General features: G+C 36.7%; 1 protein-coding gene across 1 annotated transcript; it reads left to right on the top strand.

The window, feature by feature from the left end:
* Nucleotides 1-30,743: 30,743 nt before the first annotated feature.
* Nucleotides 30,744-128,031, top strand: znf385d (zinc finger protein 385D). The gene is made up of 8 exons (XM_023331120.1): nt 30,744-30,953; nt 49,557-49,699; nt 86,918-87,025; nt 98,625-98,793; nt 116,437-116,757; nt 120,290-120,471; nt 124,338-124,439; nt 126,996-128,031. Exons 1-8 carry the CDS (start codon nt 30,932-30,934, stop codon nt 127,236-127,238), a joined length of 1,290 nt encoding a protein of 429 aa, XP_023186888.1. The 5' UTR covers nt 30,744-30,931; the 3' UTR covers nt 127,239-128,031.
* The last annotated feature ends 16,148 nt before the right edge of the window (nt 128,032-144,179 follow it).

The following is a 144,179-nucleotide window of genomic DNA, read 5'->3' as shown; positions in this document are numbered from 1 at the left end:
AGGAAAGCGTAATGTGTGTCATGCAGCCTCCAGGACTTAGACAGGAAATTGCACTCATTACTTTTCTTTTTTTTCGTGTGGTGAGGTTCCAACAGGGGATACAGTTGTGAAACACACTTCCTTTTTTAGTTTGTGGGTAATTTGCATGTGTATGTTTCAGCAGGGTATTTGTTTTTCTTTTTTTTTTTCTTTGCACAAATTGGACAATGTAAACATTGCATTTGCAAAGCTTGGGTGGGAAGTGATACTCGCATTAATGGGTTGCACTTTTTAATCTTAAATTGTGAAACCAGCAGTAAGTAAAGATGTTCACAATACAGAAATGTGGTAAGAGAAGTGAGAACTTTCCGAATCAACACTTACATGACTTATAATATGATATATATTAAAAAATGATACAAAAATCAACACTACATTTCTTACGGTTTACATTTTTGTTCCATTTGAAATTTCCAAGTTTTAAATTTCGTAAACTGGACAGTTTCCTGCGTAATCTGTGAGCAAACAAGAGCCAGTGGGTGGCTAATGGTACTTTATTTTTCCTGAATTTGCAACATTGATCATAAAATGTCTGGAATATTTGGTTTGGAAGCTTTTGTCTGTAATCAAGATGTCAAAATCTTTTTCGAGAGCTGAAGCTAATCAAGAAGAGAAACTTACAAAGAATATCACATTGTGCAAAATCACTTTTCATATTTTTTATTTTAAGCCTTCAGATTTTATTTGCACATTTGCTCTGAAAGGCTAATGTGTAATTAGAAGGTCTCAGAGTAAAAGCACAGTCACGTGTTGGGAATGTGAGAAAAAAGCAGTTCAAGCTATTGTTCCAAACACAAATAGCTGCCGAAAATAACCAGCCGTAATGCAGCTGTTCAGGTTTTCCTTTGTGTTTCCAGTTTGAGATTTCTGGTTGCTTGTTTATTAATTCAGGTTATAGGAAAGTTTAATGATCTGAATCAACAGAGCGGAGAGGCTTCTAATCTACTGAACAGTCTTCAAAAATGAGCGTGAATAAGAAGAATATGAAAACATTCTCTGTGTTGGAGAATGGAGTAAAAAAAACAAATACACAAAATTACATTTCAAACAAGACATGAGTTTAATGTGAATATAAAGTATAAGGCCTAGAAATGACTGACCTTTCTGAACTTTGCAAATTCATCTGAAGTTAGTAAAAGCTTAGAAGCAGGCAGATGTTTTAAAGAGAATCTATTACACAAAATTCACATTTTCCAAGTTTTTGTACTTTCATTTGGGTTTTTACTGCTTCCATAAATATCACAAGCACTAAAAAAAAAGAAAGAAAACCACACAGATGTATTTTGGCAATTAGTTAATGTTTTTTGGAAAACAAGCCGTTTCAAAAACCTCCCGAACGTAACTTCACAAATTCTCACTTCACCCAGTATTCCCAGCAGCATTCTGCCTGCTACTTGGCAACCCCAGCAGAGTTTCGCCCGTTACCTAGCAACTGAAGCGGAGTTCCAGGACGTTTGTCAGCAAGTTTTACTGCTATATGAGCTGTACATAGCAGTAAAACTGCTGTGAAGTGTTTTGTTGTTGACTTACCATCCAGAAACCATTTGCTGCATTCTTGTTGGTTGTGCAGGAGGCTCTACTTCTATTTTTCAAAGATTTATGGTTGTTTAATTGTGAATCTGCAACAGCGTATTAGGCCATTGTAGATATGAGTGAATTTCCACCAAAAAACTCAGAAATTTTTAGATTTATCTCAGAAATATTTTAATAAAAAACAAGGAAATTTCTGAGCTCCAAAAGTCAAAGTTGGAAAAAATTTTGTGGGTTTTTTGTTGACAATTTCTTAGATTAATCTAAACATTTCTGAGTGTTTCCTAGCAAACTTTCAAATTTCAGAAATTTCTGTGGTTTTACTTTAAATTTTGCAGCTTAATCTCAAAACCTCTGAGTTGTTTTGGGCAGAAATTTTCTCCTCTCATTTTATCTATCTACAAAGGCCCTCAGACGCCATCATACGCATCCGTTTGCAGACATTTTCAAGTGCGAGTGTAAACATTGAATTGGGGGGCGTGGCTAATAGCAGCTTATTTTGTTTTTACAGTGACAAGAGGCCCTAAAACAACTGAAAGGACATCAAAATAGGTAGAACTGACCAGACTAAAACGTCAAAATCTAAGAATGACTTTGTGCATTAAATGTAATGAACATGTTCTCTATAGATAAAACAAGATGAGTGGAAAGAACAAAGTATATGAGCTGAATGTGCAAGAACAAAACAACAAGAAGTCGGACAAGATGGTGAGGACGAGCACAAGCTGCTAGACTGATGAAATTTCCATTATCTCCAGCTGTAATATTGTGAAAGTCACTGTTGCATGCCGTCATTAGTACTGTACCAAAGGCAGGCTGTACACCATACACCGAGCAGCCAACATACTTTAACTAACTGTGCAGCACTTTGAGGGATCACCGTTTTATTTTTGTCTCCTTTTATTGAAAACAGCTGACTTGAACTTGTCCGATCGGGTTGCCAAAGCAAAAAAAAGAGGAGAAATTCTTGAACCTAGATGTTTCTCGTCTTCCCAACTGGGAGCGAAACAGCAGAGCTTTGTGTCCATATGTACGGGGAATGAAGCGCCAGGAGAGAATAAAATTAACTGCATTCCCTCTTTGAGAGACAGCACCCGATAAAAAGAAAAGCTGCACGATCCGACCTGATCAAACACTTAACAGGTAGAATGCATGGCAGGAGTGTAACTGGAAGCTTTATTAAGAAAACCAAAAGTGCAGCAGAGGGGAGTGAAAGTAATCATGTGCAAAAATCGATAATATTTTAGCAGTTCAGGCGAACTCCCTCACTCCATTTCTGCTCTGGCCAGGATACTTTACCAGAACGTTTTCCACAAACCCGCAGCAAACTCATCTCTTTAGCAAATCACCGCAGTCTTAAAGTAATTAACTGTCTAATGCAAATGTGAGGATGGTGTGAATGTTTATGAGGTTGTGTTTGGATGAACCGATGTTTCATGTTTGTGTCTGGAGTTGCTTTTTTCTTAAAAAATAAATGTGAAAGAAAGAAAAACGCGCATCTGTAAAAGCAGCTATGTTGTGTTTGGAAGTGTTACCGCCTGTGAAAAGCAGCGATAAAGTCTGCTGCTCCGATTTCAGTTCGTAAAGTCAAGATTAATATGGCAGTTTGTCCAGTAAGGAGGACTATTATCTGAGAGAGTGGAGACATAATAAACCAAGACCTTACTCAGGAACTTAAAAGCTCCTAGTGGGGAGCTCTGATTGTTTTTATTCACAGCAGTTACAAAATCTGTAATTAGAAAAAGGCCTCTGGCAATAAGCAATAAATAAATTAATTACATGATAAATTAAAATGAGCTCAATGATTTCCATTTGCATGATTTAGTAATTTTTCTCTCCCTTTCTACCAAAAAAGTCAACTTTTTGGATGACAAAAGTCTTCAGTCTAATGTTTTGGTCTCAACTTGGTCTTTTTTTGAAGGACAATTTTGTTTACAGACACCCCGTAATTCATTTTATTTGTTATTTCTGTTTTGTTTATTTATTTTAGATATTTTAAATGCCTTCCAGTTCTGGTGTTAAGTTTAATGATCTTTGATAAGCATTATATTACTGTAAAATGGTCTCAATAAAACAATATTATCATTTATCACAATAACTTCTGGGACATTTTACCATCCAAAAAATTTTGTTATGACAGGCCTAATCAGAAACAAATATTTTTGTTGTATCAGGATTGAGGTAAATTTTCTCAACACAACAAAATAGTTTCTTTATTTTTTGTTGTCGTTTCCAATAAACAACTAGACAGCCATTTGACTTATTTACGTTGAAAAATGTAGTTTTTGTCAACAAAACAATTGGTTTTCTGTTCACAAACATAAACTGACAAGCTTCAAAATGATGAGGTGAAATTTTATACGCCTTCATCCAGATATTGATCACTGAACATTCTGTTTTTATAATATATTTTTTAATATTTCATTCAAAAATAAAATTTTCTGGCTCTAAAAATAAAATTTTCCCTTTAAAAATGTAGCAGTTAGTTTTACCATCTAGGAAGTACCATTACATGCAACATACACATCTATATAAGACAATGTAGAATAAATTTGAGGACCTGATATACGGAGTACAGCAGGATATGTTAACATTTTTACAGTGTGATTGAAATACAAAATGTGTGAGAAATTGTGTGAAACAGCAGCACAACCTAAAGTTGACTGCCTAAACCACCTTAGCGGTCATTTAGTTATGCTACTGGTACATTATTAGTATGTGTTTATAACCATTTTACTTTTCCTCTGAGTTTTCTACCAACAGCTCAGTTCATGCTGTTTGTTTTGGGTTTTGGTCACATTTTTCTGGGTTTTTGTTAGCATTACACTCCGTCTCTTGCAGTAGGAAATTCCTGGCCTTTTTGAATGTTCTCCCTATGAATGCGTTGGTTTTCGCCAAGTATCCTAATTTCCTCCTGCATTGCAAAAATATTCTATGTTGGGGTATTTGGTTGCTCCAAGTGTGTATATGGTTGGCTAATTAAGTTGTTATAGGAAAAGCAGAAATGGTCTGTTGCCATTACTGAAAGACATTAAACTGGGAGAAAACAACTTTAAACTTTTTTAAAAATCTGAATTAGTTTGGTGTACATCGTCAAGAGAGACAAAAGAAAACCTTTGCAAGCAGAATCAATAAATTAAGTTTCAAGTTTACAGTGAAAAGCCCAAAGACAAGAAGAAAAAAAGCAATTTTGCAAGTTTCATATCTTCAACTTTTAGACAAGAATGAAGACAAACAAGCTGACAGTGTAGAGGTCACTGTTATCATGTTTGGTTGTATTCGTTTCTGTTTATTTACATGCCTGGATTAAATTACTAATCATCTCATCTGTTTTATTTTCTCTCACTAATTTAGCCCTAATGCATCCATTCCACTGGAACAGTATTAATATGTTTTAATCTTTTTCTTATTTTGAGATACTACAACAAATTTCATTGGGATTTTAGGGTAATAGACCAACACATCCCATAAGTATCATTTAACTGTGAAGTGGAATGAAAATATCCATGTTTCAAAAGATTTTTTTCCACAAATAAAAACATGAAATCAGAACATGCACATATATTCAGCTGTCCTTTACTTAGATGTCCCAAAATAAAATTAAAAAGTAAAACTAACTGCCCTCATAGGTGATCGGATCCAATTTAAAAAAATCATGACGAGTTAAAACTTGCTTTCACACTGCACTGTGTCAAAATGATCCAAACTGAAAAACATGTTCACCTCCTGGCCTGTGGGGGCGCCACACCAAGAGCCACTGAAGAAAACAACATAAAAACTACTGAAGAAGACTGAGCGGAACTTCTTTCTTCATGAAATGGAAACAAAAACGGACTAGCATCAGATTTTAGCGGTTGTAGGATTTCTCATATCTTTGGTAAAAGATCAAAAGTAATTTCTCAAGCTAGCTCTAGACTTTCATGTTTGTTTTGTTTGTGTTTACCCAGAATGCACTGGAATGTGCTGCTGCAACGGTCTCCAGTCGACTCGGCATCCACATAGGCATTTGAACCTCTACAAACTAACCAAACTTTCTAGACAAATGAAGTAGAGTTTGATTAAATGATGCAGCCTCAGTTTCCGTGATGTTTCTCTATTTTAAAATAAAAATAAGTTCCTAACTTTAACTTTTCTGTTCTGCTGTCGGCAAAGCATTTTTCATTTTTGTAACCTTTTCTTCACCTACAAAATACTTTGTAAGAAACAAATTAGGAGAAATCTGCAAATTAAAAGCAACACAGAAAGTGCATGTCTTAATTTCTCATTTTACCCCCTCTACTTTTTGCCAATAGCGGCTGCAACACAATTCAGTAACAAAAAAAACCCCTCATATGATTTATTCTAATTTAATTCACGTTACGCCTCTCCGTCATTCTCCAGAGGAACCATCTGTTTCCTAATTGGTTTTCTCGTCTCCACCGTATAAGTGAAAAGCTAAACAAAATGTGTTCAGCTTTGCTTTGTTGTCCTGAATCCAGTGGCGGCAGCAGAAAGACTAAAGGTTACGACTCACTCTCCAGCAGCTCCAGGGTTAAACAGCCAGATGTTCAGGCTGCAAGCCTCTGGTAGACGGTGATTTGTCTTGAAAAAGGCTGTAAAATTTCTAATTGCGATCTTTTTTATGTTATGAAAAGAAAGAGTTGCACCTTTTCCCATCTGTCTCAGAGAATTAGCCCAACATGGGTAAATTGTTTCCATCTACTGGAGAATTGGTTTTCCCATGGCTCTGCTGCTGCATCGCAGGAAAATGTAATTGTAGAGGACATGTAATGGCTATCTGATTTTTTTTCTCTTGATATTTTCTTTTCAGAATCCACATCATAGCATGTCGTTGGCATGCTGTAAACTCAACCTGGCATTGTCGTACATTCTGGGCATAAAATACAACACATGCGCTCCAGGGCTCCGATATGGAGAAATTTTACCTCAGTTTTTCTCTGAAGTGTTGATTCTGTCCAGCTGGATCTTTTACCAAAGGATTTTTTCTTTTCTCAAGTGAAATTGTGCAGAGAACTTGGAAGCAGCCAAAAAGACAAACAACATACACGTATGTAAAGAGGGATTATCAGTCGACGCCATGTACTGTGCATGACACAAGCAAGAATACATTATTCTAACTATTTAAACTTTTTACAGTTAGGTAAAGAAAATTATTTACAACTAGCAGCCAGTACAGATCAGAGGTTTTATTTTGTAGTACTGACCCTTTGCAACTACGTCACGAAATCATTCAAGGTGCCTTCATGGACATCGGAAGTGAGAGACAAGAGTATTGAACAGAGCGACTGAAATTGTTTTTCCAAATTGTTTTTGCCAGTTTATTCATGGCTTCTACTTGTTGGAGTCGAGCTAATTTATCTGTGAACGTAACACACCTGGTTGGGGCTCATAGACGGAGGTTTTACAACAGTTGGAAATAACTATCTTAGAAACCGACCCATTCTTCCTCCCTCTTGACGTGTTGATCAAATTACCGACTTTACCTGAATTCACACCACATCATTTATGTCACTGTGTCATAAACAGCAGGTGATCCTTACATCGGAGCAACATTAAAAAGATGCAAACCAGTTTTTTCCATACATACTAGGCTACATGACAGCGTGGCTTCGTTTCCATGGTTACTAACGGTTAGACTCGTAACTTCTTCTTGATATCTTTCTAATAATACTTATAAAGTATATGAACGTTAATCTTCTTACCTTGTAAAAAGTGTTTGCTGCAAATCTGTAATTACACTGAGCTGCTATCCATCACTGCTGTATTTTTCCTCATTAAAAGTTATAAAATAAAATGACAAGTGTGGTTTGCATTCTTGTCTGTTTGTGCAGCCAATCTCGCCATTTTTTAAAGTGAAATCAACTAAATAATAGCGATATTAGGTTACAGTTGTTTGTTTTTAGACTAGCTTTAAAGGAGCCCATTGATTGATTTGACGTTCGTCATGGCGGAGTGGGCGGAGTTCTGGAGAGCGTGACGTCACACGCAAAGGATCGCTAGCGCCTGTAGTTCAACCTGCTGCCATCAAAACTGGCTTAGTTTACCACCAGCTGCAGCTACTCAACGCTCTCACCTGCGTTTGGGTCATTAAGTCGTATCTTGTTCACCAATGCCATTTGTTAGCATGACTAAGAGTTTTTAAAGTGGGGACCAGTGGAGGAGGAGAACCTTGCTGCATTTTTGTTTGTTGAAATGTACTACATACATCTGCCATCCATCAGCAATCACCCTCCCCAGTATTTATGCTCCCCAGTTTCCATCACTCCTTGTGAGATCCTCCTGCTTCCATCCTGTTTACTGCCCATATGTTGTGTTTCCTCCACCTCTCCCCTGCTTGTTTTTTGTAGCTTACATCAGAATTTAGATTTAGGAGGCACCAGTTCATCTACAGACATAAAACGCATTTTAAAGAAAATAAATTAATATTGTTCTTGACTCTTTCAATAAGTAGTGCCCTTACACGACCTCCGTCAGAGCGGTGCAGTGAAACCGAATTTTGCCAACGCTGTGGAAACAGTAGAAGCGGGTAAATGAGGATGCTGTAGCGAGCTGACGTGTCCTGGATAAATAAACACCTGAGACAAATTCGGAGAGATGTTCACTGAGATTACGCTGCACCTCTCAGGAAAATGAGAAACAAGTTCTGGAACAGAATGTGTCCAACTGTAGGCCAATCTCCTGGATTAATTTCAAAAGTCTGTTAAGGATTAAAAGTTTGCTTCTGGTTTGTAAAATAAGTATTTACCCTCTTATGCTTTCTTCTGTTTGTTTTTTTCCCCTCACTTAAATGTCTTGGATCATCAAAAAAATGTTTTTACAGAAATGCAGTTTTCAAAAGATTACTTAATTTATTAAGAGAAAAATGGGTCTCTTAAATTACTGTGGAAGAATTTTGGTCTGCTTCTTTTTACAGAAATGTTTTTAATCTCATTGGTTTGTTTTCAAGCATTCTCTCCAAGATCTTGCTCCAGTCTAAGTCATATTTAAGTCTGGACTTTTCGCAAAATCTTCTTAACTATTTAGAGCTGCAAAGGTTTTTGTACTTCGATTTGTGTCACTAATCCAAGTACATCTAAAAACACTTTCAAGAGCTTTAAAAAAACACCCTGACGTTTTTTTGGCAATAAATACAAGTTTTTTAGTGTCTGGAAATTAAGCCGTTTCAAAAACCTTTTGAAAATAAATCAATAAATCAGCACTACCTGTTACCTAGCAACCCCGAAGACGTCAGCTCGTTACCTAGCAACCCCAGTGGAGTTCCGGACGTTAGAATTGTCCTCCAAATCCTTCATTGTTGTTTCACTTATTTACGTACATGCATGAAAAACTGCTTTTTTCTAAATATAAGGAAGCGGTTTTCAAATATTTATTCAAAAACTGATTTATATTCATTATTGATATACTATCTTTGATGTTAAAATTTGTTTAAAACATCAAAATGTAACAAAAAATAAAAAAATTTGTAATCTGTAAGGTTGCTTTACTTTTTACTGTCCATAAACTGAATGTGGTTTAAAACTCACTGACTGCAACATCAAGTTAGACTTTGTTGAGCAAGTTCACTTTATAATTTACATGCAAAAAGAGAATGATTTGATTTAATCTGGTTTTTTTGGGGTAATCGATGAGCAAGCCTTTCTGCTGTCACCTCCTGTTTTTGAAGGAACAGGTTAGCGTGACATATTTCTGCTTTATTCCTCTGAGTACTGAAATAATTTATCTGCTTTTTCATTCCATATCCAGCAAATAAAACAAGAATATAACTAATTTATCAGTCTGTGGATGAGAAAGTGTGAACCCGGTGAATTTGGAGGAAAAGCAACAGAGTTTAAACGCATTACCTGTGTTTTTTTTGTGATAATGGAGGGAACTCAGTCAGGTCTGAAAGTGCTGTCACGTTTCTCTGGTTACATGTTTGCAGATATTGAACATTTCTCAGTGCTCCTTCAGATAAGGCTTCAGGGAAATGCCGTGTTCATCACCACACCGGAGGGTAAAACAAGATGGTTTTGTGCTGTCGCTTTGCGAGTGATAAGTTTTAACCTTCTCTGAATCCTCCTATTTTATTCAATACTGTTGTTTGTGTCAGTCTGCAAAAGAAGCAGGGCTCCATTTTTCAGCCAAGCTTTTTAAAGGGGAACTATTATGCAAAGTTCACATTTTACACATTTTCATGCTTCCATTAAGGTTTTTACTTCTTAAAAAAATAATAATAATAATAAAAAAAAACTGCCAGTTTTTGGCAGTACGTTAATGTTTTTTGGTGTCAGGAAAACAAACCGTTTGAAGAATCCCCCGAATGTAGTGATATTCAGAACCCTCATCACCTAGCAACCCCAACGAACCCCAGCCCATTACCTAGAAACCCTGATCAGCTAGTTTTACTGCTGTACAATGGCTGCTGGAAAAGACAAGTGTTTTGTCGTTAACTTACCATCCAGAAACCCCTTTTTGCATTCTTGTTGGTTGTGCAGGAGACTCCACTTCTGCTTTTCAAAGATATACTGTTGCATATTTGTGCATCTGTTTGCAGCTTATTTGTACTTAAAGTAACAAGAGGCCATAAAACAGCTAATTCTGAAAGGAGATCAAAATAGACAGAAGTGACCAAACAAAAATCTAATTTCTTAAGAATGGTTTTGTTAAAAGAATGTAATTAACATGTTTTGTATAACTCCGGCTTCCATGACTGTCAGGTTAATTGGTTTCTCTAAATTGTCCTTAGGTGTGATTGTGTGTATGTGGTTGTTTGTCCTGTCAGCCTTGCAACAGACTGGCTAAATGTCCAGGGTGAACCCCGCCTCTCGCCCGGAACGTTAGCTGGATATAGGCACCAGCACCCTTCCTGACTCCACTAGGGACAAGGGTGTAAGAAAATGGATGGATGGATGTTTTGTATAGACCAAAAACCTATCCTAACCTGTTCAAGGAAGCATAATAGATCCCCTTAAACCAGTGATTTGGCACAAATTTGATGTTCTGTTGATGAAAGACACCGTAGCTCGTATCCTCCCTGAAGACTGCCACGGCAGCGCTCTTATTATTCGCTTGTTTCCGGGGCGAACGGCACCATATCTCATTCTGTTTATTTCTTTGATCGTGCAGAACCAGCTCCTCTACTTTCTGTTTCATCGCTCTGCTGGACTCTTCCCCATCGCCACGGCCGTCTTTAATGACAGGAAGTCTGAACAGCCAGAATTTTGAGGTCAACCTGTCAGACTTTTCTAATAATTTTAGATAAGTGTAGACACTTTTTTTTTACTTTTTTATCTCCACATTATTACCACAGTAGTCAAAAAGCGAGCATTGAATGCTTGACCACAGAGACGGCCATGTAACTGGAAAAGAAGCGCACATTTTATCTGAACACTGCGTGGAACCACTGAATGAGATGTATTTTAGTCTGTCTCCAGGATTTAATTGTACTTTTAGGGGTTATTTCCATGATTGCTGTGGACAAAATTCTGAAAAAATAAGAGAAAAATATTTCCACTAACATTACAATGTTCTTCTCCACTTGTAAATCACCTTTTCTGTAATTATTGGCTCACAGTCGTGTTCTCCCATTCACAGAAACATTACTTTGGGAAACTGTCTTTTAAATTACATTTCTGATTATTCTAACTTGTGTATCTTTATTAGCATAATAATGGCTTCTACTCCTGAGGTCCACAAAAAACACATTTATTAAAAAAAACAAACAGTTACACTTAATAAAACACTAATAACATATTCATTAATTCATGAACTTTGGCAGGGTATTTAATGACATTTTGGAGTTATCTACATAAGTTAAGGCAATTTAAAAAGCAAAAAAACCAAAAATATTACCTAGTAAGATGAGACTAACTGACAAGTAACTTTTCAGCAGGATATAGGAGCTTGTTTTAAGTAAAAGAAATCCTTAATAATGTTTAAAAGTACTAGTTCCACTGGCAGATTATTCACTCATACCATGAAAATTTTTTACGTCACTAAAATCAGAAGGCACTGCCCCTTACTTAGCTCAGCCCGTTACCTAGCAACCCCAGCAAAGCCCAGCCCGTCACCTAGCAACCCAAGCTTAGCTCCAGAACAGAGCAAGAATGTCATGTTATAACTGAAATATCCTTTGAGTTGAAATGGTACTTTCAAGTATTGGCGGACAACTTCAGTAGTTTAATCCTTATTTTACCATGTAAAGACCAACACAGCGACCTTCTTCCTTGTTTCTGCCAGATTTCTAAGCTTTGTTTCTTAAAATTAGGATGTAGCACATAAAGTTGTGTTTAAGCATGGTAGAACAAGGTGGTTTAAGAATAAATAAATGTCAGCTTGGTGGTTGTTTGGGTTAGGAGTTAGGTAGGGAGTGGTTCTCTCAGGTTTTCCACTGGTGTATAACCAGTCTGAAAATGTGCTTGCAGGGCAAACACATGGAAAATGTTTCTACCAGAGGAGAGAACCATCAGATTCAGGCATCACAGGCTCTTTAAATTATTGAGTCAGCTCTGTTTGTGCTTGTTCTTTCTTGGTGTGACCTTTCACCTACATGCACTGTCACACAAAGTGAAGTTTCTAAGCAGCTGAATTTGAACAGCCGTCTTCTGTACTATTAACCTCCCACTTATTTTTTACTTTAGGAGATTGTTTTAAGTAAATAATTATTTAATATGGATGAAAAAGTACTTGTTCCACTGACAGACATTTTTCCCATGTTAAAGTGAAATAATCTCCCAGTGGAACTATTACTTTTTCATAAATATTAAGAAAATATGGACTCTAAACAACGTATTATACTATAAAAGTTATTTGTAAATTAGTTTTGTCTCACTTCAAGTATACTGAGATATTTCCACTAGACACTAAACCAAAAATATTTGATAAAATGTGTTTTTGCAGTGTTGGTCTCAACTAGCTTCTTTTTTGAAGGAGGCTGTTTCAGTTGTTTTGCTAACTTATTTTGGCTATTTAAAATGTCTTCCAGTTTCAGTTAGTTAAATGTTTGTTAGAAATGAAATTGACCTTTTGAGATTTGAGGTGTACTTGGATCATCACGTTATTACCACTATATAACTTGAAGATGGTCTTAAACAACAACATTATCGTTTATCGCAGTATGTGGAGGTGCCAGTTTTAAAACAATTAGCTACAGTTTTAGTACTAAAACTGTAAAAGAAAGAATAAAACAAAAATGGTTGAAATCAAAACTGGTTTTATCGTCACTGTGGTAGAAATAGAGCACAGCTAACTACTACCGAGGTTATTACAGTTAACTAAAACTGAAATTGAGAAAATGTTTTGTTAATTAAAATAAATAAAAACTAAGTAATGGAGAAAAACTATAACTAAATGGACCTATGTCATACATTTATAAAACTAAGTAAAACATATTAAAATTATAGGCATATTTTCTGTTTTTGTGTTCATGAATCTATTTAATGACCTTTTGACCTGATGACAATTTTTTTTTTGCCACAACACTAGTCTGCAAAATGGCGACAGCAAATGTTGGGAGAAACCACCAGAGTCAACTGGTTGTTTAACAATAATTGAATAGTTTTTTGAAAATGATATCTTCTGTTTATATATTCAATACCCAATGGTATGAGTACATTACCTTATGAATTCAGCATCTAAAAATTAACCAAAGTATGAACAAAAAAAAACTATTACTAAAAATAATAACATCTAGACAATATTTAATTAATAATAAATAAAAACGAGCAAACACACTCTTAAACACATACAAAAAGTCAATGAAACAAAGCTAAACTATAATGAAACACTATTATAACCCTGACCACTACAGGAAGTAAAACAATCACATTTAATTTGGAATAAAGGAGAATTTTTTTACCTGTGTGTTTCTTACTGTTACTAACGGTGACGATATTTGGAATTTGATCAAAGATTAAAACATCCAACATAAAAAAAAAGAAATATGCAGAATTTGATCAACACTTAAGCTCCCATGGTGTTGCGTTACTGCCTGCTTTCTGTCAAGCTGAACTTTTGTTTCAGACGGTCCAAAGGTAATATAACGTTCAGTTGACATTCAGATTTTTGGGGATTTGGGTTTGTTGACTCTGCGTGCTGCAGTTTAACCAGCCGCTGTGATTATTTCTGCTCCCAGTGCAGCTGTGTTTGTGCTCCAATCTCTGTCTGCTATACTGTGCATGACGAAAGAATGAAAAACAAATGAATGAAGGAAAGCTTGCTGATTTATTTCCACCACCTTTGGGATTTTAAATATTTACAGTTGTTCACAATAAAATTAAATGTTGGAAAAACTGGGGTTATGACCATGGAGGTTTGGTTGTATGGTGTAAGAAAGAGAAAAAAGACCTGTTTCTAATATTATTAACCTCTAGCATGAATAATTAATCTGGAGCGTTGGTAAATAATAGCATTTTGCGATTGCTACAGGCTAGCTAATTTAGCTCGTTGTCACCTAAATGTAATTTTTTAACCACAGGCTCAAGCTGTGTGGGCTTCAGGGAGGTGATGATGAAAAATAAAGAGCCCTGATCCTTCACAAAGTGCAACGCCCTGTGTGACCTTGATGGGGGCTGCTGCTGGATGGACAGGGCGGTGGCGCAGAAGGCTCTGAGGGCGAGGCGTCCATTCATCAAGAGCTGTGGGATTTATTGAGCTTTGGGTATCATCCTGTGTCAAGGTGCACATTCTTTCTGTGTATTATAGGGCCAGATGATACTATGTGGAGGCTTCCAGTAAATAATCTCGAGGTTATGTCTTGTGTTGAGTTATACATCCAGTTAAATTTATGATTAAGCCTCAGAGGAATGAATTATAAAGGGATGTTCACATAGAAATCCCAGTGAAGCATGAATAGGAGTGGAGGAAATGCATTAGACTTGCTTTATGAGAGGTAATCTGAAATCGGTGATGTCAAAACCACAAAGTCAGACACAGAAAAAATAAAAGCTGGAGCACAGCACATCTCAGGAAAACAAAACAAAGTATTTTTGACCTTTTATGATTATCAATGGATATATTATTGATTAACAAGTCAGACTATTACTTATACTGCACCAATTTTCACATATATGCTGTGTTCAGGGTCATAGATAATTAAAATGATATTTTAATTATCTATTAAAATGTGACCAAAATAAAAAATATGATTAAAATGAAATACAAAATAAAAAGAGCAAAAGATCGCTGAAAACGCAGACAAAGCTTGTTCAAAAGTGATAATCAGCTGACAAAGTACAAAAATCTTCACTACAAAGTCTCCAGCTCAAAATTAGGTTATGGATTTAGTTTAATGACTCATTGAGGCGGAAAAGGCCAGGAGAAATGTAGCATGGGAACCTAGCAATTGAAGGATTTAAAAGTGTTCTTTAGTGCAACCAACCTGAATGTAATTTACTATCTTGCGAAATGGCCACTTGAAAAATAAATTACATTACATTTGACAAGAGCTATTAAGATAAATGTTGTAATTTCTGCTCCAGTTCTGACCAGCATTGTTACTCTGGTGAACACAGGCCCACATCAGCCTGTTTAGCCCAAAGAACCTCAACACAATATCCTATTTTGAGTAATACTGAGTCATGTTGTAGTTGAAAGTCTCACTTTTCTCCAGATAACCAGTCCATGCTGTTTTCATTTGGGATAAATGAGAAACAGAAATTCAGCCATCTAAACCTTATCCAGAGGTCAGCAACTACACCACTCAAACTTTACGACTAAACTCATATTAACTTCAATATTATATTTGTTTTTCATAAAAGAGCACATCAAGTCAATGCTACACTTATGATTCACGCAAAGAAAGTTAAAATGCCAAAGTTTCATCTGATCCAGTCAAACACTCTTGCCTATTTAGCTCAGGCACTGAGAAAAAAACAGCTGCAGTTAAAGGGGCGGTGTTGTGTAAAATCAACTTTTTTCAGCTTAACATCATGTTATAAAGCCTTTCCCTAATCAAAAACGTACCTGGAGTTTTGCTTTTATTCTTTTATGCACGTTGGAGACATCCTTTAATTTCCATGGCAACCATTCAGCAGGGCAAAACACCTGGGTGGACCTAGCTCCGCCTTCGAGGTGCAGCTCCTCCTCTGACTTCCTGAAGGCGGAGTTTCAGAAAGAGTAGGAGCTTTTAAAGAGACAGAGGGCCAATTTAAAGCCATCAAACTACAAAGTCAAATTTCTTTGAAGTTATATTTGCTATATATAATGTATTTTTATACTTGAAGTTAATATAGTGACTTCATTGTGCTTTTAAAGTACAATAGTAGTAGTAAATTTTTATTCTCAGAGAATTGTGAAGAGTTCCCTGCTAATATCCTATTCGAATAATAGCTTATCTGTGTAGCTATAAAAATAACGCCTAATGTAATTTTCCCATTTAAAGTAAATTGTAGTTCTCAACTTATTTGTGTCCTTAAAACATTTAATCTGACATTTATATCTTAACAAAAAAAATAAATCCGTTTCATGGTTTTTGCCAATTATTACGCAATTAACAGTCACTCTAACATGAAAAGGAAATCTTGGGCTTTGCCGTTAAAGGGCAATAGCAAAATGAGGAGAGATCTGTCACAAATCTCTGGCTGCTGCAAAAAGATTTGCTATTAAACACTGGCTTCACTATCGCATTATCTGCTGCCGCGCTGAGCCGCTGCATTCATTTTCAGCTGCTCCTCTCCCCCCGTTGGCTCACTAATCCAGTGTCGCTGGAGGAAAAGCAGCAAACATTTTATTTTTTTCACATGGTTTTCAAAGACAGCTTTTGTTGAGAGGCCAAGAAAATTTTGGATCGCATCACAAATGCATTTTAAGCATGGCAACTGGATGTATGACATGCTTGTACAGACTGTGAAGTGCTTACTCAGAGCAACGCATTCCTGATGAAAACGAAACTCCCCTTACTCGAAAAATTTATCTTGGATTTGATTCACCCAACAGAAAAACATCCACCGGTTTTGTTCCACAGTTTGGAAAATTGGGTCAATAATCATCATTTGTAGCAAAGGATGCAACTGCAACTAAAAAATACTTTGAAAAGTTCAGGTCTTTCTGCTTGACTTAAAATCAACACAATGTAGAGCTAATCTGCTGATTATATTAGGATTAACAGATTAAAAAAATAAATGCAAAAGGTCCTTAATAGAAGATTTTTACCTAATTCGTTTTTGCAGGATGAAGCTAAAACTGTGCGACTTGAGGACTTCAGATTTCTAGACAAATATATGTATATGTTTATCTTTGGGGTTAAATTCTGCCTTTTTTGAGCCTCGGTTACTAAATTAGTTGACAATCACGATTAATTGTTAAAACTGAAGTGGTTAAGAAGAACTTTTTTAAAGAAAACATATGTGGGATAACTTGTCTTTTGACGAGACGCGTTCAGATAAAGCTTAGATTTTATTGATTATCTTGAACTCCTTATGGTAATCCATAAAATCCTTTAATTTAAGACTTTGTCTCAGATGTTATTTGCTCTGTCCTACTCAGCAGTCGGTTTTCCAATACATGCCAGGTACACACTGACCTACCCGCTTTACAGTTTGGGTGGCCGCTTCCTCTTCAAGGTTTGTTTTCACCCACTGTTCTGACTAAATCCCTCAGAAAAGCCCTTTTCCTGGCAGGTTTAATTAGGTTTTAAGTCGTCCAAAACGCAGCAAAAACAAAAACCAGTCAGAACTTAAACAGGATGTAGAGCAGCGTCATTGACAATCCTTTGAAGTTTGACTATTTTAGTGCCGCACCAACCACGACACTCATCATTTGGATTGTAGATCGTGAGTTAAATGAACAGATATCTTACCTACCTCTATAGGTATTATTAATTTTATGTTAATTATTATAACCTTATGCATCGACGTCTGAATGGATACATTTCTGTTTGCAGCTGCATCGGTTACAAAACAGCAGACCCCACTTTAAAAACCACAGCTTACTCTTCCTGTTTAGATAGTTGCCATCTTTTGCTCACGTTGCCGTTTTCCTGATTTACAATCGGCAATGGCTTTTTAAAACAGACTGGATGAAAGGCGGAGGTCGCTGGGAAGTCAGCAGCACATCGGTGTTCAATTAGACGCCGTTAAAACTTGGAACTTCTAAAGTTTGGCAGAGGAAAAGTCCCAAACGTCTCCCCCCTGATCCGACATCTCAAACAGGGAGTGGGGAGTGAATAATCCCCGCTGTATTTTAGGGAATGACAAGCGCTGGCAGTGGAAGTGCAAATTAACTAAAATTCATTTGAAACGCCTGTTGTCTTAGATCACATCATTCCTGCATCCGTCAGACTTCCTGTGTTCTTTGCGGAAATTGCTCAGCCCTTGTTTTGACTCCACTTTCTCGTTTCGCAGTGATTTCATTGCGAATAATTTGCTTTTAACACGTTCTTCATTAGTTGCCCGTCGCTGTTATGTATAAACATAAGGAGGAGAGTCACAATCAGATAAAAGCAATTCCGCTTTGTTGAGATAAGAAAGCTCTTTCCTTTATAAAAGAAAAGGAGTTTTTAAACTTTAATGCCCGTTTTTGTCTAAGCATGTTGGTTAATGTCTCCTCCGTCTGATCTCTTTGAGAGGAAGCAGACTTGTCTTTTACTCGAGTGATGAGCTTTTGACATCAATTTGTGTTTGTTAGACTGCAGCAAGGCATCCTCCCCCAAAGATCAATACCTCGACTCATCTCTCTTAGGCTCTGTGCCTTTACAAGCTGTACAGACAGATAAAGTGTAAAAGAAAGAGCAAGACACAGACTGAAGAGACAGGGGGGGAAAGCTGGAGGGAGAATCAAAACAGCCAAAGCAGCAGAGTAAATCTGGAATTGGTTTTATTGTTGGAGCATGACTTTCATGATGTTGGCTGCTTGGGCTGCATGATTTTTTTTCTCAGTTCAAGGTTACCAGACTCTCTGAAAATGTTCTTATTGTAGAACATGAAGTGAGGAGTTCACTGACAGGACATTCAGTGTAATTTACTTGTTCCCAGTCTGTAATAAAAGCAATCAGGTGAAACGATGAAAAAAGGTATGGTTCCTGCCCTCGTTATTTTCTATATTCAATGCTTTTGTCCAACTATTTCACTTTAAGTCCTACACCCCTCTTAAATCCAAATGAAATTCAATAAAATGCACAGATTTGAATATATTCTGCAGCAGAACTACAGAGCGGAACAACTCTTCTCAGAGGGCAATGAGACGACATGCCACACATTTAAAATTTAAAACTATGACAAACCGAACAAAATATAACTCACCGTAAGAAAAATAGTGGGGTTTAAAGTGTAACTAATCCTCCTCTGAAAGCTAAGAATCACAAATTTTGGAGAGTTCCTGCAAAGTGGGCGGAGCCAAAAGACGCGACAGAGTGTGGGGATGAACGCAGGGGGTTAACGCCGTATTCATGTCTGTGGTTACCACGACGACAACTCATCCACTTTATCGCTATATTTAGCGATTTTTCAGACTCCTCTAGTGATTCTTTTTTTCAAAACAACTAGTGATAAAGCTAGTGACTCTTATTCCGTGTTGTTGGAGACAACGAAATGCAGCCTGTCTGTCCTGAGCGGGCAGAGAGCGGCCATTAGCCGCCATTAGCTTCTCCCGCTTCACAGTAACGGCCTTCGAACAACGCTCACCAGTCGCCATGGCAACGCTCCCAACAACTGAGAGAGAGGGTTACTCAATTAGTTGACAATCACGATTAATTGTTAAAACTGAAGTGGTTAAGAAGAACTTTTTTAAAGAAAACATATGTGGGATAACTTGAATATTAACTGTGGTTTCTCCTTGCGTGTTTTTTAATTTTTATGTTTTATTAAAGAACAGCGTACAAGCATGCAGAGGACAGTAAACCATATAAGAGTAGTGACAAGGGTTATTACATAAAATGAAGTTAGATAATACTAAAATGTTTTAATTTTAGTATTATCTTCTGGGAATGAGAATTTTAAAAGTCACAAAGCAATTAATTTTTCTACAGAAGTTGTGAACATAAAAACAATCAAATTAATAAAAAAAAAAATTATTTTCTTCTTTTCTTGAGTAATTGTGAAAACTAAGGACAATATTATCGCAACATAAAACACAATCTTTATATGTACTATTAATTATAAACCGACAGACATTTCGGTTTATAGCAAAGCAAAGCCAAAAGAGAGTTTCAGAGTTAGAATCACGTAGTGAACATTTCATATTAATATCCTTTTTGAATTTAGCAGGTAGTGATTATCTGGATAGTATTTATGTATAATTTGGTGGGTGTTATTGTTTACATCTGGAAATTTTTGCACATGTGGTAGATTAGCCACATGTGCTAATCTACCACATGCGATAACAGAACACTTACTAATAAACTCAAAATATTATTAATAATATTCTGCAATATGGAATCTGTTTAACAAAAATTCACCTCATTTTCCAACTTTTTTTTTTTGACTAGAAACATTAAAACTCTGATGTGATGTTTTCCCTAGACAAAAGTTCTGATTTCCGAGGTAAACTGAATGCACCATTACACCCTGATTCTCCAAACAGAAATTTCTCAGAGGGTCAAAAGTACTCCAAACGAGAAAACAAAACAAGAAAAGTGAAATGAACGATCCTTTTCAGGACAGGCTCTGGTGGAAGGAGCCTCACAATCAATCAAAGCCGACCGAACAAAGTGTCTAATAAATCAGTTTGTGACCAAAGCAGAAATGTTCTCTGCAATCTGCATTTATACTGTCAGGCAGAGCCAGATTTAGCTCTGAAAACAATTTCAACCCGTACTCAGAGCGACTTGGAGGGCTTCATTTGTCTGAGTGGTTGAGATTCGCTCATGACGGTGATGGACAGATCAATTCTTCCAAGCGTGCCCGGCCTCCTCCAAACGCTTTTACCAAGGATTTCTCAGAGTACCGCTATCTTCTGGGTCAGCTTGAATGTAGCGAACAAGTGCTTGCTGTCGATCCATGCATGACACATTGCTGTTAAAGATTTGTTCAGTTTTTTTTGTTTTGTTTTTGTTTCCTCTTAATATCAAGCAAAGAGAATCTTTAGTGTAAATATTTAATTTGTCACAAAAAGTGGCTATTCAAACAAACCTGTGAAAAACTCAACACGTATTTGCGATAAAAGGCGATGAGTGTCTGAATCTGTGTTAAAATTTCAAAATAAAACAAAAAAATCAGGTGTTATTCTGGTGGTGTTTTTATTTTCAAACTAATTTAGAAAAACAACTATTACAAAATATTAAACAGTGTGTTTTAAAAAAAAAAAAGTACAGTACAGACCAAAAGTTTGGACACACCTTTTAATTCAATGAGTTTCCTTTATTTTCATGACTATTGACATTGTAGATTCACACTGAAGGCATCAAAACTATGAATAACACATGTGGAAATATGCACTAAACAGAAAAGTGTAAAACAACTGAAAATAGCCCTTATATTCTAGTTTCTTCAAAGTAGCAACCTAACCTGTTCCTGTAAGCGTCATAGGTAACTTTTATAGCACATCTGTGGCTAAATCAAACACAATATAAATTACAGGAACATTAACCATTTTTACTCAATATTTGGGGAATTACCTACGATATTTTACATGACAAGGAACTATAAAAGGAAAGAACACGGCCGCTTTGGTGTTTCCCTTTTCAGGCTTGGATTGGGCTTAACTAGAATATTTCTTTGTCCAGGTTTAGTTATTTTTAAGCAGCTGAGCTAATAAATTATTCGTGCCATGTACTCCGCCCTGTCAGGACAACTGAAATGCAATATGTCATTAACATCTTTTTGCTGCCACACCTATCAAGGGAGCTGCAACGAAATGACAACAGAAAAAAAGAATCTGCATTTAATAAATAAATATTAAATTTTTATTTGCTTGGGCTGTAAGAGTCATCGTGAGTCATTCATGAGGAGAAAGTGGAAACAAGACAGAACTCTGGTTGGCTTGTAGAGTACAGAGTTACACTGCTGGCTGATGATTGTGGAGTGTTTATGAACTGTGTTGCTACATAAAACTGTACAATGTCAAATGTGGCTTGTGTGTAACCCACCTTCGTGTCCTCTGGAGGCATTGCGGCCTGTTTTTCTCCCACTAAGCCCTCTGGAATCGAGTCTGGTTTCCCACCATTTCCTCTCCACGTGTTTTGCATCACTGAACGAGCAGCAAAACGGGCGGCAGATAACCGCTCATACCTGCAGGGAACAGGACTGACTAAACAAGGGGTATTTTTGGGGTCTTTCATTGTGAAATCTGATCTACCATCTAGAACAAGAGGCAGTATTTTCAGAAAAAGGGGGAGTTAAGGTGAAGAACATAACTGTTTCCAGTTACAATGATGAGTCATTCGAAAACACATTTGAAAGGCGTTTTATTTTGGAGGACGTTGACAAAAGCTATCGACTAGTCCTTTTTTTTTTTTTTGCTATGCTGAGGCGACTGAAAGCCTGTGGCAGTGGAGGAATAAACTAAAACTGCAGGAGAATCATTTGGAGTTGGCGTTAGATTGGAATAGAAATGGGATTTCAGGTAATTCGGCTGAATATGCTGCAGCTCCACGCTCTGCTGTGGTTCAAAACTATTGATCCACTCTTCTCTCTGTATAACTTTTTTTTCTCCCACCATTTAATTTCTCAGCAGAGAGGATCAAAGTGTTCCTGCAACAATTGCAACATCCACCACCAACCATCCTTATTTTTTTCCCCTGTGAAATCTTGTAATTGAAAACAGATATCGGAGTTACAACACGCTGAGTGGACTGAACCGAACTCTTCACTTCAACGTCTTTTACGTCCATTACATCGGCTGATTGTACTCAAGGGTTAAATATACTGCAGATCTTCTATAAGTCTGTTGTTGAGAGCGTCATCTGTTGGGGCAGAGCCAGGGACCTAAAAAGGCTCAACAGCCTGATAAAGAAGGCTGGTTCTGTTCTGGTTCTGTTCTGGGGACAACTGTGGAACCTCTGGTGATTATTATGCAAAGAAAGATTGTTAATAAAGTAAAGAAAATTATGGACAACCCTGATCATTCTCTTCACAAGAGTGTCTTTGGAAGTTAGAGCATCTTCAGTCAGAGGCTTGTTGAGATTTAGTGCAGTACAGACTGCTACAGGAGATCTTTCCTGCCAACAGCCATCACTTCCTACAATAACTCTTTGAAGAATCTTAATTATTGAGTTACAACAACATTTCATTTGCTTTGAGGATTAATAAAGTATTTTTGAATTTGAATTCTATTAAGATATTCGCCCTTTCCGCGTGACGTCACGCACTCCATGGCCCACTGCGCCGTGACGGACGTAACAACCGATGGCTCCTTTAAAGCTAATCTAAAAACAGACATCTGTAGACTGATGTCGCTTTTATTTAGTAGATTTCACTTAAAAAATGGTCATATGGTGCTGCGCGGTCGGCTGCACAAACAGACAAGCATGCAAACTAAACTTGTCATTTTATAACTTTTAATGAGGAAAGACCCTGCAGTGACGGACAGTAAGTAGCCCTAAATAATAATGACTGGCAGCCCTCGGTGTAACCACGGATTCGCTTTTTAAAGGTAAGAAGATTAACGTTTATATACTTTATAAATAGGTAATTTTAGAAAAGAAATCAAATATCGCATTATGGAGAAAGTACGTGTGTAATCATTAGTTACCATGGAGACAGTGCCGCACCGTCATGTAGCCTAGCATGTATGGAAATAACTGGGTAACATCTCGTCTTTTGTACGTTTTTAATGCTCCGGTGTGAAAGGAAACGCTGTTTATGACACAGTGACATAAATGATGTGGTGTGAATTCAGGTAAAGTCGGTAATTTGATCAACACGTCGGTTTCTAAGCTAGTTATATCCAACTGTTGTAAATACCTCCGTCTATGAGCCCCAACCAGGTGTGTTACGTTCAGATAAATTAGCTCGACTCCAACAATAGATGCCTTGAATAAACTGGCAAATTTTTTTTTGGGAAAACCATTTCAGTCGCTCTGTTCAATACTCCCGTCCCTTCCGACGTCCATCATGGCGCTTCGAATGATTTCGTGACGTATTAGAAAGCATCAATAGTTTAGTGCTAGTGTCCAAATCACCTACATAAATGCAAATGTTTGAAGAAAAAACCATTTTTTTAGTTTTTTTGATCGAACTTAAACATTATTTATCAACAATTCAATCCTCCACTAATCAAAAAGCAGAATCAACAATACGGGCTTGTAATCAACTTGGAATTTTGGATTATCTTTTATGTTAATGCACTGTGACATCTGGCGCACATATCACAATTTGTGCTATTTCTTTTATACATATTTATATTGATTGTCGTTTTCTTATCTTCTTGCTTTATTTTATGCTCCCCCTGGTAAATTATTGTTATTATCTTCCTGAGTTTTGTTCACAGTACAATTGTATTGTTTATTATAATAAATAAAGTTTATAAAAAAAAAGATAGTGTCCAATTCAGGAGGGAGTATCGCTAGTGGTGTTCTTTGCTCAAAATAATGTTATAAATTAAAAAAAAGAGCAGGAGTTTTCCTTTAAAAATGTAATTGTGGATCTCTGGATCGCTTTAGTGCGTAATAAGCAATCCGATGCCAGGATTACGCAGTACAAGTTGTGTAATTGTTGATCAACAATTACACTACTGGAGAAATTTGTGTATTTCTCTACAACTGCTACTTCCCGTCATGGGAACAAGAAAATAAACTCATTTCTGGAGTTACCCGTTCCAGGACATTATAAAAACAATCTGGTCTACATTTGTTTGTAACGTTCAAGTTTTAAATGATGCCTTACTTTTATTCAGTGGTGTGTTTATAAACGTCTTTTACAAGGCGAGCCGAGCTGGGGGGGTCAAAAGGTAATGAAAAAGTCACTTGCAACACTAGCAGATTATTTTATTTATATTAAGACATTTTCCCATATAAAAATAAGTATAAGTGAAATAATCTGTCAATGAAACTAATAATTTTTTATCAATAGTCAATAGAAATTATTGACTCTAAATAAGCTCCCATATCTTGCTGAAAAGTTACTTATGACACAGTTTTGTCTTAGTTTAAGTGGACTAAGATGTTTCTACTAGAAACTAGATAAAAATTATTTGGTAAGAGTTTTGTTTTTGCAGTATTGTACCTCTGTCTCTTGTAAATTTTAAGTTTAAATATCCTGTGTCATTTATTTATTTTATTTTTAATTTTTTTATGTTAAATGCAAAATGTTTATTTTGGCTTGAGTACTGCTCTGAGTATGTTGTCCTTTCAGCAAATGGTACGATTTAGAGTAATCGATTACTAAATTAGTTGACTATTATCTCTATAGCGCTCTGGACGTCACGTTACAAAGTTTGTTTACGCCGCCATGTTGGCTGAGAACAGCAACTGGGAAGCACACAAATCAATGAGAAGAATGAATGGTAGCAATTAACTTAACTTTCGGAAAACGACAAACCACTAAACTTCAGACTACGAATCAGTGACCCATATTTAGCTTTATTTGTGCTTTTCAATTTGCATTCAATGACGGGATCCTGCGCTCTGAGCTTGTTTAATCGCAGAAGTCCGTATTTTCCTCCTAACTGGATCTTTAGGGATGTAATAAAATGTTCCCTTGGTGGTTTGTGTACCATCTGCTTCTTTTCAGGGGGTCAGCATCTTTATTTACATTTTAAGGGAAAGACAATCAGATTTCCTTGGTTAGATTATAGTTTTTAGCACTCACCTCCATTTTTTCCCAGCTTCTCTTCTCTCCATTTCCTCTATTTGTTTTGTGAAAAACAAGTCAAGAGTGTCCCTGTTGATCAGATAACCCTATAACTAATGAAAAGCGTCACTGAAGTGACAGCAAGATTAATGAAGTATCTTGGGCTGCGCTTGCATGCGGTGCACCGGGGTTTTTCCTGCAGAGTTGCTGTCGCGGGCTAACTGCTATTTATGGTGACAAATAATGCCCCATTCTGCCACCAACACCTGGAGTCAAGGTTAAAAAACACATTCCCCTCGACAGGATGAGGGAACGCGGACGAAGGGTGGAAGATGGAAGTTAGCAAGCAGAGACAAGGACAGGTGGCTTTTCTGATGCACAGTAAACTTATTTTCTGAAATCTGGGCGCAGTGGGAGGGCGCCAGGAGAGGCGGCAGACAGGAAGAATGGCAATGAAGGATTAATTGAAAACATCTTTGAAATACAAAGTAGTTGAGGCAGAGGACTCTAAAGGGGATGATATCAGAAAGGAGTGAAAAACAGCTTCTAGTCGTCATTATTTGCATGTTTTTATTTCACCTAAGTGCATGCAGCTGGCAGTGTTGCTGCATGACTGAACACAAAGATGTGTGTGAATGTGTGTGTGGAGCTCAGACCCACATCACTTTGATTAAGACGGTATCTTATTTGTAGTCGATACCGGCCGCCAAACCTCGGGAGCGGTCAATTTCATCTGACCTTCAGCAGCAGCGTTACAGTCGGGGTGTGTGTGCGTGTGTGTGAGAGAGAGAGAGAGTGGGGAAAAAAACATCCAGACAGACAGACGTTAAGCATGTGTGGGAATACGGGACCACAAAACACACTTGACTCAATGACAGATATAAACACATGCTGACGTTCTTCTGTCTCCATCAGGCTGCAAAAACAGCAACAGGTGCAACAAAAAACAGACAGGCAAAAGTACGGAGCCCCCTCGGGGAAACAGAGGGTGTTTATTTTTTTACAATAAGATTTGCGTTCTCTCGCCACAATGTACTGATCAGTCCACACAGCATAACTGAAAGTCTTTCTTATGATGGCCTCTGTAATTTCTGCTGTAAAATAAGGCTTTTGTAAGATTTCCATGTATATTAATATCTTGATGTCTGAGGTTTTATATCTTTTTCTTTTGGATAGAAATGGTCACTAAATCCACTTCTCCATCGTTAAATCTCATTGTAGCCCAAGTTGAGAAAACGTTTTGTGGTTGACCTACCATCCAGAAAACACTTGCTATATTCTTGTTAGTTGTACAGAAGGCTCTACTAATGTTTTTCAAAGATATACAGTTGTATAATCTTATTTTACTTTTACTTTATAGCTTTATGTTTTTGCAGTGTGGTAATCAGAATTTATGGATGTGGAAATTTTGGTATAAATGGGATGTTTGTGTTTTCTTTAACCTTTGAAAGCTGGTGTAGCGTAGCGTAGCGTTGAGTGACGGATCTTTGATAATCACCAGTCCTCCTTCGGTTTGCATAAATTATGACAGATTCAGTTTAAACTTTTCAGTGACGTATGGTTTGAGCGTTCCCACCAGAATTTCTCAGAAACATTCGCAGTCTGACTGATGTTGACATTATTTATATGCATCTCTCTGTTACATAAGCCTCTTTCTGTCGGCATGAATTTGCCCGCATGTCGGTTGTATAAATTTGTTTCGATGAACATGTCATCTGTATTTGTATCTGCGCTTGTTTGTGTTTCTCAGAGCAGCCTGCTGTAGGTGTCTCTGGAGCGTTTTCTCTGCAGATACGAGCGTGTGTAGTTGACGCACACGGCTTGTTTTGTGACTAAAGATTCTGCGAGCCTTTGTGTGTTTGCGAAGACTCGAGATAAAAGCGAGCAGCCGTGTCTCATAGCTGCAGTCTGATATTTGTGCCTGTTGAGTTTGATTACAGCCAGGCAAAAAGTGGGAGAAAAAAAGCAAAAATTATGAAAAGAGAGTGACAAAGTGAAAGAAAAACAAGACAGATGGGAGTGAAATTCAACAACAAAAGGCATTCTGGGCGTTCAAGAGAAAATAAAAGAGTGTCATCCACAAGGGGTGACAGAAGACAAAAAGGCTGATTAAATCAGTGCACTTACTGTGTTACTGTCACTCTAATCCTATAATCAGATTTCTCTAACATCAAGCTAATAATCAAGCTGGTATCTGTAATTAAATTCTCAACTGCCTTCCCTTCGGACAGCTGTGTCACTGTGACAACCAAACAGGAGCCAGAAAAAGGAAAGATCATTACGCAAAGCGGTAATTTACTCCACTGAAAATAGCCGAGCGCCGATGTTGAGTAAGACTTGAGCAAACACAAAGTGAAGAAGCTTGAAAGTTGTCTATTTTTAAAAGTCACACTTCACACATGCTGGGAGATTTCTGTAGAGATGGTTAGCTAGCAGAGCTAGCAGCACAAATTCTCACAATCAAACAATCAATCAATCAACATGGGGCTGATATGCGACAAGCGGAGGGTAGAGTAACCAAAATTATACTCAAGCAAGAGTAGAAATACTTCAACATATTTTTACTCGAGTAAAAGTGAAAAGTGGCCGTCCAAGAAATTACTGAAGTAAAAAAGAATAACTGATCAAATTATCAATCATTTAATATTTAAAATATTACATAATCGGTTGGACCAAAATACAGCTCTGGAAAAAATTAAGAGGTCATTTTAAATGATCAGTCTCTCTGATTTTACTTTTTACAGGTAAATGTTTGAGTAAAATGAACATTGTTCTTTTATTCTTTGAACTACCGACAACACGTCTCTGAAATTACAAGTCAAAATAACAAAAAAGGTGCAGCGCTTTCAGACCTCAAATAATGCAAAGAAAACAAGTTTATATTAATTTAGAAGCAACAATACCAATGTTTTACCTCAGGAAGAGTTCGGGAATCAATATTTGGTGGAATAACAGGAGGTTTTTAACGGGGTTCAGTGCAGTGGGCTTTCCAGACCTGTATATAGCGAAGTGGAAATTTTGGTGATTTAATGATGAAAATGACAATAATTCATATAAGTAACAAAAAATAATAAAATCAGACAAAATATATATTTTTTCAAATTAGTTTCTTTCAATGAAAAAAACAAACTTTTGAAAATAAGTAAATTTGGTTCTAAATGGTCCAAAGTTATGGGACAAACTAAAGTTTTGCTACATATTCAAAGTTTTATGTATCAGAAGAATACAAGCTAAAATCAGACCAAAAGTAAAGTGTTTTAGATATTTAGTCAAAATCAAGTTTAAGTCAAACATTAAAACAAACATGTGGGGAGATTGATTAATGTTTTAATCTGTCAGATTTCTGTTTAAACCCAAGTAGTGAAACAAAAAAAAGTGAATCAGCAGTCTTTAAACTACACTATAAAAATGCTGTTGCACAACCAGTAATTCAAAGTACAGCAGCATATTTTTCATTTTGCTCCCATTGTTGCGTTAGAGGCTTTATAAGCAAGAATAATGGTGAAATTGAGCCAACACAGTAAATCTGCAGCTGCAAAACCCTAAAAGGTGCCAAAAACGCCCCGCAGAGGAGGAGAGGAAAGGTTGGTTGTAAATATAATATGAATGTTTGTTATTATTATTGTGAAAACATGGCTTTAACTTAGAGTCCATGGCTACGTTTAAAGTGTTTTATTTTTATTTTGGTTTGCGTTTGTGGGTGGATTGACTCCAATAACAATATTTAAATTTGAGATTTTTTTCTATTCCACATGATCACAATTATACATAAAGGCTCAAATACATGCACTAGTATTTATCAGTGTTTCCACAACTTTGAGTTTAGTTTAGTCAATTTGTTCTCTATTAGTTTTTTTTGTTTTAACATATTTTACCGTTTTTTTTCTGTGCCTCAGTCTCCTCCATCAGCTGTTTCTCATTGCTTTAATTACTCACTGCAGCATTATTTAATCACCTCTCCAGTGAATAAACTTCCACATTCAGTCTCTAGTAGTTCGATTCTCTGGTTCTGTTCCCAACATTCTCGGTAATTACCAACTTCTTTATTAAAAATCACAATTATCCAAACTGTAGTAAAATCACATGTTTAATTTAAAACACACCAGTTTTTTGGGCATCTACTGTCTGTGGCATAATTCATGTTGGATGTTTCATTATTTCAATCTGAAAAAGTAGATTTAAATTTGTTGATTTCTTTGCAAACACTCACCATTTAGCAAAGCTGATCAATTATCATTTTCAGCCTCCTTTTTAGCACTTTCATTTGGTAGCAGGCTAAATTGATAAAAATAATGGAGTACCGTATTTTCCGCACTATAAGGCGCACCTTCAATGAATGGCCTATTTTAAAACTTTTTTCATAAGGCGCATAGAATAGACGCTACAGTAGAGGCTGGGGTTACGTTATGCATCCATTAGATGGAACTGCGCTAAAGGGAATGTCAACAAAACAGTCAGATAGGTCAGTCAAACTTTATTAATAGATTACAAACCAGCGTTCTGAAAACGCCGTTCATTCCCAAAATGAATAAACAGCTGTTTGATTATTTTCCCGAGGTAAAGTAAGTGAACAACAGCAAGGTATAACATATAGTGGAGGGGAACTTTTCCTCGATTCAGTAAACACGTAAAAAACAGTCTGACCTGTTACCCTAACCCTAACCCTTACGGTAAATCAAATGTTAGTTAAATCACAATATAGATCCACTTCCGCTGTAACCATTGATTCGTTCATGTTAAATTCTCTGGCTGCTGCTCTATTCCCGTGTTCCACTGATCGCCTTGAGCTTAAACTCTGCGTCGTAAGCGTGTCTCTTAATAGGAGCCATTTTGGGGTCTTTACACAAAACCCAGTGTGCACCGCGCGCGCTTCTTCTACGGGGGAAAATGAAGTCGGCGGCTGCCAACCGTAGTTGCGAGACCTGTTGTGGATCAATATTGGTCCATATATAAGGCGCACCGGACTATAAGGCGCACTGTTGGCTTTTGAGAAAATTGAAGGTTTTTTGGTGCGCCTTATAGTGCGGAAAATACGGTAACTTGATTCATGAACACAAAAACAGAAAATACGGTACTTTAATTCCACAGTAGAGAAAGCCATATAGTTTCAGTAAGTAGGTATAAGAAAATAATATCGGTATTTGTATTGGTTATCGGTTAAATGAGTTTTAGTATATTGGCATATCGGATATTGACCAAAAATCCAATATCGTGCATCCCTACTTTTTTAAAAAACATTATTTAAGAATGTATGTATTCACAGTATAACAGCATTAAACACTGGTGTCAACTATCTAAAAGAGCAGCAAATTTTTGAGAAAAAAATTCAGAATCCTGAGGGGGAAAAAAAGCCAAAGATAAGAAGTGTTTTGGGTGACATAAAACAAGGACGAGTCAAGCAGAAAGAGAGACTGTTGCTGGAAAATGTAGAGAGACACCCTGGAGAGCGAAAAGAGAAAAGCAAAGGGAATCAGAGAGCGAGAGAGAGAGAGAGGGAGGAGGACGAGCTAAAGAGGAGGGGAGGAACGAAGGGAGTACCAGAGTGAGGAGAGACAGAGAAGCAGCAGACAGAGCGCAGAATGCAGGCTGGTCACTGACACACACACACACACATGCACGGACACACACCTCTGAGGAGTGTATGAGGCATGCACACGCTGCTGCCCATGGAAACACACACACTGGCAGGAAATACAGCGAACCCCAGAGCCTGAGGAGACATGGAGAGCAGCATGTTCTTTGGTGAGTCTGCTGTGTTTCAACACAAACTCCTTCCTTCTAGCTGGCCGTGGACTGGGAACACTGGTTTCCATTAGAGGAAATCACCATGAAGTTGCTCACCTAGGCAACCTCTTTTGTTTTAATCTCCCTGTGTGAGCGGAGTCTCCACTCTGACATGTAAACGTGATCCAGCTGAGCTGCTGTACTTGTTCTGGAAGCTGAAGATGGATCTGAGCAGATGTTGCAGAGAAGATCAAATTACTCCATTAGGGCTTCAAAAAAGAAAAAGAAATGCTGAATTAACTCCCTGGGTGAATCCTTTCAAAAATAACTGCTGGTATTATTATTTCCTGTGGTAGAATTAGGAGGATTTATCATTAAGGATTAACCAATCAGTGCAGTTGGACGTCTAGTATGAACCAGAATGTTTGCATTGTGTCAGGATTCACAGGAATTTGAGTTTCCATTTCGAGTGGATTCCTTTGTTTTTATTATGTTTTGTTGTTTTGATCTATTGCCCACGCTCTTGTTTATCCATTCCATAACAATTAGTCATTTTTCCTCAGCTGATCCAGCAGTGCTCCTCTCGCAGCTGCAGAGCGTTTAGTTTATCACACTCACCGTCTCACTCCAGAAAACACTGCTTGTAGTATTTCAGCTGTGCTTTTCGTAAATTTATGATATGATTTAGTTCTTCTGTTCGCCTAAAAGTGATCCTGCCTCCGTCCTGCATGTGTTTGAATCCTCAAAAATTACAAAACATTTGTATTTTCTCCAACTTTTTTTTGTGTAATCCAGACTTCCCCCAGTGTACTGTAAGCCTGGCAGCCCGCCAGGCTTTAATATCCCCCCGCCAGGCTAAACTTTATTTATTTATTTTAAATACTTTTTAAAAAAATAAACAAGTGATAGCAAAGACGGATTAAGCTAGGATTATAATTGATTCATTGAATCACTGTCCTCTACAACATCAAATAATTTGCAGGTATTAAAAATAAAAATACTCCGATCCAAAGGAATGTGCAGCTGAGAAGAATAATTTAAAAACTTTACAAAATGTGTATTTGTGCATTTAAAAAGAAATGACTGTTAACACAAAGTCTTTGTAAAGCAACCAGACAAATCTTTTTCATCCAATCAGAGTTCTCCTTGTAAATAGTTCAATAATAACAACCAATCACAACCAGCTAATCAAAATACTGTACGAAGCAGCAGATGTTACTAAGTAAAATATTTGGATTTAGGAAAATGCACAAAGAAATTTAATACAATAAATACTTTCATATGCTTACTCATCATTGTCCATTTTAGTTAATATTTCTTTACAGTTTATTTTTTACATGTGAGCAGCATTGCGTAGTGTGTATGGCTTTTTGGTTAACTCTTCCAAAAAGCCATAATTACATCGTCATGCTTTAAAATTTTCTGTGAACCTTTTACATTTTTTAACACGTCCAGCAGCGCATTTCTGCTCAAAAGTTTTTGTCGTTTAAGCAGCGCATACGCAGAGATTTGGCGTCTTGGCAGATCAGAATCAATGATTTTTAAGATTGGGTTCCAGAGTGGATAAATTTCTGAACGCCACGTTCATGTTTCCATGTCGCCATTCGATTTGAGACATTTTTCAAACGATGATCTTGAAGCTCCACCTGTCTTTACCTACTATGCACCTCACTTTCAAAAATTACAAACATGGCGCCATTGAAGTGAAGTGTGGCGCGATTTGAATGCCATTGTGGATGCAAATGGGACTGAAGGCCACTCCAAAAGCAGGAAATGAACTAAAACGCAGGGCATTCTGGGTAAACAGACAAAACAAAACATGAGAGCCCAATGCTAACATGCGGCAAAATATTAGGGCCATGCTAAGTAAATAACAAATGTAAATCACAAGAATAAAGTCAAACTATTATGACTTTATTCTTGCATTATTTCACCTTTATTCTTGTAATTTTAGGATTTGTCCTTGTAATTTTATGTTTTCTTAGTAAGGCCCTAATACGCCGCTGTACTAATGGGAGAAATAACTCAGAATCTTTTACCAGAGACTCCACATTTGTTTACATTTTGTGAAACAAGAAGTTGTGTTCAGTGTTTCCTCCGGTGGTTCTCGGTGCAGCGCCCCCACAGGCAAGGAGGTGAACAGGTTTTTCAAAGAGTTTGGCTCAATTGAGGCAGTGCAGTGTGAAAGTGAACCGTACCAGCAGAAAATGTAACAAATGTTGCAATTTTGGTCCCAGATCAAACCAAGTACTACCGAACTATCAGGTGTGAAAATAACCTTAAAATCAGTTCCATCTTGATACTAGTAAGCCATATTAAAGGTGAATGTATATTGATGACGTACCTATAATACCACGCATCTCCTTTAACCAACTGGTTTTGCTCAATAACCCTAGATGGGAGTTACTGGCAGCAGGAGGCTGTTGAAATTCCCTGTAGAGGAAGGCCTCTTCCATTAGTTGATAGGAAGGACACTGGAGGAGGCTTTGAAATACTTAATGCAGCTTCCAGTCAAGTACTCTTCTCTCGGCTGGCTCACATCGGAGGAATAATTACACAGGGATCCAGATTTCTAAGGGAGGTGGGTGATTTGTTAAATGAAAGATTTTTTTTTCTTCAGGGATTAAAGTGATCCAAACTTATAGACCGTGACTTGTAAGAGGGAGAAGGATTTTCTCTTGTTATGCTAAACACAGAGGATGAGCAGTATCGGGTCAGGGAGGAAAGATGGGCCTGGAAGCTTATGAATGAATAAGCCGTCAGGTGCAGAGACAACTTGGGCTCTTTGAGATCCACTGCCGACGTTGCTCAGGTGTGAAACTGCTGGAAGTGGGGGAAAGGAAAGTGAAGGTGTTGCTGTTCTGTTTGGCTGCTTCTAATCCCATAAGATGAAAAGGGAAAGTGGGAAAACTCCCCGGCTCTCAGCTAAAAGAGAATTTCGGATGGGTTTTTGTAGCTGGAGAAGCTCGTTTTACGCGTGTTTCTGTGTCATTTTATCTTTACTGCTTGGTGTAAAACACAACAAAAGGATGGCAAAGATCAGTGCCTGGATGTGTGCATCGTTTCAGCATTTATGAATGCACTTCTGAGTGCGCTGCAGGGGGAAAATAGATGCGATCTCCTAAAAGATTAATAACACTGTTTGTTCACCAGCTCTGCATTGCTCCTGTTTAAAAGCTTTCTGTTGGAGTGATTTATACCTGACCCCTGAACTCTTTGAAACAGGAGCCCAAGAACTTGGAGAAAATGGAAAACAGATCAGAGAAAGACTTTTCTCATTTCACACAACAAAAAGTTACCATAAATAAACTGTGAGCGAGCAGACGAGCCCTCAAAACGTTGAAACAGCAAATAGGAGTCAGAAAATTACATACATTTTTTAAATTATAACTGTTTTATAAACATATCTGTACCCTTCAATTTGCAGAAGTTACACAAATTATGAGGGAATCTCTTATCCACAGTCACATTTTAATTTTCATTTGATGAGACTATTGTTGACTTCTATGTACGGATTCACAGTGATGCCAAAAATATACAATCGTCTTTAGCATTTTAGAAGATTCCTGAATGCTTTTGAGTGAAAGCTACTGGCATTAAGAAGTATTCATAATTTCATTCACTTTGACAAAACCTCTAGCTCCGTGAAAAAAATTTGCCCTACCTAAACTTTTTAGAGATTTTAGGCTAGCGTGGTTGCCTTCCTTAGGAGAAAACTTTTCTAAAACCCATTTTTTCAGGCGGACAACTTTTACCTAAATTTGTTAACTGCAGTTAAAATAACATTAGTTTTGCTTTCTGTTAAATAAAAACCTTCAAAGGTACAATTACTCATTTTACTCTGTAGGTCATCCCTGAAATTCTGTTGCTCAGAATCACAAGTCGAAGTGCAAACTGTGTCACGGAGTGTTAACTCAATAAAAACATGCATTATCTGCAGCATTGTTCACTAAAATGGCACACCACTTTAGTAACATTGATGTGTTAAAGAAAACATACATATGTATTCACACTTGATGATATTCTAGACTTCTGCATTACTTTTAATTTTGATACTTTAAAGTATTTTGCAAGTCATATTTTACATGTTTTTATACTTCCATTTGGGTTTCCACTGCTTCTAAAAACAGTCCAAGCACTTTAATTGGCAATAAGTTCATGTTTATTTTGGCTTCAAAAACCTTCAGGATGTAACATTACAAATCAGCAAGCCCCGCCCTTCCAACTAGTAACTCTGGAAAAGCCCAACCCGTTGCCTAGTAACCTCAGCTAAGCCCAGCCCCGTCACCTAGCAACCCAAGCTGAGTTCCGGAACGTTTGGTCAGTTGCTTTTACCGCTATATGTGTTGGAAAATGCCTTTTCTTAATGAAAAAAATGTAATGAACATGTTTTGTATGGCCCATAAAAATATCCTAACCTGTTTACGGAAGCGTAATAGACCACCTTTATGTATTTTTAAAAGAAAGTATTTACTTTTACTCAAACAAAAATGTTAATGCGGAGTCAGGGAGTATATTTTTGTCTGTTCATTTGTACTTTTACTTAAGTACAGTGTTTGACTACTTTCTCCACCACTGTAGGTTTTTGAGGAAAGTGCTTATTTTGAAGTGGGATCTGAAAAATGTGTTTCAAAACTGATGTGTTTGGCTTCGTAGGGTCGACAAATGTTAATCAGGTTCTGGAGTTCTGTAGGCTGTTGAGGTTGAGTCGAAACCCCAAAGGAAATCAGCCCAAGACTTTCTTTTAGTTTCTGCAGGAAACACGTCCAGGGATTGTTGGAGCCGATTTAAAGACATCTGTGTTTATTGGTAAGCTTCGTTCATAATGGCAGCGAGAGCTACCGTACGTTAACAAGACACGAATGGAGCCAAAAGAGTGAAAAATTTTTAAAAAGCCAAATTTATCTTGTAAAGGTTAATTGGAAAATTTGTGAAAGTGTAGCTCTCAGAATGCTTTAAATCCACCCTTTGTTCGTTTTAATAGGGGTGAAATGATTTTATCCCCCCTGCTTGAAGGGAAGCACTGATCTCACAGCATGTTAAGGGTCAGCGAATACAATCAGCAAGCTGCATAAAAACACAAAAAGCATTAATCACATCAGGAACGTGGTCGGCATGCGAATAAGCTTCAGTGAAATTCAGATTTATCTAATAATTGGATTTGTATTTGCTGAGGGAAATGGACGTGCCGCGCGAAAGCATTCTTTTTATTACGAGTGGCTTTGCCAGTGTGGACTCTCAGCCTCTCCAGACAGATCTTATCCGGGCAGCCGGCAGGTTCAGGACAACAAGACGAGCTGGAGGGGAGGGAGCCAGCGCCAATGATTAATTATTAATGCCAGTCAGCGTCTTCCAGACATCATTTTTACTTTCCTGCTCTCTCGAAGCCCCGCCGCAGGAGGAAAAAAAAACCCACTGCAGCCCAGATATGGGGATCCTTCAGGAAGGGCAGCTCAGAGGACGGCTCCAGTTGGAGGCGCACACTGCAAAAACACAATGTTACCAAGTGATTTTGGTCTAGTATCTGTCACAAATATCTTAGTGTGCTTGAAATAAGACAAAACTAACATAGCAGTAGCTTTTCCTCAAGATATAGGAGGTTGTTTAGAGTAAATCCTTAAGATTAATGAAAAGTACTAGTTCCACTGGCAGATTATTTCACTTATAACGTTCAAGATGTCGTAGCAAGACCTAATCTGTGCACTTCTGAGACAATATACCTGAAATAATTACCAATAAGACAAATACACTGCAAAAGTACCAAATCTTACCAAATGTTTTTGTCTAGTTTCTAGCACAAATACCTTAGTGCACTTGAAATAAGACAAACTATCGTAGAAGTAACTTTTCATCAAGATATGGAAGTTTGTTTAGAGTGAATAATTCCTTAATCTTAATGAAAAAGTACTTGTTCCATTGGCAGATTACTGCACTTATACCATTTCTTCATTGTATAATTCCAGTGCAACTTTTATGATACCTTCGCAAAACCTAATCTGTGTACTTCTGATAATATACCTGAAATAATACACAGAAAATTACCAAAAAGATGATTACACTTAAAAAAATACCAAATCTTACCAAGTATTTTTGTCTAGTTTATAGAACAAATGTCTCAGTTACTTGCAATAAGACAAAACAAACTTAGAAGTAACTTTTCAGCTCAAGATAAGTGAGCTTGTTTTAAGTAAAATTGATGAAAAAGTACTAGTTCCACTGACAGATTATGTCACTTATAACTCATAAAAATCCCCTAGTGGATTATTATAACTATTTTAACAAAATTAAGGAATTATTGCAGTGTTTCGAATTGTTTTCACTTTTCAGATGAAGGTCAAAATTTCACCTATAGCAAGACATTTTTCCCATGTTCTAAGTGAATGATGGAACTATTATTTTTTCATGAATATTAAGGAATTTTTCTCTTAAAACAAGCTACTTTATCTTTCTAAAAAGTAAGTTAGGTTTGTCTTATTTCAACAGTACTAAAATACTTGTTCTAGAAACTAGACCAAATATACTTGTAAGATTTTGTTTTTGCAATGCATTGATAGTCGCTGCTAAACATTTAACAACACTGTATGTGATGCATCATTTAGCACAGATTCAAAAAGAATAAATAACCAAAGGCTAGTGGAGGGAAAAAAACTTTAATCAGTTTCAATCTCATTCAAATGTGTCGAATTGTCAGATCTCATCTGAGTTCTGCAGCTGAACATTTTGGGGCTTCGCACGCGTCTCCAAGAGCCTCAGGTTAAAAACAAAGAAGTGCACCCATTGGTTTGTGTTTAATTTGATTCGTCGGAGTTGCTTTTATTAATTTAAAGCCCTGCAGCCGGATATCAGCTGACATGATGACGAAGAAGTGAAAGCGTTGCATGTCCAGCGTCACGGCGTTTGAGCGGTGTCTCAAAAGCTTGATGGGTGCAAATGCACCTCTTCCTGCCCTCTGAGGTTCATTTTCCATAATTCAGCAATTCCTGGGGGGGACATGACTCTTTAGCTGTTATTTATACATAATTACAGTTCATTTTATGGAGATGGCTTACTGTGGGATTATCAGGTTTGTTTTAGTGGCATGTTGAGAATGAGAATACCGTCTTGGGAGGTCTACCGAAACTGTGTGTCGAACGGTATTAAAATGTATGTGACACCGGTACCAATAATTACTCTCCCAGTTTATTTACACTGGTAATTAGTGGAGCTTTGTGATAGCTTTTACTTTAATAAATGATTAGAGTTTCTGTCTGCAGAACTGTGAAAGGGTTGCAAACTACCTGTAATTTATTTATGTTGTCCTTCCAAAGAGTGTGGCTTTCTTGTAATCTTTTAAATTTGTCTTATTTCTCTTTGGACTTTAGTAGCTTTTCTTTATAGAAAAGACACAATTGCTTTTCATCTAAAAGTAAAATGTGTGTAAAATATATGCACTGCAAAAACACAAAATCTTACCAAGTATTTTTGGTTTAGTTTCTAGTGCAAATATCTTAGTACATCTAATACAAAAACTTACTTTCAGGAAACTTTTCAGCAATATATATTAGCTTGTTTTAAGTAAATAGTTTCTTAATATTTCTAAAATAATCCTACTTCATCCACTGGTAGATTATTACAAGGAAATTTCCCCAGGTTGTAAGTGAAATAATCTGCCAGTGGAACTAATATTTCTTCATCAAATAAGTAGTAATTGAAGTAAAGTTACTTTAAAGTTAGCTTTGTCTTATTTAAAGTGTACTAAGATACAGTATTTGCACTAGAAAAACTACCTTAGCAACTACATTTTAGACTCCTATTCTTCCAAACCAGAAAAGGAATTAGACCAGAGGATACTTACTTATACTTATACTTTTCTACCAACTCTGAATAGGAGTATCTAGTTTATTTACTTTGGATCAACATTATTAGCTTTTTCTTCTTTTGCTCTTTCTTTTGGTTTGTTATTTTGTTTGTATTTCCTTTTAAATCCTGTAAAGCACTTTATATTGCCTAGTTGCTGGAAATGTGCTATATAAGTAGTTACCTTTACCTTTACCTTTAGAAACTAGACCAAAAATACTTGATTTTAAAATTTGCATAGACAAACATTTAAATTCCTGGTCCCCATGAATGTCACATTTATTGGTTGTATTTTTGGTGCCTGCATGGGAGGCTGACAGCGAGAGACAGTGCTCACTGTGCAATTAATCGTTTGGTGGGTATCATACTGACATCTACCCAGAGACCTCTTCTTCAATTGACCTTTAGCGTTCTATTTGTTTTGCTTTGCCTCGCCTCAATTACTTTTGTTTTCATCAAGTCGGAATAAGTGCTCGTGACAGAAAAATAGGCCACATAACAAAGCTGCAGACGGAACAAGCGAACAGCTCCAGAAACACTTCTGAGAGGTATTTTAATGACTGTGACCCGCAGACCTCTCAGAACAAACCGACTCTACTTGCAGACCCTCGATGTAGAGTAGATGACAGCTTCTGCTATGGAGCCCACTTTAAACCAACAGGACTGCAGTCCAAAAGCAACCATTATTAAAATTTATGTCCAAACTCTTTCTCAAAAGCGTGACAGTTCTTGACTGAGTGGCAGTCCGTTAATCAAGTTGTTTTGTTTTTTTTTCTTATTTGAGAGTTGGAGTAGTACGACGTGGGCTGAGCGCTTTGGTTTCAGGATTAAAGTTTAGTTTAAACCCAGTCACTCGTCTTCCTTCTCTGGCTTATTTTTTTAGTCCCCCTTTTTTTTTAGTAGTGACAGATGTTTAGGCCTGCAGACTTGCAGGAATGCGCTCATGTGTTTAATCATGTTGGCTAGATTATGAGAGTTGTGTTGCCTGTCCTACCAAAAGACAAAGAAAACAAACATAATAGAGACATAAACACGAACACTAATTTCTTAAACATGTTGAAAACCTCCACCGAACAGGAACCAGAGCTGTCAAACCGAATGTATGAGGCACATGTGCACCATTTACCCAACTGGCACTCCAAGTCTGACACAGTCACCCAAGGAATAACTCTATAAAATCTCAGGCTACACTATGCAAGTGCTCTATCTGCTAAAACCTCATTGAGTTTGCATTTATGAGGTAATTTTCAATCTTTTGTACTCAAAACTTTTGTTCTCTTTCAAATATTCACTGTGCTTTCTCAAACCTTTCTCCTCGCGCTCAGAACTTGTCTCTGCTTGGAGCAAATCTCCACTTGGAAACCTCTCCGCTCGCTTGCAAATTGTTTTCTGCTTGCACTTGGAATAGAAAAGTACTGTTGCCTGGCAACCTCTCAGCTAACAGAGGTTCAGTGCACGGCTCAGTTGCACTCAGTGTAACAACGTTGTAATGGGTGCGTTTGTTTCCTTCTACGGGTGTGCCTGTGTGGCTGCTATCGATTGTAGCAACCTGCGCCGCCCACTGGATGGAGGGAGAAACAACAACGTCAGTTTTCTGCTTCGTAGTACGCCAAACATCTGCTAGCAGTGTGCTACTGATCGCTAACAGCTACTGATCTTAGGCAGGAGTTTGTTCACCCCAATACAACAGTTATTTATTTGGCCATAACATTAACACATTGTTCATGCCATATTGATGCCAGCCGAATTTCTTTTTTTTTTTGCTTACTTACATAAATTATTTTTATTTTTGTCCTTAAAATACCAAAATTTCCACTTAACTTTATATTTTGGTCCATCTGATGATGTAATTTTTTAATATTAAATGATTAATAATTGGATCAGTTATTCAGTACTTGAGTAGACTCTTTTCACCAAATACCTTTTTGCTCTCACTTGAGTAATTTCTTGGACGGCTACTTTTTACTTTTACTTGAGTAAAAATATGTTGAAGTAGTTCTACCGTTACTTGAGTATAATTTTTGGGTTCTCTACCCACCTCTGCTAATGAGCCTCCCTCTGCAGCCAACTGTGGAACGAGTCCACTCATGAGTGGACTCGTTCCTCCAGCCATCTTTCTTTTTTGATTAGCTGTCCTTTGCGGCTGCAGATGGTAATGTTTAATGCTTGGTTCATGTCCGTCAGTATGAGTTAACATTTAATGCAACAGTCAATAAATGCGTCATTTAGAGGAAAAAAACACGTATAAGTCGCAGAACCAGCCAAACTATGAATAAAGTGTGACTTGTGGCCTGGGAAATACGATTTGTTTTTCAATCCAACGACATACAAGTTCGTGGCAAGAACAGAAACTGTGTGGCAGCAACTTTCCTTCCTGTTTTGGTCAAACGGGACAAATTTGAGGTTTGTTTCAAGCTAACCATGTGATTTTCTGCACCACAGTAAAATTTAACACCACCACTTTCCACTGGGAAATGTACTTTTTACGCTACACTGATTTGACATCTATACTTACCAGTGGCTCAGATTTTTAGACACAGAAGGACCACGGTTCAGTCGGAAGCCATAATGAAACATGTCAGCAGTTATGGAATGTATTGTTGTGACATTTAGGCCTAAAATGCGTTCCCTCTAAAGATTGGATCTTAATAATGTTGTTGGTTTTTTTCAGACCAACAAAATCCTGTGTGGTATGGAAGAAAACAAGCCTTTAGCTTTAGTCTGTTTTGCAAAAAATAGCGATACTTTATCATCTCTATTGCATTAAGATCTGGAGTTTCTGGAAGAATTGAAGAGTCAAAACTGTTGTTTTTATTCATAAGTTCATCCATACTGACATTATTATGACTGGGTAAGCTTTGTTTGTTTGTTTTTGTACAATTTCCAGATGTCAACGACTGCCATGTTAATCTGTTCAAACAGTTATATGCAAGTATAAACATGCTGTTCACTAAGGATGGTGTGATGTCTCAGATGTTAAAGGAGATCTGTGCTTTTATTCTTCCATTTTGGTTTCTATTGCTTCTAAAAAATAGTCCAAGTACTTTAACAAAAACACCCAGCCATTTGTTTTTGACAGTAAGTTAATGTTTTTTGTTGTGTGGAAAATGAGCCGTTTTAAAAATCTTTGGAATGTAACGTTACCTAGCAACCCCAGTAGAGCCCAGCCCGTTACCTAGCAACCCAAGCTGAGTTCCAACAGCTGGTTTTACTGTTTGGTTGGTTGTTGATTCACCATTCAGAAACCACTTGCTGCATTTTTGTTGGTTGGATTTAAAGAGATGAGACGCCCCCAATTAGGCAGAACTGAACTGATTAAATCTCTTTATCTAAGAATGACTTTGTGTGGAAAATGTGATGAAAATGTTTTATATCACGCAGAGATCCAACCTACCTCGTTTTTTAAGCACAATGGATCACTTTTAATGTTTTCATAGTGTGAAATAGTCAAATGAACACTACAACAAAAGTAAAAATGTTGTGAATATTATAGTTGAAGCTGATAAAAGCGTCATTTTCCACAACGAAGCAAGTCTGAAGATGTGCTTTACAAGTGTACTATTTTTAGAGGTGGTCCAATAAAGCTAAAATTGAAGTATTTGACCAAAAGGACTATCATTACATTGTTAAGAAAGGGAAGAAGGTTGTATGTCGATGCAGAAAATAAATTGTTGGCATCATGAGGAAAGAAGATTAAATGGAAACACTGAAGAAACGTCTTAAGACTGAAGCTAAATCTTAGTCACAATTTGGGTTCCAGATGGAGAATGACACAGAGCGTGTATCAAATTAGGGTGTTTTCACACATGAGGTGTTTAGTCTATTTAAAACAAACTGTTTTACTTCTCCCTTTGGTGTGGGTCGTTTGTGAAGATGTGAGCACAGCAGTCACATCAGACTGCGGACTAAAATTATTGCATGAAGCATTTTGGAGTCTTGGTACGATTCAAAGTGAACTGTAGAGCGATTAGTTTATGGTGTGAATTTTAATTCAATCTTGATGCAACCAGCTACCAGGTGTGTGATGTGAACTTGATCCAAACACCTTCCTTGAGTTGTTTTTTTAATATGTAGCATTAAGACACTGGTACAATTCTGTACAAACACAAAATCTTACCAAGTATTTTTGTCTAGTTTCTAGTTCAAATATCTTAGTACACTAGGAATAAGACAAACTAACTTATAAGTAAGTTTTCAGTAAGATATTGAACCTTGTTTTAAGTGAATAATTCCTTAATGCTGATGAAAAACATCTAGTTGCACCGGCAGATTATTTAACTTTTAACATGGAGAAAATGTTTTGTTATAAGTGAAATAAGTCAGTGGAACCAGTGCTGTTTTTAAATCAATATTAAGGAAATATTTACATAAGACAAGCTCATATGTCTTGCAGAAATATTACTTGTAAGTTAGTTATTTCAAGTGTACTAATATATTTTCAGTAAAAAGTAGATAAAAAATACCTGGTAAAGTTTTGTGTTTTTGCATCGTTCATTCTCCAGGTTTGCAGCTTGTTCAGAACAAAGCATCTGCTTCCTGTTTTTACATTTGGCGCTCCCAAACCAGACACACCTGATCAATAAAGATATACTCTGACTGGGTAAGCTCTGGTGGTGATGATGATGGTGAACTTCCACAAGTCTGGTTCGTCTTTGGGGAAAATTTCCAGATGTCTGAAGCTGCCATGTTAATCTGTTCAAACAATTATGTGCAAGTATAAACAACCTGGTAACTTCCAGCTATCACACTTTTTACTAAGGATGGTGTGATGTCTCAGATATTAAATGTTTTTATTATTTCCTTTTGGTTTCTATCGCTTCTACAACTCAGTCCAAGTACTTTAAAAAAACGGCCAGCCATTTTTTCACAGTAAGTTAATAGTTTTTGTTGTGTGGAACATGAGTCATTTAAAAAACCTTTGGAATGTACCGTCACAAATCAGCAGGCACTGCGCCGTTACCCAGCAACCTCAATGAAGCCCAGCCCATTACCCAGTAACCCCAATGAAACCCATCCCATTACCCAGCAACCTCAATGAAGCCCAGCCCATTACCCAGTAACCCCAATGAAACCCATCCCATTACCCAGCAACCTCAATGAAGCCCAGCCCATTACCCAGCAACCTCAATGAAGCCCAGCCCATTACCCAGTAACCCCAATGAAACCCATCCCATTACCCAGCAACCTCAATGAAGCCCAGCCCATTACCCAGTAACCCCAATGAAACCCATCCCATTACCCTGCAACCTCAATGAAGCCCAGCCCATTACCCAGCAACCTCAATGAAGCCCAGCCCATTACCCAGCAACCCCAATGAAGCCCAGCCCATTACCCAGCAACCCCAATGAAGCCCAGCCCGTTACCCAGCAACCCCAATGAAGCCCAGCCCGTTACCTAGCAACCCCAATGAAGCCCAGCCCGTTACCTAGCAACCCCAAGCTGAGTTCCAGCACATTTGAACGCATTTTACCAATGTATGCACTGTACAATGGCAGTATATAAATTAACAGTACTGTATACTGTACTCTATAATGTATATTTACTGTATATGGTACCATTTGCCGTATATTTCTGGTAAATATAAAGTAAATTTACCGTTTACGTAAACGGTAAATTTACTGTATGCCGATATACGGTATAAATGTGGTATATTTATATAGTATATTTACGGTATAGATTTTACTGTAAATATACAATAAAATTCTGGCAACCACAACTGCTGATATTTTACTGTAAATTAGAGATTTTTTTTTTAGTGTTTCTCCAGTCCTGAGTGTCAGAGGAAAAAAAACCAACTAAACTTCACTTTGACTTCTTGTGGTTCTCCGGTGGAACAAATCAGCTTCATGTGATGATGTTGCAGGTCAAGGGGAAAAAGTAAAAATCCCCAAACCTGAGCCATGATGGCCTGTCAGATCCCATCTGTCAGTGCGTACACTAAACACGACCCCGTCAAACAAATCCACATGTCAGAGCGCTGCAGATGAACTTCTCACACCAGCACGGCTGTGTTTGGATGATCCGCTTTTGGCTACGCGCCTCGCTCTGACGGACGGCTCATTTGGCTGTTAGCAAGGTGAGGCGATCCTGAGCGGTGACGTCAGGCCGGCATGTCGGGCGACGGTTGATCCCTGCAGACGGATCAAAGTATGTACTTTGTTAAAGTTGGTACCGGAACGTGCCTCCACATGAAAGGCCGCATGTGCGCTTTTTCCAACAGATGGCAGCGCTCCGGTGGCTGGAGGAAGCAGCAAAAGATGGAGAAGGAAAGAAAAAAACAAAAAAGGCCCCGCAGTTTGTGGCTTCTCCCAATTCTCTGCTTGTTTTTATGACTTTTGCTTTTTATTTACCCCTAACCACAGCCTGGGGACTGAAACGTGGCAAACATTGTTTTTATTTGTCTCATGACACTGGTTTGATGCCAGCGCTTTTGAGCCTGCTGGCTCAGGTTTTCGCTGTTGTTATGCAGCGATAAAAATGAAAAAATCTCCCCTCTGGTTCTCATTATAGCTTTGTGAAATAGCTTCTTTAACTCCTAATGTTTTGGAACGCAGGGGCAGTTTCTTTCTCTTTTTTTTCTGCCATTTTCTTTTCAATCCTGACGTGTTGAAATCAGCCCTGTCCTGTTTCCAGCTCGTGGTTAGGAAAGCTCTCTGCTGGCGTGGCGTGCTCACATGATAATAAAACTGGAGTATTTACTTTTGTTTTTCCTAGAGATGTGTGGCCTGGACCTCTCTTACTGTTGAATCATCTCATAAGACTCGCTGTGGGGCCGCTCCACCTCAGCAAGCATCTGATTTCGGAGAAAAAAAACAATAAATGCACTTTCCACCTGCTAACCCAACCTGCTCTTAGGAAAAAGTTTAAATATTTTCAACCTGAATTCACCTTCAAATCAATTATAAAAAGATAAAATTACCCCAAAATGTAACTTCTGTCCACATAGCATGGACTTTTAGTCAGAGTTGGGTAGTAACTGGTTACATTTACTTATTTGAAAGTATCGCTACTCTTACTTGAGTAAAATTTCTAGATTTTCCACCAGTTTTAACCAAAAATTAACCTGACACAGACGCACACCTGCAGTTTTTGCTAAAGTTTCATATGTTTTCTATTGGAAGAAACCAATTTGGAAACATTGGCAACACTTTATTTAAAGTAGTCTTATTTAAAGACTGATATGATACCTTAATATTGATGAAAAAGTACTGGCTTCATTGACAGGTAAATTCACTCATATGACATTTCCCCATATTATAAGTGAAATAATCTGCCAATAGAACTAGTTGTTCATCAGGTCATAGAAGACTGACTTTGTATCTGTATTTATGTGGCTCTGGATGTTCATTTTTCACCATGTAAAGGTTTAAAACCAATAGGATTAATGGAAAATCAACTTTGAAAAACACAGGAGCCAATACTGAGAAATGTTAAAAGAGGGAAGATTGAAAACACATTGAAACTGTGAAGTACGGTGGTGGCAGTATCATGTGGACTGGCTGTCTTTTGCTTGGTCCTGTGCTCATCATAGAGTTCATTGTTTAGTTCTTTCTTATATACAATATGTCACATCTATCAAAATCAGAGCTGGGCGGTAACTAGTTACATTTACTTGAGTAACTATTTGGAAAAAAAATACTTTTAGGAATATTTTTACTGAGCTGTATTTATTACTTCAACATGAGTAATTTTATTATGAAATATTTCTACTCTTACGTTCTGGATTCTCTACCCACTGGATGAAAAAGAAACAGCATTCTGGGTAAAAACCACCTAAACAAACATGAGAGTCTAGAACAAGATGGAGAAATGGCTCAAGGTGTTTTAGCAAACGCAGAAAGAGAAATCCTGCTAACATCTGACGCTACTCCATGTTTGTTTATATTTTGTGAAGAAGGAAGATTTTCATGTCGTTTCCTTCTGTCTCCTTCTGCTGCAGCGCCACCCCAGGCGAGGAGGGGAACAGGTTTTTAATTTTGATTCGTTTGACTCAGTGCAGTGTGAAAACAAACCACAGCAGCTGAAAATGTAGCAAATGTTGCAACCTAAAGGATTTCTGTAATATGAAGGAATCAAAGCAACACTCCAGGAATGTTTTTAATAAGGAAATAACACTATACCATGATATAAAGCTCAAGAAAGTAGATTTTTACATGTTATTTTCCCTTTAAATTCAGATGCTTCTACCATTAAACCAGTGCGGTACCATAATACATTCCACCGCTGCACTAAACCCAAGTTTAGAGTCAATAGATGCAAAGTTCCCAAAGGTCACGGCCTGCAGACTCAACATTTGCAGACCTCTAGACCTTAAATGTCCTTCAGAAAAGCTCAAGAACTGAAAGTAGAGCACTTCCAGAAGCACTGCATAATATTTATGGATCATTAATTCAAGGATTCTATGCCAATTTATAAACGCAGCTGGCGGGACAGCAAAAATTAATTTCTCGAAGTCGAGTATAAATTATATTTTGAGATGGTGTTCTCCATAGATTTGTTTGCTTAGTTGTGTTGTAATTAGAGGCTGGCATAAAACAGGAATCCATTAAAAGCGAGAGGATTCATCCACACCTGCACAAAATCTAAAAGAGAAAGTAAATTAAAAGGAAATGTGTTCTGTTCCTGTGATCACAGGTGGAAAAATTAACTTCAGTGAAAGAAAAAAAGAAGCAAATTTCCTTTTTCTGTGGGGTAAAAGTTTTATTAGTGCCTTTATTTTCCTTTTCAGGCTGTTGTACAGCTAAAAATGAAATGTAAACAAAGCTTTTTGAATCAAAAGGTTTCTCTAAGTCCTCTGCCTTGAACTGGTCTTCATTAAATTGGTGGGTCTCTCTCAAATGTCTCTGAAAGAAGACAAAACAACACAATTAAGCCAAAAGTTTTTTTTTCTGCAGGATGTCTGAGAGCGAATCCAAAAGCATAAAGTGACAAATGATCCGACCGCTAGACGTGTTTACAAGCTGCGATGGTCGTGAAGGAGATCGTCACTGCAGAGGCATGAGTCATGCTTTTTATTTTTCTTATTTTGAGGCCGTCATTCGTTGAATTGTTCTGTGACTTGTTGTATAGCACATTTCCACAACAAGGTTTACACCATAAAAACATGATACAGTAACCGATTGTGAAACCAGCAATAAGCATTATATCTTGTCAAATACCATCATAAAGGAAATAAATGTGAAATATGTTGATCAATGTTCCACTTACTGCTAATCAAAAGCAGGTGGGATTTTTAGTCTGGATTTAAAGGATCTCGGTGTTTCAGCTGTTTGGCAGTTTTCTGGAAGTTTGTTCCAGATTTGAGAAGCAGAAAAACTGAATGCTTCTTCGTGTCTACACTGCAAAAACACAAAACCTTACCAAGTCTTATTTTAAGTGTACAAATATCTTCTAAGTGTACGAAGATATTTGCACTAAAACTTGACAAAATCACTTAGTAAAGTTTTGTGGACAAAAATACAGTGTGGTTCTGGTTCTGTGGATGCAAAGCAGAACCAGAACCAGAAGACCTGAGCAGCCTGGAAGGTTGTTATGACAACAGCAGACCTTTAATGTATTGTGGTGCTAAGCCGTTCAGTGATTTATAAACAGCAGTATTTTATAGTTTATTCTCTGAGCTACAGGGAGCCAGTGTAAGGACTTCAGAACTGGGTAATGGTCTCTATGTTCTGGTTTTAGTCAGAACACCAACAGCAGCGTTCTGGATCAGCTGCAGCTGGAGGATTGATGTTTTTAGACACTATTGCAGTAATCAATACGACTAAAGATGAATACATGGACGAGTTTCTCTAGATCTTGCTGAGACATTAGTGATTTAATCCTAGAAGTGTTGTTGAGGGGACAGAAGGCCGACTTTGTAACTGTATTTATGTGGCTCTGAGGGTTCAGTTCTCACCATCTAAAGGTTTTAAAACCAGTGGGATTAATGGAAAATCAACTTTGAAAAACACAGGAAACAAGTGGAGTTAAAAGGGGGAAGATTATAAGGTTGAAAACACATCCCAACTGTGAAGTACGGTGGTGGCAGTATCATGTGGTCTAGCTGTCTTTTGCTTGGTCCTGTGCTCACCATAGAGTTCATGGTTTATAGTTCTTATGTCCAATATGTCACATCTATCAATATCAGAGTTGGGTAGTAACTAGTTACATTTACTTGAGTTACTATTTGGAAAAAATGTACTTTTAGGAAAATTTTTACTGAGCTGTATTTATTACTTCTACTTGACTAATTTCATTATGAAGTATTTCTACTCTTACTTGAGTAAAATCTCTGGATTTTCTACAGTCTGATGATGTAATTCCTAATTATTTAATATCTTAGGTTTTGATCAGATACTCAGTAAATAGTTTTTTACTTTTACTTGAGTAAAAATATATTGTAGTGCTACGCTTACTCGAGTATAATTTTTGGGTACTCTGCTTCAATCTGATCAAAATATTCCAGAATTTGTGACAAATTCTCAAAATTTCATAAAATCATAAGTGTTTTAAAGGTTGTAAACCTTTAAGAACATTTTTTCTTCTAACTGCAATCTACTTCCCTACTGGAAAAGTGCTCATTTCTGGCTTCAGCTCCAGTTAAACCAGTGTGTGATGACTTGACTTGGCTGCCTCAGCAGCACAGTTGCTAAATAGCTGGAAAAGCAGCAAATGTGACGCGAAGCGACGGAGATATCGATGACGCAGATGACACGGATCTAATAGGAAGAGCGTTTCACGGATGTGAGGTAAATAGATTTTGGCTCAGTTGCTCAACATGTTGCCTTTTGCTCCGTCCTCCTGCAGGTAACACATGTCAAAATGGCCTCATGCCTGCGCTGGTGCGTCCCACCCTGCCGGCCGTCCAAACCTCGCTGGGCATGAAGCCGTTCCTCCCGATCCCGCTGGACACCGCCTCGGCCGTCAGCCTTTTCCCAGGATTCAACACGGTGAGTGAGGGATTTAGCTGAGGAAAGAAGAGATGGCAGGTCTCCACTTTCTGCTCCTGACCTTGAAAATATATCATGTCATCTGCTGGCTAAATATTGTTCAAACCTTATAAATTTATCATCATATCAGTACACAGCTGACATCTTTGTTTCTGCTTCTGTATTTTTATCAGATCTTTTAATTTGCAACAACGTTAGCTACAAATTAATCTATCAATTATTCTGATGATTAATCGAATAAAAAATTTCCCACATTCTGCAGATTTTCATTTAACCACATAAGCCTTTTTATACCACATGAGAAGTACATTAGAAGAGTAAATAACTCAATAATAATAAGAAAATAAGCATTTTATAACACAGCATTCCTTTAGTAAATTTAAACTGGGTGAAGCTAAAACCACCACTTGCGAAGTTCTGGGTAAAACATATTTATAAACAAAGTTTTTTTCAATCTAAAAACCTATATATGTTTTATACAGATCATGTATGATTAATACAGGATCTGTAGGACACGTAATATTTGGATAATAAGTAAATTTACTGCATTGTTTTGTGACTACGATCAAGTTAGAATGTTTGTATGAACTTTTTCTCTTTGACACGTTTTCTTCAGCGGTGGAGTTTTGTGCAGTGAAACCTTTGGTTTTAAAAGCTTTATTTATTGTCCTCCTCTTTTGGAAGGAGCACTTTATTTATGCTTTTACTTATGGAATATCTCCATAAATAAATCTCTTTTTTTTGTGAACTGAACTACATTGGACCATTGCCATTTGTAATTTTTTGCAACAGTAAGAAGTTTTGTGAAATTTTTTTTTATCTGTGTGATAATTTGATGAGGAGAAATCTTTTTATACGCCATGAATTAATGTTAAAACGGCTGATATTGATTTGGAAAGCTTTGTAAATATTGATTTCTGTCACATTCTTCCTTTGTGTTCAATTCTCATTTCCTGATTTTATTATTTTTACCTATAACTGCATTTGATGTGGTTACATTAATATTTTATTTATGTAGTAGGATCATAAAGTTTATGTACAAAACAAAACAAGATAAGTGAGTTAAGACTCGACTAACAACTGAGACTTGACTTACACTCCTGGTTTGAGACGTTAGTCTTATTTATACGTTTTAATCTCGTTACTATGAAAGGTTGCTTGATTATTAGTCAGTGACAAGAATGGTTTATGGGCTCTTAATTTCAATCAGTTTATGTAAGCTGTAGCTTGATGAAAGCATTGGATTGTTTAGGTAATAAATAAACATAGCTTAGTTTCACTGCTAGGCTAGCTGTAGCAAAAGGTTCCAGCTGGTCTTATCAAAGAAAAAGCAAATCCTGTTTAGTTCATTCACAAGTTCAGCAACGAAGCAGAAGCAGAGGAGAACGTGTACTTTTTAATTTCTTTTGCAATTTACACCTTAAAGTTGAACATCTTTGCTATTTAGAATTGAGAACAAAACTAAGTTACCAAAAGAAAACCCTTCAACCCAAATAACTCTTTATTATTGTAACAGTGACCTATTACTCTTCTTTCAACAGGTTAGGATAGATCTATGGTCTGTAAAAAATATGTTTTGGCATAAAGTAATTATTAGATTAAGATTTTAGTCTGCCTGTTTCAAGCTGCTTCCAGAATGAGCCGATTTGCATGCTGGAACTCTGCTTGGGTTGCTAGGTAACGCTCTGGGGTTGCTAAGTAACGGTCTGGGCTTGGCTGAGGTTGCTAGGTAACGGTGGAGTGTGACTCAACAAGCAGGAGGTTTTTTAAACAACTTGTTTTCCAGACACCAAAAATGTTAACTTGTTGCCAAAAAAGATTTTTAAGGATTGTTTTTAAAAACAGTAGAGAAACGAATGGAATTATAAAAATGTGCAACATGTGAATTTTGCATAGTAGGTCTCGCTTAAGGTTTGATTAGATGAAGGCACTCTAGTAGGTTTTGAACTTTAATGCTCTAAATTTTGCTCCAATGTGAAACGTTGAATTGAATCAGTCTTCTTTTATTTCAAATTTGGTTTATTATGTGGCGCCAAATCATACCAAGATTTCTGCATGTTGACAATCTTTCATTAGTTTTTGTTGTTGTTATTGATATTCTAACTATGGAAACCTCCTTAAACACAAACGTAACATGAGGCTGAACCTCGCTGAATTCATGACCAGTCAGAATGTTTGGATCCATTTCTGTCTCGTTTAGAAAGTCAAACGTTATTAGGAGGAAATATGCGACAGCTCAAATCAGTGAGGTTATCAAAAGAAAGATGGCTCCGCAAGGAAGAGAAGAAAACGTAGATAAAAGGCTCAAATTTTCTGTTTAAATTTAAGGGATTCATTTAAAAATCTGTTGGAAAGCGAGGGTGAAATATGGAGCACAGCTGGTTGGAAGTGGGAAGGAATACAGAGATGAAAGAGTGGGAGTGGGGACGTCACAGAGAAGTCGCCCGATAACCCAGGAGAAGACGGATTGTTTCTGTTTCATGGGAAAGTTCAGAATCCCTTCGCTGCCTAATCTGTATTTAACAGACTTCTCTCCAGATAATGAGTAAAACACTGCAAACCCTCCAAATGGTGCAGGATTAACACAAAGAAATCACCTCTGGGTTCCATGCGCACACAGACACTTGAACACACCACTCCTTATCTTTCATAGTAACTGTTTTATCCAACTTTTCTTTAGGTTTTTTTGCTTTTTCGTCTTTTGCTTTCCAAACTTTCCTCACGGTTCCAGATTTCCGAATGCAGCTCATCCTCTGCGCCTCTGACACGAGTCTTAAATCGGGGACTGATGTGTCGCGCAGACGTGGGGATGACAAGCTGTGGAAAAAAGAAATCAAAAGCTGAAGAAACTGAATCAGGTCATATAGGAACCATCAAGGTGGAGGAAAAAGACGATATATAGTGTTATTGAGATTTTTTCCTTTTCAAACTTTCATTCCTGCCTTTCTGGGTTGAAAATACCTTTTTTGGACAACAATTTCTTCTTGTTTTGGATACTGTGTATAACTGGACGGATTTTTCACCATACATTATTCCCACAAGTCTGGATCAGAATTGAACGGCGCCACTGAGCCGCCATCTTGGTAGGCAAGCACAGTGCAAACCATAAATGAATTATGGATTCGAAACCAACACAAAGTATGTTGACACTTTAGACCAAATTATGTATCAACAAAACCACTGCTGTCGGGATCGATCAATATGAGACGGAGAATGTGGCTTGCTTACTGTTGTCATGGCAACTCCATAGCAACTGTCATGACAGTTAGTTGTGGACACCTACCAAGATGGCTGTCGGCTACAAAGTTCCTAGATGTGTGAGGTCACATGAGAACTATGTAGACCGTCATGTTTTAATATTGTGACGATGTGTAACCATGGCAACAGGTTGGTTTACAACAGGGAGCAGCTGGTTAACATGAGAAAGGCTGAAATAAAATAACAATTACTTCATTTATCTTTGGGATCAATAAAGTATTTTTGAATTTGAATTATATACATATATATATAAGTGAGGAGTAAATTACTGTCAAAAACATTTCTAGAGAGAATCTTCTAAAGAAAAACTGAGACATTTTGAAAAGTGAAAAATTTGCGAGAAAAATATTATCAGAAGAAAAAACTTGAAATTGGAAGTTTTATAGAAAAAATAGAAAAATCTTGTTTTTCTCTACAAAAAAGAAGAAAATTTCTGCAATTGAAAAGTCCAAAATTTGCTGGAAAGAGATTAATATCAGAAATTTTCAAGAAAAAATAAGAAAATGTAGAAATTTCCAAGTCTTGTTTTTTTTCTTCAAAAAAAAGAAAATTTCAGACTGAAAAGTCAAAAATTTGCTAGAAAAAAACCTCATAGTTTTAGATCAATCTCAGAAATCTTCTAGAAAAACCAGAAAATTTTTAGATTAATCTCAGAAATTATCTTGAAAAGAACAAGAAAAATGTCCAAATTTTGTTTTTTCTACAAAAGAAGAAAAATTATGAGATTGAAAAGTGAAAAATTTTCTAGAAAACGATCAATCTCATATATACAGTATATATTTTTTTAGAAAAAACAAGAACATTTGAGTTTTCTTTCTATCTAATTTTTTACTTTTAAACACAGATATTTCCAAGGTTTATTTTCCAGAAATGTTCTGCGATTATTTTTTGCTACGAATTGGAAATTTTTGGTAGAAATGTTTTCCTTACTTACTTTTTCTCCTCCATCTCACATGGCTCAAATGCGCCGTCGTACTTAAGAGCCGCGGATTGAAAACCGTAAAACACATGAAGCAAATCATTGTGCGTTTGTGAGGCCCGAGCAGCGCATTAGATGCTGGAGATTTGTGATCGTGCTGTAATCGTGCACAGAAACCGCCCAGCTGTTTGACCGAGCGAAGCGGATTCTGTGATTTACAGATCTTTCCATCTGCACTCCCCTCTGAAAGCAGACGCTTTACATCGGCTCAGATGAGGTCACATTTGCTTACGTGCCTCCAGGGCTCAATAAACATTTATGTTCCCCTGTTTCTTTTTGAAAAATAAAAGAAAAAAACACATGATATTACCCTGATGATGACAGTTCTTCCATTAATGCACCGCAGGAGTGAGAATACACTTAATCATGGCAAGATACATGCTATTAAATTCATTTTTCATGTGTTGGGAAGAGGAAAAAGGGACAAAACAGAAGAAATGGTGGAAGCGTGCCCGCACCTGCGTGAAATGACAATAATACCAAAGGCTCTTGTCAAAGCGCTGCACAGTCTTGTTCTGGGATGAGTGACAGACAAAAATCAGGGAGTCCATGGCCAGAGGCGGAGAATGGATGTTTGTTCTCGCGCTCTCTGTTCCCTTTGCCCCGGTGGGGCACCGCTACACAATAAAATCCTGCAGAAAATATGACTGCAAGCCACAGAAGACGACTTGAAGCATGTAAGTGCATGTGTAAAGAGAGCAATGAGGTGGAAAGCTTCTTTACGAGGAGTTTTTGGTTTGAGGAGAACAAGCACAAAGGCAAGGCGAGAGCAGCTGGTTTGGTTTTTCCTGCAAACTCTACTGCCAACACTCCAGTTTTTGTTTTTTTTATTTAAATGAGCACATATTTAAATAATTACCTATTTGTTCATGCAATTGTGGCACTTGTGGCTCTGGATATAAGAATAAAAAACAAAATAACACATTTTATCCAGAAAAGTGGGTTAGTAGTTAAAAATGAAGCAAATGATAAAAAAGGAGAGGTTCAAGTTCAGTTGAGTAAAGTCATGGTAACAAATTGATCTGGATAATAAATTGTCCCAGAAGTTACATTTTAAGACCATTTTCATCTAAGTTAATGGTAATAATGGCAAGAACATATTCTCAAATATCAATAAACTTTAAATAATAGCGAACATTTAACACTGGAACTTGTTTTTCTTGTTTTAAATATCCAAAATAAAGAAACAAAACAGCAAATAATTATGAAGCCTCTGTGAACAACAATAAAAAAAATGATAGTTGAGATCAAAGCACCAGAATGAAGACTTTAGTCATCCAGTTTTTGGTAGAAAGAGAAAAACGATAAATAATGCAAAAGGAAATTATTGAATTTGTTTTATTTCTTCATGCGATTATTGTGACTGGTGTAGTAAAGTGCGAAGTGTTTATGCTTGTTTTTCCTTCTTTGCTAGGCAGTAAAATCCTGCAGCTGTACGGCTGTCATTTAAGTAGATAAAGAAAAAAAAGGTTTCTGATTTTTTTTGTCATCTAAACCTCTTTACTATTAATGAAATTGTGGAGAAAAATTGATCTTTTGTGTCAAAACATTTTGTACGTAGCCCACATCTGTGTGAGTCTGGGATGGGAACGCCGAAGCCTTAATGTTATTGGTCAGTTTATTTTTGTTTATTTGCTTGTTTGGTGTTTTTTCTGTGAGCTAAAGATGAACCAGCAGAGTTTGGTCCCTCCCGTAGTGACAGGAGCCGCCGTTTGGATCCCACCTGAGCTTTTTACCGGGTGTGCAGTTCTGGCTGGTTTTGTGCGACATGATGCACTTTGGAGATGTGGTTCTGCTCTTGCAGGTCAGGTCCAGTGATAGTTTTGTCTTTTCACTCCAATAATATCCTGCAGACGCCCCTAATGCTACATTTTTATCCTAAACGGTCCACTTTTGATTATTATAAGCAGAAACCTGCCAACTCGGATCAAATTAAAGCTGTGGTCAAATAGTAGCTTTTATTTGAAATGAACTAAACTGACCAAGGAACAGTAATGCCATTCTGCCTTTCGCCAATGATATGTTAATAATGAACAATTAAATCCACAAACATATCTTATGCATTATAGCAAGAACCTGCTCAACTTTTAAAGTTACACTGTATTGCATCAGTGTAGCTGCACCAGAATTAATTGAAACTGGTCATAACAACAAAGAGAGTAGAGAAAGTAATTGGTCTTGAACTGGAAATGTGATCGGGAACGAATTGTTTGTCAAATAAACTCCGTGTTTGAGTCTAAGGAAGGATCAAGCTGTTCCAGCGGGGAGGAGTTTTTTGTTCTGCAGACAGAAATGAATTGAAACGGTTCTGGGAGCCACAGATGAGGCAGATTAGCGCAGCTTGAGGTTATTCCTGAACAGATTTCATTCTTATCACATGCAGTAGTGTTTTAAAGGAGGACAGCCACAGGTCAGAGAGCCTCATGCCATCATGATGGAAACTGTGTTCAGTTTTTGGTATTTTTTTGAATGTGCACCAAAAAATGTGTGTTTTGTTTCTAATATAGTATCTGCATATTAAAACTTGTCTGCAGGGTTTTGTCTGATATATTTGTTAGGTAAATTGTATTAGTAATTATCAAATATTTGTTGTATCATGTAGCCTTGTAGTTACATTTAGATAATGTTTCTGTGTGTTAAATAACTTTGATTCTATCCTGAGACTTCCCTGGGAAATAGGGGTGACAGCTACTCTCAGCAGCTGTTGCCCTGCAGGACTTCCTACAAGACAGAGGTGTTAATTGCTCCCAGCAGAGTTTTACAGGCCTGACAATAAACTCTGCTCTGTGCTTCTTTGTGATACAAAGCCGTTGCTTTGAAGCTATGCAACGTGTCTTATTCAACGCCGTTCTTGGAAGCAAAAGGGATCTAGAGTATAGATAACATGTGTCTAGAAGTGAATGTTATTTAGCGCTGCAACCATGTGATGAATGCTTTGACTCCACCCTTTTAGAGTTGCAGCGCCCCTTGTGGCAGGGTTCCTAAAGATCAATAAAAGAGAGGAACAGACAGATGTGTTGCAGAGTGGTCGGAGATTTGTAACTGTAAACACATCTCTGTCTGCTCTCCTCGCGAGAAACAAAGAATCTAACTCTCTTGTCTTTCCTGTATTTGTTTAATTGTCTCTAATAGGTATTTAGACCTGACAATATTGGAGTCCTGATAAAGAAGTGACATGTAATTTTTTTTCAAAGAAACTAAATATATCCTCAGATATCCCAAATCTTCCTGAAAGCACCTACTTTAGATTAGATTGCCCATGACATTACCATTTTCTCTGTTTATTTTTGTGCTGCGTTTGCCCATTTATGGACCCAGATCGTTTGTTCTCATCTATCTGACAGATTCTGGGCTCACGTTTCCACGTCTCGCAGTTTTATCAAAGCATATTCCCTTCAAATTCATCCCAAGTTTCTGGCCCTGCAGTGACACGAATCAAGAGTCTGGATCTTAACAGGTGACAGAGCAGAATATTTATTTCAGAGCATCTGAATCTTAAAGGACATCTAAATCTAGACAGTTAATCAAAACATATCTAATGCAGCTGGAATTTCTATTTCTTTTTTTTCTTAACTTAAAATGTAATATGTATAAGGAAAACACAAAATCTGACCTTTTTTGGTCTAGTTTACGCATCAAATAGACAAAACTAGCTTGCAAATAACTTTTCAGCAAGATATAGGAACTTGTTTTAAGTTAATAATTGCTTAATATTGATGAAAAAGTTCTTGTTCTGGCATTTATTTCACTTTTAGGAAAAATGTCTTGTTATAAGTTAAATAAAATGCCAATGGAACGGGTTCTCTTTATTAGAATTAAAGACTTATTGTCTTAAAAAGCTGTTGCATCTTAGTTAGTTAGTTAGTTTTAGTTAGTTTTGCCTTATTCCAAGTGAACTAACTTGTAAGCAATATTTTAACAAGACATAGGACGTTGTTTTAAGTAAATAACTCCTTAATATTGATGACAAATACGAGTTTCACTGGCAGATTATTTCGCTTATGACAGGAAAACATGTCTTGTTATTGGTGAAATAATCTGCCGATGGAAGTGGTATTTTTTCATCAATATTAAGAATATATTCACTTAAAACAGGCCACCTTTGAGTTAGTTTTGTCTGTTTTCAAGTGTCCAAGATATTTGAAACCAGATTAAAAATACTTGGTAAGGTTTTGTGTCTGGCATATTTACAGTGGCCGGTTTTGCAGAAAAGGGGGAAAATAGGAGAGTGGGCCTAGAAGAACTTTTAGAATTGCTCTGCAACTTTCAATTGATTCAGTCGCAGAACACTTATTGAAATTGCCACCTTGAAAGAATTGAAGCACAGCGAAGAGGAGAATGAGAGGAAACCGGGGGGAAGAGGAGAGTTTGAGAGTGTAATGAAAGAGAAAAGTGAAAGGAGGAAAAGTGGTTTCAGCTTAAAAGAGCCGGGTGTTAGACTGATGCGATCCGTGTGTGTGTGTGTGTTTTGAGTTGTCTTTCTTTGGTCCTGAAAATAAGATCAATCCCACATGGAACCTACATTTGTCTCAGAGAAACAATACAAACTCCATTTCCCCCCGCAGAGTAATCAGGAATGTGATTCATCGATTCTCTGCTCAGATCTGCACGGTGGGAAATTGCTTTGTAGTCCTGTGACACGCCGGCCTCTCTCCTGACTCCCGACTCCTTCGCAGCCCAGTCAGTGTTACTGTCACTGGTTTAATGGAAACGTGCTCCTTGACAAAGCACATAACACGGCAAGTCAAATGGCCCTTTTGTCTGTTTGAGAAAAGCTTTAATGTGTTTTTTGAGTATAAACAATGTTGGTTGTCTGACAGCTGGAGCCCATCCACCTCTCAGTCACTGTACTTAGATTAGTGATGCAGGAAGGCAAATTGAGCCTTCAGCGTGACTCTGAAAGTTAGGATTTATCTGGTGATTTCTGATTTCTGGTGTCTGCTGATGATGAATGCGGTTCATTTCTACTGTAGGATTCAGGATTTGGCAACAAGAAAGAGACAGAAGAGGGAGTTTTTTTGGTCTACTATTTAGTGCAAACATCTTAATACACCTGAAATATGACAAAACGTACAAGGAACATTTCAGCAAGATATTAGAGTTTGTTTTTAGTCAACAAAAAGATTATTTCACTTACACCATGAGAAAAATACCTTTTTATAAGTTAAATAATCTACCAGATGCTTTTAAAAAAAAATCAATTTGGAGGAGTTATTTACTTAAAACAAGTTTCTTTCTGCTGCTTAAAATCTACTTGTGACTAAATGTTGTCTTGGCTGGACAATAAGCAAAAAGCAAAGTTGGTGAAATCTACTAACTCACTCTGGTTACCTAGCAACTCGCTCATTCTTTGGTTACCTAGCAACAGCCTGCAGAGTAACTGGCGCAGCAGCAGTTTAAGGTGATTCATAACTTCTTTTAAATAATTAAAAAAAACAAAGTTGTGGAGTGAAAACTGAAGACTATGAGCCATTTCTCTTTGTTTTGGTTGTATTTACCCAGAATGCCTTGCGCTGTAGTCCTCTCCTTGCTTTTGGAACGGTCAGCGTTATTACAATAAAGTCATAAGACGACTTTATCCTCGTAATACTATGATTTTATTTTTGTAATATTATGACTTCATTCAAATACTTTTGTTTATTTTTTTGTCTTAGTAAGGCCCTAATTGACCCTTTGCGAGTGACGTCACACTCTCCAGAGCTCCGCCCACTCCGCCATGACAGACGTCAAAACAATCAGCGCGCCTCTTTAAAGCTAGACAGACATCTGTAGCCTAATATTACTTTTATTTATTTGATTTCACTCTGAAAATGGTCATATGGTGCTGCGTGGTCGACAAAGATGCAAACCAAACTTATTTTATTTTATAACTTTTAATGAAGAAAGATACAGCGGCGAAGGATAGCAGTCAATCATAATGACTGTCATCCCTCGGTGATTTTCAGCGAACACTTTTTAAGAAGATTAACGTTCATATACTTTATAAGTAAATATTTGTAGAAAGATATCAAACATCGCACTATGGAAAGGGTACAGGTCTAACCATTAGTAACCATGGAGACAATGCTGCACCGTCATGTAGCCTGGTTAGCATCTCGTCTTTTGTACGTTTAATGTTGCTCCAGTGTAAAGAGAAACACTGTTTATGACTGTGATGTGAATCATGGTGTGAATTCAGGCAGAGTCTGTAATTCAGGAGGAACTACGGGTCGGTTTCTAAGCTAGCTGTTTCCAACTTTTATAAAAACCTCCGTCTTTGAGCCCCAACCAGGTGTGTTACGTTCACAGACAAATTACCTCGACTCCAACAAGTAGAAGCCATGAATAAACTGGCAGAAACAACTTGGGAAAACAATTTCAGTCGTTCTGTTCAAAACTCCCTCCCGACGTCCATCATGGCGCCTGGAATGATTACATGACATTTTTACCAAAGGTCAATACTGTTCGTACTTTCTTCTGCTGACTTTCAAACGATAAATAACTGCAGTTGCTCTGGGTCTGGTTTCCAGATTTACCCGTGTGCCGTAAACATCTTCAGTAATAGACTGTAAATTGTGTTCCTGAGGGGAAGCATGTGAGCTGACAGAACGACGGGGGCCGATCAAAGCTGGAGACCACCACAGCGCCAGCCGATTACCTTCCAGCGGGTCACACCTGCTGGACCGGACTGCATTTCTGTCCAACATGACTGCGCAGCAGCCCCTGATAATTCACTTTAGGCTGCTGGGCTTTTTAACCCTCTGAACTGGAACAATAAGATGCAATCCGACGAATCCCAGCGTTCGTTCATCTTAGTGTTTAAGTTCTGTGAAATATCCGCCGCAGTGCGATCGTTTACGGAGGTCTGAAACAAAAAGACTGTTTCTGTGATTTTTTTTTTTTTTTGTGATTAAAATGGGAGAGAGAAACATTAGACGCCCACAATCTGTTTCTGATTCCCGGCTGCTGCCATGTGCTTCGGGTTCTTTGAGGCGACAACAAAATATTTCAACTTTAACTGCCCATGTGCTCATCTTAAAAGAGGAATTACTACTCAATTTGGGAATTCAAGACAGAACGTTGCAGTTAAAAACAGCAGGACGTGTTTTAGATTTTGGCTTGGATTGGAGAGGGGGAATAAAAATAAATAAAAATGAAAATCAGGATTTCAATGCTGAACGGATTGAGCCTTTATGATGTGTTTGAGATTTGAGGTTAATTGAATTTGTCACCTCTTGGTTTGACAAATCTGCGGGGGAAAGTCACCTGAACAAACTGCAGATGGCTACAAAACTCTGTCAGAAGTTTTCAGACACATGAGCGCAAATGTTGAGCCGATGATCATAATAATGCTGACACAGCCTGGCTGAGGTAAAGATCCTCGGGGCTGAGGCACTTTACTGCACATTAGTGCGGTTTGTAGACTCCCTCTAATCCTAAGGAGACCATTAGACTCTCGATTAAATTGAATTAACCTAAAAACAATACGCTGTACTTTACAGTCAGGTCTTAAAAACCAGGACAACAAACTGAAAAACCATTAAATCAGACTTTTTACTACATTTCACTCAGAATTCATCTGCATGTTTCTAATATTTGCATTTTTCAAGATGTAAATTGCATATAAAAATGCTGCGAGGCCTGTATGAGGTCAGGCAGTAAAATAACAGATGTTTTTTTTTTGTTTTTTTTTTGAAAAGCCACCTAAATTAAACCCCGATGGTGACATGCACGACTGAGGAGGAAGTTCCTAACATGAAAGGGAGCCGGGTAAACATTTGTGCCCGGCAAAGAAAAGAGTTAAAGCCTGTTGCATTAGTCGTAGTAAAACAAAGGAGGATTCCTTGACTAAAGTAGAAAATAGAACGACGCTTAAGGAAGATAGATGTCCAGTGATTTCTTGTTCCCTCAGTAGCTGTGTTTCAATCTACAGTACAACTGTTCAAATTGGAATTATGAAATGGAAATGATTTAAAAACCTTCAAAGTTTTTCAATTAAAGTTTTTTTGTGCTAGGATGAGGTGATTTCTCGTCTGTTTCAAAATTAGTGTATTTTGCAAAACTGCAATAGAGTGAACTGCATCACGAGTCGGGATCCACAATCGGACATTACTACTGCTGGAAACGACGATGAAGACGACAGGAAGTGGCAGGATGACGATGGGATGTTCTTTTAACGACATTGCTGGAATAAACTTATTCACGTGTGATTCTTATTTAATGGATCTTTACAACAGTAGTGGGATATCAACAAAGCTTTGCACTGATTTGTAACGCAGCTACTTATGATGTTCCCCAAGTTTCCATTTTAAAATATAGAAACTTATGTTTCCATATTTTATGGAAAATATGAAACTTTTAAAATATGGAACTTTTAAAAAGTTTAAATTTTTTTAAATATTGCAATTGGAGATTATATTTAAAAAATAAACATGTAATTGAAACTGCACCAGAGTTCACTCCAACCGAACATAGAGCTAGGTTTTTATGTGGACCAGAGTTCAGTTTTTTGTTCCGCTTCAGTTTTTTACACCTTCGCAAAACGAACCAAACTTTCTAGACAAATGAACTAGATTTCAACTAAAGCGGACTAAACAGGACTGGTGTGAATGAACCCCTAAAAACAGTTTTTTGTCTCCTATTTTTATTAAAATAACAGAAGAAAGCATGTAAATATGTTTAAAGCTAATTTTTTTGGAGATATCGGTTTCTTTTTAGTTGAATTAAAATATTTGGGCTTACCTTTTCCTTTAGCTGAACATGCAAGTTAGTTATGCAAATGTGCAGAAGCGTAAATTATCGTCGTTATTCCAGCAGATTTAACGCAGTTTTAGCCTTTGGTCGTCTCTAGTTCTCATCGATTATAGTGACTCTGATTAACCCGAAATAAAGTTCACCTGTCCTTGGAGGATCGTCCTCACATCTGTTATTTGTTAGCCTTAGCCAGGGCTGCAGTCTGCAGAGTGGCAACAAAGAAATCCCATTTATATTTGTATATTTATTTTAAAACAATAGTACTGCAAACATTTCTATAAAAAAAGTTTGGGCTCTACATGTGGCAACGATCTGCTGCATTATTCATACGTCAGGGTGGTGAAAACTACAAAACAAATGTTTGTACTGCACAACAAACACCTGTCATGTTCTGTGGCAAGACCCACCTGAGAGAAATGCTCATGAGGCGGTGATAAAGCTTTAAAATATCTGCTGAAATGAAATGAAGATGTCAGATCTGAATCGTAGGGGTTCGATCCAGATGGCGGTTTTCTGGAAAAAGGTGAGAGAAACGAAGGAAAGTGGAAGTTAGTGAGTGGAAAATATGTCCATAGTGGCAACTATAGTGATAAAATCAGCCAAAAGGTGAAATAATGATGTGTACAAATCTATCTAAACAGGTTAATGGATATTTTTGTCCTTTTTCAGTTGAATTGTACAGAATATATCCTGTAAAGAAACATTTTTAATAATTTCTGATGATTTCAGGAATTTTAAAGATAGATATAGATAGAAACAAGAGCAAAATAACAACCATCCAAAAAGAAATTACATAAAATTTAACATAAAGTCATCTATAACACACACAACACACAAACCGTTGTTTTACTAACACCATAATAATTTTATTTTCAGATTAAACAATGTTAAACTTGAAAATGTGATTTTTAAGCCTGCAGAGTCCAGACTCCAGCTCACAAATATTTCACTTTCACCATTTTGGTCTTTTAACGAATTATCTCTCAGTCATTTTTATGCATTTTTGGTTTGTTTATTTACTTATTTGATAGATACAGAGGCAAGAAACATAGATCAAGACAATCTAATGTCTGCATCACAACGTTTATAGCCGCAGCTAATTCACAACCACCACCTTTAAAGTTGCAATATGTAACTTTTATAGAAAATATCTTCTTTACATATTTGTTAAAAATGTTACCGTGTTGTGATCATATAATATAAGACAGATAATCTGTGGAAAGATTGATTTCTTCTTCCTCCTTCCTGAGCTAATATTGCCGTCTGAAGAAATACATCGCTTCCAACCGGAAACAACCAATCAGAGCCAGGGGAGGTTCTTAGTGCTGTCAATCATCCTCATGTATTCTCTGTTCAATGTGCTAATGATGGAAAAAACAGTCTGACATCATATCTGTGGCCATGCTAACTAGTGTAGCATTCACAACAAGATTGGGAGCTCAGAATGATTGACAGCGCTAAGACCTGCCTCTTGGATCTGATTGGTTGTTTCGGATTAGCACCAGGAGAAGACAGAAGAGCACAATTTGTTTTTCACTGATTGTCTCTTTCTATACTATCACAACATGGTGATAGTTTTATCAAATATGTAAAAAATAATTTATATAAAAGTTGCATGCTGCAGCTTTAAGAGTTATGTGAAATGGTTTAAGAGTTAAGATCAACAGTAAAAACAATAAAATGATCAAAAAAAGATATAAAACAATGTATTTAAAACTACTGAATCAAACACAATTACAATATTTAAAAATGAGTTCAGGTCTGGTTCATGTTTGGCCCGTTTTTATACCTTGAAATAAATATTTTGATGCAAGTCATGGTCTACTGCCGCTTTCTCTCTCAACAAATGTCTGCAATGGCTCAAGTGCTACATGTTTGATCCATTTGATAAAAGAACATTTACAAAACTGTCAAAACTCATTAGATTATATGTTGTCTCAAATCTAACTTTTATTTTCGGTCCTAAAACTGGAGCCTCTACCCGGCTTTCACCTGCGTGGTTTTTGTTAGAAGTGTTTTGTTTTTTTCCCAGCTGTCAGCAGCTGTAAATATCGACACCATTACAAATCAAGATGTCTTCACTCTTCACAGATGGTTCTGAGAAACAAACCATCTGTCAAAGCAGGCATTAATTAAAGCAAACAACTAATCTGGTTGATTTATCGCTGCTTCAGGAGTTTTAAACCCAAAGTATGAAAGTTATTTACTTTTATGCTTTTTGCGGTTGGGTGGTTTCAGACCCAACAGGTATTGTTTGACATTTCCAAATAATCTCAGTAATCCAATAAAATGTTTTGAAGCCGAATGGAGCGTTTTAATCCCGTCATTATTCTGTATAACTGGGGGATTCTGATTCTGACCTTATTTGTTGTATTTTTGGTTAAATTTTAACCAACGTTTGTGTTTGTAACAGTCTAAACACTGCAAAAACACAAAATATTACCAAGTAATTTTGGTCTAGTTTTTAGTGCAAATATTCAAGAATTCAAGGATTTTTTATCATCTTTGCTTGTCTGTGGTACAAAATTCGGACTCAAGTCCAAGATTAATAAATTTAATACACATAAATAAATAAATAAATGATGTATGTGTTTATTTATTTATTTAAGTTAAATAAATTATTATAAATAAATAATTTATATCATTTAGTTTTGTCTTCCAAGTATAACAAAACATGTGCACTAGAAACTAGACCAAAAATATTTTATATGTTTATATTGTGTAATTTATGTGACCTATAGATATGTATATTAAAAAGTGTTTGTGTGTGTAAATAACTTATGAGATGAACCTGAATTAAGATAAAATATCTTATAGCATTTGAAATAAGACAAAACTAACTTAAAAGTAACTTTTCAGCAACACACAGGAGATTGTTTTAAGTCAATAATTCCCTTTTATTGATGAAAAATTGCTTGTTCTGTTGGTAGATTGTTTCATTTATAATAACATATTTTTCCCATGTTATAAGTGAAATAATCTGCCGGTTTCATGAATATTAGGGAATTATTGACTCAAAACAATCTCCCATGTCTTCCTGAAAAGTTACTTTTCAGTTAGTTTTGTCTTATTTCTCAGTTATTTGCGCTTGAAACTAGAAGAAAAGTATTTGGTGAGTTTTTGCAGTGTTTGGTGTGTAATAGAGAGAACTCGCACTTAACGCAGATGTTTTGGTGTTTCCCCATACATTCCCAGCGCCTGACTTCGATCCCGCAGGAATTTTCTTGGTTTGTGTCAGAGTTTTCTCGGGGCTGCGTGCCAAGCAGAACCATCTGGGGTTCGACTCCATGAATCTTCTTGCACCTGCAGCACCGTTGTTTCCCTAATGCTTCCCCAACCAAACGCACACTGCACCCAGGGGTGGAATATTAACACTGTCTTCCTGCACGGAGTCGAGGTCGACGCCTGGATTTACGAGGGACGGACTCCCAGGACTAAATCATTATGTGGATGAGGCCGTCTGGGACTTGCACTCCCTAATGCCAGTGGCGCGAGTCTTCGCGTCCGCCCCGTTTCTCTGCAGTGATACTTCCCGAGCTTACATAAATATGTCCCCTGTGTGCAGAGAGAACTCGAACAAGGGTCACCCATAAATCATTTACGCTACAGAGGCCCCATATGAGGGTGGAAGTAGAGTTGGAGTTAAGGAAACGAGGCTGAAAGTCGGTGGTTTGAATTCTTAAACTGCCTGGGAAATTATGCATGGAGATGATGCCAGAACCGGTCATTGGTTTGGTATTTTGAGAACATAAACTCCAAAACAGACAAATGTGTGCCTGTATTTACATGGGATATAGAAACTATATGTTCCCAAAGCCAAATGCAAGTTTTTCTGTCACATAAAGAAATTATATCATTATAAATTACTACAAATCTTCTGCTTTTAAAGGCAGAAGACCTAAAACAGGTTAGCATAAAGCAAATAAAAGCATTATTAGCAGAGTGTAAGGTTTGGCAGTTATTTATTTTTTCCACTTCCAGAGCCATCCTTTAAATCTGTTGTTTGGGAACACCTTGGGAGCGCTTGTGTAATGCAGTGTTAAAGACGTTGTGGTCATGTTACTTGTTTTTGGATAACACCGGGTCTAACGAGGTCCGTCGCACAGTGAAAGATCTCTCTCCTGAGCCCAATTTTCTTGCCTCACCAACCTCTGATGCCTCTGTGATACAATCTGGCACTGGTGATAGGTAGTCTGTCAGCCCGAACCCGAATGACTGATGAAGATAGGGGACTTACTGCACAGTCGCTCAACTCCCACTGACAGGCTGTCATATGGTTATGACTTGGTGTTGATAGATTTAGACAGTGCCACCTCAGTGTTTTTTTGAAGAAGCGCTTCTTCGGCCTTTGGGATACAGGCTTTTTGCAACAGCGATGTCCTCAGTTTAACAGAAACACCAGAGCAGAAAAACAGTCACAAATTAGTAATGTCACGAAAACATGTGAAATTTCTGTCAAGGTTGTTGGGAAAAACCCAGACAATAAAAATCTACCAAAAAGTGGTAGAAGTGGTTTGATAGTAGAATGGTGGAGCGGAGAAAGTTTCTCCTTCCTCTATACTGAGATTGTTGAATGGAGCAGAAAAGCCAAGCCCTCTAGTCTAGCTTAATTATTTTTAATGGAAACACCATTATAAGTTTAAACTGGTCCCAGGGTGTTTGACTTTACCCAGCTAAACTGGAATTTTGATACATAGGTATATGTATATTTACACGTTTAACATAGTCACAGGTTTAGGACTGTAAAATGTTCAGCTTGGCGAAGTTACTGTGATATTTTGGGCTCTCTTTGTTTAAGTTGAACCCTCTGCAATAAGCCATACTTTTCTCTGTCATCATCCCAAAGTGCAGCCTCCCGAACTACTCATTTACCATTTCAGACATCAATTTATCCCCAATATAAAATATATAATCTGGTTAAAAAGTGGTTCTTGACCTCCGCCAGAGACAGTTTCTGAGTCTGTTGGCTGTTTCCATTCTTTCCAAGCATGTCTTCATATTGAAACATGCATGTTAAATAGGTTAATGTCAGAAAATGATATTTAGAACTTGTGAAACATCAAATCTTATGTTTTTGCAGTGCATGTATGTTAGGATCAAAAGTGTTGAATTCACTGCATTCAACTCTGTCAGATTGTGGCATTTTTCCTACAACATAACAATCTTCCTGTACTTTTTTCTGTTTTTTTGTCATTATTTTTGGACTTTAACAGTACTGACCATAAAAAGATTTGGACATACAATAAATTTGACCTGAATAAATACAAAATACTAATTTTATTGGATTATATAATTTGGTTTAGAGTAAAAATACATCCATTCTTGGCGCTGTAAATGATTTTCGTGTATGTACTGCTCACACCTTCCACCTTTCTGTCTACTGAGTTACATCTGGTTCAACTGCCATGAATGCTAAGGCTTGTTAGCATGATGAGCTGTTTTTCTGTAACTGTAAGTTGTTTCTTTGCCATTAGCACATGTAGCAGCGAGTACATGAGTTGTTTGACAGCGCTAGGACCCGCCTCCTGGATCTGATTGGTTGCTTTTGGACACAGCAGTGGAAGAAATTAATATTTTCATAGACTATCTGTCACAGCATACTGACAGTTTTAACAAATATGTAAAAAAAATCATTTTGTAAAATTAAAGTTACATACAGCACATAAGGTTGTTTAATTTTGTCTGCCAACCAGTTCTGTAACTCATCATAATGCTGCCGCCTGCCAGTGTTACTGCTGCTACATGCTACATTTATCAGGGTATTGCATTCTCAAGTGTGCAGTTATGTGTGGTATAATGGCTTTAATAACTCAGCAGAAAGCTCTGCACCCAGTGAAGGCCAGACTGGCACTCTCTGTAGATAATAGTAAAAAGAGTATATTATAGTCTGCATTCAGCAGAAGAAGAAAAAAATCAGTTCTATGAAATTCATGAAATTTGCATTTACTCACCAAACACCTCCAATGGTTTAAATAGGCTGCTAACGAGCTATTTTCCTGTTTACACTCTGAGTTTCCAGTTAAACCTTCTGAATAAGCTCTGCTTTCTACCTGATGATTATCCTTCTTTACTTGATTTCTACTTTGCATAGCGACCTTTCAGACCAGAAAAGCTCTTATCATCTGACTGCTTTGATGCAATTTAAATTATGATTATTCCTCCACTCAAATTAGTCATCACAAACAAAAGAAGAAAAGAAAAAAGTTTTTTTTTGGCGGTGACATTGACGCATATGAATTCAGTAAATTGAATGTGAATGGGTGCATGTTACTGAGAGGCAGATCAGATGCAGCTCTGTTGTTTTCTCCGCTGCATCCTTTGAATTACTTTCCTCATTTAACCCTGAACTCTTTCTCTCTTCACTACTTTTCATCCTCCTCCCTCTTTCCCACAGACATTATGTTCACCTGGTGTTACTCTATTCTTTCTCCGCTCTCCCATTGCTCTTTAGCGCTGACCCCTCCAACATCGCTGGGCCCCATCAGGATGAAATATTGAACTGGGAGAGTTCCCTGAAGGCATCTGGCTGCCCCCGCGCTCGGTCCGCAGTTCAGCCAAGATAAAAGATAAAAATGTAACACCGTATCCAACTCTCAAACTCCATTCAGCGCTATCAGAGTATCTGTCAGCTCAAATGGCTGTTCGAAGTAATTACCTTTGGATCAGATCTAATTAAAGCCCTATTGGTCTTTCCTCTGTGGCTATTTGAAGTGAACCAAAGTAACAGACCTGCATGTAAATTTCACCGAAGCTTCAAAAAGTCTTCATAAAGAATATTAAAGTTTGAATCTTTTTAAATTAAACTGTTGGACATCGTTAAAATGTCAAAAACGTAATAATTATCTCTGTGTGTGTAAAAGCAGAACTTTTCATGTAAAAACTACTATTTTATTAACATTTTGTAATTCAAGATTATTTGAGTTAAGCTAAATTTGAATGTACTGAATTAGATAGTTCTCATGTGACGTCACACTTCCTGGATCTCTGTAGCTGACAGCCATCTTGGCATCTTGGAATCCGGAACTAACTGCCGTGTCAGTTGCTATGGAGTTGCTATGACAACAGCGAAGCAGCCACAAGCTTAGAACTCGCTCTCACTTTGTTCCCATCTAACTTATAAACAGTATAAGTGCATTACAACTACTACTTGATTTCAGTTTTTGAGTAAGATAATTACCAGTGATATTTACTGCAGTACTTGCTGCCCAATTAGCGAAGTTAGCTTAGCTGACGTAGCTTTTATCTGCTAGCTAAGACGGATATGTAGCCTATGTGCATGTTTACATATAATAAAACGGAACAAGTTAGAACTGAACTGAATCAGATTGAATGGAATAAACTGAACAAAATCAATATTAACTGAAGTTGAAATTAATTGAACTGAATCAGACCACATAGATTAAATTGAAATAAATAAATCGAACTTAAGAATCTATCTAAATAGGGCTAAAAGTAGAATTAAATTGACCTGAGCCGAATTGAAATGAAAAGATTAAAGAGGAAAAAATACAAGAATTGAATGAAAACTAACAAAATTGAATCAATTTCATCAATTAAGATGAATAAGAATCGAACTGAACCCAATCAGATTAATAAGTTAAATCTAATGGAATCAAAAAGAACTGAATCTAATTCAATTGTAAGTAGTAAAAGAGATTTATTGAACTTTCTTTGTTGATTAATTTGAGCTAAGCTGTTTTCTTATTTAATATATTTCCAGTAGGACCAATAAAGCTACTATTGATCACGGTTGATCAGACTCAGCTATCTGTACTGGTATGAGGGTTTCTGAGTGGTGAATCTGATCAACTAATCAGATTCCAAGACGCTAAAACTTGGGGAAATTTCAGTTTGCAGCTTCAAACTTAAATTAAAGGTTGTTTTTATTGTTCCTTAATGCATTGGAAATAAACTGTCAAGTCATTTATGTGCTCTGGGTGCTATTTCTGTTGGTTATGCCTTTGAACTCCCACATAAAGCACATTTCTGTGACATGTGGCAGCGTTTAAGTTGGACCTGTTTGCTTTTCAAAGCGGCACCATTAGGGCTTTAGTCTTCTAAATCGGTTCTACACAAAGAATCCAAACCAATTGTAGTTTGCTTGCAGGGAAAATATAGAGTCTTCTCACCAAACTGCACACACGAACATTCAGTCTTGTTTTAGATTTAGTAAAGATGCAAAGACGCTTAGCTTTTACCTGCAACCCAGCCTTCACATCTGATAAAAAGAAAAGTGTAAGAAAAACTACATTTTTGTGCCGTTGTGGAGACAAAGTACCAACCTACGCTGAGAATCGTGTGTTTAGGTTGAAGTCCGGACCTTAAACTTTGAAAAATTGCTGTGTCAGTAAATTGACAGTCTTTTTACATGCAAATGACCCATCTGAAACTGCTGATTCACAACAAAGAGTAATTTCTAATCTGTCATTTCATCCAGCTGCCCACAGATTGGAGGAAAGGGTCTGACTCTTGACAGGGCTCAATGAAAAGTTTTAGATTAAACGATTTATATTCTCATAATACTTCACCATGAATATCAATGAAGCCTGATTCTGTGGTAATGAGAGAGAAGCGTGGCCGTCTATTGGATTTCCAAAATCGATGCATGAGCCATGTGGAAACTGTGAATTCACAGGATGTTCCTAAGAGTTGAAGCTTTTTAATTTATTTAAAGCAGGTTTGCTGACTGAGCATCAATGATCTTTACCCCTCATTCACAAAATGGTAAATATTTACACATTTTAATTAGTAATTAAGTCTATATATATATATATATATATATATATATATATATATATATATATATATATATATATATATATATATGGCATTTAAAATAAGTAAAAAAACATTATGTGTAAATATATTCAACAGTTTTCAAATTCAATAGAAAATCTCCTTCTGCTCTCCAGTTATTAATCGGTTTGTCCAAAACATACTAAACAGATCGTTATGATCCTTTTCAACTGAGTGTTAAAACATCACAAGTTGTTTTGAAGAATTTAAAGGTGCTATGCACACTTATGCAACCGAGTGAAATAAGCCATTAGACACATTAAAGGGGAACTATTATGAAAATTTCACATTTTGCACATTTTTATACTTTCATTTTGGTCTCTATTGCTTCTAAAAACAGTCCCAGCTGTTTTTTTAGCAATAACTTATGGTTTTTTGGTGTCTGGAAACCGAGTTGTTTCAAAAACCTCACAATTATTGAGTCACAATGCACCGTTACCTAGCAACCCAGGCTATGCCCTGCCCCGTTACCTAGCAACCCAAGCAGAGCTCCACCACGTTTGGTCAGCTAATTTTACCGCTGTATGCGCTGTACAATGACTGCTGGAAAAGATAAATGTTTTGTTGTAGACTTACAATTCAGAAACCACTTGCTGCATGTTTGTTGGTTGTGCAGGAAGCTCCACTTCTGCTTTTCAAAGAAGTACGATTATGTAATTGCGCATTTGTTTTCAGCCATTTTTACATGCGAGTGTAAACCTAAAAATAGGCAGAACTGACGAGACTAAAACATGTTTTGTGCAGCCATTAGACCAATCCTAACCTGTTCTAGGAAGCATAATATACAACCATTTATTTTGAAACAAGTGTTCAAGAATAAGGTGCTTCGTCTGTTCCTCCATCCTTCTTCTCATATCCTGAATTATTTACACTGACTAAACTCTTCCTAACATCACATTTGATGTACTGATACAAAATTTATACTCTGTGAAAATACCCCCCCACCCCAAAAAAACAACAACACCCTTTCTTGGCATTTTTAACGTTGAGACATTTTAAATGCACTGAAGTGGAGCTGATCAGGAAGTGTCCTAACAGAGTCATGAACCAGCTCAGCTGACTGATTTACATGGAATAAGAGGCAGTGGCTCTTTTTCAAAGACTTTCCTCCTTTTCTTATCTCTAGCATTAAAAAGGATAATATCTACCCAGTTGTTGTTCTGGTCATGATGAATGTCATGATAAGATAGAATAAACGAGCTAATCAAACCAAACAATGACCTTATTAACAGCAGATAAACACCTGATAAAGCGTTTCTGTTTCCATTCTGCCATACTCAGACAACAAACCACAAAGATATCTTAACATGTCTGCTTGAGACAAAAACTCATCCCCATATTTCTCTTGGCTTTTCCTCTTGGCTTTATTTTGCTGTTTTATTCATCAGACATTGCAAAACTGCAGTCAACACCTACGGTTAATATGTTGCGGCCAGGAATTTGGTATAAAAACATAACCAGAGCCACATTCAGAGGGCGGCCAAGCTGATTAAATTTTTGGGCTGAGCCCAGATTTAATTATGTCCCAGTGAGCGTTTCCTTCTTGTCAACACAATTCTTTATTCCCAATGCTTACATAAGATAAGGACAAAAAGGCATAAATCCTAATACTTTTATTATACAATATTATTCAGTAAATTAGAATATGCGTTCATATTTAGAAAATAAAGTTTAAGCAGGTATTAAACGTACCTTTAGTTAGCCCAGATTTCACATGTGTAATTAATCTATAATGTCAGTGATAAAGTTCCTGAAATAAATGGGATTTGAAATAATATTCTAATGTGTTTAACTGGTCTGTATAATACGGAATAATGAAGAAACAAAATAGATTTGTTTCAATTTTTTCCAGACTGACTTTGTTTCTTACCTGTTCTGGAATTTCTTGAGATCATAAAATTATGTTTTGCTTTTTGAAAGCTGTTGCTCCACTTTGTGTTTTTGGCAATAAGTTAATTTTGCTTTGGTGTCTGGAAAATAAGCCATTTCAAAAACCTTTCGAATGTAACTTTACCAGTAAGCAGCCACTAGTTGGAGAGTTCATGTTGAACCATTACATTTAGAAAAGCAGAGAGAAATCAGCACATAAGTATGAACTGAATGCAATGTATAGACTACGTCACAGGGACAACAACGCTCTTCAGTGTAGAAGTTGTGGCTAAATAAACCAGACTTAAAGTTAGCCACTTCTAATATCAGTGAGGTGTTTAAGATAAAGTCAGACGTTTAAGCATCTATTTACATGTCTGGTTCATCTAAGGTGAGAAAGTGATCGGTAAAGCTGCAGTATGTAACTTTTATAAAAAGTATTTTTTACATATTTGTTGAAGCTATTGTTATGTTGTCACAGTATAAGAAAAACACCAAGCTGCCTTCTGTCAGCGCTAACTAAAAACAGCCAATTAAAGGAGGTGTGTCTTAGCGCTGTCAATCACAATCTTGTGTGATGCTGCTCGTCCCTCCTTGCTCTCTGCTAAGCTTCAGCTAGCATAGTCTACCATGAATCCTCAGGATAATTAGCATAGCCACCAATGGTGGTTAATAAACGGTTTTCCTGTAAGAAGTTGTTTCTCCGCCATTAGCACATTAAGCAATGAGAACATGAGGTTGATTGACAGCGCCAAGCCCCTCCTCTTGGCTCTGATTGGTTGTTTTAGACTAGGAGTGGTGAATTTCTTCAAACGGCAATAACAGCTTGAGATGGAGGTGGATGAGCTTGATCTTTTCACAGATTATCTGTCTCATAACAAACTGTCACGACAGGGCCACAGTTTTAGCAAATATGTAAAGAAAATATATTTTTAAAATAAAAGTCATATTTTGCAGCTTTAAAAGCGTTCCAGCTAATAATTCCAATATGGCGATGTCCAAATAACCGCTGTTAAAGTCCCTCTTTAATAATTTAAAGATCTATTTCAATTTGTTCAGTTTAGAGTTGCATATAAATTTACAATGTGTCTATTAAAATAAATATTTCCACATTTCACCTAACTATTGTTGATGCGAAGGGCGGCCATATTGGATCTCAAATTGTCCAACTTTCCAATTGGGAGGGAATCCAGTTTAATTTTTCCAGCTTAGAAGTTGGACTTTCCGAGTTCTGACTACAATTTGAACGCACCATAACGTTATCAGACTAAACATACGAGAACTTACATTGTTAAGACTTATTTGCAATTACACAATATAAACTTTTAACTTTTTTATGTTCAGCACCAATGAAAGCATGTCTTTCTGGAAAAATTGAATTCAAAGATCAACAATAATCACAGTAATTAAAAAAATGTCCTTAGCTGTAGTAAATAAAGTCCATTCAAACTGCAAACTGTGCACCAGAGAGATTGTAAAGACGTTACGTAGTTGGATGTACTTTTTCTTTCCAAAGCTGCCAAAGTTCTGAAGTTGGAGCAAAAACGTCCCCATGGCAAAGCGATGCTAATTTTGACTTATCGCAGTCTTTCTGGTCATAAATCGAAACATCTCCTTTTCATTTATCACCATCTGCAGAACATTATATGGATGAAATAAAACAGGTATTCAAAAAATTGGACAGACATTAACATTAGCCCTTTTCCTCAGTAAGGTATGTTTTAAACTCGTCTTTGTCAGGGTTTTTCTCCTTAAAAAGCTGCTGCTGCAGTTTAAAATATCTGCAGTTTGTGCCAGATGTTTTATTTCTGGATCATTAGCCAACAAGAAATCTGGCTTTTCAATCACATTTGGGATTAATCAGCCACAAGATTAGCAGTTTTACTTCACTGACGGCAAACTGGAGGATTTGTTTCTTCGGCAAGTCGTTTTAAGGCATCTTTAAGGACGTTTATAAACTCAATCTCATTTCTATCAGATGTATAAATAAACACAAGAGGATTTGGAAGCTTTCTGAAATTAAAATGTTGATTTTTTTTTCCCCTCACACTTTCATGAAAATCCTGAGCGTTGCACTAAATCTCCGCCATATTTGAAGTGCATGTATAACAGAAAGTTTCGTGTCTATGTTTGTTTTTCTTTTCACACATTTGCAGATCATGAGGAATATAGTTTTTTATGACATTATACTCTAAACATACATTTCAGTCTGCCGGACAGAATAAGAGACGGAGTGTTTGGCTCCCTGTATGAGGTCTACATGCTGTACTCACAGTAACCAGACTCGCTTACTATTAAGCAAATGGGGATGAATGATCTGTCAACTGCAATCCTCCTCTCTATGCGTCTCCCAATTACCTGCCCCGCCTGACCCGGTCCGGTGCATCGACACACAGCCTGGCCAGAAAGGGCTTCAGAAATTAGCAAGTGAAATCTGATAGGGGGGATTTTCCACCTCACACACGTTTTTCCCCAGAGCGAGCGCAAACGGACTCCAACTGTTCATGAAATAAGACAGGAGGAGCGTTACAGGGGAGGGCGGCGTGTCAACCAAAATATTACAACTGGGAAGTTTTCAGGTGGAAACACCAGACTATAAAGTCTCCCAACACAAAATGTTATAAAACGCCTCACAGATTCCAGTGCAATCCTGCCCGATGTGAAAACGTTACCCCGATTACATTTAAAGGTGACTTCCATGCCTAAAACTAACCAGCTCCACATTTTTGCAAACGCAGGAATGTTTAAGTAGAACCGAAGTCTCTACAGCTATGAAGGTTTACATATTATTATACAAGGATTTTTCAAATGGTACGGGCTTTTGAAGTTGGAGAGCTGAAATCACATGCATAAGCAGCTGATTTTCACCTCCACAAGTGTAAATCTTTAAGCTATGCGTGCATATTTACATGCATAATGAAGAGGTTTGAATTGCACAGCAGTGAAACAGCGTTTTGTGTTTGGTTTTATAGATTGTAAAGGAAAATATGCTCCAGATTTAGTGGTTCAGTGTTATTAATTTACAGCAGCAACATGAACTGGAGTAAATCTGTGAGTAACATAACAGGAATTGTAGTTTTTAAATTCCTGTTAGATGAGTGAATCTTATCTAAAGGAATCCATAATTGTGATTCACCATCATGGGTTTATTGTCTTATTGTTGGGGAACTTACTGTAATATTGTGTAAAATTGTAACCTTTTCCTGCTTTATAGGAATTTAATTCCAAAATAAAAAGGTGAAGGCTTTAATATTTTCATTTTAGCCCTTTTGGTTTCCCATAAATCACACAGTTGTGCAGCTTTATCCAGAGAAACGACAAACAAAACCTTGTGCAAGAAGCAACAGAAGGAGCTGGGTTTGCTTTTGACCCGTCTGTCAGGCGTCTGCGGTAAAAGTCGTCGCGTCTCAACCGCCATCTCAGCTCATCGCTGTCTTGTTCTGTCACATTATCTGGCAGCGCGGAGCGGGCAGCGGCGGCCGTGCTGAACTTTGAGATGGACGGGCCTTCTGCGGCCTGTCAGATAGCATCCAGCAAATGACCTGCTTATTCTCAGAGCGCTGTCGACACTCGGCTGCTGTCAGAACCACATCAGAGGAAATCAAAGAGGAGCGGGCGAATGAAAGCAGACACTCACAGGCAGAGAGCGGGGGGAGAGGAGAGATGCATTTATTCACATTGATCAGATACCTTGAGTTTCGTTAGGCTTCCCCAAAAATCGAACTGGACAGCTTTCAGCTCTGCAAGCACGCAGGATAAAATGCAGCTTTCCTGCGCAGGACAAACAGTTTCATTAGCAGAGAGTTTAAATGTTAGACAAAACACGTTCCATGACGCATTTTACATAAAGTCATTCTTAGATAATGAGATTTTACACTCGCATGTGAAAATAGCTGCAAACAGATGAGTAATTATACAACTGTATGTCTTTGAAAAGCATTAATGGAGCCTCCTGCCCAACCAACAAGAACTTACCACTCTGAATGGCAAGTCAACCAAAAAAAAAAACACTTTCCAGCAGCCATTGTACAGTGAGTACTATGGCAAAACCTGATGACCAAACATGCTGGAGCTCTGCTTGGGTTGCTAGGTAACTGGCTTGGCTGGGGTTGCTAGGTAGGGGGCTAAAACCAACTGCTCCCGCCTGCTGATTTGTGACGTTTATATTCCAAAGCTTTTTGAAAGGGGTTGTTTTCCAGACACCAAAAACTTTAACTTATTGCGATAAAGCAAACGGCTTGGTCTTTTAAGTGCTGGGCTGTTTTTAGAAGCAGCGAAGGCTCAAATGCAAGTTGGTGGAATCAACTAACTCTCACGTAAAATGTGGATTTTTTTTATATTCCCCTTTAAAAACATATTCAGAAGCTGAATACGTTAGTATTTATGTCTTGAACCACGTTTTAATAAACAAGGTAGAAACCTAAGGAAACATTTTAATTTAATTTGACACTACATGCACTGCTGCTGCGCCAGTTACTCAACAAATTGTTGCTAGGTAACCAAAGCTACAATATGGTTGCCTAGTGAGTTACCTAGTGAGTTGCTAGGTAACCAAAGAGTGAGAGTTAGTTGATTCCACCAACTTACATAAGCTGGCCTTGACAGGTTGAAGTCTCTGTTGCAACATTGTTATAATTGTATTGATTTATTGTGTTTAAAATCCCCTTACTTTGGTCATAAATGAAAGCAAATGTAAAGTTTTGATCAAATAAAAGAACAAAATCTCACTCGACTTACTATTCAAGGCATTTTTCCCTCTTTCTGCAGAGCTCATGTTGGCATTTTGATGAGGTCGATTACTTTCTTTTTCTTTTTTTCCCCCCGTCCACATCAGGGTTGGATGACTTTTTCTGAGCTGCAGTGTGTCGGAGGCTCTGAACTGCCTCTTTCTCATGATGTAAAGATGTTTACGTGAGTGAAGAACCCGCTCAAATGTTGCCTTTTCTCAGACAGCAGATTACTGAGTCCTCTTTCCCCCCTCTGATCGGCGGCGGTGGCTCTCCCTCCGCCTCAGGCCACAGGCTGTTTCAAGGCAGACAGCTCATCAGGATGACTGACATGTCTTTGCGCTGCAGCTTGACCTGCTGGGGGAAAAATTGCATATTAGAGCTCTAGGAAGTGATTTGAAAGATGACACTGAATTTAAGGCATATAATGAGAACGAGCTCTGTGCACCGCTGCAGGCTTTCAGTGTGGGCATTCGCTTGATGTGTGTGTGTGTGTTTTGGACTGATGTGTGTAGAGTAGATATGCGCCCTCAGCGCTTCAGCGTCTGCCAGGCGAGGCTCAGTGGGTGGCTGATGAGTGGCGAAGGGGAATAATCTTTCTTTATTTAGAAGAAATCAATAAATCAAAACAAAAAGAAAACAAGAATGCTTTTACAAATGTTCATAGATTTAGACACATGCTCAAAGAAACATATGGATCCGTCAATTTAGCTGCTGTATTTTTCTGAAAAAGTATGACAGTGTATAAGTGCCGATGTAGATAGAAAAATAAATAAGTAACTAGAGAAAGTTTGAGATTAATTTCACAATTTTTCTAGAAAAAAATGGAAACTTCTGAGCTCCAAATGTCAAAATTCTGTGAGAAACAAACTCTGAAATTTTGAGATTAATTTGAGAAATTTCTAGAAACAACTGAGTTTCAAAAGTCAAAATTTTCTGAGATTATTGTCCAAATTTATATTTTTTTTTCCATCAACTTTTCAAACTCAAAGATTTCCAAGTTTTTCTCAAAAAATTCTGAGATTAATATCCAAATTTCAGATTTTTCTTTCTTGCAAATTTTTAAATTTCGCAGTTCAAAACTTTTTATATTTATTTTTCTAATTTGAAGGCAGAATGGGCCAAAAATCCCGCAAACTACTGAGAGAAGCTTGTGGAGGGAAACCCAAAAGGTTTGACCCAAGTCATGAGTCCATGATGCTGGCCAGAAGTTATGCAAACCTACAAAAGTAAAAAGTTTTCTTTTTCTTTATTTTCTTGTTTTCTGGCATTTAGCAAATCTAAATAATTTTGGTAATTTTAACTAAACCAAAACAAGAAAAGTTTGGTCTGATTTAACTTCAAACATTGAGAAAAAAAAATCATTCAGTGTAAATATCTGGTTTCAACTTTATTTAGAAATATTAATTGTGCCTTTTTAAAATATATTCATGCTTGTACGTTGCTTCAGTTATGTGGACTTACTGTCCACGAAGTCACTCCACAGATCGATATCTTCTTATTATCGTCTTATTATTCTTTTTTTTTGTGTGTTTTAAAAAATGTATTTCTCCTCTTAAATTGCGTCTTCCTTCTCTTTCTCTAAACAATTCTTGAATATTTTTGGGTTGTAGATTATGTTATCTGTGCTGATTTGAATGTATTCAAATCTATAAATTTCAATGCACATGATTTGTGTAAAAAGTGGCTTTGTGTGTTCTTTGAGTCTTACTTTAATTATTCTTTTTTCTGAGGTGTGATTATTGGCCTCAGTACTTTTGTTTCCCCAGACAGAGAGAAAAACAGAAGAAAAGATGCAGCGTGTTGCTTATTCTTCTGAGAATTGCAGCCGCTTCCTGCAGACTCCTTGTTTCAAAACCTATGGAACAATGTACGTGTGTGAATGGAGCTTCTTAGCTACTAATAAAGCAGCAGAGCTGGAAAAAAAATTACAGCTTTATTGGAAATTATTGATGATTGTCCACAGATAGGCAATAAAAAAATCGTATGTGTTTTTTCTGGATTTCGCCTTTACTTGCGGTCTCATCACTCTGGAGTTATTTCACAGCCTCTGCTCTGGGAAGAAAGGAGGAATAACATATTTCTATCCCAGTGCATGTTTCTAGTAAGAGGTCACTGATCTCTGGTCGCCCAGATGTTTTCAGCTCGCGTTAGCTCAGGTTTCCAACGAGCTGCGGAGAAAAAAAAAAGTTTTCACGGCCAGCGATGCCGGCCAACATCGTGTGTCATCTTCTTCTTCCTTTGGTGAGATTCACGCCACATAAGAAGCCTGTTGCACAACAGCTTCAGGTTTTTTTTGGTTTGTTTTTTCTTTGCGCTTCAGCAACAAAGTGTGTCAGAGCAAATCAGAGCCTCTTGCTGCGTTAATAAGATGCAGAGATTTCAGTGTTTTCATGTGCAGCTCAGTTCATCCCCAGGTGAAAGGTTGGGAGTGGCTCGCTTTAACTTTGGCAAGACAAAATCGGATTTTAAGCTGCTTTTTCTGGCAATGCAACTCAGTAAAATATTTAGTCGTTTGAATCTTCTCAATTTGAAGTTTGCAAATTATGCTAATCTATGTTAATTTGTCCTGTCTGTAATCTTTTCCACTGGTTTTCTGAAGTCCTTTAAAGGCTTTCTTTGGGTTTTAGACTCTTTGGATTTGCTGCTTTCCTGTTCATTTTTGTCCTTTAGCTGATTCTTTATAGAGGATGTATTTTCTGCATTAAGCTGCCTAAATGTAAAATTCATGTGATTTAATGACAGTTTTACTTGTGCATATTGTCACATTCACTGCAAAAATGCTTACAAAAACTTACAAGTCACTTTTCAGTAAGATATAGGAGCTTGTCTTAAATAATAATTATTTAATATTGACAAAAAGTATGTATTGACAGATTATTTCACTTACGACATTTTTCCCTTGTTGTAAGTTAATTAATCTGCCAGTGAAACTAGAACTTTTTCATCAATATTTACTTGAAACAAGCTCCTGTATCTTGCTGAAACATTACTTGTAAGTTAGTTTTGTCTTATTTCAAGTGTACTGAGATATTTGCATGACAAACTAGACCAAAAATACTTGGTAAAAGTTTGTGTTTTTGCAGTGCATCTACAGACTGGAGCAACATTTTCATTTCTGCAGAAGCAGCTTTAGCCTGTCTCTAAGGATGCATTCAGACCAGGTTTGTTTAGTCTGCTTTAATCAAACTCTGGACCGTTTTCCTATGAAGTCCAGTTCGTTTGTGGAGGTGTGAATGTGCAGGTGAATTCTGGTCCGTCTAAAAACCTCCGTCTCAGTTCGGTTGAAGTGAACTCAGCTGCGGTTTGAATGCATATATGAATGGAAAGCAGACCAGAGACCGCTCCAAAAGCGGGAAGTGGGCATTCTGGGTAAATACAAACAAAATACACACGTTAGCCTAGCGATAGCAGGAGAAATGGCTCATGGACAAAGAAAAATCCTACAACCACCAAAATGCGAAAAATGTAACAAGTTTTGGACTTTGATCGAACCAAATCTACTGGACTACCTGGTGTGAAAACAGCCTAAAAGTTGCAGGATTTCGAAACTTGAAACAGAAACTTCCACAAGTTATTTTCTTAATAAATCCAGTGGTGCTTTTAGCTTAATACATCCTGATTATTTAAAATAGCAGATGAATCTTCCTAAGTCTGCCAGCTATTGGTGTGGAAGTCTGTATTTAATTCCCTTTTGGATCAATAAAGTATTATTGAATTTGAAAGAAATAGAATTTCGTTTGCCCCTCACACGTCATAAAGTTTTTCTGTGTCGAAGCCCTGAGTTTGACCTCAGTTTGACCTTATTACTTCCAGATAACTCATGTTCCTTAATTACAATATGAACTGAGGCAATGGTTACCTGAAAATGCTTCGCCATCTTCTTAATGCTTTCTCTCTGCTTTATTGGCATCAATTATGTTACATTTCTGAGGGGCGGGAAGCTTCTGCTAATTGCGGGGCCCAGATATGGAGGCGCAGGATACTATATAAAACTTCTCCATTTTGCTGCATCGCCATTTTCCTCTGATTATCATCGAAAAGGTGTAATTTGTATGCGTTGATGGTTACAATAGCTCCACAAAATCGCCTCTGTGCATTTTCTGACCTGGGAGAGTTAATCAGCATTATCTACTGTAGAGATGTAATTAGATTAAATCTCTTGCTTATGTTTACTACAGAGGATTATGAGTGTATTAAGAGCACTTTGTGTGGCTTCCAGAAGCATTGTCAGGAATTCAATGCAACTTTTTAATTATTATTTTATTGTAGCAAGATTTAAATTACAAACCCAGGAATATTTATTATAGCAGAAAGGTAGAGTTTGGGTTTAGTAACAATATTACACAAGAAAAAACCTTGAGATTTATAAATGAAGTCATAAAAAAGTTGTACTCACAACAGATTATTCTTTAAAATAAGTGCTTGTATTTTGAAAGAAATCATATTTTTTAGCTTATTTTGTCAAAGTTTAGTTCTTTTTTTAGGTTGGAAAACATTGTAAATGAAAAAGAAACTTGCTTTTCTGGGCGTTTGTACTCAATCAACAACTGTTTGCATGACATTTCGTCTAATCATTTAAAATTATAACATTCTGTGCTCCAATTTTCTTCTTCCAGCTAATTTTTATTCACGTTTTTTTTATTTTTGTCCTCTCCTTTAATGTCACAGCTAATGTCTTGAATAAATTTGAGCCACTCTGTATTTTCCAGTCATTTCCGAAGCTGCACAGCTGAAAAACCTAAAATAACGAAGAACGGAAACTGTCATGTTTCCTTTAATATCACTTGATATATGTTCGCTAATTTTCTTCATATACTGCAAAAACACAAAATATTACCAAGTATTTTTGCCTAGTTTCTAGTGTAAATATCTTATTACACTTCAAATAAGACAAAACTAACTTTTCAGCAAAATATAGAAATTTTTATTATGTAAATAATTCATTAATATTGATTAAAAAAATACTAGTTCCACTGGCAGATTATTTCATAACAAAAAAATGTCATGCTATAAGAGAAATAATAATCAATATTAATGAATTACTTACTTAAAACAAACTTCCATATTTTGCTGAAAAGTTAGTTGTAAGTTAGTTTTCTGTAATTTGAAGTGTAATAAGATATTTAAGATAATAAAGTTTCCATTCTGGGGGATTTAGGCAGAGAAAAGACATTATTAACTGTGACCAGATAAGAAGAGTTGGTGGAATCAACCCACTCTGTCACTCTTTGGTTACCTAGCAACTCACTCACTCTGTGGTTACCTAGTAACAACCTGCTGAGTAATGGCGGCAGTTAAAGGCGATTCATAACTTCTTAAAAATAATTTAGAAAAACAACGATGTGGAGTTAAAACTGGATAAAAAAGGAAAAGTCAAGCAGCATTTTAGATGTTTAAAACTAAAATGAATCAATAATTATTGATATTGACTGATATAAAACAATTATTGTGATGCTTTTCAGCCCTGACATTATCTTGTAATATTGAACAGCCATTAATAATTGAGGTTAAGGAACAGATTGTTTTATTTTTCTTCCTTCACTGGAGCCACCCAGAGTCTGATTTAGTCTGACCTCTTGTTGCTCTCAGTCATATGACCTTATGACCTCAACCAGGCGTCAGCTGACCCCAAAGCCTGCCCACCCAGCTGATCCTTATTCACTTCCTTTCCAGACAGACACCGGCGTTCAGCCTCTCTTACAGGTTTAGGCTCCCAGCTGCATCTGATTACTTTCTGTTTGTTGAAATGTCTTTGCCTGTTTTTATTAGTTGCTCACAGTTAAAACTTCAAAGACATTTATTTCTTCAGGATAAACTTAGGAAAAAATACCGGCGTCCCATAAGGTAACACTTTATTGACTGACATAATACCTGTTATAGACATGAACTAGTCTTTAGGAATGTTTATGACGGTTGCTATGAAGTGTCATTCGGTAAAAAATTACATTTTTAATGCAATGTTGATGCTTTAAAAGTGTCATTATTTACCAAATAATGCAAAGTTCACACTTTTAAAGCAGCTTTTCATGTAACTTTGCATTAAAACTTGATTTTTTACCAAATGACACTTCAGTCATAAACATTCATTAAGACTTGTCACATTGACTAACTTTTACTTGAATAACAGAATTTAAAAAAAAAAAACTTTTTGTAGTATTTTTACTGTGTTGTAATTTTTACTTTTCCTTCAGTATTTTTATTATGCGGTGTCGCTACTCTTAGTAACATTTATTTTCTACCCAATGAGTGAAAAACAATAATATTTTGACTAAAAATTAACCAGACTCAAGCCTTCAGTTTTTGTCAAAGTTTCATGAACTTTGTTTTGGATTTTTTCTTACCTACTTTTGTTATTTTGTAATTATGTTATTTATTTGAATTTTTTAAAACTTTGGTCTTAAAACATCCTAAATTTACACTTAACTTTATATTTTGGTCCATCTGATGATGTAATGTTTACATATTAAATGTTTAATGTTTTGATCAGTACTTGAGTAGACTTTTTTTTAGCAAAAACATTTTTACTCTTACTTGATTACTCTTTGGGGAGAGTATCCAAAAGGTTTTACTCATATAAGAGAAGAAATACTTCATAATAAAATTACTCAAGTGAAAGTACAAAGTACAGCGTAGTAAAAATACTCTAAAAGTACATTTTTCAAAAAAATGTTACTTAAGTAAATGTAATTGAGTACATGTAAATAGTTACTCCCCAACTCTGGCTATAGTTATTACAGCTAGTCACTACAGATCAAGCCCCAAATCTGGGTCTGAACTTTCAGAGTCACATAAAGACAATTACAAAGTCGGCCTTCCATCACCTGAAGAACATTTCCAGGATTGAAGGACTAATGTCTCAGCAAGTAAATAAATGTAATTGAGTAACTGTAACTAGTTACTGCCAGCTCTGTGCAGATACCTCCAAATAAACTGTCACCTTGTGGTTATTTTGGGTTTCGGTTCAGTGTAAACTCTCAGATGTTTCTTCAAACTAGCTAACATCATTACACTCTCTGCTGAACAACTGTCAAGATTGATTAATCTTCTCACGCTGTGCCAATACCTTTCCACTTTCTCCCGCCATGAGGCCACTGTGAGGGTTTCCCCGAGTCAAACGGACCTGTTTGTTCTTTTCAGAAAGCGAAAAGAAAACAGACAAATTAGAGTTTCACAGACGCAGGAAGCTCAAAATGCATGTAATTTCTGCGCTGCAGCGGCTCTTTTGTGTGTCGCGTGTTCTGCCGACGGACATTTTTCTTCTTCTTTTGTCAGTGAACAATGAGTCCATCCAGCTTATTATCTGCACAGCAACAGCTTGGTATCACTTCTGCTTCATATCACGGAGCTGCACTTCAAAATAAAACATCTGCCGAGTGTTTGCGCTCTGCTTTGCTAGATTAATGAGCGGAGAGTGGAAAAGTGAGATATGAGGTTAGGCTGGACCCGAGGTGCGACACGCCGCCTGCTAGTCGCCGCGCCGCCAGCAGCGGCGGGAAGATAAATGAGCAAAGTTTGTTTTTGTCAAGGAGCTTTCTTCCCTCAAGCAGAGATATTCTGAACGTACAACTCTAACGCGTGCATCACTGAATAATGCTGGGTAAACGGTTTTAGTATGTGGTATGACCTTTGTTTATCCGGCTTCATCACAAGTCAGAGTCCTTTACAAAACATTATGACTCATGTTTTCTACAAAAAGAATTATTGTGTGGAGTGGAGAAAGTGAAGAATACTACGGAAGAGGATAGGGCCACTGAAAGAAGAAAAACAATTCAGAGTTTAATCCCAAAATTCTGACCTTTAATGTCAGAATTACGACTTTTTGATCTTAGAACTTTTTTCAGGATTCTGGCATTTTTCTCACTATTCTGACTTTAATCATAGAATAGATTTTTTCCCCTCTGAATTAGGACTTTTTCTCACAATTCTGATTTTAATCCCTGAACTATGACACTTTTTTTCTCAGAACTGTGACATTTTTCTCAGAATTCTGATTTTAATCTCCAAATTATGACTTTAATTTCCAGATTTTGAATGTTTATTCTCATAGTTGTGACTTCTTTTTCAAGATTCTGTGACTTCTTCCACCTCAGAATTATGAAATTTTTCTAGAATTCAGACTTTCAATCCCAGAAATCTGACTTTTTTTCCTCAAAATTCTGACTTTAAGCTCTGAATTCTAATTTTAACCCAAAAATTCAGGCTTTTTTCCCCCACAATTGTGACTTTAATCTCAGAATTGTGGCCTTTCTTTCTTGAAATAATTACTTCAATCTCAGAATTCTTGATTTTTTCCCCTCAAAATTCAGATTTTCATCTCAGAAGATTAAGATCAGAATTCTGGAGAAAAGCCAGAACTTCATCTCTAGTTTTCATACATCTATGCCACAGTTGCGTTCCTTTCATAGACAGGTTGTTTCCATCATCCTCATTAAATCTTGAAAGACTTTAAATATTTAACAAACCTCTAAGAGGAAACAATAGGTTAAAAATGGTAATAATGTGAGCATATGAATAACTAAAACATTTTTCCTTTCTATCTGGACTATTGTAGTGAAAAACACAGTTAGAGGAAATAAGGGAGAATCATTTGAATGATCCCTTTTAGGAGTTTTCCAGGAGCCATTACCCCACGGTCAGTAAAAACTCTGTGTGGCTGAAAGAAGCACTTAGTCCTGTGAAAAAGCCTGAATTCACCCACCGAGGTGAAAGATTGACACACAGCTTTCCAGATCGCTCCAGGCAACCTGTTTTCTCTTCACAGCCCAGTGAGCGTCTGCGTAGTCAGGTGGATTTACAAGTCAGCTTTAGCACCGTTTTAATTAGCCGGCCTGTCTGTCTGTGTCCGTCCTCCAGATGGACCCGGTGCAGAAAGCCGTCCTCCATCACACCCTCGGCATCTCTCCCACCGCCAAGAGGAAGCATGTGTCCTGCAGCGTCTGCCAGCTGAGGTTCAACTCACAGGTGAGCGACTCGAATATAAATTCTCTGCAGAATCAGATTCCACAAAGGCTTAATTTGCTGGGTTGTTCGGCCCGAATCGCAGCTGCATTGAGATGCAGATCAAGTGTTCAGTCCTCTGTAGGCGATGATGCTGACTGAGCAGCAGACAAAAAAAAACTGACGGGTAGGCACTTTATGAAGTTTATGAAATGCAACCGGGAGCAGTTTCATGGTTTTTTATGAAGTAGTAGCTTATTCTGTTGCTGAAATTGCGTGAGGATCAGAAGTGAATAAAGATTTTATTTATTTTTTTTAGATGACTTCAAAGACATAAAACTTTTCTGCAGACACCAGCCGTCACACAAATTAATCCTCACTGGATGGTTTGTGTTGGTGTGTAATTTTGTATGTTTTTGTATTTCAGTTTGGGTTTCTACTGCTTCTAAAAACAGACCAATGCTTAAAAAAAAAACAAAAAACACTCAGCTGGCTTTTAGCAAGACGAAAAAAAAATTTCTGGTGTCTGGAAAATAAGCCGTTTGAAAAAAACCTCCTGAATGTAGCGTCACAAATTAGCAGGCACTAACTTTCACCTAGCAACCCCGGCTAAGCCCAGGCTCTTACCTAGCAACCCAAGTGGAACTCCGCCCGTCACCTAGCAACCCAAGATGAGCTCCCACTATAATCTGCTTTTTTAACTATTCTTTTTCCTTAGTATTAAGGAATTACTGACTTAAAACAAACTCCCATGTGGTATTTTAAGTGTTTTAAGATATTTATGCTGGAAACTAGACAGAAATACTTGGTAATGTTTTGTGTTTTTTGCAGTGTACTTTTATTAATTACGAGTATTCAAAACGTTTTTTTTCTTCTTTAAATATAAGAGTGGGATTTTTGAAGGCTTAACTTAACATTATTAATTATAACCACAGTTTTGTTGGAAGTTGAAGGACTTCTTCTTTCTGTTTGTTGCCATTACTCCATGTTTTCCAAGAATATCTTGCGTACCACAGCAGGTAGAGTTTATTAGCATACTTCCATATTCAGTATCTTCTACATGCTCGAGTATTTTAATCAAACGCTCGGCGTTCGCATTAACTCGCTAAATCTAACCAACGTTCGAGCGCCTAACCAAGCAGATGGGTTTCGATTTTCTCCTGCACCTAATTTTCATACCACTTTGGAAGTAATCAAAACAGATTTAAAAAGAAAATCAGTGGTGGTGCATGTTGTTAAATCAGACACATCCCTAACTGGCAGTGTCACGGCACCTTTCATTAAGCAGTAATCAATCCATTTTCAACGCTGAATGGGCAGGTGATTACTCAGGATGGGATTATTATGTTTTACAGAGGAAATCATATCTAAGAACTTACTGACTGTTCATCGGCTGCTCATTTCAGGCCTTCGTTAAAGAAAAAGGCTGCGTGTTTCAGCTGTCAGCCATATTTACGTGACCAGTGGACGGATACTTGCTGGTAATTTAAAAAAAAAAACTTATTCACTACCAGATGGATTAGATAATTAAATTTGATAGAAAAGCGAATTGGACATAGTGTACTAAATAAAATTTTATGTTCCTGTTCATGAGCGCTTGTGTAGAAAACAAACGTTGGAAAGAGATTTTTTTTTAAAGACAATAAAAAAACAACAGCTTTTTTTCAGTTTCAGTCTTTTTTAACAACTGGAAAACAAACTTATAGTATCAGTTTACAGTTTTTAATAAATAACAGTTTTTTCTTGATGTAGGAAACTGAACTTGGTTGTTTTTAGTTTTAACTTCTGAACAGCTGGAGTGTATTTTCATACCTGTAGTTTTTGGGTTTTAACAACTTACTCATTGATTTATTATTATTATTATTATTATTATTATTATTATTATTATTATTATTAGTTCAGTCATCTTCATTTCACAGCTCTTGTCTGGCTTCCCTTGATCTTTATAATCATTTCTGTTTGCATCATTAACATTTTTAGATGTAAAGACATCAGAGAGTTTAACGTACATCAAACTTCACCACCCCACTTTATTTTAAGCTTTAAACTATAAAAATACTAAAAAATGTTAATCCTTCACTTCAACTGCAGACATGTAACCTTTGCCATTAAGCCTTGATATTCAGCATCACTCTGTAATTAAACTACCACCAAAATATGTGTATTAGGGGAAGTGAACTCCTTCATATTTCATGCATTTTCAATCAGTTATATTTGCTCCTCCTTTCTCTTTTTGTTTTTAGATATTTGAGTTATCAAGATAGACAAAAGGTGCTAAATTTGTTGAGAAAAATGTAACAATTCTAAATTAGCTGTAAATAAATAAAATTCTTGCTTTTAAGCATGACTGAAGTTTCATTTTTTACTGTTTAACTGCATTAAAAGCCTCAAATAAATGAAATTTATACCAATGAATGTATTTAAGCTTATTAAAGCTGCTGTCAATTCAAATAAGCTTGTAAAATCATTTAGATAAAATGTGCCTTTAGTACTAACTCACCAAAATAACAGCTAGTTTAGTTAGTTTTTATTTTTTACTTAACTGCATGTGTTGACTTTCCCACCAGAGGCTTCACACACAGAATGTGGTCTGACAAAATAAAGTCTTAACTAAACGTGTTTGTAATGATAATGAAGACTTTAATGGCAAAGTTAAGTTTAAATGAAGCCATCCGTTGTACAGAGAGGGACTGTTTTCACCTTGTGGCAAAGAGAAGGCTTAACGATTTATGCAATGTTTTCCTAATATCATAGTGTCTGTTTCTAACCTAGTGGTTTAAAAAATGGATCCTAATTCTTTTATTTTATCACATTGCAGCTTCAAAATATCATATTTTTACTTTTATTTGTTTATTTTGCTTTCTACAGCTAAAAAAGAATACTTAATTTTTTACTTTTACATTTTATACAGTATAAAGACACAGTGTGGTGAGATTTTAATGCCTTTACTACAGGCTAACAATATATTACAGTATTTTTTTATTAAAAGAAGAAGATATGAAAACGAACCGCCTGTTTGGAAAGTAATCAAGTGGAGTTTCTGTGTTTGCCACCTTTCAGCAACAAGGCAGCGCAAACATTATGGAACCAGAAATAAACATCACATTTTGTCAGATACCTTCGTTAATACACATCAAATAAGTTGGTCAATGTCCCATTTATTATGGTTAAAAAGTAACTCTAATCAGGTGGGTTTTACTCTAGATTTTGCCAGAAAACTGCAAAACAGTTTTCTGGAAGTTTGTTCCAGATTTGTGGTGCATAGAAGCTGAGTGCTGCTTCTCCATGTTTGGTTCTGGTTCTGCTTCTGCTCTGCATTCCCAGAACCAGAAGACTTGAGGGGCCTTGAAGGTTGCTATGACAACAGCAACAGATCTTTAATGTATTGTGGTTCTAAGCCGTTCAGTGATTTATAAACTAACAGTATGTCAGTGTAGGGACTTTAGAACTGGGCTGATGGTCTCTGTGTTCTGGTTTTAGTCAGGACACCAGCAGCAGCGTTCTGGATCAGCTGCAGCTGGAGGATTGATGTTTTTAGATACTGTTGCAGTAAAGATGAATACATGGACGAGTTTCTCTAGATCTTGCTGAGACATTAGTGATTCAATCCTAGAAGTGTTGTTGAGGTGACAGAAGGCCGACTTTGTAACTGTATTTATGTGGCTCTGAGGGTTCAGGCCCAGATTTGATTGCTAGTTTCTAGCTGTAACAACTAAAGCCTGAGTTGGGAAGTAATTAGTTACATTTACTTATTTACTTGAGTAATGTTTTTTTTTTTAAAGTGCTGTACTTTTTACTTTTACTTGAGTAATTTAATTATGAAGTATTTCTACTCTTACTTGTGTAAAATGTCTGGATTTTCTACCTACTGAATGAAAAACAAACACGTTTTAACCAAAAACTTACCAGACAAACAGACACCTGCAGTTTTTGTTAAAGCTTCATAAGTTTTTTATTGAAAGAAACTGATTGGGAAACATTTTATTTGCCTGATTTATATGTATTATTGTGATTTTGGTTGTTAAAATACTTAACTTTCCACTTAACTTTATATTTTGGTCCATCTGATGGTGTAATTTTTAAATATTAAATAATTGATTAGTTACTCAGTACTTGAATAGACTTTTTACCAAATAACATCAGTTTAGAAAGTTATGGCACCTCTAATTCAGAAATAACCTAATTATTTTTGACAGTTTCACTAGCCAGATCCAGAGTTTTTGCTCTTATTCAGGATTTTTTAAAAAGAGCTAAAAATATAAGGAAGCAATTTTTTTTAATTTTGTTACATCACTGTAAACATCAATATGCCTGGTTTCCATGAAAGATTTATCCTACATAAACACAAATCTTGCTCTTGAGCATCAGTACATTCCTGATACAACCCTACAGCAACATGCAGGAATAATTACATTTATCCAAATATATAAATAATGCTCAGCAGGGAGCATGTTCTGGCTGCTTGCTTGGAGCAGAAGAAACCTGTATTTTAGGAATGTGTTTATTTTTATTTGTTTCACAAATCATTCTCGACGTTTCTCAGTCGCTCAGCGTTTCAAGCTTGCAGCCTCTAAAGGGCTATATTTATGTCTCATAGTTATAACTTCCTGAAACGGCTACCTGTGTTTATTTGTTGTGAGTTGGAGTCATTTTGTGGGGTTTTATCTCATCCACAGGTGTGTACTTTGCAGCAGCAGTAAACTGGGAACAATCCAAATGACCTCCATATCTCATTAATGCAAGAAAAAGAGCCACTATAGATTTCTCTTGCACCCTTAAAGAAATCTATTTCCATAATTTAGAAGCGCAAGACTCCATAGACTCCAGGAGAGTGTTTATATACCCGGTGAATCTGGGTCATAAAGATTTATGACTGGCTAAGAATAGTGGATAAACTCAGAATTACAAATAAGGGAGCAGGATGACTCCATAAAAAGATAAATAAATAAGCAAAAAGGAAGCAAAAAGCTTTGGAGAAATCAACAGATAAAAGATGAGTAACTCCTTAAACAGGTTTCCCTGTCCTAACATAAGCACTAAATTAAAATATTTCATTTAATTGGACAGATTAATTAGCATATCCTTTGGGAACAGGAGATTGTTGCATTTTATTTTTACTCTTTAGTGTATTATATCATTTTAGTTTATGGAGTATGACATGTTATGGCTTGATTTTCTGCTCATTGCTTTATGTTTCATAACATTAATTGCTAAGGTTTGGAACAAATCATGTTGGAAAAAGGCTTTTGGGGTTTCTCCCTCTGGTTTTGGGATTTTAGTGGCTTTTTATTGTTTTGGAGAAATAATAGTTTTTAGCTTTGTTCTAAAACATTTTCCGCTTTAATAGAGAAGTCATGGTGGCTTGAAAATAAAAACCTTAAAACTAGAATTTCATTATCCTTTATATTATGGTACAAACGCAAAGAAGTGAATAACTGTCAAAATAAAACATAATTTCTACTTCTTTCATAATAAAAATCTGAAAAGTGTGGCCCTCCTGCACTCATTTACCATAAAAAAAAACAACTGTGAAATTAATTGGCTTCAGAATTAACTTAATAGAGTCTATTTGCGCACAATAACATGTAAATTTTAATTAATTAAATAAATAGATTTTAACATGTAGAAAATTTTGAATCTTTTTTATAGGTTCCACTTTTGACTCCACGTTTTGTGTTTCTGGTACGACCAAAAATCAGACGCACACGGAGGGTTAATTAAAAAAAAAAAAAGGCTGGCCTTTTACTTAAACTATTGAAGCATAAAATACCACGACTTTGCATCAATCTGATGGTTGAATGACCTAGATGGCAGATTAAAAACAAATATATTTGTTGTTTAGTTCATATAAACAATGGAAGATTAGAAAACAAAAAAAAATATTATGAGAATAAACTCGTACAAAAATAAAGTCAAAATAATACAAAAATAATGTGTAACAAAAATAAAGTCATAATATTCTGACTTTATTCTGGTAAAATTACATTTATTCTCATAATATCATGACATTTTTATGTTGTTACAACTTTATTTTCATATTATTATGACTTTCTTCTTGTACGAGTTTCTTCTTGTAGTGTTGTGACTTTATTCTCGAAATGTAATTTTAAAAAATTTGTAGTTTTTACTCGTATGGCTCCAATATTCTGTCATACATGTGTATTTATTCAGTATATTATCAGTAAAAAAAGTGTTTTTGAATTGAAAATTGTGCTTATTTTCCTCTATTATAGCTTTGGATTAAAATGTGATTAATTTCGCCTAATTAATTACAGACCCAGCAATTAACTTGATTAAAAATTTTAATCATGTCCCGCCACTACTCCACATAAAAACAGCTTTTCTGTGCAGACCTCAGCAGGAGTGAGGAGAGTTTTAAAACAAGGTTTATAATAAAATTAGACCAAGCTTTGAGCATCTCACAGATTACTATTATAATCACCTGAAAATGGAAGTTTCAGGTGATTTTAGCAAACTAAAATCAGTCAAAATGTTTAACTGATTTGTTGTGAAACCTACAAATGTGGCACAAACCTACAAAGAAAGCTGCTGTTGAAAGAGAGTCATAAAATATGATTCCATGTTGACACAATGAGAACAAAAGTAAAGCAAAATGCAGAACAATCCTAAAAAAAAAAACTGTTTGAGGCTGAAAAAGATCCAAGACCTGCAGCAGGATGATGACCTGAAACATTCAGCGAGAAACTCCTACAGAAATCCAAAGCTGCACTGCAAAAATACAAAACCATGACAAGTATTTTCTGTCTGCCTTTAAGTCCGAATAGCTCAATACACTTAAAATAAAACGAAACTAACTTACAAGTAACTTTTCAGCACCGTCAATAAATCCTTATTATTGATTTTAAAAAGGTACTCATTACACTGGCAGATTATTTCACAAGACATTTTTCCCATGTTATAGGTGAAATAATTAATATTAATGAATTGTTTATTTAAAACAATCTACTATATTTTGCTTAAAAGTTCCTTGTAAGTTAGTTTAGTCTTATTTCAAGACAAAAATCTTTGGTTAAATTTGTGTTTTTGCAGTGTATGACAATGAGTCACGTGCATAAAACTAAAAATGGGAAGAAAATACTACAGTGTTGCATTAAATGTGAAAGTGAATGATTCTGAGGTCAAACTGAACATTAATCACTGCAAAAACAAGTATTTTTGACCTACTTTTTATTGCAAACATTATAATACACCGGAAATAAGACGAAACTAACTTACAAGCAACTTTTCAGCAAGATATAGTAGCATTTTAAGTAAATATTTTCTTAATATTGATTTTAAAAAGTTTTCAAGTGGAAAAAAAATTGTCAACGCCCCTGAAAATACACTGTAAAAACACAAAATGTTACCAAGAACGTTTGGTCTGGCTTCTGATTCAAATATCTATATTTGAAATAAGATAGAACAAACCTACAATTAACTTTTCAACAAGATAAAGAAGCTTATTTCCTTAATACTAATTTAAAAAATATTAGTTCCACTGGCAAGTAATTTCACCTATAACAAGACAATTTCCCATGATACAAGTGAGATAATCTCCCAATGGAACTATTACTTTTTAATTAATATTAAGGAATTATTTACTTAAAATAAGCTCCTATATCTTGCTGAAAAGTTACAGCTACGTTAGTTTTATTGTATTTTAAGTGTACTAAAATATTTGCACTAGAAACTAGACCAAAATAAAAACTTAAAACACTAAAACTAAATGAATCCTTCCCTTCAAATAGCCTGAAATAGTTCTGTGATAATGGCTCCGGATCTGAATTTAACCTCTTCAGGAATTACAGCATCACTCTTTTCATTTTTCTTTTTTCCTCCATGTCTTCTTCAAAGCGCACCTGGGAGGAAAACAAATCATTTCACTCCTGGATTTAATAAAATGAGCACCAGACGTGGAATCCGGGCGTTCCATTTCACTGCGCTGATAAAAGATGAAATATCGCTAAGGCTGCATTAAACAGCAGACTCATGACAAACCGTTAGCCGGGTCTTTGGTACCTGCAAGGTGATGAATATGGGGTCAAATTAATGGTTACATGCCAGGACAAGTTTGAAAAAGTGATGCTGCTTAGAGAAAATCATCCCAAAAGAAAATACTGAAAAAATGTGTGGCCTGAAGAGAAACAATGAAAGCTTACAATCATTTTTTAGAAAAATTAAGCATCTAAAGCATTATTTTTAAAATGGTCAAGCTGAAGATCATTTAATCCAATTAACAAGCACTCACAGAGCACCTAACTTAAAAATGTCCCTGCAATAACACATCTTAAAATTTACAACCAGAAATTTAAATATTAGTTTTCTTGGCCACGATAAAACCATACAAGTCAAGGACGTTTTGAGCTACTTGCTGATTCTTAAAGCTTTTCAGTGATTTCAAACACGTGGAAATAAAAAAATAAGTTGTTCTTTTACAAAGTGTTGTGTGAATTAATAACATTTTGGGGCTATTTGTCATTTAGAAGCACATTGAAAGAAAAACAGACTTGAGTTGCTTTGGCAGAAACGGAAATCATGTTCTGTGGCAGTAAATATAAAAACAGTTCACCCATTCCTGTGTATTTAGCTATTTATGTCATTCAATTTCATGCATTTTAATTAAATAAAAATAACTGACAAAAGTAACAATAGCCGGTGACGTGCGAGCAGAGCATTATAAGCAAGCGACGTCGTAAAACACAGGACAGTTCTCACCAACTGAGACTCATTCACGGCTAATGAACGACACGAATCCTTCCGTCAGGTTTGACTTTGCTTCCTCCGATCATGTAAGTAATCCTGGCGTTGTTTTCTTTCCGCTGGTATCTTCTGATTTTCTTTTGAGTGACCCGGTTTTAAGCCATTTATCCATCATTATCTTTAAACACGGTCCGTTGCTAAGCTAGCGGTAGCGTCGCACTTCGAGATGACGTCACGGCAAATAAACGGTCGTTTACGTGCAGTACCTCACAGACCACCAGGGGGAGCCCGTGGACCAGCATTGACTGAGTTAAACGCTGAAAACAAAACAGGCGATGCTGACCTTTGTTTAGCTGTGGACCATAAATAATAATCCATGCATTCCTGAAACTGGCTGACTTATTTATTCCAAGAGGCAGTTTCATCCCTCCTTCATGGCTTCTTTCCTGTGTAACCAGGATAATTTTTCTGTATTAGATTTAGTTTATTTTATTTTCCATTTTGTTAGATTTAATTTATTTTTATTTAAAAGTTTAATTAAAATCCCCCTTTCTTTAATCTATTTAACACCAACCAGGCGAGAACAACATTGTTCTCGCGCGGGTTTGACGTCATGTGACAGCTGCACGTCAGCGTCCTAAATTGACAGCTACGGCTTATATGGCTGCTAATCGCACCTTAGGTAGGAAACGCTGTCGGACCCTGACGTACAGGTAGGCTTCTGGTCTGTTCCCAAAGCGGTTTTCAGATATCTATTGTATATTCTTCAATCGTGTACCTCTGTTAACTTGCAGACGGGCGATTAATCAACCGAACGTCGTAAAGATCACGGTTGGTTTGCTCGGGAGCTAGCATGCTAGCACTAGTCTCCCCAGCCTGTTGTAATTATACATCGATCTAAAGCACATTCAAATTGAAATGCTTACCGAAATTATTGTTGTGTAAAAATACTGTTTTGCATAAGTTGCATTTAATTATTATGTAAACTCCTGCAATTATAAGAAAGTACATGTAAATTGATTATTTAGGCCTGTTTACACAGGCCAGGTGTATTGCAGATCCCCCGCTCAAGGAGTGGCTGAAGGGTCTGGAATACAGCAAGGATTGTCTGGCTTCATGCTGACCAGACTGGCGAGCTAACCGTTTAAGCGGATCCGGAAATACAACACCTATTATCTGAGGAAACTCTTCCGAACTGGTTGGAGATTCAGCCCAACAAGTCTTCATTGAAGGAACTGGATTATTATTATTATTTTGTTTTTTCCCTTTCATCATCAACAAAGACTGGTTGACTGCCTTGGTATAAGGAACTCTTTTGGACTCTAAACTGTGGACTAACTTGTATATATTGTAAATATTAATACAACTCACCAATTTTTGCACCACCTAGCTGTCTCTGTGTTTTTACAAATTGCCACCTACTCCAGCAGACGAACCTAGTTTTTAAGGGATCATTTGGATTGATTTTAATTTGGATTACTTCAAATTCTACTAATCCTAGAATGTAACACGGGTTACACCTGCCACAGGCAAAGTATGCTGGGAAATCCTCAGCGGTAAACAAGGACAGCTCAGAGTCTGCCTCTCCTGTCTGTGTGTCTGGATCAATTTGTTGTCTTGAAGGTGAATGTTAGTGAATCCACGTGTTCAGACTGTAAAATCAAACAATGCTTCATCCACGATATTTTTAGCTTTAATTAATCGGCACAATTCTGTTGTCAATTGAGAAAAGAAAAGCGGAAATTTTAAGGAACCTTGCTCACTTCTTGCAACTATTGGTTCACCTAATAAGGATGAGTAAAATGTCTTCAAATAACTCAATCTTTTGTTTTTGATATTATATAATCTACCAGAAAAACAAACACTTTTTCATCAATATTAAGGAGTAATTGAGTTAAAGCAAGCTTCTTTATCTTGTTGAAAAGTTAGTTTTGTTTTGTAGTTATTTGAATTAGAAACTAGACCAAAAATATTTTTTTGCAGTGCATTTTTATGGGAGTCAGATGTGAAAATGGGGTTTCTACCATTTTTTTAAAAAACTTGTAAACATGTGTATTAATTACGTGAACATTAGATCAAATATTTATAAATCTTTCATTATGAGATTCTGAAACTAAAACAACTTTTGCCAGAATAATAGAAGATATGGTTGTTTTAGAATAAAAAAAGAAAATATTGTTATGTTTCAAAGTTTGTACAGGTAAAAAAAATCATCTCTGATCTCCAGGATTGTCAGTGTTCAGGTTTTATGCATCGTTTAAAACCTTAATAATGCAACAAAAGTCTGTTTTCTGCAGTCAAGTATTGATTTTCCCAGCAGTTTGTGTCTCTTTAGTTGATTTCTACAATGTGTTTTAGCTGCTCCACCTTCTCATTTAGGTAAAGTTGGATAGCAGGGAAGATTTTTTTTTTTCTCTGCTATTCGTTGTGTGTTCACTTTCATGCCATTCCTCCACTGAACAAAGCACACTGATTGGACACAAAATGCCTAAAAATGGAAGGATTAGGACCAGTCCAGTGGTTTTCCAAAGATGTTTCAGAGTGGGCTCCAGGCAGCTTTCTCCAAATTAGGCCTCTCTTTTGGTTTTGGCTTTTTTCACTGGCCCTAAATCCTGCTGACTGCATTTCTCTGCTCAGTGATTGTCTTGTATCATATGTTGGATATTTGAGAAATTATAGAAAAGAGAATTACTACAAAGAAGAAAAAACATGTCTTGTATGATAGATTTTCTTGTGTAATTTATTTAGCCGGTGCAAAAACAAAAAGCAGTATAAAACACTTACTAAATAAAAATTTCCATTCCATTGCTCTGCTAATCCTGTTTAGCTTGTTGTATAGATGTATTATTCTTCATTTTCCATCCTGCGTCTACATTCTGCTGCTTTCGCCTGCTAAATATATCTTTGTTTGGTCCTCTCACAGAGCCAGGCCTTGGCCCACTACAAGGGCACCAAACATGCCAAGAAGCTAAAAGCCCTGGAAACCCCGAAGAGTAAGCTCAAAGGCTCAGCGGTCACTAAGGAAACGGCCAACCAGGAGAACGCCAAGGGCATCAACACCTTGCAGGTCCCCAACGGCACAGACAGGAAAGGTCTGTGTTTTCCTGCCCTCTACGCATTCCCCGACACACGCTCCCTAGGCTTTATGCAGCTCAGCACCTCAGCAACGTTAACCTTAAAATGCACTTTCTCCTCCTGCTGTTAGTAACAGGCTCTAAAACTGGATGGATATGCATAATTCACAGGGTTTTTTTGTACTTCCATTTGGGTTTCTGCTGCTTCTATAAACAGTCCGATCTCTTAAGAAAAACACCCAGCCAGTTTTTGACAATAACTTAATGTTTTCTGTTGTCCTGAAAGTGAGCCGTTTCAAAGACATTCGAAACTCAGCAGGCACTACTCGTTACTTAGCAACCCCAGCCCGTCACCTAGCAACCCAAGCTAAGTTCCAGCACATTTGGGCAGCCAGTTTTACTCAATATGTGCTGTACAATGGCCTTTGAAAGCCATTTTGAAATTAATGAACACGGTTTGTATTGACGCTTTGCATGTTATTGTTTACATCCAGAAATTTTGCGCATGGATTGTGAAAAGACGATTTTTTTTTTTACAGGCCATCCATAGCTGTGCTGACGTGGTAGAACCATTCCTGTTAACAAAATGAAACCTGGAGATTAAATTAGTGCAGTGCGCCACTGCAAAGGGAAAAACAATGCAGAAAACCCTTGTTTTCTTCTTTTTTCTCCCTCTCACAGACTCGTTTCCATAGCAACTGATTAACAATGGTGCTAATGTATCAGGAATCAGCTCCATAAGACAGGAAACATTTCACACACAAAGAACATAACTTTCAGTCTATTACAGTCTTAAGTTTTTATGCTTGATGTTTATCTTGTGATAGATTAGCTACCGCTGCTATTAGCTAATCTAACAGAACGGTGGTTGATTAGCTAATTTAAGCACCTGCTCTACTGATGATCTCTCAGAGCTGGTGTTTAGGTCTACATTGTTTAAATTGGACCAAAACACACCAAATTCCACACCACATCGACATGTTAAGATTGTCATAGTCAAGCTAGCATAATTGATCTACTTCTCTTTCCCTTCTTATGTTTTCTTAATTAAAACCTTTTCCTGACTGTGATTGTTATCTAGCTGTCGTAGTGTTGACAATTAGTAGTAAATCACCACGTCCCTTTTTCATATCAGGCGTACATTTAAGATTTAGTGCTTTATGTTAACAAATTGACAGCTAAAACCAATGCTGGTTATCATCGGCAAGCAGTTTTTTGCCCACCAGTGGGAAAATGGGGGCAGGATGTTGCATATGTGACGTTACGCTGCAACACGTCTGCATCCTGTAGACTTATTCTGACCTGTTAAAGGAAGCATAATAGGTCACCTTTAATCTATTTAGGCCTTGAACAAACTCTCTGTGGATCGTAACTATCTACATACTGGTTGATGTGATCACAGCAAACTGCCAGCTTAGAGAGAAAATATCAGATTTTTAAGCTCGAGGGAACAGGAGTGATTTTTAGTTCCTCTAGAGAAACATATTTTCAGAAGCCGGTTTTTACCTTCAAAACACTCGATGCTCATTGTCATTCTTTTTACGGCTGTTTCAGGTCACCTAGTCCTTTCTCTGTCAGTTCAGAAAAATATGTAAAAAACTGACAGTTACTCTGCTGAAACTGAGAAAAAAGGAATGCTAAGCTGCTCAGTTCACACAAAGCTAGATATCTGGAAAATGAAAACATTTTTCGGTCTTTCATCCATATGAAAACTCTAGTTGTTTTTGCTTGTGTTCATGGGAAAACAGAGATTATGGTCCTGCACGACAATATATCCACATACTAACTTTGACAAGATTCCCAGTCGACATTGTGTTGTGTTTTAATAACTTTATATTCTAATAAGCAATTTAAAAGTAGTTCAACCTATAGAGTGTGATTAAGGAAAAGCTAACATGAACTACGATGGTTTGTTTGGAAGGTTTGCCAAGAAAAAAATCCCGTCCCTTTAAAAATAATGCTCTGCTACAAGTTAGATTTGTAACGTTGCCTCCAAAAGAGCCACAGTTTTTGTAGAACAACACTTCTTGGACCAAAGTCAACACGTGTAGCGCCACATTTAGAGAAAAATACAGCAACACCTGAACTCTAAAGGTAAAAGTGAATTCCTGAAGCTAATAATAAACAACAGAAAGGAAAAGACTGATTGAAAAAGCAATGAAGATAAGAATAAACCAAGAACTATTACACAAAAGAATGATGTAATAAGGCAAAATTGAAGTAAAGAAAGAAGAAATAATCAAAACAGAAACACCTTTCACTCTTTGTAGGAAATAAAAACCTATGAAGGCTTAATGTCACCCTTTATTTCAACTTCCATAACAGAGAATACCAAAAGTGATTCTTTTCTGTGTTTTTATCCAATGTGCCATTTTTCTAATTAAAATTTTGGCAGCAACACATTGTTGCTAAAAGTGTGTATTTTTGCTGTTGTGTGCAAGCAGTGGTGTAAATCCTGTGATGTTGGCCAGGTGTTTGCTTCATGGTTATGTCCTGGACGAAACACGCATTAAGTGGTTTGCAAAAAATAAATCTTTCAGCAACTGATGGGAACCAGATGCTGATTATTCGTTGCTCTGAGTTGGCAACAAATTGCACTGCTGATAAGTCCTTTTCTGTCTCCTGAACGAACATATGTGCAGGCTAATATAATCTTCTCTTAGTCAGCAGAAATTGTAAAAGCTGGCACTTTGACTTTGGAAATTTAGAGAAGAAGCAGAAACATTGAACTATCTCGGCTCCAGGCCTCCATCAATTTTCTTCAGCTTGTCCTATATCACCAAGGTATAAAGATGACTACTGTCGGCATTTAATGCACAACATGAGTTGTATTATTGCATTTTAGAGAGAATATTTTAGAGATTTACATCCCTCCTATAAAAATGTCAAGGCTAATTTGTTCTTTCTGGATTAGAACCTTAAACTCCCACGTAGGCTGCACTGTTACTCAATTATAAGATTATGGGATTTTTTTATTAAAAATTGAAAACTATATTTTCCATTTGTGGTCTCTAAAACCATTTCTCATTGTAACAGAAATTTACGACTGCAGAATAGAGCTGAAGTGATGTAGATTTACATGTATGTTATTAATGAGAGTCTCTGTTTTTGAAATACAATGGGCCTGGGTTCTGACTCGGTACAGGACGTTCTATTCCTTAATCCTCAGCCAGTTCTCTGTGGATTTATAGGTGTGTTTTAGGTCCTTGTCATGTTGCAAGGTCCAGTTCAGCTTCAGCTTTATTTATTCATTTTTTGCAGATAATGTCACATTTTTTCTTAGATCATCAAATGCACAGTAAATTTAGTGGTGGATTATATTATAGTAAGCTGGATTACAACAACAAAGCATCCCAGATCATGACACTCCCACCAATATGTTTCACTGTTGCTGTTAGGTTATTGCTGGACAGTTTCCAGACTGGCAGGAGTCCACCAGCTAATCGAGATTCAGTTCGTTTTGGTGAAGTGTGAACATATAACTGAACTCTGATGGGGATCAAAAAAGGGAACTCTGGTTTGCCTAAAAACTAAGGTCTCAGTTTGGTTGAAGTTAACGTCTCCAAAAGCAGGAAGTGGACTACAGTACAGGGCATTCTGGGTAAATACAACCAAAACAGACTTGATAGTTTAGTGCTAGCAGGAGAAATGGTCTTTTACAAAGACAAAAGAGAAATCCTACTAAAATCTGACTTCAGCCCGTTGTTTACTTTTCGTGACAAAGGAAGTTATCCTCAATGTCTTCTTTTAAATGTCTAAAGCTCCAACTGTGCTACCTCTGTTAAGCCAAAACAGCATCTAAGCCTTTTTAATTTGAACTGGAGCGCATTTAAATCAATGGGAATGCAGAAATCACAAGAGGTGATGAAGATGAGGAGAAACAGAGGAAGAGGACAGAGCTGGCCGTAGGACCTGCTGGTGTTTCATTTATGAAGCTGTCTTTTAGCTTCATAAAGGAAACAATGAGTGACACTTACCTCGGACTGTGTGATCCAGTAAGGAGTTCTATGGCTTTGTGTCTGGTTCGCAACACCAGTTTAGGGTCCGGTGGGATCGGTGGTTTTGCCAGCGGTATAGCTTTATTAGCACTTGAAAGAGCGTCCAGCTCTGCCTGTCTCAGCATGGCATTTATTTTTAGCTTGTTAAGGAAACGATCACCAGTTATAAGCTTTGTCAGTTTTGCTCATACAAATGAGTCAAGGTCTTCTGGAGAGAAATGTTGAGAGCACAAATGTAGGTCCTTCTGAATTGTGTTCCCCTCTCTGCCGCTGCGCTCTTCTTTTTTGTGTGTGGGAAGCAATCCATATTCTCCTCACTCACACAGCGTGACATTATCTGAAATTACACCAGTCAAACGCAACATGATAAACAACTACTAAAAAATGGCGACCTCCATGGGTGAGAAATATAACAAAAGATGTCAATTTCTGAAGTAATTGAGTTTTGGGCGAACCACAAAAAGCTATTTTTTAGTTTATAGGAAAATTACAGCATATTTAGGCCAACATGTGAAACTAGTCCTGGATCACCTTAAGCAACTGTAAACAGATTTAAAAAAGGAGATGACAACAAACATTAATCAGTTAATTTCCCTAAAAAATATCACCTGCACGACTCTATAACACAGACCTGAGATCTCAGGAGCACAAGGGGGGTGTTGGTTTATCGCAAGCAGTTCTGGGTAATGAATATTAATGTGCTCACATGTCAGAAGAATTAATAGTCAAGGCGGATAAATGCTGCATTATGTGAACGGCTGAAGTGTTTCACGGGCTCTAATGAAAGTCTCAGTTTGGTGGTGGAGTAATGGCTGCAGTGAGAGGAGGTGGAAACAACGGGGAGGCAGAGCTCTGCTGGATTTAAAATGGCTTGTTTTTGCTCTTAAATTCATGGAAATTATGTTGTTAACAATGCTGGCTGATTGCTCATTTCTGTTTTTAAAAATACGTGTGATTGTGCCACGCAAATAATACTCCGTTTACTCCCATTTCCAATTTGAAGTCTGTGTTTTTAAGCAAAGAAACTTGACAAACGGCGTCAAGTACAAGTAAGGCTGTAGTTTTTCCTCTTGAATTACTGAAGGGGAAAAGTTTTAAGTTGTCCAGATCACACAGAGCCATCAGAGCTGTCAAATTAAGATTACTTTGGCAGTCAGCTACTCGGTGTAAGTCATTATGGTGAAACACTGCCATATTTGTCAAGAAGCTAAGCACTGCTTCTCTATTTCTGCTCCTCACAATGTGTGTGTTTGGAATCAGTTACAACTTTTATTCTTTGACAGACACCCTTCCAGTTGCAAAGCAATTTTAATTAAAGGGAAAATAGGGCAATAGAAACTGATAAACTGACTAAATTACTCATAAATAATACATTTTCACCACAGCTAAATGTGTTGGGGAAACAATCTTTTTTGTTTTCTTTTGCTAAATTCTCACATTTATTTGCTGAAAATAAAAATGCTTGTTGCACAATAAGCAAAATCCAATAGTTTTATTCTTATTAAATAAGTTTAGACTCACTACAATTGTCGAATATCTTTCAAATGCTCCTGCTTTAGAGAAAGAAAGCTTCTCAAAACGCCTGAAAAGCTGTAAAAACATGAAAAAGTTGAACTTTTATGCTTTTGTTTTGACTTACTTTCCCTCTCGAAACATTTTGTTGGATGAAAATCACCAAAGCAATTAATAAAAATACATAGAGCCAAAAAATAAATCTAAAAACGCCAAAGGTGGCCTTTCTGTTGGTTTTCAAAGAATTTTAAAATTTTTCTGAAACAAAAGGAGCGTTTTGAGTCACTCAAACATGAAGGAGTGATGACCATATATGGATTACAACATAGTGCCTGTAAGAATATTACAAATCGACATGTAAATTTTCACCTTTTGGACTTTTATCATTACCTTCGACTTGGATGGAAACTGCTAGAGCAGCACAATATACAGAAAGGTTATTATTAAAGCATTTTCGCTGTACACAAAGTGCCTGGACCGTATCAGGGCCGGTCCAAGCCTTTCTGGGGCCCTAAGCAGATTTTTATTTGGAGCCCCCAAACTGACATGTAAACACCAGATGATCCATCATTCCTAAGCTGCTCTATGTGTAACATAGCTACCATTGACATAATTTGAAATTAGCTTACATCATTCATTTTAGCAAACTAACAAAAACTCTTATTTTGAAATGCAGAGTGGTATTTAAGAGGGCCATATTATTTTAATTATTTGAAAATAACATCAAGTGACAAACACTAAGTTTACCGTAAACAAGTACATATGTAGCGTTTAGTTTATATTATTCAATGTTATTTTTTATATATATATATATACACATAAGTACTTTTTCATCAGTATTAAGGAATTAAGTACTTGAAACAAGCTTCTGTATCTTACTGAAAAGTTACTTGTATTTTACTACTAAAATATTTGCACTAGAAACGAGACCAAGAATGCTTGGTAGTATTTTGTGTTTTGCAGATTTACCGTCTCCATTAGCTGCATCTCTCGTTACATCTGTTCGTTTGCTGCTGGCTTTTAAATTCATTCTTCTCAGGAAAGTTTAAAATGCATCGTCAAAGCTTAGAAGTAGTTTTCAGTGGCGCCACTTCACTGGTTTGTGGTCTAAAACTTATAGAAACAGGCAGAAAGAGGGTCGTTGTCCAGCCAGCCGTTTAACACTCAGATTCTTTATTACTGAACATGCATGTTGCCTGAGCTGGATGAGCGTCTGCTCACAGAGAGGTGGGATGAATTACACCGATGACTCAGCAGCAGCCTGTTAGGTTTGAGTGTTCGTGTCCTTACAGCAGCACCGCAGAGAGTAGAGGTTGAAAGAAATGCCCACAGCGCATCTCTCCATCTCGCAGTTCCACCCCAGCGCCTGAGGAAATGTACCCTGATATTAGCTATTAAAGAGCAGATTGTCAGGGGAGCAGCGCCGACGCAGCTGTGCAGCGCCGCTGGCTGCAGCGAGGCAGGAGCTGCAGCGAGGCAGGAGCTGCAGGACCGTCCTGATGGTCCCCACAGCGATGCAAACAATTAACTGACCTACCATTAAATGTCAATTAATGGTTTATTACACTGAAATTAGTTCCAATTGATTCACTAATAACGCACTGTAGTGTAGGTAGAGCGCATGACTTCAAGAAAATAGATATCAGTCTATCATTTATCCAGAGGTGAGTAAAACTGAGAGCAGAACCACTTCAACATATTTTTACTCAAGTAAAAGTGAAAAAGTATTTGGTAAAAAGTTTACTCAACTACTGAGTAACTGATCAAATTATCAAATCATTTAATATTTAAAAATTACATCATCAGAAGGAACAAAATATAAAGTTAAGTGGAAATTTTGGTATTTTAAGGACCAAAATGGCAATAATTCATATAAATAACAAAAAACAAAAACCTTTTTCCAAATCAGTTTAACGAAAACCGCAGGTCTGGTGGATTTTTGGTTAAAACATGTTTGTTTTCATTCAGTGGGTAGAAAACACATAAATTTTACTCAAGTTAGAGCAGAAATACTTCATAATCAAATTACTCTTATTAAAATTGTATTTTCTTATTAAAAGAAAGGGTTAATTTTTTTATCTGGGAATATATTCAACATCAGATTAATAAGGTGATAATATATTACCTGGTAACAGAACTGATTGCCAACTAAAATAAGAAAATATGAGGCAGCATTTACGCTAAATTAATGTAATAATTATTGAATAGTAAATAAAATTGAGGAGGAATAAAGTAAAATTCAATGTTTTTTTTACAGAAGCTAAAGCTGTATGGTTACATGAGTGAATGGAGCGAAGTTTTAACTTTCCTTCTAGAGGAATCACTTTGTGTTATATTTAATATGTCTTTTGTCCTGAATCATCCATGATTTATTTACATTTTAACTCCAAATGTGAAAAACTTTTTAATATTATTTATAGATTTGAGGGAGATGTTACTTCTTCTTTAATTATTGTATTTTTTCAACAAAATGATTCACAATAAAAAAAGATTTCTAACAGCTTTGAAATCTTTAAGAAGATTGTTGATCAATTTCTCCTTAAAAGAAGATCTAGAAGATAAATGTGAACATTTCTACTTAAAAAACTGACATAATTAGCAAAAAATGAAATAATAAAAGAGCCCAGGAGGTTTTATGAAATTTGACAGGACTCCAGGGGTTTGAGGAGTTCCTGTCCTTTAAGTTGTGACAGGTTATAATAAAGCTTCATCATTTTAATTAAAGGGGCTAATCCAGCTTGAATGGGGAGTGTAATCAAACATCAGGGGAGTTTTGTGATTGCCTGAAAGTTTAAGCAGAGTGGAAGGATTTCTTTTCCCTCCTTTAATGCTAAAAACGGAAAAAACACAAAATCTTACCAAGTATTTTCGGCCAACTTTTTAGCACAAATATCTTAATACACTTAAAATGAGACAAAATAACTTACAAGTAAGTCTTCAGAAAAAGATGAAAGCTTATTTTAACTCCTCCTTAATATTGATATAAAAGTACTAGTTCCACTGCAGAGCCGGCCCAAGGCATATGTCAGTTAAGCAGCTGCTTAGGTCCACCACACCAGCAGGGGGCCCCCAAGAGCACCTATATATATATATATATATATATATATATATATATATATATGACACTGAATAATACATACACATGGAAAAACTATTTTTATATTATTTTTAAAAGTTTGTACTCAAGTAATAGCTTAATCTATTCCTGTTGTTAGCTGCTGTCACTGTTGGGGAAATATATGATATCAAAATTTAGTCTTTATCAACTGATGTTTCCAAATAATTCAAATAATATGGCACACCTAAATACCACTCTGCATCTCAATATATATATATATATATATACATATACACTGTATATAACATGATGTGAGCTAATTACAGATGCTAATGGTAATTAGCATGTTACACACATACAGTAGATTAGAGACGATAAAGCATCTGGTGTTGACTTGTTGGTATTGGGGGGGCCCCTAAATGAAAATGTGCTCTGGTCCCCAAAACGTCTCTGTCCGGCCCTGTTCCGTTCTTCTGTGTTACTATTATCAGATAAAATTCTTGGTGATATTTAGTGTTTTGGCAGTGAAGGAGCCGCCAGGTGAGGCGTGTCCCATCTGGACGGGTCTGTCCAGATTTACCTCCCGTCCAATTCTCCCCGTCTTTGTTGCCTTCGGGATTCCCTCCGTCTCAATTCCTCCACCTTTAATTGCTTCCCGTCTTCGATTACTCGCCTTTAATCTTATCTCTCTCATCCCCACCCAGTTTTTTTTTTCTCCTTCAGACTTGTTGTTTGTTTGGGCTCGAACTTTTCTTACTCTCCCCGTTCCATTTACCTCTCCGCCTCCAGAATCAATCCTCTTATCTGTTTTCCTTTCTTTCACCTGGTTTCCATCTCCTACGTCTTTATCCCGCTAGCTCCAACCTCGCTGTCGGCGCTGCGCTCGCCCTCACCATCTTTAGATTGATCACAGTCATTACCTCCATTAATGAGAGGGGATTGAGTTCTTAACTGGGCCTTGCCGAGCCCGTTAGGTCACACTGACTGGGGATATGGATTACTGGAAGATCCCCAGAACGAGGGCCGTCCAAGGCCAGCCAAAGTACACTTTAATCACCTGCCCCTCCAACATCAAATGGCTCTTTAATGACGCTGTGGTGGATGGGTTCACCCCCCGACACAAGGGCAAACACTCACACCGACCCGGTTCTGGAGGAAGGAGACGGACCAGGACAACAGCGGCATGTTTCTGGTTACTACTCATTTTCCTTTGATCTTGCATTTTAATGGCATTTTATGTGCAGGTTAAATATGAATGAACTGTAGGATAATGTGAGTTATGTGTTATTATCATCTGGAAGAAATGTGACTAAAAAACAATTAAAGTTCATATTTATCAGACATGGAAACACTGAAACCAGAGGAAAAGTTCTGTTGGTAAGGTGAAACTGGTGTGTTTTTACGTTAGAGGTGATACAATTCAAGCATCAGAGTAAACAGTTTATTCCTGGAAAATTCTATTTCTCAGAAAATTTAAATATAATAAATAAATATTTAATTATGATCAATTAAAATGAGATTCCATTATGATGATTCATTTTTTAATGGCATTTTGCTTACAGAGGTTTCATAATCTGTGTTATTCATTATTTGTGGTTGTTTCAGTTTTTCTTTTATGAGTTGTTTTTGGTTGCCATGTTTTATTTAGAATATTTTTAAAATCTTCCAGCTCCAGTGTGGAGTGTTCTTTTGAAAATTTAAGGTCATTGTTCTGTGAGCTTGCATTGTTATGCTGTTGTCAGTATATCATACTGTTGTCTCAAAACAACAATATAATAGTTTATTGGGACCGTTTATTGTTTTATTGTAACATAAGATGAATGAAAAGCACAGAAACTCATGTTACTGTTTCTGGTATCATGAGGAAAAAACGGCACTCGGCGAATTTATTGGCATCTCTTATAATGATGTGAAACCAAACCTGTTATGCAAGATTAATATTTTCTTCTATTTCAGTTTCAACTGCTTCTAAAAACAGACCAAGCACTTTAAAAAATGTCCATAAAAAAACATCTAGCTGGCTTTCGGACAGAAGTTCAATGTGTTTTGTCTGGAAAATTAGCCGTTTTTAAAATGTAACATCACAAACCTGGTACAGCCCCGTTGGCTAGCAACCCCAGTAAAGCCCAGCCTGTTACCTAGCAACCCAAGCTGAGTTCCAGCACGTTTGGTGAGCTGCTTTTACTGCTGTACAATGGTTGCTGGAAAAGATAACTGTTTTATTATTGATTTATCATCCAGAAACCACTTGCTGCATTATTATTGGTTGTGCAGGAGGCTCCACTTCTGCTTTTCAAAGACGTACAGATGTACAGCTTTACTGTACAGCATTATGGCCATCATATATTTTGTCCAGTACCTTTTGTTTTGAGTTTTTTTTTGTCTTTCACAGTTAAGTAAAGTTTATATCAGTTTAGGTTAACGTGATTGTGAAATTCAGTTTTTTATTTTGAAAGGCGTACTTCCTTTTGAGCCTGCAGAAGGATTGCAGAAGCACAGATCAATGCAGTTTTGACAGTGTGTGGCTGTTGATGGAAAGAAAGAAAATAAACTGCAATAGATGATTTTTAAGTTTGTGTTTTATTGATAAAGAATTTTTGTTAAATTCACGCAGCTTTACGTTCGATTGTTACTTTTTCAAGGTTGCTTCAAGAATGACTGTCAGATCCTGAATCTGTGTCCATAACAGCCAACTCTTCTTCTTCTTCTTCTTCTTTTTTTAAACGTGCTTCAAATGCGCTTCTATCAAAAAAGAGAATAATATCTAAAAAGTTAAGTTACAAACTTAGAGAATAAAAAGCACAAAATGTCACCCCGATTATTTTTTTTTTACTTGTGTCTGAAAAGTTGAACATAGAATGTGTTAAATAAACTGAAAACTCGTGTTTTCTCTCCAGCATACTGGGTTGAAACCAGTGAGTTATTACCAGGCCTTGCAGAACCTGCTGACATGTTGAGGAGGTAATTCTAGCACTGCAGCCAGTAACTACGGGGCAGGAACGCGTATAAAACATGCAGGACACCGGGCCCCTGATGACTGGATTTGGAAAGCTGAAGAAAACCTCCCCACGTTGATTTAGATGCTTTTTTTTTCTCCAGCTGTGGATCCATTTGGGGTAAAAAGTATGTGAATCCCTGAAGTCTGGCTGGAAGTCGTTCTCTTTTAGCGCCTGGATCGACTCAGAAAAAGTTCAGCGGTGGCCCACAGGCACAAAAATCCGCCTGGCTCAAACCTTGTCCTGGGAATCGCACTCAAACCTGGCAACGCAGCGGCAGAGAAGCAGGTGTGATGGCAGCCGGATGGGGACAGCAAGCCTGACTGAGTTAATCGCTGTGATTTCAGGCTGTTTGGAAGCTCGGCTCAGCGCGGCCGCCTGGGAGTCGAAGGCTGTTAATTGTAGGAGCGAGGAGGTCGTTGGCGGCCTGCTAACCATATAAACATCAGCCAAGGTTAGCGGTGTCAAATAACCACTTTACTAGAATTTAAGGGAGCTAACGCAAAAGTATGTGACTTTTATTGAAACAATATATGTTTTGATATTGAATCTATCACTGTTTTTACCGTTTGTTATGGGACAATCTGAGGAAACATTGAGCTCCTCTGCCTTCTCCCAGTGCTAACTAGAAACAACCAATCAGAGCCAGGAGGCAGATCTTAGCGCTGTCAATCACCCTCTGTGTGGCGCTGCAGCTGCCATTGATATATAACTAGCGTAACATCAGTTATGCTACTTATTAGTTAAGACTAACTAATGCTAGTCATGACTTGTGTTATGGCTAGCATTAGCTATGACTAGCATAACACTAGTTATTAGTCATAGCTAATGTCATGCTAGTCATCGCATTAGTTAGACATAGCAGCAGTTAGATCATGCTAGTTAGCTTAGCCATCGATGATGGTGGAAAAACGGTTTTCCTGTAACTGAAAGTTATTTCTCCACCATTAACACATTGAGCAGCGAGTATATCAGGTTGATTGACAGCGCTGAGACCCTGCCCCTGACTCTGATTGGTTGCTTTCGGTTGGGAGCGATGCATTTCTTAAAACAGCAAAAGTAGCTCAGGGAGGAGGTTGAGAAAATTGGTGTTTTCACAGATTATCTGTCTCATAACAATCTAGGAATAGACAATAATCAGTTGATTGCATGATAAATTTAAATTAGTTTAATAATTTCCATTTGCTGGATATATAATTTTTATATTTTCTTCCTTTTTCTACCAAAAACTGGATGATAAAAGTTTCCAGTCTGGTGTTTTGGTCTCAGCTAGCCTTTTTGAAGGACAATTTTGTTTACAGAGACTTCATAATCCATTTCATTTGTTGATTTATATTTTGTTTATTTATTTTAGATATTTAAAATGTCTTCGGTGTTAAGTGTTCATTAGAATTTAAAGTTTTAAGAATGCATTATGTCCTTACCACAACATTATTCATCGCAATAAACTTATGGAACAATTTATTGCCAAAACATATTTATTTAATAAAAGTTACATACTGGAGCTTTAATGTAATGTTGCATTTGTCTAAAACTAGGCATAGGCATTAATTATTCAGGTTACAATGTTTAAATGAAATAAATCAAGTCCGAGGTAAAAAAATAAAATAATAAATCTCCACTCTTTGAAGTTGAGGAGAAAACCTTCAAATGTTTCTCTCATGATATTGAATGTAACAGCTGGAAATAATGGCCTTTCCTCAATGTATCGGCAGACATCTGCAGCGTCGGCAGGAACACACATGGACACCCAGAGGTCAACGACCACAGGTGCTCCGCGCCGCTCCGCCAGCGCTCCATCATGCGCTGGCAACGGTGATCAAAAGGTGCCCTTGTTTGAGGTCAGGAGATGGACAGGTCCTGTCAGCAGCGCTTTGTTAAACGGCACAAAAGAAGAGCAGCAGAGTACAGGGAGAAACGGCATCCTTAAACTTAGTTAAAAGTTTGAGTTGTTTCAAAGAAAATTCATCTACTTTCCAAGTCAGTGACTCGATGCAAGTTGCTGCGTTTCCTTAAATAGAAACTTTTTAAAATACTTTCTGTTGAGCGAACAGATACCTGGGATCGATTGGACTGGATGTGGGACTGAACCGAAGAGCCTTGAGACAAAATATGTTGGGAATACAAAGCTCTCATGTGATGTCACACGTCTGTGAACTTTGTAACTGACAGACACTTGGGCAGGCAGTTGCTATGACAACAATAAACAAGCCACAAGCTTATGCTGCGTTCACAACGAACGCGCAAAAACGACGTTTCAAGTTGGACGCATGTCCACTTTGAAGTGAGACGAGAGACATTTCGCTCTAGACGCGTCAAAATCGCTGTAGAGACGCGTTGGGACGAGCCGTTGTTTTCCGTTGCCAGGTTGTTTGGACAACAGCGGATGACTTTAAGAGAGTGGCACCGAAGTGTTATGTAGTGAAAGCTTCGAAAAACAACCCAGGTACTTAAAAAAAAAAGAACAAAAAAAAGCAGGTGGTTTTTGGCACGAAAGTTTTTTGAGTCATTTCGAAAACCTCCCAATTGTTAAATCACATTCCATGGGCCGTTACCTAGCAACCCCACACTAGCCCAGAGCTCGTTACCTAGCAACACAAGCGAGTTCCAACACATTTCCAGCAGTTTACTAGGATTTAAAGTCACAAGACGCCCTAAAAAGATCAGAAAGGAACTGACTACACTAACATATGATGGACATGTTTTTTACAGCATATAGATCTATACTAACCTGTTCAAGGAAGTATAATAGGTCACCTTTAAAATACATTTAATGCTGTTTTTATAAATTGGGGAGACTTTACATAACTAAGTATAAATAGTTTTTAAAAATCTAGGAATACAAATGTTTTTCTAGATTCTCTTTAGTTTTTTTTTACACTTTTCTAAACAGAATATAATTTACTAAAGTTGCAGACTTGTCTCGACTGCAGAGGAACTACATTTCCACTTCGAACTTTGACTTGAAAATGGGAGTTAAATGGTTCTGCAAAGTATTTAAAAAGAAAAAATAAGTTTTTTTGTGTTTAAATACGTATGTAGACGGTAGATTCATAAGATGCTGTTCATTCCGGTTAAATTGTATCGATGGAGAAGAATGGTTCTCAGTGCCGCATGAAATTCCCAAACTACAGTTTCCTAACTTTGGTGTCGTACTCCAGCCTAAAGTCTTTCACTCTGTGCGGTAAAATGGGTGTTTCTTGAAATATGTTCTGACTTTATAGCAAATTTTTACCATCATAAACCACGGCCTCATTGCATTTTGAAGCTGTCCTTGTATATTCATCCTCCGCTGACTCCTGCGAAGATCTGCATTCAAAAGCTGCAGCGGGTTTTATGATGGAGCTGCAAATTTTATAGCTGGAGTCAGTCAGGTGTAAAAGGAGAGCATTATGGGTAGAAATGTGCCTCGGAGCCATTTCAGGAGGTTAATGGATTGGATGCTCGCAAACACTCAGATAGTAAAAGTAAATATCACAGTGTGTGCGTCTCCATACGTTTATTAGGCGCTCATTCAGAGCGAGAGCAGAACCATCACAAATTTTACCACTTTATTTAGATCATTTCTGATACCTTCAGAAGCCTGTTTTATAATCTCCTGCTTGCGTTTCTGATTTCCTTTGGCTGTGGCGATCTTTGTTAAACTGTTGGCTTTACAAGGTGTTTGTGGCACCAACTGTGCTGGGATAAATAACGACCGTATATAACGGTCCACAAAACCAGCGTGACATAATTCACTATTGATCTGCTCTCCGAGCTCGCGGATCTTCATTCGGTGTCGCTGCAGTGCGGAGAAGTCGGAGGCGTCGGCATCGATCAGCCGGCGCCGGCGAGGAGGAATTTCATTTTTTGGAAACGTTGCGGTCCTTCTGTATTCAACGGCCGGGACGCGTGGCGTTGTTTTTATGAGTCGGATATATCGATCCGCTGCTGTCTTTGTTCTCGGAAAATGATGTAGAAACATTTCTGTCAGGGTGGAGCAGCTCAAGGTGTTGAACACGCTGCGGATTCACAGCTTGACGTTATAAATGTACAGTATCAAGATTAACTTTGGACATGAGTAAGAAAGCATTGGTTTACAGCAATTCTTTGTAAACTGCTTCTTGTTTACACTGCAAAAACAAAAAACATTACCAAGCATTTTTGTCTAATTTTGTAACTTTTCAGAACAAAACAAGTAAATAACTCCTTAATATTGATGAAAAAAGTACTGGTTATATTTTCAGATTATTTCTCTTTTATCAAGACATTTTTCCAATATTATAAGTGAAATGGAACTAGAACTTTTTCATCAATATTAAGGAATTATTTACTTAAAACAAGCTCCCATCTTGCTGACAAGTTACTTGTAAGTTTCTTTAATTTCAGGTATATTTAGGATATTTGCATTGGAAACTAGACAAAAATACTTGGTAATATTTAGTGATTTTGCAGTGCAAACAGGAAGCAGTTTGAAAATAATTATTATTTCAAGTGTAATAAGATATTTGCACTAGAAACTACAGTATTTGGTAAGATATTGTGTTTTTGTGACTTGTAAATGTAGGTCTGACACAATAACAATTTTTATTGGACGATAAATCGTTTCAGAAATTATTGCGATAATCGATAATATTGCTGTTTTGAGACTATTTTCAAGTAACATAATGTTAATAGTGGAAGAGCACATTCTAAAATATCAATAAACTTTAAATTCTAATGAACATGCAACACTGGGACTGGAAGACTTTTTAAATATCCCAAATAAATAAGCAAAACAACAAATAAAATGAATAATAAAGCCTCTAGAAACAAAGCTGTCCTTCAAAAGATGGGCTTTTTGAGACCAATAAACCAGACTGAAGAATTATTTTGTCCAGTTTTTGGTAGGAAGAAACAAGAACAAATCAAGAAAAAGGAAATTATTGAGCTTGTTTTAATTTATCATATGATTAATTAATCTACTTGAAAACAAAACCACTACTATCATATTTAGATTAAAACGCTAATTAAAGCTAATTATTTTTTAAAAATGGACCAAAACATAAGATTGGACATTATCAGTAATGAAACCCCGAACTGAAACCTTTGTTTGGATCAAAGTTTTTGGTTTTGTCTTGATTAAAAAGCCCTGAAGGTTTAAATTTAAAAAGCTGGATCCGAAGGATGTTTGCAAAAATTACATCAATTGGTCTATTTGACGTTCAAAGCAAATTTTCTATGGTTTAGGAAGCATCAGCAATTTTATTCCTCCACATTATGTTGAATAAAATTTGTGTTTTTTTCACAGACTATTATTGTTGCTTAGGGGAATTAATTTCATTATTGCGCCTCGTTAGTGTCATCAGTAATAATTAAAAAAACATGGGAACAAAACGGAAAGAATACAAATATCTCATAATTTATGAATGTATTATTGCTCATGATTTAGGAGGATTGCTTCATGTTTCACTCTATTAAATAAATTCACAAATGAGGTGAAACTGAGCCTTATGTTGTATTGTTGTTACTTTAATTATAAGTAATGTACAATTAGACTCGTGGTTTTATTTTCTGTGCCAAAACATGAGGAACTGACCATGAAGTGTATTTTGATTGTGACAAACGGAAACATCCTGTGATTTGTAAATCCCTTCATTGATTTAAAACATGCTAAGCTTTTTTTTTATCTGTTTATTTGCTCAAAAACTTTCAAAAACCGCTGTAACAGGATCAGATCTGTCTGTTTCTTTACACACTGATGTACGTCTGGCAAAGCAGGAAGGTCGTTTATTTGACCTGGAGGGGAAAAAAGTTTGATTTTCTTCATTCAACAGTCTCTCACTGCACAAACTCTTCCACTGAGTGAAATCGCATTGCTTTCTGCTTTACTGACTGCAGCTGACAAGCAGGTTGGTCCAAGTTGTGTCTGAGACAATCCCTTTCTATCACTATTTTTTTATTTCACTTTGGTGGGATTTTTAAAATGCATTTCTAATATTTAAATGAAAAATCTGCAGAATGTTCTGATTTTTTTTATCCAATTATTTGATTAATCATCCAAATGTAATAATCGCTTACTAAAATAATTGTAGTTTTAGCCCTAAACCAAACATAATTTCCACTTATTTTTCCACAGATGTCACCTCTGGATCAACGGCTTCCCCCCTGATCAGACCAGCGAGCCCCACGGCGACCCCAGCTGCACCCTCACCTGAGCCGTTAAGCTCTCTGAAAGCTCCAGGTGACGCGGCCGCCTCCGACGCTACCTTGGCTTCTCACGGAGAGGAGAAGCCGCCGAAAACAAATTCACCCTCAGAAACGGACGCAGACCACCAGGCCGAAGCTGAGACGGAGACCGACACGGAGACAGAGGAGGAGAAAGCCCGGCGCCTCCTTTACTGCTCGCTTTGCAAAGTGGCGGTCAACTCTGCGTCGCAGCTTGACGCTCACAACACCGGTAAGAAGAAAAACGAATATAAAGACCTGATCTACTGCTTGAGGTTCAGTTATTTCTAATTTCATAAATAAGATTTAGGCTTAAAGAGAGAAAACTATCTCCAATATAGAATTTTTTTTTTTTTTAAGTTTGTTCATATAAGAAAATGCATATGGTCACTAACAGGGCTGATCAATAGATCAATAACAATGCGATAGACATATCAGCATCAATAGATGACACATATGACAGAATATTCAATAATTTTACTGAACTCTAATCCAGAGCCGCGCAAGAAAGACTTTAGCTGCTCAGAACGGTTGGTGGAATCAGCTAACTCACTTTGGTTACCTAGCAACAGCTTGTGAAGTAACTTTTGGTTACCTAGCAACACCCTGTGGAGAAACTTGCACTGCAGCAGTTTAAAGTTTAGCCACAGAGCCTGTTAACTGTTTAAAAAAAACCATAAAGAACAACGTGGAGTGAAAACTGTGGATAAAACAGGACAGGTAAAATCACCAGCTTGGCAGTACAACAAAACAAATCAATAATTACACTGCAAAAACTCAAAATATTACCAAGTGTTTTTGTCTAGTTTCCGGTGTCTTATCTTAGTACACTTGAAATTAGAAAAAACTAACTTGCAAGTAACTTTTCAACAAGATATATGAGCTTGTTTAAGTAAATAATTCCTTAATACTGAAGAAAAAGCGCTAAATTAATTCACTTTTAAAAAGACATTTTCCCTTGTTTGCAGTGAAATAATCTGCCAACAGGACAAGAACTTTTTCATCAATTTTAAGGAATTATTGGCTTGAGCCCTTGCAATTTGCTGAAAAATCACTTGTAAGTTAGTTTTTTCTTATTTCAAGTGTAATAAGATATCTGCACTAGAAACTAAACAAAAGTATTTGGTAATATTTGTGTTTTTGTATTGTATCTATCGACTGATAAAGTCTTAAATCGTGATGCACGTTTTCAGCAGTTCTGTATAGAAATAATGTTTCCAAATCCCTCTGCCAACAAAATGTTTCAACATACGACATCATAATGAGTCTGTTGCTTTTCACAACCACCAGCATCCAGTTGATTTATATAAAAAGGAAATTCTTGGAACATTTCAATACTTATCTGCAGGATTCCCAGCATGACTGTCACAGAAACTCCTACACAATAAAACTCTCAGTTGAGCACAGACAGATTAATAGTTACACCACCTTGTGCAGAACGCAGCTTTGATTCAGAAGAGAGAACAAGTTCCTTTCATAACCAAACAGCTGGAGTTTTCTCTGACATCTTTTGTTCTGCCAGTCATTTTTTAGTCTTTGTAACATTCAGAAAGAAATTCTACCATTTATTAAAGCGTTGATACGTTTCACAGTTTGGACTCCTTTTGCAAATGGCTTCATATGTTGGTAGTATGAATGCAAATTACCATTTTTTGTGACTTCATATATATTAAAAAATATATAGAAATGTAAACTATATTTCTTTTCCCCTGAGGTTTCATAACCTCTTGTGTGACGTAAACATTACTGAACATGTTTTATGGTGGAGTTGGTGCAACAATTACTGCAAGGATGAACTGATGTATAAACTATCACAATATTTTGTGGTACTGTTGTGAGAATGATAAAAAAATTATGTTTAAAAGACTATTTAATACTTATTTTTTAGGTAACTGTATGGCTATGACTACATGGAACAGCATTCATGGGGCCACAAACACAAATACTGCTTTTGGAAAAACATAACTGAAACTACACATAGTAACTACATTTAATCATATTTTCAGATTTACTGATATTTATTGATGCTCTAACGGAACAAACAGTGGAGAAAAATATTAAAAATAACATTTCTGATAACGTTGTCAGTCCTGGTTTTTTTTCTAACATTATTAACTGAATGTATGGAAACAACAATAAATGAGAATTCTTATCTTAATAAGACGTTTGCTACAATAAATGATTTATTGAACCAGACTACAGACACATAAAAATGATAAATGTTTTGCTTTGGTGGGATGTGGTACAGTTACGGTTGTACAATAAGTAAATAATGGGGCTCCATACACAACCCTGAGGAACGCCACTCCTGAGTGAGATGGAGAAGGGAAGTTTAAGGTCCAGAAAATATTTGCAAGTTCGGATTTTGTCCAAAAGCAGATGGTGTTGGAGAGTCCCTGACGTAGTAGCTTGTTAAATCTGGAGTTTAAATTAACGGAAAGCATCACTTAAAACAAGGGTGTCCAAAGTGCGGCCCGGGGGCCATTTGTGGACCAAGGAGTAGTTTTGTTTGGCCCCTGGTCACAGGTTGAGAATAGTTTTAATGGTATAAAACTGATCAGCAAATAAAACTGATGCTGATGGAGACTTTTTGTGTTTGTCCTTGTATTAGATTTTCAGTTACAAATCTAAAACAGAACATTTTAGGTACAAAACAAGTCCTTTTCTTTTATTGGTCGTATTTTTGTTTTGTTTTGGCATGTTGCTTTAAGTAGGGCCATAAATCTCCAGCAAAAACAGGCTTCATCACAGCCAATATGGCCTAAATATGGTTTGTTTTCAACTTGACAATTTTGGCCCACAGTACAAATCAGTTCGTTGATTTAAAGCATTGAAGAACATGGTGCGTTTACATGCTACTTGTGCGCTTGGAAATAATCTGCTTTATCGTCCATGAAGCACACCGGGGCTTAGGTCCGGTCCGGTTCGGTCCGGTCCGGCTACTTGTTCTGCTAGCAGCTTGTCATGCAGATCCAGTTGATAATAAATGAAAGTTATCCATCTCACAGAAACAGATCCATCACATGAAGGCAAAAATAAACACGAATATCTGCAGCTTTTTCAAACTGATATTTTTAAAAAAGTAATAATTGGTCATGTTTAAACTTTTGATGTCACAACTTTTCTCTTGTTCTTCTTTTGTGTTGCTTTCAGAGGCTGTTAACTTTTTGGTAACTGTGTGTCAGAAACAGCATCAGTCTTTGAGAGTCAGGCGCTTTATGCCTTGGTAAAGGTTTTTAGTAACCTGGGTTTTGTTTTTTTCCTCTGTAATGAGGAATTCTATTTAATAATAATAATACAGAATGTCAAACTCAGCTTACTTCCAATTAGTGTTTAGAGAAGCTACAAACCCTGTTAGTAAAGCAGGCTGTGTTTCTTTTGCTGTCATAAATATGAGCCTTACTGACTTTCATGCTGTTCAGTTCAAAAGGCTAAAGAGCTTCAGAGCTGCATGTTTTCTGTTTCCAATAAAAACTGTAAAAACCTTGAGAGTGTTCCTCTAACCCTGTTTCTTTGTGGGTTAGTAATTGTCTCTCCTGAGTCAAACGCAGCTCAAAGCTTTTAAACTGGTGAGTCTTTGATCGGGGATGTTTTGGGATAATTTACAAGCTGACCCTTCAACTCTGATTCTCGTATTTCAGAAGTCACCCGAGCCAGCAGCGGCAAACCCCGTATTTGAACTTCTTTTCCTCCCTCCCTCCGGCCGTTTCTCCAGAGGTGACAATCATGTCGTGACACGTCTCGTTTCCTGTTCCGACCCGCAGGTACGAAGCACAAGACGATGCTGGAGGCCCGCAGCGGCGTGGGCTCCATCAAGTCTTTCCCTCGACCGGGAGTCAAAAGCAAATTGGCTTCATCCTCCAAATCATCAACTGGCCTGCAGAACAAAACCTTTTACTGTGAGACGTGTGACGTGCATGTCAATTCAGAGACGCAGCTAAAGCAGGTGAGATTCACAGACCTGGAAACTGGGTTTTAGTTTGAAATTGAGACGTAATTTCAAAGAAAATGCTAATTTAATTGTTTTTTGTTATTCTTTTTGAGTTTTTTTTAACCAAATACTGTGTTTCTCACACAAGTGTGTCACCTTGAAATTCACAGAATTGAGCCGGAATAATTAACACAATAAATTATTCACATTTGCATAACATGTCAAAATATTTAATGGAAAGGCTCAACGTGGCGCTTTCTGAGGGCTGTGGGAAGCCAACACACCTCCCTCATGTGTGCTGTTGCATCAGCTGAAGGAGGATAAGGAAGGAAATAATAAATCAGAGCACAACCCCGTACTTTATGCAAATGATGTCTTTGAATACTGAAACTGACACACAGGCTGCTGTAATGCAGCTCCGCTTGCTGATCCGTCCATGTATTATTAGGCAGAATGAGGGATCGTATGCAGAAGAGTCATGTTGGGGTAAAAGGATTCCCCTTCTGTCACGTTTATGACATAAAGTACAGCGCAAGAATCTTTAACTACTCATAATTTCTCCATATTTTCCCTCCAACCCACCAGAAATCCTTACAGCATGTTAACACTACCCAGGTTTTTCTGTAATTAATCTCTCTTCAAGTAAAATGTGAGACATTGTCAGTTTTGCTGAGTTTTGCTTTGTCTTTATTTATTTAAAAGGGGTCATATTATGCTAAATTTACATTTTAAGTTTCTGTTCTTCCATTTTGGGGTATTCAGCTTTGAAAATCAGCCCAGGGCTTAAAAAAAAACACTTTATTGGCAATGGATTATTGATTTTTGGTTGTATGTATATTTTGATGGAGAAAAAATCCAAAATAAATTCAAACTTGTGCATAAAAATGTAACTTTTTTTATCATTGCAGCTGTACATTGTTTAATTGTTGCATCCTTGGAACAGAAAAGTGCAGATAAATCATTAACCCTGAATGATTAGTAAGTGTAAATAAACCAATATAATATTTTATATGTAAAAGGTTCATTTCTCGATCTCTGCAGTTTGGTCCCAAACCTTCGTTTGATTTGTTTTACGTCAGAAATCGGCCCGGTGTTGTCAGAGCCAGTCTTGATGTTTCTCTCTGAAAAACAAACAGGTTTTCTTTAACTTTTCACATCTGAAGAGCAGAGATTCCCACAAACAGGACGCGTCCCGGACGGTGAAGAATTTATGAAGCAGCTCCAAGCCAAGGCAAAAGTGTGAATGTACGACCCTCTGCAAGGACTGAAGAAATTTAAACCGGGGCATAAATCAGGTTTTTGGTAACAGGATGTACCCACACTGACCACACAGCTGTTTGTCATATTTCAGCAAGAGGAAAGCCACATTCTCCTCGCTATTTAGCAACATGCTAATAAATCAAACCATGGCAGGCTCAATAAACCCATAAAGTTGAAATAGTTCTCACCAGTTAGCCAGGAAGTATGGTTGTTTGTACACGGACAAAAGTGTCAACTCATCTAAACTTTTTAATATTTTCAAGATTTTTACATTTATTTCCATGCTTTTAATTGACATCCAAACTGTCTGGCCAGGAATAAGTTCCCAAAGGAAAAGTTTGGATGTTTTAATCAGGTGCTATAATTCAGTTCTCTTTAGTTAAAGAGCCTCGGAAAAGTTTTCATCCTCCTTAAAATTTCTAACCTGGTGTCACATTACAAACAGAAATCACCAAATATTTTTTAAATTGGGATTTTCTGGACATTCAGCTCCACTGATTTTCCATTTAATTGACCAACATTTCTGTTTAAACTGAAGAAAAACATCGCCACAGCATGATGACGCCGCCACCATGTTTCAGTATGGAGTTGGTCAGAGTTGGGTAGTAACTAGTTACATTTACTTGAGTAACGTTTTTGAAAAAAATTACTTTTACTACACTGTACTTTTTATTTCTACTTGAGTAATTTTATGATGAAGTATTTCTACTCTTGAGTAAAATTTCTATGTTTTCTATCCACTGAATGAAAAACAAACATTTTAACCAAAAATCCACCAGACACAAACACACACCTGCAGTTTTTGTTAAAGTTTCATAAATTTTTTATTGAAAGAAACTGATTTGGAAAAAAATTATTTTGCCTGATTTTGTTATATTTTGTTACATATATGAATTATTGCCATTTTGGTTCTTAAAATACCAAAATTTCTACTTAACTTTATATTTTGGTCCACCTGTTGATGTAATTATTAAATATGAAATGATTGATAATTTGATCAGTTACTCTGTACTTGAGAAGACATTTTGTTAAATACATTTTTACTCTTACTTCTACTTTTTACTTTTACTTGAATATAATTTTAAAGTTGCAGTATGTAACGTTATTTTTGAATATTTATTAAAATTGTCACTGTGGTTTTGAATTGTCAAAAACAACAAATCAGAGCCAGGAGGTGGGTTTTAGTGCTGTCAGTCAACCTCGTGTACACGCTGCTAATTATGCTAACGGCCAATTTACCGTTTCAGAAAAAACCCTTTATCTGCCTTTACTGGATAAACAGTAACAGCTTAGGCTAGTTAGCATGGCTAGTTAGCTCCTGTAAATGCTAGTGAGCGCTGCGTGCAGGAGAATGATTGTCAGTACTAAGACCCTCCTCCTGGCTCTGATTGGTTGTTTTTAACCAAGCTGTGTATTTCTGCAGACAGCAGTAGGACCCCATGAAGGAGTTTGATTTGTGACAGTTTTAACAAATATTTATAAAAAAATTATATATACAAACTGCAGCTTTAATGTGCAGTGTCTTTATTTTTTCCACATATTTGCATATTGTAAAAGTTATTTTGGTTAAGTCTGACCACAGTGTTTTCTTCTCCGTGTTTAAATCGGACTTCCTGTGGTTTTCTCTCATTTAAGTTGTCTTCTCTACAGATTATTTATGTTTTTGCTTTTTTTTTTTTTTTTTTATCTAAGGCCGTTACTGATAAATTTCAGATTCACATAGAAAAAACAACGGTAAGGTTTTCTTTTTTTTTTTCTTGCACACTCAATGGTCGCCTGCTGGTTAAACGATAACAACAATGACTTCTGCCTCGTGTTTTTTACTCCGTTGCCGTGGTTACACAGCCGGCCATGAAAATGTGGAAAGTAGTCGTGGACATCCAGAGGCAATCAGCTTTTATTCTTCAGCTGCAGATGTTCTTACTGCTGCACATTTCTTTAAGTTTAACGCTTTAATCTCAGTCACTTTTAACGACTGCTGTTAATCGATTAGACAAATTGATCAGATTAATCACGCTTGAAATGTGAATAGGCACATTTTAAATATTGTTTTAAATCAAGTGTCTGAAGATTCCTCCAGATTTTCATATTCAGGAAGTTTAAAAGAAGTAATTTTGTTTCAAATGTTAATAATGGCTGAGAAAATAATCAGAGTTGAATGTTTGTTCAAATTTATTTAGAGTTGCTGAGTGAAAATCTGTTGTTATCTGAACCCTTAATGTTTTCTACGATGGAGAATTAGGGCCCCGCAAAAAAAATAAAGTAAAATAAAAATCCAAAAATAAAGTCATATTCTTATAAGAATAAAGTTTTACAAGAATAAAACAAAAATAAAGTCGTATTTCGAAAATGGTCATTATGAATTTTTATACCCTAAGACTTTGTCGTAGTTTTTTTTTTTTGCATGAACCAGCTGTTATTGGAAAAAAGATACTGATTATTAATAGCTACTCTGTTCAGCCCCAATTAATTAAAATAATTTATTAATGGTTAAAAAAATAAATTAAGCATGTTTCATGTTACGTTTTTCTTCACTGTAACATAAAATCTCAAAGTGAACAAAGTGAATTGGTTCCTTCTTTCATGTCATTGAAATTTTTCCTCCCTTGTTTCTTTTTTAGCACATCAGCAGTCGGCGTCATAAAGATCGAGCGGCAGGTAAACCAGCGAAGCCCAAATACAGTCCCTACAGCAAACCTCAGAAAGGCCAGACCAAACAGCCGGTGAGTCTCTGCAGACAGAAAGTCCGTTTCCAAACCAACCAGTCGTCGTGTCGACAACAGACACTCGTACAACACCGCACCAGAGTCATTATGTACGGGAAAAAAAGTGGAGCAGATTTCCACCCAAAAACACCAACATTTTTGGTTTCATCTCAGAAATTTTCTGGATAGAAAATTTGAAATTTCTGACTATGAAAAGTTGAAAATTTGCTTAAAAAAAAGATTAGTCCCAAAAATTTTCTAGAAAAAATTACTTTTGGAGCTCAGAAATCTCCAGGTTTTACTAGAAAACTTCAGGGAAATTTCAGATTTTTTTTCAAACTTTTTTTTTTTTACAAAATTTTTTGACTTTTTGAGTTCAAATATTTCCTTTTTTCTAGAAAATGTCTGAGATTAACCTCAAAATTTCAGATTTTTTTTCTATCAAAATATTCAACTTTCCAAGCTCAGAAATTTCCAAGTTTTCTCCAAATTTTTGTTTACAAAATGTTTAACTTTTGGAGTTCAGAAATTTCCATGTTTTTCTAGAAAACCCCTGAGATTAATCTAAAATTTAAAAGTCGCCAAGTTTATTTCTAACACATTTTTGACTTTTGGAGCTCAAAAATGTTCTTGTTTTATTTAGAAAAATTCTGAGATTATTCAAAACATTTCTGGACTGAAATTTACTCCTTTTTTATTTTTTCTACCTGTAACATCCCTGATACGCCGTTGTGGATTTGTCAGCTCATGCGCAGCAGCAGTTTCATCTTTTACCTTCGTGGTAGGAGGATTGTTGTTGGAGAGAAAATTGGAAAAATCAGTGAGCAGTTTTAGGATTTCTCCATGAAGTGATCTTAGATAAGTCACATTCTGTCCAGCCGACCGCACCTGACTCGGTAAAATGTCAGCTTTTATAAGCGGACCACCTGCTAGCACGCTTTTATTAAGGAACGCTACGGCCTAATTTGAAGCCTTGATATTTTATTGACAGAAATAGCATGTCTGGTCCAGCATGCTGCAGGAGGAATGCAGGCTTGGGTCGATTACTGTTTAAACGTGATTGTAAATGTCATATTTAACTTATTCTGAGGATTGTGGTCGGACACATCAAAGCGGCTCACTTTGATAAACCCCAGAACAAAAGAGAGAGCAGAAATAACTTTTTATTGACCTGGGGTCGTTGTTGAACTTTCTGGAACCTGGCAGCAAATCGTTGCTCTTTTCTGGCTCCAGTTTTTGATTGTCACATACGGTAGATATAAAAAGAACCATGTGGGTTTAATGTGGGGAGCTGTTAATCTTACAAAAAAGCCCAAGACGACGTCGTTCATCACACCCACTGTTTGCAGAGACCAGGCAGCAGGGATATCAGTGAGGGGGAAATGGCTTTTTCTGAAACCCATCATTGACTGAGTTAACGGAGAGGAGCTCCTCTGATGAGCGCCGCGTACAGAGCGCTTCCCGTTGGGCTGCGACGCACCAGCCGCTTATTGATAACCTGTGACGGCGGCTGCTACGCTGGGAGGACGCAGCCTTTTCATCACTGATACACAAGATTAAGCCTGATAACTGTGGTGACATTAACACGCCACGAGGATTTTCATTTTTATGCTTTTCAGATAAAACTACATGACAAAAACACAAAAACTGGCCGTTACTTTAAGATTAGAAACATCTATTTGGGAGGGTTTTCTTGGAGAGACCAATTTATTGTCTTGCTTCGATGATTTGTCACATGAGCTATTTATCTTTCGACTGTCAGACAGCAGCAGAGCTGTGGGAAGAAACTTACTCCATGTCTGGCGACCAGATCAGAAAGATGTTTTTATACCTAGCTGTAAAAAAACACCATATCTAACCAGGGTTATGCCTAGCTGTAGGTATACCTAGCTACAGATAAACCTAGCACAGCTAGCTATCTAGTTATCTGTAATCAAAATGGTCTGTAGGAAAGATAGAAAATGTTACTTTGTTGGACAATTTAACTGATTTCTGCAGAAGACGGTGCCACTGCAAAAACACCAAATCTAACCAAACACTTTTGGTCCAGTTTCTAATGCAAGTATCTTAGTACATTTAAAATAAGACAGAACTAAGTGTCTTATTAGGCTCCTTCACACACCGCACAAACTACAGCACCAGCCCAACGCAGAACCCCGCCCATTAGCAATATTTTCTTAATATTGATTTTTAAAAGTACTACTTGCACTGGCAGATTATTTCACTTATAACACATTTTTTAAATAATCTGTCGGTGGAACTAGATCTTATTTGAAATTATTGACTTAAACCAAGCTCCTGTATCTTGCTGAAAAGTTACTTGTCAGTTAGTTTTGTCTTATTTCAATTGTTGCGAGATATTTGCACTTAGAAACTGGACCAAAAGTACTTGGTTAGATTTGGTGTTTTTGCTGTAACTTTCTTTTTACCTGAACAGTTTTTCACAAGCTGGTAGGCTTCATGGCCACAAAAATGTTTCTCATTTGATATTTTGTCTTTAAAACTGAACAGTGTCTGTGGATTAAAGTTATTCCTTTATCAATCTGAAATGCTTGTTGTGTCTCTTACTCCCAGATAAAGCTGATCTTAGGAAAGGAGCCTCAGTGTCGCCCTCTGACGGCTCAGATCCTTCCCGCTCACTTGGCAGCGGTTGCCGCCGCCATCGGAGGCTCGTTCACACACCGCACAAACCATGGCGCCAGCCCAACGCCGAACCCAGCCCTTTTCCAGACTCAGGCGCTCCCCGCCGCACTGCTCCGCCCGGCCCCCGGGCCTGTCAGGACCTCTCATCCACAAGTCCTCTTTGCCCCTTACTGAGCCTCGTCCGCCTCAAAGACCAAACCGCGTGGAGTCACTGCAGCCCCCTACTATGCATCAGATTACTGGACATCTTCAAGCCGCCATGTTGGAACCTCCAGCTCCTCATTCGGGTGGTTCATTCAAAGCAACCGGAGCTTCTTGTGCTGGATTTATTTCTCCGATCCTGACCGAACGAGCTTTCAGTGCCATGGCTAACCCGTCCCGGACCGACCCGGAACTACAGTACATCGTACCGCAATAATGTATAAGACTAACCCTGTGAACTATGCAGTGTTGTTGCGTCCTGACTGGAATCTGGTGCGTGGCGCTTGGATCTTTGCTGACATGGAGGAGTCACTCATAAGTTAAACAGGTTGTTACTGGTACCGAGCTGGAGAAGCCCTCCTCTGTTCCTGTATGCACTTTAAGCTCTTTCTCTGATGTCTACAGTAGATGGTTAGACCTGTTAGGTGGTTACTGTGTCTTGTAAAGTGTGTGTGTGTGTGTTTCTTTTTTGCATTTGTCTCTGCATATCTTTATGTGTGTGTTGGGGAATGTTGGGCTACATGTGTGTGAGTGTGAGAGATATTTCTAAATCCATCGTAAGCCATTCCAGTTGTTATCCAGCATCCATCGTCGCCTACTGTCTCACTGCAAAAACACTAAATTACACCAAGTATTTTTGGACTAGTTATAGTGAAAATCTCTTAACATACAAAGAAAAAGCCAAATCAACTTAGAAGTAACTTTTAAGCAGAATATGAGAGCTTGTTTTAGAAAATAATTTCTTAATACAGCTTATTTCACTTAAACTTTTTTTCTCATAAGTGAAATAATCTAGAACTTTTTCATCGGTATTGTGTGTTTTCCAGTTACAGGGTGCCATTTTATAGCACAATCAAGCAAGTATGTTAGCTTCAGGTGTTATAAAAATGCTATATCAAATATGGCTTAAAGGAAGTTTGACTTTGTAATTTGACGCCTCTGTCTCTTTAAGAGCTCCTGCTCTTTCGGAAGCTCTGCCTTCAGGAAGTCATCACAACATGGCTGCTCTATTAACCCTTTAACAACGTTTTTACCAGCGCTTCAGTGAAAAGTAGCTTCTATAATGAGCTCAGCAGGTGAGCTGTTACACCAGGTGTCTGCTAATTGCTGCTGACTAGTCTGAAGGAGCAGGAGACGGCTGCTCTGTGAGGCGGTAGCTTGGGAACTGCAGCTCAGAGGAGGAGTGGCGCCTCGAAGGCGGAGCTAGGTCCACCCTAGTGTTTTGAACAGCCGAATGGTTGCCATGGAGATTAAAAGATTCTCAAACGTGTATGAAAGAATCAAAGCAACTCCAGTTTTTGATGAGGGAATGACATTATAACATGATATAAAGCTCAAAAAAGTATTTTCTTTTTCATGATACTGGCCCTTTAAGGAATTATTGACTTAAAACAAGCTTCTATATTTTCTTGAGAAGTTGCTTGTGAATTTGTTTTGTTTTATTTCAATTGTATTAAGACGTTTGCAGTAGAAACTGGAACAAAATTACTTGGTTAGATTTTGTTTTTGCAGTGTTCTGGCCAGAGGGACCACAAAAGCTTGTTGTGTTAAATGTCGTGTAAAAGATGAACAATTTCAAATAAAAGAATCCTAATTTGTTATTGATTGTGTCCCTTTAATCATTATCAGTACAGGGAAAATCGGCAGCTTTATATATATAGATATATCTATATATATCTATATATATAAATCTGCTTTTGGTTGTTTCTTTATTTTTTCCTCATTTTTGTGTGATGATGATGATTTACTTTTGCGAGTTTTAATAATAGATAATGGCCTAATGAAAACACTTCAGTGTTTCAAATCAGCAAACTGATTTTAATAATGGATAAAAACCCTGAATGAATATAAAATCAGTTTTTAAATGATTATTAAATTTCTAACAGGAACCTAAAACACGTTTGTTCCATAAACCTGCATGTTATAACTGGAAATGGGGAGAAATTTGAGCATGACCTTTTTGACACCATGCTACAAAATTCTAGATGCAAACTTTGACTAGGCCACTCCAATAAAAATCTGGATTGTGAACTGAATGTACATATATGTTTATGGATTATTGTTTAGCTGAATAACCAAAGCGCTCTTCTCTTTTGGGTCATGAACTGACGGCCATCTGTTCTCCCTTTGTGCCATTTCTGATCAATAACAATGATTGTGTTTCTTTTTGGATTTCTTGGATAAAGGAATCATATTTTGGTTTTTGAGATTGTTCAGTCTATTTTATAGCATCATAAAGATTCTATTAAAGCGATTACTTTATTTAAAAAATTTAATAAATCTGTAGAGGCAAGTAATTTTTTATTTTTTTCAAACTCAATTTTAATTTTATTTTCTATCAATTGGTTTTCAGTCATTTAATTATTCCTCATCGGTTTATCTGTGAACTCCAAAAACATTAAAACCCACAGAAACGGTGACAAAGCCAGAGATAATCAGGATTTGATGATTTTTAGCTTCAGTGGAAACATGATGTGTTTTTAAATGACATTGTAATTTAAAGCCTGAATGGATTTATTGAAAAGGAAAACAGTGAGAGGCTTCATTAAGTAGAGGAAAAGTTTCTCTGTTTGATCATTTTATGAGTCCAAAACGTGCTGGATCTGGGAACTTTTGAAAACCTGAGCTGTAGTTAAAGTAAAAATGTTCTTTATCAAAGAGAAACATGCATACTGCTGTTTCATGTTCATTAAATTCAGCTCTGCTTTTTGATGTAGAGAAAATGCTCCCTAAAGTCCTTCACAGTTATTTCTTATCCAGTTAATTATCCAAATATTTTCATATTTTGTATTTTAAAAAAGAGACTTATTTAAAAGATTTTTTAACGTGTGGCATTAATCCAGATTAAATGCTTCTGGTTTTATGTAGGTTAAGTTTACCAAATTATTTCTATTTGCTAAATGTCAGAATAATTTAAACTTTTTTCTTCTTCAGATTTACACGTTTACATGTGTAAGTCTGAAACAGAGCATTAAACACAAACTTTACATAATTAATAAAAGCAAAACAAAACCGAAACACAATAATAGCATAAAATCTGTTTTTAGAAACGACAACTACAAAATAAAATAAAAATAAAATAAAAGCAAAAAATGCAAACTAAATAAAAGCTGGAGACTAAATATTACTCCTTTTTATGTTCTGTGGATTTTCTGATTAAACTGCTGCAACTAAACAAAGTCTTGCTAAATTTCTCATTAACTTGTGATATTTTAATATAATTTACAATTATTTTATCATTTTTATAACCTTAACCCATGACTTTTTATACAGTCTGTTTTAGTAATTATCAGATAAAATTCTGTGTATTAGTGTCAATTAAAACATTTTACACTTTAATATGCCTTAAACATAACTGTAAGTTAGTAAATAAATGAACTAACTATGAAAATACAGATGTCTTTATTGAACCAACTGAGTTTTTTATATATATTTATAAGGTTTGAACTGGATGTTCAGATGTTTTCTGTTCACGCCCGATCTTAATAAATCTGACTGAGGTTCTGTTTACTGCAGCCAGTCAGACCCAAATACATAATTTAGCATTTGCTCTGCGGTTTTAAGCAAACATTACCAGAGTGAACTCGCTCTATTTTCAGCTGTGAATAATTACACATTTTGAGTCCTAAGTGTTTTCAGTAGCAGAGCTGTGTTGAGTCTAAATAAACCAGTGTGTGTGGGGTGTGTGTGTGTGCATGTGTGTGTGTTTATGGTAATTTGTCACCCAGTGAGAATTACCACTGTGTTCATTTTTAGTTTTCCTGTAGAACATGAGCTTATTTACTCCCAGTTTTAGACACTTCTGTGTTTGTTTGAGGATTAAAACATTCTTTAATACAGGAGGGAAACAGGAGAAAGTCCAGCCTGTTGTTACTCAAACCCAGTGTGATTTGTTTTTTCTCCTGAATTAAATAGTGGCAAATGTATCAATGCTTTAATAGGTATATAAAAGTCCAATCTGCTGGGTTAATTTAGATAAAGAACTTCTTGATCTAATTTGGATAATTAACTGAGCTTAATGTACTGTTTCATTACTGGGATTAATTGAAATCTATGTTATTAAAATGATTTTTTTATTATTTGTAAAGTGCCTCAAGATAACATTTTTTGTGAATTGGCATTAAAAGCAAACTGAATTTAATTGAAAAAGGACATTTACTACAAACAAAATTGTAAAATAGTAAATTTTGAGGCATTAAAAATAAAATGTTACATTGATTCAAATCTGTTCCCACATTTAACGTGACGTATGTAAATATTGCGCTATTTAACTGAAAAAACGCATAATATGTTTGAACATAAAAATAAGTTTTTGACATTCGTAAGTTAATATTTTTTGACATTTTTCAATAGGAGTCTCGTTTATCTTCAGCTTCCTGGTAGACGACTGAAAAGTTTAAGTCAAAACTGTCAAATCTGAACTTGATCATCCACCTAAAATGATAAAAAGTAAATAAACATTAATCCCAGAGCATGGTGCTGCCACCACCATGTTTTTCTGTAGATATTGTCTCCTTTATGTTTTGTGTCAAACACATTTGAAATTGTGACGCAGAGGTTTAGTTTATTCGCAGAGTTTCAGTTTTGGATATTTTCTCTCCAGCATTACTGCTCGGTTCAGACAAACAGAGATAGATCTGCATGTAGCACACTAAAAGTACTTTCCAGACATTTCTGCAGCTCCTTCTTGTTGCTGTCAGCCCATTGGCAGCCTCTCAAACCAGTTTCCATCTGGACTTTTCTACAGTTTTGGAGAAATGTCCAGTTTCCGTAGTGTCCCTCTCATCCCGTTTCCTCTTCTGCTTGATGGCTGCCTTCACTATGCTGTGGTATATGTATATTTTTTTAAATTGTGGATGTATTTCCCTTCCACTGACCAATACATTTGACAAATCAGTTCCAATTGATCCTTCATAATCTCAAAGCTTAATGGAAATGAGCAAATGACATTAAAATTATGAATCGGATTATTTGTAATTGATGGCAGATGTGAACTAAAGGCTGAAACTAAAGTATTAGTTAACATATTTTTCAAGATTTCCCTAAAATACTTAAATTTCTATAAGATATTGTATAATATTATAATTATGCTGCCTTCGAAATCAATTCATAACCTTTGCACCTTTCCAGATTAGACGATATCAAAAACGTGATTGTTGTGTAAATTGGTTTTAAAAAATACAACAATAAATCTTTAGCTATGAGCTTCAGCAAACAGTATACACAAAGTATACACAAAGCCTAATAAACAACATAACTTTACATTCATTAACAACATTACTGTGTTCGCCAGTTAAAAACCAGTCCATGCTGAATGTCCATCTCTATCCGCTCTGGTTCGCTTCCAGTTCGCTGCTATACCTCAAAAAAGGTATTTTCACTCAGATAATCCCACATCAATACTAAGAACATGACGCAAATATCTGACGTACCTTAAAATACAAAGCTGCAGACAGCTAGCCAACTTCGGGGTTGCCATGGCAACATGAAGACAAACGGCAGCTAAGCGCCGGTTACGCTAAAATGACCGGCAGAGCTGCAACAGACTGATTCCGCTTCTGAACTCTTTAATAGATGACTTACAAAACAACATTTAATTTACTTTTGGAAATGTTATGGTAAGTAAACATGCAAGTAGAAGCCGACATGCTATAAATAGTATCTAAGCTAGCTTTAGCTTTTTAGCTTTTTTCAGCGTTTACATGGATTTGTTTCACACTTGGGACATGTAGGTCAACATGCTATTGATAGCCTACATGCTACTATTAGTATTTGGGCTAGATTTAGCTTCTTAGCTAATTTTAGCTGTTACATAGATTTTTTTCACACTGCATGGTTAACATGCTATTGATAGCCTACATGCTATCATTTACCATTTTAGCTCATTTTAGCGGTTTTGCATATTGAACATAGTATACTACCTAGCATTTTTATTAGCATTTTTGTTTTGAATTTGAAAAATCCACTACTTTGTGGTGATCTATTACATAGATTCTCAGTGAAACCCTTGTACGTTTGTTGTAATATGATGCCTTTAAAAAAAACCCTCAAGAGCAGAAAGGCTCCATTTCTCCTCGCCTCCTTTTTTCAAGGAGGCAGGAAAAGAAATCTGACATTTTACCAGGGGTGTGTCAGATACACAAAATCTACAGTGCATGCCTGCAGACTCACCATAAATACACTGATTAAGTCTGACATCTGAAATCCAACATTGCTTCAATCCATTTAGAAAAATAAAACATCACAGAGTAAAGCAGGTCAGCATGTCGGAGAGACTGTAATCCACCCCGACAACATAACTCAGACAGTGCATCTTTAAACCGGTGAACTTTTCCATGAACCCCAACCACATTCATCTACTCTTTGTTTGTTGCACATCTAGCCAACACTCTTCCTGATGCATGAGAGTTGGCTTTCCATCAAGATGAAGGGTGTTTTTCCCACCAAACCCCTCCTCAACAAGCCAAAAGCAATACACAACGAGTCGCCTGCCGCTCTCTGGCCACCATTTCAGTTCCAGTTAAAGCCACTGGAGAAAGGATTACAAATATCTGTAAGTGGGATGTGGGGCAGCTCTGTTCTGCTGTTTAAAGGAGCCATCAGCAGAGACGGAGCGTGATTCCTCCAATGTCAGCAGGGAAAGTGCTGCGGACAGCTGGAAGTTCAACCAAGCGAGCACTGGAATGGAGATTAGGCCAGAATGAGTCATGATGGGGGAAAATGTCAGATCATTAGGCTATTAGTGGAATCAAGTGGACCTTAACTTCTGCATGTTTCAGGAATATAAATAATGACAAATAAAAGCTGCCAAGTTTTTATTTTTTGTAGCAAAAACCTTAAAATACTGATGGTAAAAGGGAAAATATCTTGGTAAGTAAGCCAGTAAAATCAATAATTTTAATATAGAACTAAATCCAAAAAAGGAACTGAAGTAGAGGTGCTGAAAAACATTGAGAATCATAATTTATAGTTCAGGGAATTATGATTTGGTTTAAAATTAGTTTAAGTTGTACGTTTTTGCTGCTCCTATTTTGCATACACATCCACTCGACCACAATAATTATTCGACTTTATTTAAGAAAAGGCCTGTTAGCTAAGCTAACGTAATACTGGTTATTTAAGTTACTGATGCACAAACCTATTATGGAACCTTATATTATTGTTTTAAAAATATTCTGTCTTTTACTCTTGTCAGAATCTCTAGACCATTTGAATAGAAAAACTGGTTTCTGAATCAAAATAATTTCTAAATCTAATCGAATCGTTAGACACTGAAAAATTAACATGCCTACACTGAATATCTCCTCATCTGGGGTTAAATAAATTATTTTAAATGTTCCAGTTTTTGGTACATTTCTTATTGTATCTGGAAATTTCATTGTAGTACTATTTTAATGTACTTTATGTCCTATAGATTTCACAACATCACATTTAATAGTAGTCTATTCTCATCATAATGCCATGTTTATGATACATCTAATTTTACTAACATTATGGGAGTACATTCCTTCATTAACCTGATTTTAGCATTATTAGTCAATAGGCTCGTTGCACGTCATCTTCCGGGTTCGGGGATAAGCGGCTGGGTCACGACCCGTCCACTGAAAATGGCATTTTCTTATACTAGAGCTGTGTCCGAGTTCAGGGTCTGCATCCTTCCAAGGACGAATTTGTAGGCCGATTACGTCATAGCGTGGCGACAAGGCCTGTCCGAATTTGAAGACTCCTTCACATGCATCCTTCCTCTCCCCAGATTTGAAGGATGGGTCCGGTGTATCCTTCACAGCCCACCATATCCCATGATTCATTGCAGGTCCCAACCGGGCGTTCAGGCAGAGACAATGGCGGTGAAGAGCGGCAAATTATTTTGTTATATTACACTTTAAATGACACAACGTGATTTTGTACAACGTTTTTAGGCGACAATGTAAGTGTGTAAGTCTCAAATATCTGCTCGGTTCACCAAAACATAACCTGCTCCGACATTTTGCGACATGTCTGCTCCCGCTGCGTTAACAGCCAGCTGCCAGCTGGCCGGGAGCTTCAGGTTCGGTATACCGGAGGAGAACACCTGACTCCCGGCACATTGTTATAAAAACTCCCGCTGGCTTTCCCCAATTAAACACCGATATTATTCAGACAGGTAATATCTAGTTGTAAAATGTTTGGTTTACTAAAGTATTTCATTTAGTCCTGAGCAAATCGGTTGGATTAAAGTTAAGCCTTCAAACATACTAGTTTTATTTAACTGTAATGGCTTATCTGAGATTCAGAGAGTATTATATTTGAAAATGAAAAATTTGCTTATATTTATTCCTGGTACAAATGTGCAATACATGTATGAACATTTTAGAATCAAACAGATTTATTTTCTTTTTTTTTTTTTTTTTACTATGGAACAGCGTTTACTATAAAAGATGAAGAATAAAACAGAAATCAGGAGTAATACATGACTAAAATACAAACTTCAGCTCCGTTGTTTTTTTTTCATCGCCGCTCTCTGCTTCCCGCTGTCACGGTTGCTAGGCAACATGAGTTACGCTCAGGTGGGGACAGTTGGTGGAGGCTAGGCCCATCCGAATCCACTGGTTTTCTCTTCCGGTCGTAGTTTATTCACGGCTTTGGAAGGCCCCGGTCTACGTAGACCGATCCTTCGAAGGACGCAGACCTTCATTTCGGACACAGCTTAGGTGTTTGCCGGGCTTCTCCAAGCTGACCATTAAAAATGTCCACCGAATTTTCAAATCGTCATCTAAACTTTCTAAAGCACCAACAAGTAACCCGGAGAAAGGCCTTAAAATCTCTTCCTCATCGTCATACATTCACGGATACGAAAGTGAGTCTTACTTCCTTTAAACTATGTGGCAAACGGTTAATGTCCTCGCACATGCGCAGAACGAACGGTCGTAGGGTTTATTCCACGCATGTGCGAGCGGACGAGCACAAAAACAAGCGGATAATGTTGTACTGTGTGCGTTACTTTATCTGTTCAATTGATCGCAGCTTCTGACAAAGGACAGATGACCAATTCATTCATATTAGATGGGCTACTGTTTTCTAAATGAGGTGGAAGCTAAGGGCAAAGGCGCATGCGCGTTTCAACGACATTCTGAAATCACAGCGCCGTCTAGTGCCTTGGTGTGACAACGACAGTGACCTCTGAAAGGGGAACTTTCCCCCGATAAACATCAGGAAAATACCGTAGTATTCTTATCTGAACTTGCAGTGGATCTAGTAGAGTCGCTGATTTAAACTTGTATTTTGTGTAAAGTCTCCAAAAACCTGAGAATAAATTGTTATGAGGCAACAGAGTTAACAACCAGGCAAACGTAGAGTTCGTATCCATTTATTTATTGATAAAGTCCCTTTTCCTCTTGTTTTCTTTTACATTATGAACACAAAAATAATTTACTCTGTTGAGTCTCCAATCTCACTAAGTGAGATTTATATATGTTACAAGTGAAACCAGATATTTCCTTATGTCTGACATTAAATAAAACGAATTCTTCTCTATTTTTGGTCAGTTAGTATTAACAAAATAATTTCTGTTGCTAAGTGAAAGAATAATGTTAGCACCTCCATCCTCTGTCCCCACAAATACGTACATAATTCAATAAAAGTGCAATAGGAATTGTGATTTGCTCATTTCTCTACAATTATGATGCCTGCCCAGAGCTGTAAAATTTACTGAGATTGGAGAAAAGTCTGTTGATTTGCTGGAAAAACAGCCGAGTCAAACGGAGCTTTGTTTGCAGGATTAGAAATGGGAACATACTGGCTTCCTTGTCTCGAGCCAGAAGAACGCTGGCGCAAAAAACAAAACAAACCAAACAAAACAAAAACAAGAAACCCTGAAAAGAGAGAAAAAGGCATCCATTAAAAATAGAGCGAATCTTAAAATTACTGAAGCAGAAAATGTAACAAAATTTAATTTGAAGTAAATAGAAAGTAAAAACAAGAACATTTATTATTTAAAAACATGAGAGGATTTTTAAAAAAAATACATGAACCAGAGACTGTTTTGTCTTATTAATTTGTAATGATGAAAAACTGTGTTGTTACAATCTGGCTTGACGAAGCTTTAAGCAAAACAACAGAGGGCTCATTATGACTCCAATATATAAAAACAGGAATTCTCTTCCAGCTGCTCTGTAGTCACAGATATCAAGTCATAATGATGTGACATTTTCAGCTCCTGTGATCAAAACAAGCCTCTGTTTGATGCTCATGGCATTTCCTCATTCACAAAGAGAACAATAGATCCAGAGCGTGACATATCTGCTCCACTGTGACTGAATAACAAGCAGCTCTGACTGCCTAACTAATAAAATAATAATAGGAGAAAGTTTTTATGAGCGTTAATCCCAGTTACAACCACATAGTAAAATTTACGAGCATTTTGTCACCTGTTGGGCAACAGACAGGTGCATTAGGGCCATTGTAGGTAAAAGCAAAGCAGGAAATTGCTGCTAAAAACCTTTTAAAAAATGTTTTAATTAATTTCAAAAAGTTTCTAGATTAAAACTTGGACATTTTTAAATTTGAAAAGTTGAACATTTGCCTGAACAATACCATATATTTTTAGATTACTTTCAGAAATGTTATGGGAAAAATGTGGACATTTTGAAGTTTTCAAAGTCAAAAGTTTGCTACAAAAAGCTCAACATTTTTTAGATTAATCTTAGACATTTTTTCAGAATAATCTTAGAATTTTCTGACTTTGAAAAGTGGAGTATTTGCTAGAAAAAATTCAGAAATGTTTAGATTAAACTCAGCTAATTTTAGACATGTTCTGAGTTTTAAACGTAGAAAAATTGTTAGAAAAAAATGAAATCTGATTTAGAAAAGTTGAAGATGTGCTAGAAAAAGCCCTGAAATTTTTTTACATTATTCTCAAGAATTTTATAGAAAAAACTTGGAATTTGGAAAGTCTAATTGTCTAATTCAATTAGAGTTTTGAATTTTAGACTTTCAAAAGTCTAAAATTTTAGAATTTTTAAAATTCCTAAAATGCCATCGTATTGTTTGCATATTCTGAAAACATTTTGGACTGTATTAAGTACTTTCAAATCTTTCGTAGCACCACTCAGTTTAAATCTTTGTTTTTTTTCTGAAATGCTTTGCTGAAAACATACAGTACACGATAAAAGCACTTCGAATGCTGGCGGTCCATCAGACTCCTGAGACAGCTCTCTGGCTTGCAGCGTTGTTAAATCTACACGCGTCCAGATGAAGGAAATACTGTATGTCACCGGCTTAATGGACTGGAATGTTAATTGAGGCATTTGTCATGATGTTGAATCAAAGCCTTTCCGTGCGCGTGAAGCCGGCTGCCCCGACCCGCCCGGCGCTGCCAGGACTCCCTGCAGCAATGCTGGTTGGTCGGTTCAGCAAAGAATCTGTTTCAACATCCTGCCTGAATGCAGCGGCCTTTGGATTTAAATGAAAAATGAAAAGCAACTCGAGATAACTAATGGAAAGTAAGGCACGTCTTTCCTGTTACAGTGACAGACAAACACAAAGTGATGGATTTGACAGAGGAATTTGGCCAGGGAACGACATCCAGCTGTGCCAAGCAGGTAGCCAGGTCATAAATCAAGGCATTGCAGACTCAAATGAACTCAGAGCTTGTAGAAATGAAGACCACATGAAGTTCGAGAGATGAAATCATCTATTTATTGATTCCAGTAACGCTGAATGTTTTCTTTTAAAATTCACATCCATTTATCCCATCGCTGCAATGCTGTTTAACGCGTCCCTCTGTGCAAAAGTTCAGCATACCCCCAGGTCATTTAGAAACTGTTGCCTAATGCCTCAAAAACAGGCAACAAAATGCTCGTAAATGTTACTGTGTGGTTGTAACTGGGATTAACGCTCATAAAAACTTTCTCCTGTTATTATTTTTATTGGTTAGGCAGTCAGAGCTGCTTGTTATTCAGTCACAGTGGAGCAGATATGCCATGCTCTGGATCTGTTCTCTTTGTGAATGAGGAAAAACAGCATGCATCAATCAGAGGCCTGATTGATCACAGCAGCTGAAAAAGTCACATCAATTCACAAAACTTGAACATTTTTGACTTGAAACCTTTTTTCAAGAAAATTTATGAGATTAATCCAAAAATTTCTGATGTTTTTTCGAGCAAATTTTCTACGTATCAAACGCAAAAATGTCTGTTCTAGAAGTTTGTTTCTACAATATTTCTAAGATTATTCTCAAAATTTCTGAGTTCTTTCTAGCAGAGTTTCGACTTTCCAAACTCCAAAAGTTTGGTTGTTGTTTCTGGAAAATGTAGATTATTCTAAACATTTCTGAGGTTTTAACAATCTTAAAATTTCTGAGTTTCTTCAAGAATTTTTTTTACTTTTCAAGCTCAGATATTTCCAAGGATTTTCTAGAAATTTTCTGGGATTATTCTCAAAACTTCTGAGGTTTTTCTAGAAATGTCTACATTTTTCAAACTCAAAACAGTCCATTTCTTTCTGGAAAATTTCTGAGATTCAAGAGTTTTTTTCTAACAAATTGTTCACTTTTAAAGCTAAAAAAAATGTCCATGTTGTTTATCAGATTTGCTGAAACAGAAAAATGTCTAAAATAATCTGCATTTCCATTAAACATATAATTGTGGAAATTTAAGTAATAGAAATGAATCCACTTCATACCAATTTGGAAAAAATATTTTTTTTTTTTATAAAAAAAAGTTTTTTGCTCTGAGGTGATTTCTCAGCTGTATCAAAATAGATGTATTTTGCAAAACTGCAATGGAAACAGTTTTTTTTGTATCACATAAGTCATGTGATCAACAACCAGCTGTTACTACTGGCTGGAATGTCGAAGAAGATGACAGTAAGGAGATAAGAGTTCATGGCGCAGCTCGTTTTCTAATGCTTGCACAAACTTATTCATGTGCGATTTTAATTGTTTTTCTTATTTAATAGAAACACTACAATTGCAAAATTGTGGGGTTTTTTTACATTAGTGGCATATTGACAAATTTTGTGTACATTTGCAATGGAAATGCAGCTACAGTCACCATGTTACTATTAATAACAACCACCTAAAAAGATGTTTGCAGAGTGGCTTATCAATACTGAATCCCAGCAAAAAGCTTCAGAGTTTCAAATATGTTTAATATGACGTTTGAATGTTCTTCCTGAACATTTGTGGCTTTTCTCCAGTCCATAAATCACGTAAGTTAGATTAATTGGCCAATCGGAAACTCCAATCTGCCCTTAGGTGTGAATGGAGGCCCAAACCCCAAACAAAATCAAACAAGTATGGAAAAAATTTACGTAATTTTTCTGAATAGAGTCAGGAAAAGCAGGCAAATGTTTTCCCGATTAAATATAAATTAAATCTGAAAATCGCCTGGAGATGAAAATCATTGTAAATTAGCACCATTTAAAAAGTGGTCAAAATGAAGTCAAAAGTAATTTAAGCCACTTAGTTAAACTCCAACAAAAATACAGTCATGATATTATCTAATTGTGAACATTTATCTGTTTGACTGCAGGACAAATGATGAAGTGAGACACTAAAACGAGGAGGTGAGGCTGAGGGTGGCTCGCTGAACACAATCAGATAAGTGAAAACACATGTTTGGATCAGCAACAATGAGCAGCCGAGATCATTAGCAATTTAAAGAAAGCTAAAAAGAAAATAAATTAACTCTGGATCACTGATGGATTAAAGTTCGACCAAAATGAACTCCTGACCAAATTATTATTATGATTTCATTAATAGTTTGGTTGTTTCTGTCCAAGATTCTCTTCTATGTGTAACAATAGTGATGAAAATTCACATTTTGCACATTTCTGTATTTCCTTTTGAGTCTCTACTTTGTCAACAAAATGAGTCGTTTTACAGACATTCCAAATGTAACAAATCACCAGGCACTGTCTGTTACCTAGCAACCCCAGCCAAGCCAGCCCGTTACCTAGCAACCTAGGCAGAGTTCCAGCACATTTGGGCCCTGTTTACATGACACAAATCCAACAAAGTCTATTATTTTTTATCCGAAGAGTTTTTGCGGCTCGTATTTTTTGCTACAGTAGGCAGACAGGAAAGAGGGCAAGGAGAGGACATGCGGCAAAGGTCACCGGGAGTCGAACCCACGACGTCCGCGTCGAGGACTAAGGCCTCCAAACGTAGGGCGTGCTAACCCCCTGCGCCACCACAGCACGCCCCAAAAATCCAACAAAAATTTTACTTTTTCCCCATTTCTATTAACAAATTTACATGAAGAAAACATCAATATCATTGATTTAATTACAATCTCTGTTTACGCAGCATTTCAGTACACATCTAAAAGTTGTAATGCCCTCGCCACGCCACTAGTCAGTGTTTTTTGAAACTAAGTGTGCGTGTGTTAAAAAAATGTACAGTATGTCGTGTTTTGATTGTTGATTCTATGTTGCATTGTGTTTCTGTGTTTGATATGATGTAAAGCACTTTTAAATGCCTTGCTGCTGAAATGAGCTATACAAATAAAATTTGATTGATTGATTGTTTGAAGAGAATAATAATAATAATAGTAGTAATAAGATGAGGCATTAAAACGAAAAACAAATCAATTAAGCGGAATGTGGAACCGTGAATATGCAGTAGTGTAGATTACCAAAGAAATCCAAAGATAGAAACAGGAGTAATTTTAATAATCCTGAAAAGTTTTAGTGATTTGATGTCAGACAGTGAAGAAAAAGAAAGGCTTAGGTCCCTATATATACATATATAATATGTAGGTTTAGGTTTTAACTATTGAATTGATCAGATCAAAGTTGTTGTTTTGCTCCATCTGGCTGCATGATTGATGCTATTGTCCCCTTTACTGAATAAGCTCTTCTGAATAAAATGAGGCTCATGAGTCAAAGTGTTAGAATGACACTTTCATGAAAAATGTATTATTCTCAAAACAAAGAAGAAAAAAACGGATTATGAAAATGCACCTTTTTCTCCCACTCACTGAAACCTTTCTCTCCACCTGAAAAGCAAAAACCTAAGACTTTTAAATAATTCAAACATTTTCTGTTCTGCACATTGTGTTAGAAATGTATGAAAAATCTGACGTGAGCAATAAAAACTAAAATTGAGAAAACATTTATGTTAACTGAAATAAATAAAAATGGTAATGTGACAAATACTAGAACTATATTGTGTGAAATTAGAGCTATAACATTCTTCGTTTTTGTGCTTTTGAATCGATTTACTAGCCTTTCAAACTGATGTGAAATTGATTTATGTTTTTCCCCCAACACAAGCAGTTTACGTCAGCTGTTGGCAAATAGACCCTTTTCACATGACGTCACACAACTTCCGTTTTGGCTCGAAGCTGTGTATCCTTAGTTCCGGTGTACATAGTAAGTAATGATAAAGTTGTCTATTTCATATATATATATATATATATATATATATATATATATATATATATATATATATATATATATATATATATATATAGAGAGAGAGAGAGAGAGAGAGAGAGAGAGAGAGAGAGAGAGAGAGAGAGAGAGAGAGAGAGAGAGATGTATAAATCTGACAGCATATGTTGATCAGACAGATCGATTCTGGTCACGGGAGCGGAGACGGAGTGCGGCAAAACAAAACACATATCGGAAAAGGCGGATTTTGGCATAAACTGGTATGTGAATGGTTTGGTTGGAAATGGAGACAGGAAATGAGGAAGACATGGATTTTGAAGGGTGGACGCCAGTGGGGAGAGGAAGAGGGAGAGGACGGGGAAGGCATAAAACAGATGAAGGAAAGGAAATGGGTGATATTCAAGGAAATAAACGAGAACTGGAAGGAAGTAGTTCCGAAGAAGAAAGGATAGTTAGGAGGAAAGTTGTGAGGGAGGAATTTAAAATAATATTAAAACTTAAGAACGAAGAAGAACAGGATAACATCAGCCCCATTGTGGTGTCAAGAGAAATAAAAAAGAAAATTGGAGATGTTGAAATGGTAAAGATTTTGAGAGATGGAAACCTATTGGTAGTTTGTAAAAATGAAGAACAAAAAAATAAGGCTTTAAATGTGGATAATATATGTAAAAAAACTGTGTTGGAGAAAAAAATTGTGGGAGAAAATAAAAAAACTAGAGGAGTGATTTATGGGATCCCTTTAGATGAAGATCTTGATAAAATTAAGCGAAGTATTGTAGGAGCAAAAGTAAATAACTTGAAGAGATTGTCAAGAACAATAAATGGAGAAAGAGTAGGAAGTTTGTCAATCCTCATTGAATTTGAAGGAAAAGAATTGCCACAAAACATCAAAATAGGTTATCTCAGTTTTCAGGTCAGACCTTATATCCCTCCACCACTTCGTTGTTTCAAGTGTCAAAGATATGGACACATAGCAGCAGTTTGTAAAGGGAAGCAAAGATGTCCAAAATGTGGTGAAGATCACAAATTAGAAGAGTGTAAAGAAGAAGCACAAGAAAAATGTTGTAACTGTGGAGGGCAACATAGAGTTACGTATGGAGGATGTGAGGTAAGGAAGAAGGCAAAAGAAATTATACAGATTAAAACAACTAAAAATATTAGTTATGCGGAAGCTGTTAAAAATGTGAAGGAGCAGACAACAAGAAAGAGTGAACAAATAGCGAGCCAAATCCCACAGCAAAACAAAGTACAATCAGAAGATAATATCACAGTATCAGTAGAAAAACTAATATTATTTGTAGCATATGTTATCAACTGCACGGACCAAGCCAAGCATAAAACTGAGAAAATTAAAATAATAGTGAGAGGAGCTGAAAAGTTTTTGGGGTTTAAAGAGGGATCATGGGAGAACATAAACAAAAAGCTGGAGGTAGATGGTAGATCAGGACCACCAGGTGAAAATAATTAATGCTAATATTACAATGGAATGCAAGAAGCTTAATTGCTAATGGACAGGAACTTAAAGGTTATGTTGATAGT

Source organism: Xiphophorus maculatus, chromosome 3, assembly GCF_002775205.1.
Source record: "Xiphophorus maculatus strain JP 163 A chromosome 3, X_maculatus-5.0-male, whole genome shotgun sequence".
Classification (NCBI taxonomy): domain Eukaryota; kingdom Metazoa; phylum Chordata; class Actinopteri; order Cyprinodontiformes; family Poeciliidae; genus Xiphophorus; species Xiphophorus maculatus.
Note: the sequence above shows the minus strand (reverse complement) of the source record. Positions and strands in the feature narration are given on the sequence as shown.

Coding starts and splice junctions, on each gene's coding strand:
- znf385d (XM_023331120.1), top strand. CDS start 30,932: ATGGAGAGCAGCATGTTCTTTG. Junction 49,700..86,917: donor TTTTCCCAGGATTCAACACG/GTGAGTGAGGGA, acceptor TCCGTCCTCCAG/ATGGACCCGGTGCAGAAAGC. Junction 116,758..120,289: donor GCTTGACGCTCACAACACCG/GTAAGAAGAAAA, acceptor TCCGACCCGCAG/GTACGAAGCACAAGACGATG.